Source organism: Natrix helvetica (assembly GCF_964273705.1).
Source record: "Natrix helvetica genome assembly, chromosome: 2".
Taxonomy (NCBI): Eukaryota; Metazoa; Chordata; class Lepidosauria; order Squamata; family Natricidae; genus Natrix; species Natrix helvetica.
The window spans coordinates 119,429,916-119,574,094 of NC_138552.1; the positions used below are offsets into that span (position 1 = coordinate 119,429,916).

Consider the following 144,179-nt stretch of genomic DNA (forward strand, 5'->3'; position numbering starts at 1 on the left):
AGAGCAGAGTCAGTTTTTGCTGCATCCTTGAAGGATTGCAGTGTAAGTGCATTACAATAAAGTTAATTTTAAATCTTTCCAGAATTGGCATGTTTAATTTCTTGTGTTCCTGTCACAAATTTTCCCAAACTAGCCTAGGGAAAAGCCAGACACTTTGTATTGTCTGGCTTTCACAAATGTGATCTTTATTTCCTCTTTTCCAATGACATTGATCAGGCATTGACATTCTTGAGGTGTATACTGTAATACTTTTTTGATACTCAGCTGCAGCACTTGATAAAGCTTAAGACATTGACATTGACTAATAATTTGTTATCATTAGGTCATATCTGACTTTTCATCAGACTAAGGACATATCTGACCCCATGACCACAGCATGCCAGGCTCCCCTTTTCTCCACTGTCTCCCAGAGTTGCCTAAATTAATGTTCATTGCATCACTGACACTATCCAGCCATCTCATCCTCTGCCGTCCCCTTCTTTTGCCTTAAATCTTTCCCAACCATGATTTTTCGAATGAATCCTCATTTTGATACTTTGGAAGGACACATGCTTCAGCTTCAATATCTTCCAGAAAAACAGGGTTAATTTCTTTTAGGATTAGCTGATTTGATCTCCTTGCAGTCCAAGGGACTCTCAAGAATCTGCTCCGACACCACAATTTGAAAGCATCAGTTCTTCAGCGCTCAGCATTCATTATGGTCCAACTCTCACAGCCATATATTACTACTGGGGAAACTATAGCTTTGACTATATGGACCTTTGTCAGCAAGGTGATGTCTCTGCTTTTTAATATGTTTAGGTTTGTCACAGCTTTCCTCACAAGGAGCAAGCATCTTTTAATTTCATGGCTGCAGTCACTGTCTGCAATGATCTTGCAGCCCAAGAAAATACAATGGTACCTTGGTATTAAACTGCTTTGAAATCCATCAAATTTGGTATTCAATACAAATATTATTTTTTATCTCTCTTGAAGATATATAGTGCCCCTTTCACAGCCTGAATGCAATTGTGGAAAAGTCCAATTCAAACATACCTAGCATGTGTAGTATTTCTGTTGGTGAAAATTATGACTAAATATGAACTCAGGAGATCACAACATAGCCTGCCCTGTTTATAGCTGTCTTTCCAGATTCCCCTTCAAGTTGCTCCTCCCCCACATCAACACTACCGAATCTCTAGGTACATTGGGAATCTACTGTGTTTTCCTGCTTTATACTTGGCCAAAGAAAGGAACAAGGAGGGGGTAGGTACAAGTTGTCACTTGGCTTATTCCCAGTCTATCAATGATTGTTTTCTACCAAAATCGCAATAATCTACACACACACACACACACACACACACATACACATATGTATACAGTTTCCAATTTGTGCAAATCACATCAGAAACCACACAATAGATTGTCAGCAAGTTTGATAAAGCGCTAACAGTTGTATTTTTAATAGGAGAAAAGGCGGTCACAAAAGTAGCTATTTACTTTTAAATCAATCGAGAGAGAGATTACATTTTCATTGCCAGAAAAAGAACTCCCAAGATAAATAATGTTTTCAACTGGATAAATAGTTTACTTAAAGAAAGAGAGAATGTTTCATACAGTATACTTAAAGGGATTGTGCTTGTACAGTATATTATTATTTAAAATAAGATAATTTTTTGACTAAATAAATTTAAACAATTTTCAACTAACATCATAGGACATGCTCAGCTATATTGTGAGAAAGTTGAAAAGTAAGATATTCCGTCTCCTATAAAAGTCTACGTTTATACACACGTGCTGGTTGTACATGTGTCAAACTCACATTCCAGGGCCAGGACAAAAATAAATCTAAATTAATGACTACTTGTTAATTGCCTATAAAATAAGGGTCCCCACCAACAAATGAATCTACATCTGCATCTATTCTATTCATACTTACCAACTGCCTTCATACAGAGAAACCCATCAGAACATGCAAGTACAGTTCACATTCTCCTCCCTCCTTATTGCTCCCCTAATCACACATAATTATTGGGGATGGGGGGTGGGGTGGGTAGGGCATGAGTCATCTTCTTGTGCAATATAAAAAGAGTTATAAGATCACATAACACTTTTTGTTCTTGTAATGGAGACCTTGACAGGAATTTTTGTACCACAGTCTTTCTTCTTTTTCTAATACATATATTCCCTGCTGAGTGTTGAGTGGTCCTGCCCCTGAGAGAGTGACTATCAAATAGGATCTCCTTTGCCATCTGCCAAATTCTGTTCACTAAGAACCTTAATTCAGAGGAGCAAGGCAGCCTGCAAAAATGAAAACCAAGAACTCAAAGACGGGTTTTTTTTCCCCCGTGTGGGATGATGGAAAGTTTATCCAAAAGTGTGGAAAAGTCACACAATGACTTAGTCATCAGAACAGAGCCTTTCCTTCTTGGAGAGTACATTTCTTTAGTCCAGCCAGCATGTCAAGAGCAGGTACAATTTTACTCCAGAAAAAAATGTCATATTTGCAGTTGCAACATCCTTCCTTCTGAGTTAACTGCTTCTGACAACATCTCTTCAGAACCCAAACACAGTTACAGTTGCCCTAGGGTGTAACTTTCTCTCCTTCCCCATTTTGCCCCCCATCCTCTGATTTTAAAGAAAATATTCTCTAGAAAGTAGTAGGGATTCTCAAGGAGGATGACCCTGCACAGGAAATGCCTTAAATGTTCCCTTCTTTGCTTCATCAGGTGCGGAGGCAATGACAGGGGAGGGGTCAAAATGGGAAGCCTCTGCCCAGAGCCTCTGGCAGCTAAAAAAATACCCTGCGGAGCAGTGGCTTCCCTTTTCTTCCACCATCCCCTCCGTTGCCTCCACGTCTGGACTGACTCTATGCCTGATGCCGAAAAGGCAGTTCTGCTTCCTCCCCCTCTTGTCCCACAATCCTAGAAGCTGCACACCCACCATTCACCTGCTCCATTCCCCCCCTCAGCCCCTGCAATTGCCTATTGCCCATCCCAGGCTGGCAGGCAGGAGTGCCATGGTCCTAAAGTTCTCATTCCATCTCATTCCCATCTTCTTCCTTCCTCTGCACTCAGGAAGGGATGAGGGGAGGGGGAGAGATTGGTAGCACTGCCAGTGGTTGTGCCGCCACTGGCTGTGGCTTTCCCACATGGAGGCAGGGTGGTCCCAGTGAAAGGGGGCTGCGAGACCAGGTCAGCGAGCAGGGCATAGAGGCTCTGATGTGAGTGCGGTGCTGACCTACAACTTGGTGCAGTCATCCGGGCTGGAACATGGTCAACCTTAGATCTGACCCACGCAGCCGCCCTGAAGCCAGTGAGAGACTGCCCTGCTGACTCAGCCCTGCTCCCTGCACACAGGAGGTGGCAAACATGTGTCCTGGATGAAAGGGAAGTGCTCAGAATGCAGAATTGGTAGAGGGGACATCGTAGCAACAGAGACAGGCAGCACTGCAGCAGAGGCCATTGAGTTAGAAAGCTCTGATCTCTAAAGTTGAATGGCAGGCTGAGCCGAGCAGACCAGACAGTGGAGTTGAGCCAACCAGAAAACTGAACAGCAGGCTGAGAGAGCTGACCAGAGCAGAGACAGGGCTGAAGAGATCTGAGCACTGAAAGAGAGAATGGAGCTGGCAGAGAAAACGACAAGAGGTTGGAGCAGCGAATGACGGAAGAGAAGGCAACAAATTAAGCCTGAGATCCCAATAGGCAAGGACGAAGACCTTGGTGGAGAATAAAAATAAATACAGGACAGAAAATAAAAGATACATAAATAGGCAAAAAATAAATTGTTGTTAGTTGCGAAGTCGTGTCCGACCCATTGCGACTCCATGGACAATGTTCCTCCAGGCCTTTCTGTCCTCTACCATCCCCTGGAGTCCATTTAAGCTCACGCCCACTGCTTCGGTGATTCCATCCAACCACCTCATTCTCTATCATCCCCTTCTTTTGCTCTCAATCTTTCCCAGCATGAGGCTCTTCTCCAGTGAATCCTTCCTTCTCAAGAGATGGCCAAAGTATTTAAGTTTCATGTTCAGGATCTGGCCTTCTAAAGAGCAGTCAGGATCTCCTCTAGAAGTCTCCTCTAGGACTGACCAGTTTGATTGCCTTTCTGTCCAGGGGACTCACAGGAGTCTTCTCCAGCACCATAGTTCAAAAGCCTCAATTGTTTGGTGTCAGCCTTTCTTATGGTCCAACTTTCACAGCCATATATTGGAACTGGGAAAACCATAGCCTTGACTATGTGCACTTTCGTTAGCAGTCTCTGCTTTTTAGTATGCTGTCTAGATTTGCCATAGCTTTCCTCCCCAGGAGCAAGCGTCTTTTAATTTATTGGCTGTAGTCCCCATCTGCAGTGATTTTGGAACCCAGGAAAATAAAATCTGTTACTACCTCCATTTCCCCCCCCCCATCTATTTGCCAGGAATTTAGAGGGCCGGATGCCATGATCTTAGTTTTCTTAATGTTGAGTTTCAAGCCAACTTTTGCACTCTCCTCTTTCACCCACATCAAGAGGCTCTTTAGTTCCTCTTCACTGTCTGCCATTAGAGTGGTATTGTCTGCATATCTGAGGTTGCTGATATTTCTACCAGCAATCTTAATTCCTACTTTTGATCCATCTAGGCCTGCCTTTCTCATGATGTGCTCTGTATATAAGTTAAATAGGCAAGGTGACAGTATACAGCCTTGCCAGACTCCTTTTTCAATTTTGAACCAATCAGTGGTTCCGTGTCCAGTTCTCACTCTTGCTTCTTGACCTGCATATAGATCTCTCAAGAAACAAATAAGATGGTCTGGTACTCCCATCTCTTTAAGAACTTGCCACAATTTGTTGTGATCCACACAATCAAAGGTTTTAGCATAGTCAATGAAGCAGAAGTAGATGTTTTTCTGGAACTCCCTAGCTTTCTCCATGATCCAGTGTTTGTTGGTAATTCAATCTCTAATTCCCTTGCCTCTTGAAAATCCTGCCTGTACTTCTGGTATTCCTTGGTCTACATACTGCTGGAGCCTAGTTTATAGGATTTTGAGCAAAACTTTGCTAGCATGTGAAACATTCTTTGGCACTGCTCTTCTTTGGAATTGGAATGTAAACTGACCTTTTCCAATCCTGTGGCCACTGTTGAGTTTTCCAAATTTTCTGGCAAATTGAGTATAGCACTTTACTGCATCATCTTTTAAGATTTTGAATAGCTCAGCTGGAATACTATCACCTCCACTAGCTTTGTTGTTGCTCAGATTTCTAAGGCCCATTTGATTTCACATTTCAGGATGTCTGACTTGAGGTCAGTGACCACCTTATCATGGTTATCAGGGACCCTAAGCTTGTTCTTGTATAGTTCTTCTGTGTAATTTTGCCATTTCTTCTTAATCTCTTCTGCCTCTGTTAGGTCCCTGCCATTTTGGTCCTTTATCATCCTCATCCTGGAGCACCAGGAAAGTACCTGAAGATTGGGAAAGGGCTGATGTTGTTCCCATCTTCAAGAAAGGGGGAGGACAGACTCAGGAAACTACAGACCAATCAGCCTAACATCAATACCTGGGAAGAGCCTGGAAAAGCATTTAAAAAAAAACAGATCTGCTAACAACTAGAAGCAGATAAAGTTATAACTAGTGGCCAGCATGGGTGTCAGGCCTGGAAGCCAATGTTTGCCTTTTATGGTAGATACTATTTGGAACCCTGACAACAGGTTTGCTAAAAACAGATCAGGTGAAACCAATCTTATATCATTCTTTGATAAAGTGATTAAATTAGTAGACCAGTGAAATGCTGTGGACATGGTATACCTGGATTTCAGTAAGGCATTTGACAAAGTAGACCACAATCTACTTCTTCATATGTTAGGAAAATGTGGAATAGACAACATCACCACCAGATGGATTTTTATCTGGCTGACAAACCATATTCAATGAGTACTCTTTAACGTACTACATCCACACGGAGAGAAGTAAGCAGTGGAGTACCACAAGGCTCCGTCTTAGGCCCAGTACTCTTCAATATCTTCAAATGATTTAGATGAGGGAATAGAAGGGGAACTCACACAATTTGAAGATGATACTAAACTGGCAGGAATAGCCAACACCTCAGAAGACAAGCTCAGGATCCAAACACATCATGACAAACTTGAACAATGGGCCCTATCCAACAAAATGAATTTTAATGTGGAGAAAAGCAAAGTTTCATATTTAGGCAAGAAAAATCAAAGGTATAAGTACAAATTAGGTGAGACCTGACTCAAAATCAGCAACTGTGAGAGGGAGCTTGGAGTCCTAATGGATGATCACTTAAATATTAGCCAGCAGTGTGCAGCAGCAGCCAAAAAAGCTAATACAATCATGGATTTTATAAATAGAGACATAAAATTAAGATCACGTGAAGTATTAGTACAGTTTATAAAACCCTGGTAAGACCACACCTGGAATACTGCAATTTTAATCACGATACTACAAAAAAAAATGTTGAGACTTCGGGAAAAGTTCAAAGAAGAGCAACTAAAATGACCAAAAGCCTGGAGACTAAAACATATGAAGAACAGCTGCAGGATTTGAGTTTGGCTAGTCAAAAGAAAAAAAGAATTAGGAGTGACATGATAGCAGTATTCCAGTATTTGAGGGGCTGCCACAAAGAAGAGGGGGACAAATTATTCTCCAAAGCACCAGAGGACAGGACAAGAAACAATAAAATGGAAACTAATCAAGGAGAGAAGCAACCTGGAATCTAGGATAAACTTCCTGACAGTGAGTACAATTAACCAGTGGAACAGCTTGCCTTTAGGAATTGTGGGCACTCCATCCCTGGAGGTTTTTAACAAGAGATTAGACAGTCACTTATTTGAAATGATATAGGTTCTCCTGCTTGAGCAGGGGGCTCTTCCAGCTCATTCTATTCTGAGAGAAAATACCAGGACCTAGCTGAAGCATTCAGCGAACGGGAATCAGATGTACTCCCTCCCCATTGCCCCACTGACTATGCCATTGAAATAATGCCTGGGGCAAAATTACCCAAATCAAAGATGTATTCAATGATCCCAAGGGAGATGGAGGAGCTCAGAAGCTTCGTGGATAAACGTCTAGCTAGGGTCTTCATCCAACTGGCAAAATCTATGATGGCAGTTCCAGTGCTCTTCAAAAAAGAAAGAAAGATGGGTCTTTGAGATTATGCATGGATTTTAAGGGGATCAATGGTATTTGTGTGGAAAACATATACCCTCTCCCCCTCATGAAGGACATGCTGGGATACCTGGCCAAGGGAAGAGTGTTCACCAAGTGGACTTGAGAGAAGCATATTACTGAATGAGAATAAAAGAGGGTGATGAATGGAAAACCACTTTCAATTGTCTCTTAGAGTGTAAGGAGCACCTGCGATGATCATGCAACAAATCAATGAAGTACTACATAAGCACCTGTATAAGGGGGTGGTAGTGTACCTGAATGACATCCTCATTTATTCTGAGACAATGGAAGACCACATAAAGTTAGTGTGTGGAAGTGCTAGGAAAGCTATTGAAAGCCAAGTTCTACACTAAACTATCCAAGTGCAACTTCCAAAAAACCAGTTTGGTTTGGAATAATGCATGTCCAGTGAGGGAGTGGAGATGGTCCCCAGAAAGGTAAAACTATTCTAGAGTGGGAAGTCTCCCTGGACCAGAAAGCAACTGCAGAGTTTCTTGGGCTTCTCCAACTTCTACCACCAATTCATCCCCTCATCTACACAGATAGCCCTGCCTAACCCTAACCCTATCACTGAACTATTAAAAACAGGTGGAGGGTAAATGAAACACAAACCGAGGCAGCCAGCCAATTGGACTATGGATTGCCAAGTGTCTTTCAAAAAGCTCAAAGGCTTTTTGCAGTGGAGCCAACCCTTAAACATCTGAACCCGGAGGAACCATTTGTAATACAAGCTAATGCTAGTGATGTGGCAGTGGGGGGCATTCTACTCCAAAGAAATGCAAAGTGGACGCTACAGTCCTGTGCCTACACTTCCTGGAAATTGACCAAAACCAAAAGACATTGGGCGATGTGGAAAAAGGAGGTGTATGCCATTCAATGGGAGCTGCTGACTTGGAGGCAATTCCTAGAAGGCAGTAAGATTCCGTTCAAAGGGTGGACTGACCACAAGAACTTAGAACATTTTTTTAAAAGTTTATTTTTTATTTTCATACAAATAACCACATGTATACCATTACATAACAAACACTATTTTATATTATTCAATATTATGTCAATTCGTCTTACCATCAACCCCCGAAAACTATAATTGGCTCTTCTGCTCTCCATACACCATATCTATACCCTATCCATCATTTTCTTACCTCTTTTCCCTCTCTCCTCCACCCTAACTCCTTTCTTCCCTCTGTCATCCTTCTCTTCTCTACTTCCCCTTACTCTCTCCTTCTCCTCTCTCCTCTTTCCACTGTTAGGGTGTGAATTTTGCCCTGAATTAAGGAGTTGAGGATCTTGGCATTCCTTGTAGCATATGTCAGGCCTGTAGTTATGTTCTTTTTAAGATCTTTGGCCTGCCACACTTTTTATTAATTTCCTATGCTGTTTCATTAGTGTAGTAGTTGGGAAGGGGGAATAGAAAGGAGTAGGATTGTGGAATGTATGTTGTCATTCTTTTATAGAAACCAAGGTCATCTTTTGTCTCCGCACCTCGACACCTGACCGGAAGCAGAGGGGTGTAGATGCCAGCGTGGAAGATGATGATTAGAACATGTGATGGATTATGGGGTGTGGGGATAGATCATGAACTTTCAACTGGGTGGAATTCCAGGAAGAAAATCAGTGTTGGAATTTTCCATAGACGTGCTAACTTGCCTGTATGAATAAATGGGAACTTTAAGGATGATTCTGCCTTGGACAATGATTTATTTCATACATGGTATTTAGAACGCTAACAACATACTTTTGAATAAGCGAAAATAAACCCAAAGCATCTTCTAATAAAAACATTTTTAATATAAAAGAAAATAAAAATACAAAAGTGCTAACTCAATTAACTACATTTTGGCAAGAGCTATGTGCCTGCCTCCTGGCATGCGAACGGAAGATCAGAAGAGAAAGTTAAGGAATGTGAAGGAGCATGCGTACTAAATCACTTGCAGATAAGAACTGTGACCTGCGCAGTAAACCTCAGCACAGCTAGCAAACCAATTAACGCAGTGACACCCTTTCTTTTGCTAGTTGAGCTGATGTCATCAAATCATCAAATAAGGCACAACTTCTTTCGCAGATACTCGTGTTGAGCTGCTGGAAGCGGTTTGTTGAGCATGTCAGCAATTTGATCATGTGTAGATACATATGGCAATTCAACAAAACCTTGTTTAACTAATTGCTTTGTGTTTTGATAATGAATGTCAATGTGTCTGGACCTAGAACCTGTGAAATGTGACTCCGAAATATAAATCGATTCATTGTCTTCCATCATGGTGACTGGTCAAATCGGACGTGTCCAGATATCTGCGATCAAAGCATCAAACCATGTTAGAGAATTACATGCATCCGAAACACAAGCATATTCAGCTTCAGTAGATGAACAAGAAACAAAACTCTGTTTTCTCACTTGCCAGTAAACAGGACAACCATTCAGGAACATCATGTAATCTGAAATACTTTTGCGTGATTTCTTATCACTTGCCCAATCAGAATCTGCATAACAACATAATTCTGCATAATCAGTATGTGTTGGTTCTAGCAATAACTTCATGTGTTTAGTGTGTTTCAGGTATTTCAATAACTTCTTAACGCATGTCCAATGAAATTGTTTTGCCTTACCTACGTGTCGTGATAAGAGATTAACACTAAGTGCAATGTCGGGTCTGGTCCAACTACTAATGTACAACAGTGACCCAATGACTGAACGATAAAGTGTTTGGTCCTCAAACCCAGGACTTGGTTCATGTGTTAAGTTGTGTCAGTTTCGGACTTAATAAAGCCTATTGAATTTAGTTTGTCAGTAAGACATAAGTACCACATTAAACCTGACTGTTTCAGACCATAAAGACTTTTGTTTAGGAACCAGGTATCCCCTTCTTGCTGTCGGAATCCTGGAGGTCCTCTCACGTAGATCTCTTCATCTAGGTCAGCATGTAGATAAGTCGTGTCCACATCAAACTGGAAAACTTCTAAACCAAGAATAGTTGCAGTGGTTAAAGCAATTTTTACACTTTCAGTTCTGACTGTTGGTGAATAAGTGTTTGTGTAGTCCTCAGGATAACATTGAGTGAAACCCTGAGCTACAAGTCTGGCTTTGTACCATTCGGTTTCTTCTTGATTCTGTAGACCCATCGAGTACCAATGCCTTTTTTGTTTGCTGGAGGTTTTGCAGGTGTAAATACATTAAGTTTCTTTATACTGTCCATTTCATCCTGCATTGCTTCATACCATTTTTCTTGCTCTGAATCAGGAAGCTGCTTGATTTGTGTGAATGTATCAGGAGGAAGTGTAACATTGCAAATCAAAGGCAAGGGTGTTTTTGTCAGTTGCCACGAATATCGTTTTGGAGGGATTCCTTTTGGAACGTCTCGGAACAATAGTCCATTCTTCTTCTTCTTCTTCTTCTTCTTCTTCTTCTTCTTCTTCTTCTTCTTCTTCTTCCTTGTCCTCACATTCATCGCTAGCATCAGCATGTGCGGCTTGCGAAGATGGAACATCAGGTTGTGAAGAACTGGTAGATAGAATATCTCCCTGTGAATCTTGGTCATCAGGCTGTGTGGCATCTGCAACATCATCTCTAGGAAAATAAACTCCAGAATCATTGGAATGAATCCTGGACCAGTCAATATCTTCCTCAAAATTAGCAGATTGAGAAATCACAATTACATGTTTAGGTTCAATAAATTTGCTCCATTTTGAATTATCATCAATACCCATAAATCTCAGTCTCTTTGCTGCTGGACCTCCTTTTCTTCTTTGAGCTAAGGGAATGTTCACCATAGCGTATGAACCAAAAATGTGGAGGTTCTTGAGATCGGGCTTGTAGCCATACATCATGTAGAAAGGAGTCTGATTTATTACATTTATTACATTTATCACCCTCCCAAAATTTAAAAGAAAATTTAATTATCTTTTAATTTCAATCCTTGCTATTCAATGCTTATTACAATTTCATTAATCTGCTATATAACATGACAAGCAATGTGCACCTCGTGTATATTCATCTTCTTAAAAGTTCTATATGTATCCATATTCCAAATATTTTAACTTACATTTAATTATCTTTTCATTATCATCCTTGTTATTCAATCAATTAGCAACTCAGTTTAACTATCATGTAAAAGAGCAGATAACATACCTCTCATTTATATTCTCCACATAGTAATTCTAAATATCCAATTAGCTAGTCATTCATATTAATATATATGCATGTGTGTGTGTGTTTGTGTGTGTGTGTTTTCCTTCTTCCTCTCTCCTGTCAATTTTCACTTTTTTTGTCTTATCCTTTCCATTTCTTCCTAATGAGCCTTTTATTCCAAACTCTAAGCTCCTGCTCTTTCTTTCTACTGGGTATATATTCTTCATTCCCTGACTTTTCCATTCCTCTTTGCTATGTCATTCGACGTATCCTCTGTCTGTCTTCTCTTCCTCTTTTCTCTTATCACTCCTTTCTTTCTTCTCTATGCCTGTCTATCCATTTCCTTTCCTTTCTGCAGCTATAATCTCTTTCCCTTTGTTGGGACATACCCCCTTTTCAATTTTCCCGGTGCCACTGTCAAACGCAGTGAAATCTTTTGCTTGCTTTTTTATTTTCTATTGCTTTTTCTGTAATTCCACTTCCTTTCCCTTCTTCTTCCCTCGCTTCTTGTTTCTTCTTGATTTCTAACTTCAAAATTCTATTTAATTTTAATGACTCATGCATATTTTTAATAATTTCATGTATTTCTTCAAATTCCCAACTTTCCATAGTGTCCTGTTCAAATGTTACAGTTAATTATAATCTAAGTTCCACAGTTTCTTCTTATTTTCCAATTCTGACCCTGCTCCAATATTCCAGTTCAGCTAAAATAAAGAAAAAAAGGGAGAAGACATTCTTCTTTTCTTCCACAGCTATCCAAGTACAAAATCAAACAATCTATGCAAATTCAAAACCTCCTTAAACGCTTCACTTTTTTTGTTCTTCCCTCCGACAATGGCTCCATTTCTCTATTCTTTCAACTTGATGATTTTCAACGGTACAGCTTGGTAGTTTTAAATCCAAGAAAGATAAAATTACAAAGGGAGAAACAACACTTCTTAATTTTTCCTCTTGTTATTTTGCTTAAGATGTGTAAATAAGAACAAGCTAGAACAAAGCAAGTCTCCTTAGTATCAGAAATTTTAAGCTTCCGGTTAACCCTTCTTTTCCTGTGAGGTTCCCAATTGTCAGTTAATCTCTTTTAAAGAAACAGTCTTTTCAGATCCAAATTCAAAGCTTGTATTTCAATGGGTTAGCCAATTCTCATTTCTGTCTCCAAGTTGTTTAAAGCACGCAGTTTTCTTTGAGCTCACATTTTTTTCTTCTCTCTCTTTCTTTTCTTCTGCCAAATTCCCAATCTGTCCATTAATATTATTTTCTACTCACAAGATTATTTACTTTTTCCAAATTCTGATTTGTATTAGTTGGTTACCTTCTCACCAGGTCTCAACACTCCTTCCAGTCACCGCTCCTGCTTAATGCTTAGTCCAGAAGCTTCAGTTTGTAGCAACCATTTTACAATGCCACCTCCCCCGACACTGATTCAGAGAGCTAATCTCTGATCTGCAAGGAACCAGTTGCGTTCCTCTAGGTCTATTGAGATTTAGCTCCTTCTTCACTTTCCCTTCAGGAAAGTTCTGGTCCGAAAATCCCTGGCATCAGTTTGTCAGCCAGAATTTATGTGAGGCTCTTCAGAGCCCATGGATTTTCTGTCTGTCTCATTGAGGAACTTCCAGCTCCTCTCAGAATTTAGAATATTTAAGGACCCCAAGGAAGCTATCCCCCTAAACAAGTCCAATGGGCTCAGTACTTTAATCGGTTCAATTTCACTCTTCGATACTTGCTGGGGGGGGGGGGTTTCCTTGTTGATGCACTTTCTTGGATGCCCCAATCAAAAGCACCTGAGAGGAAATAGTTAATTCCATTATCCCCTTCCGATAACTGGCAGTGCAGGTCTCATCAGTCGGCTGACCCAACAGCTAAAGGAAGCCCTGAAGGAGGATGATTTGACAATGAGGGAGGACCTGGCATGGAAGGGAGACAAACCAGTCAGTCAGGAGCCAGATCCTATAAAGAAACTATGATCAACTGGTCATTTTGGATTTGTAAAGACCCTTCACTTGGCAAAAAGACAGTTCTGGTGGCCCAAGATGAAGAAAGACATAGAAAACTATGTAACCAAATACCCGGTGTGAGTGCCCATGAAGCAATTGCCAGGGAAGACTCCTGGGTTACTACAGCAGGGGGTCAATCCCAGCAGGCTATGGGATGAAATTGCCATGGACTTTATATTGGAATTGTCTGAGAGTAATGGGAGTACCATATTTTGGACTGTGATTGATCTGTTTTCAAAGCAATCACACTTCATTGTGTAACTGAAGCTTCCCTCAGCCTGGAGTCTGGCCAAAATATTCATGCAGCGCATCTACTGGCTGCATGGAGTTCCAAGGTGCATCATTTCAGACTGGGGAAGTGCAGTTTACAGCAAAGCTCTGGTGGGAGTTCATAAAGCAAATAGGTTTAGCTCAGGGACTTAGTTCAGGGTTCCATCCAAGCACCAATAAGGTGGCAGAATGAACTAACCATAATAGTGGAGCAATACATTGCTATGTAAACTATCAGCAACCAATTGGCCGGAGACCTTTTGCAGAAGTGGCTTATAATAATTCGGTACATAGTAGCACTGGATTCACCCCCTTTAAAGTGACAGAGGGAGTTGAGTTTGTACCAATGCCAGCACTCCCTCAGTAACATTAGCTGAATGGAACCTGAAAGCTGCTTGGGGAAATGTGCAGAAAGCACATTTGAATAAAACCAGGGAAAAGAAACAGGGCAGATCTGAAAAGAGCCCTCCAGAAGGAGTTCAGGATTCGGGAGAAAATATACCTGTCTACTAAATATTTGCTGAACCAACTTTGTAAGTACATAGGTCCATTCCCAATTGTTCAAATTATAAACCCACTTACAGTGAAATTACAGTTACCCAGGTACTCAGATGAGTCCACCCGGTGTTCCACTGTAGCTTATTGAAACACTTCTGAAGCTTCAAGTTAAGGCCAGTCGAAGGCCATCTGACATTTGGGTAGTGGGGAGAAACACTATAAGATAAAAGAGATACTGGACTCAATGTACTTTAAGGAGAAATTACAATACTTAGTGCAGTAGAAAGGATATCCCTCAGCTGATGCCGAGTGGGTAGGCCCCACAATGTTAGTGCAGGAAAGTTAGTAAAAAAGTTCTATATAAAACACCCTCAGCGACTGAAGAGTTTCGTGAAGGCTAAGACTACCTAAATAACAATATTAATCTATGTGTTAACTTTGAACTAAACCTTGGCCATAGCCATATTTCTCTTCCTCAGTTGCCACAGAGAAGGAAGGGGGAAAGGAGGTTGGAATGCATTACTAGGCACAACAAAGAGCTTCCTTGTGAGAACCAAGATCATCTCTACTAGCAACAGATAAGGTTGGGGAAGGAGTGCCCTAAGAGCTCACCAATTAACCCAATTGGCCAACGTGACCTGTGACACTTAGGGAAGAGATTATTTCCTAGTTTAATTATACTGAAACTGCGGCAAAGATTTAAAATTAGTTTTCCATTGAAGCTGTGCTGATATGATGTACTCAATAAAGAATACCTTTGAGAAGGAGCCAAGTCTCAGATTTCCTTGGGTTCATTAGTCAGAGCCTTGACACTATGCTCAATATTTTCCAGGTGTCCTTTTCCTTTAGTGGGCCAGGGGAGAAGAGGAAACTATTGTTTAACTAGGCAAGCATTTGCATGGGAAAACCAGAGCTAGTTTTGTTTCTTCAGTATCAATATGGTGTATCCAATAAAGTTTTACTTTTGAGAATTCAAAGGTCCCAAGAGTGTTTCCTTATTTTGGGTTCACTGGTTGGACAGTTGACATTCTGTCCATCTCCACACAAGATTGTGGAGCTGAGTCAGAGTGACCATTGGTTCTTGGTCACTCTATGTCATATTCCTTGATCTATGAATACACACACACACAGCCTGTGTGTGTGTGTGTGTGTGTGTGTGTGTGTGTGTGAGAGAGAGAGAGAGAGAGAGAGAGAGAGAGAGATTCCTTCAGCTATGACAATTTGTTCATTGAGATGTCACCCAACACACAGATCACATACAGATTCCCCAGAGCTCTCTCTGAGGCAGTTAAGAAACATGAAATATAAATAAAATAAAATAAATAAATGCATGCCAGAGACTACTGTGTACTAAAGTAACATTACTCATTCAACCAATAAAGTTTAACATAGAACATAATTGCCTTTTCTTTGCCAAGAAGTTTTTTCCAGGGAATATTATTTGAGTCATGCAGAACAAAATAAGATGTTTGGATAAAGGAAAAATATGCAAAATGTGTAAAAAGTATATTTTGAAAGGATGATGCACCAAGTCTGAGTTGCCCAAAGAGGCTATTTAAGGAAAATGTTCCTGTGTCAGGGCATCTTTGAACAAGGCATAAGGAGAATCCATGTTTGCTGCTTACACTCAGCTGGATTGCTTGAGAGACTAATCCCTTCTGGTTACTCTGGTGACTAGAAAACAATAAGCAAATACAGCTGGATTTTCCAATGCTGACTCCTGACCACATCCCACAAACCATAGTAATATTATGTGGAAAAGCACAAGAATGTATTAAACGTATAGCTTGTATTAATTTTCTCTACTCTTCTTTTACTGCATGGCAATGGAAAAGGTAGAAAGAGCATCAGTGTTAACCATTCTGGGTTTTTTTAATATATATATTCTGGAAGAATAATTAACTTTCTTATCTTATTCTAGGACCAGACCAATAATCAATTCTGAGTGATAAAACTGATTCTCTTAAGATAAAAGAAGAAAATGTTTCTAAGGCTTTATCTTGGTGGTTCTCAACCTTCCCAATGCCGCGACCGTTTTCTTTGAATTCTTAGTGGGAGTTTGTGAGTTTCCAATCAGTGTTAAGGTAAGAGGAGAAATCAATTTAAAAGTCCTTGACCTGCAGGATATCACAAGTCTTGACACCTGATTAATCGCACCTGGTTAGGTAAGGTCTTCCATTGGCAAAGTGGCAGATAAAGTAAAGGTAAAAGTTCCCCTTGCATATATGTGCTAGTCATTCCCGACTCTACAGGGCAATGCTCATCTCCGTTTCAAAGCTGAAGGGCCAGCACTGTCCGAAGACGTCTCCGTGGTCATGTGACTGGCATGACTAAATGCCGAAGGTGCACAGAACACTGAGGGAAGCAATACAGTAAGTAGGGGAAGAAACAAAGACCTAACTGCTTAAATAAGCCTGTAGAGCAGGGATGTCAAACTGGCGGCCCACGGAATGGATGCATCATGCACAGGCCATGCCCACTCAGCTGTGCAAAGACATAAGTTGTGATACATCACGTGATGTCATGTGATGTAATCGAGTTTGATACCCATACTGTAGAGAAATTCAGATGTTCACTCTGGCCTGAAAAACTAAAAAAATTAATCTAAATGGGATTCCAGGCAATAAAGAATTCTACAAAATGAGAAATATCTAAGTGAACAGTACATATAGATGTAAAGTATCTTATATTCATATAAATATTGGAAATCTCAAAATGTGTCTACAGTGGTATCATCTGTGCAGAACATGTTTGCTTATTTTAATTAATAAATTGTACATTAATGGCTTAAAGATTTCATATTTAAAATTTCCAAGCAAGGTAATTCAAAACTATTTCAAAAGAATCCCCATGACTTTATATTGCCTGTTAGGTCACTTCTAAGGATTCAGTTGCTTTTGTGTCCCAATGGAATGACCTTAGTATAAAGACTATTTTAATATATATATATTTGCAGGGAAACATTATCAACTTCTTAATCCCTTGTTTGTAAACCAAAGAAGATACAATTCATACAATTTAGTACCTCAATAATATTTAGATAGATTGCATTTCTTAGATGTTTGCTAAAATGTGGTGAAGTGTCAAAATGCAGACAAGCTACCTCTGCCTTAATTCATATATAGGGCAGCTCCATCCCAAGTTATTCCTCATGTACTTTCCCTGACCCATGCAGTGTCTCTCATGAAGCAGTATCTCTCGCATACCACCTAGCATCCCTGCACACCCTCTGACCCACAAACACCTCTCATGCACCCCATGCACTCTTCCCATAAATGGGGGTTAGCCAATTTATCTTCATTCAAAAATTGTTGCTTTGTGATGCACCGTTTTATCCAATTGAAGATTACAAGCAGACAAACATCTACAAGAGTTTTAGTAATATATAAATGGCTGCGAGCAATTTTTAGTAAGAAACAGGACAGAGTTGGTTATGGTAAAAATGTACAGTGCTTTTGACATGTATTGTCTCTTGAAGGATCCATTTGCAGAGGTTGGTATTGTACAAAGAGACTGTCATCTCTGAGCAAACTTCTCAAGACGCCCAAGTGTATTGCTATTTGATGATGCTTAGTGTTAGCATTGTACCTGTGTATCAAGGGCATTTTCAGGGAGCAGGCAAAAAGCCAAGATAGTAAGTATGCCTTTGTGATCCGACAAACATAGAAAGAATTTGATCACACCTTTGTCCCTATCTTTACTTTTTGGACAGGATAGAGTGACTGCTGCAAAAAAAAAAAGTCTGAAAGAAAGATACTGTATAAAATACTCAGTCAGAAAAAGGAATGTGGTCAATAGCTAAAGAAATGGCTAAGGTGTTAAAAGGCAGAGAAAATGCAGAGTGCTTTTAATGAAATTGTTTTCTTAATAGTGAGAAGCCATTTAGCCAGCCAAATGTTCCTGGAGGCCAGGGAGGCCAAAAACAGGTTGCAGGGGGCCTCCGGAGGCCTCAATGTGGCCCATTTTCAGCCGGCAGTGCTGCAGGAGGTCATGGAGGGCACAAATGAGGTGGGGGACGCATTGCGCCCCCATGCCCCATTTTGGCCAGTAAAGTGCTGCAGGAGGCATCTGTCCTGTCTCTACCTGCTCTTCCCCCCCACACCTGCAGAGGAGAACTACAATGTTGATCCAGCCCTTGAAGAAATTCAGTTCCCCCCCCCCCCCCATAGAGGGTCTTCTGCTTGAACAGGCCGGTTGAACTAGAAGACCTCCAAGGTCCCTTCCAATTCTTGTTACTCTGTTAAACTATTGCATTGTTTTGACAGTGGTTGAAGAGCGCTAAAGAGATTCCAGCAAAACAAATTAAAGACTGAAATAATTTCAGTTGAAATTGAAAACTGGATGGTATATTTTAGAAATAGGTTATCAAACAAAGAGTGCAGGGAAACAACAATTGCACCACAGAATTTATGGCAGGGAAATGGAAAAGAGGAGGGTCGATTGCCAACCATTTCACTAATTTGAGACAGAGGCTTGGTTTCCGCCTTATTGGATTGGACTCATTGTTTAAGGTTGTGCCTGCAAAGAACCGTTCATTTTTCCTGCACACTTATTATTCTTTATTGTTGATGATGTTAATTTTTATTTTGCTTGTCTCATGCCCCTTTTACACCAGTTAAACTCTAGAATCAGAAAGAATCAGAAGAATTGATTTGAAAATAGCAGTTAGGCTGCCGTTGAAGTCTGAGGCTTCGTTTTGAGCAATTTTACAAAATCTCCCCCCCCCCCAGTAAATTCAGCGGGGGGAGTCGGGGGGTCGGAATACTGTGTACAGTAACAGTACAGACATAGCAGGAAGCAAGCAAGTTAACGAGAGCAACATAACCCACTCTTTCACAAGGGTCTGTCATCCAAAGGCGGTCACTCCTCTTGTCGTGGCTTTGTAACTCACCCAAAAATTCAGCCCTCCTCCACCACCGTCTGCCTTCATTCCCGTCCCACCAACTCCTGCTCTGAAGAGGAGAGAGGAACTGCGCACCCCGCCCTTTCCCGATTGATAGACTCACAGCGCCACCTGGTGGATAACGGATAAGTGACTATGCTGCTCGGAGCTTTCTTTCAAGGGAAAACTCGAAGGAGGAGAATTAAGAAGTAGGCTGTTACTTTCCATCAGAGAAGTTACAGTCTGGAGCTGAAAAAAGCGCCGCCACACCCGATTGGCTCCTTCCCTTCACTCAAAAACGGAGAAACAGAAAGAAACCCTTTCTCCCTGAAGATGCAGACCCCCTCTTGAAACCAAAGGATAACAATCTTCATTTTACCCTTTTCACTCTAAAAGTGTATTGATCTCTGTGTTTTGCAGGTAAGCTGAATACAACTGTGTATTCCTGCCCATTTTGTGATTTTATCTTAATAATTATCAGAGGACAAGCAAGTTTAGAAATACGTTTATCAAGAGAAGCAAATTTTATTTCAACACAAACAGATGGGAAAGTTTGCTTGGATGTTCAGTTATAGGGAGGCAAAGCTAATCCTCTGTGCACCCTCTTTGCTTTCACAAAGCCTTTTTCTTAGCAAAAGTTGTTCTTATGCCTGCAGGAAAATGACTTCAGAAAACAATTGTACTCTTCTTTTAGTCACCAAAGCTGGGGGATGGGGTGTAACATAGAGCGGTAATTAATCAGAATATGTATTGTTTGTGGGGTCATATCAGCACAAATTAGCATTGGGTTATTTTTAATCACTTTTGGATTGTTAAAAACTTATCTCTGGTTTAACTCTGCTTAAGAAACAGTAGAATATTTGGTCTGTACTATTTGTAAGGACTTTTCATCTTCTAATAATCTAGAAATACAGTTAGATGCTGCAATGATTTTAACTTTTAAAAGCTGGCTAGTTTACTCTCCTTTAATCCTGCCATTCTAGACATATTTCTTTCACTGTGTCACAAAGGAAAGTGCAGAATTCACTATTTTAAATTCTGCCTTAATTCCAGATTTACGAGTTATACTCACTAGTGAGTTTGATTGACAAATTGGAATTTCTGTGTGTGTATGTATCTAGAACTTGATAGAACAATAATTTTCTTATCAACACTGTTTGTCCGTCTGTTTTGTATCATTTGACACAAAAGTAGTTGCATCTTTAGCAAATAACATGCTTGGTTCTTGGTTTTGCTGTTCAGAGTTCAGACCTTGGTCTCTAAGCTTACAGTCGTTAGCCCAGCCCAGCCTTCTGCTTTGTGGAAGGACGTGAATGCAAAGCAGAACTTAATGCAGGGAGGAAGAACATTCTGAAGTTACATATCAAGAATTTCTCTTCAGCTATTAGTTGAGAACATGTTTCTGTCCAAAACCAGCTCCTTTCACAAAGGTATCACCACAAGCAGCCAAAGTGCCAGGAGAGGCCCAGTCTTGCATGGTTCTTTAGAAGGGACTCTGATCTGATCAATGTCTTGGATTTGATTTGATTGGAAAATGTCTAGACCTACCATGCTTTTCTTCTGCATAAGGCTACTCTGCTGAATGATCTGGATGTTGCAAGGAAAGTTATATCCAGGTTTTTAGTTAAGGTTGAATGTCATATGGTTCAAGAGAGCATTAGTACAACAACATGAAGTACAGTGAGAAAATGCAAGCAAAGCAATCGGAATAGAAGAGAAGAGAAAAGAGAAAGCTCCAGGGGCTTTCTAGGAGTCTGGGGAGGGTGAAAACAGCCTCCGCTGCCCATTCAGAGGCCAAGAACGGCCTGTTTTCCGACCTCCAGTGGGCCCGGTAGGTCTGTTTTTCACCCTCCCAGGCTCCAGAGGCTTTCTAGGAGCCTGGGGAGGGCGAAAAACAGCCCAACACACAAACCGGAAATTCGGGAACGGATTTCCAGGTTGCCCTTTGGGTCGTTTTTCTCCCTTTAGAGGCTTTCCCTGAAGCCTCCGGAGGGAGAAAAATGGTCGAAAATCAAGGCCAAAAATCAGCTGGCCAGCGCACACATGTGCGCTGGAGCTGACAGGGCTGACCTTGCGTGCCCTCAGAAATGGCTCCGCATGCCACCTGTGGCAAGCATGCCATAGGTTCACCATCAGAACCTATTGCATTGATATAGACCAAACCCGAGTTTCTAACAGGTAAACATTCATTTATGACCTCATTATTTTTGTTACATAAAATACTTCAGGAACATTCAGTGCTTTTAAAAATCCAGATATAGATTTTAAAGTTATTTTTTCTTAAACGTAACTGACTATGTGGAAGCAAAAAAACCAAAAAAACCAAAATCAACCTGTGAAACTCCTAATAACTGATGAAAACTGCACTTTTAAACCTCCTGGAAAATACGTGGTTCCACCTCCTCTATCCTGGGTGTCTACTCCTCTTTTAAAACAACCTTGTGAGGTTCTTCTTGAACAGGATGTGGCCTGGGCAGTGATGCAGGGGGTGTGCTGTTGGAAGGTTCTGCTCATCTCCAGACTTCATTGATGGTCTGGGGCAAGTCATTGGGCTGATTCTTGATGAGGCTGGGGCCACAGGGAAGTTGGGGAAATCCCTGATTGTGTTTCAGTGTGAGCAGGGAGATTGCTTGCATGATGGGATGCTCTTCCAAACAAATGCCATTCCTTCCATTAACGTACAAAGAGCATTGCTCTCTGGGGAGGGGGGACTTTATTTAATACTACTTATGAAAATAAGCCCTGCATGCTGAGATGGTACACATGTCGATGCCAATGAGTATGTTACAATGTCAGTGAATTAAGTCAGACTCTCTCACTGCCACATAGAACTTTTGTGGAGGTATGTAAATGTAGACTCAATCATCCAGGCCAAAAGCATGTAAAAGGTCATTTTGACTAAAGAAGTTACTTGGATGAGTAACAAAACATATATGTTTAATAAACTTTGGTTCAGTTGCCACGATTTAACCTTTTACATGCTTTTGGCCTGAATGATTTAGTCTACCTTTACATATTGCATTTCATTTTGGGGAGAGCCCCCTGCAAGAGAGAGTTCATTCCAACGACTCTGACTCTATGCCTAACCAAAAATTGTCATTTTGACTGAAGATGTTACTTGGATGAGTAACAAGACAAACTCTATGGTAGGAGATTTAAAATGAAGGGGACTCCATAAGGTGGTGCCACAGCAGAAAAAGCTTGACTCCTGTGACCCACCAAATGTAGATCTCTAACTGATCCCAACAGCATACCTTCTTTACCAGATCTAGTGGGGCAGGCTGAGTTGGTCTCTCAGATAGCTTGATCCAATGCCATGAAATACTTTAAAGGTCAAAACCAGTAACTTGAATTGGAGTCAGAAGTAAACTGGCAGCCCTATTCAGCTTTTGTCTCTCCAGCTTTAGTTGTCATATGAATTCTGCTGGACTAGGACTAAAAATTTCACTCTGTGTAAGGGCACTTTCTCAGCATCCAATACTTTGTGTCTTAGTCAATTATTTTTTTAAAACTTTTGTGCTGACTCTATTCTAGCAGCAGGTGAAGCAGACAGGAGAATTGTGGGGATGTTCTCACAAGCCTTTTTAGCTGTTCTGCTCTGCACAGCTGTCGTCCCCCTCAATGCTCAAAATGATGAAGGAACTTCCTGTGCAGGTAAAAAACATAGTTTCTCAATTTACTTTAGTTCTTTCTTTGTGGTTTTTCTTTCTGTCATGCCTTCTGAAAATATGTAAAGTTGTAAGTTTAATATAAGAAATAATTAAAAATCTTATAGTGAAGATGTTCTATGATTACAATCCATGTCCAAAATCATATATTTGAATATCTAGGATTCTGCAGTACTTTGAGTCTGAAGGCAAAATGGCATTATCAATCATACAGTGTACTCATATATCTCTAATTCTTTAAAGCAGCTACATTTTTTCTAGAATTCTGTGACTGTCATCTGCGGCAGCCATAAAACTCCAATGAAAATGGTACAGACTCACACACATACAGACACACACACATACTTCAGCTGGAGTTTATGCATTTGTGTTATCTCTCAGCTTTAAAAGGTAGGGGAAATGCAGAAAAGCACTACCAAAAATATCATTGTTCCAATATTGGAGGTGCTGCCAATATTGGAGGTGTGGAACAATTTGCCTTCAGAAGTTGTGGATACTCCAACATTGGAAGTTTTTAAAAGAGATTGGACAACTATTTGTCTGAAATGGTATAAGGTTTCCAGCTTAAGCAAGGGATTGGACTAGAGGACTTCCAAAGTCCCTTCCAACTCTGGTAGTCTGTAAATCATTGGATAGTTTCTCTATACACAAAGTTATTTCTGAATTTGAGAAAAATGTTTTCCCTATGAAAAGAGTTGTTTCTTAATTTGGGGAAAATATAAGTAATACTAAAAAAACACCTAGTGATTTTTTTCTACTTCCCTCCCTCGTGGTACTAGAACTGAATATCATTCAGCAAATGGATTAGCACCAAGTGGTTTTCGTGGGTTTCTGAAAGGTTATGGAGGGATATGCTACTAGGATTTCCTGCACAGACTTTCCAAGCTGAGAGTCATCGTACCTTTGGATTCTTGTGACTTGGCAGAAAAGATACAAAGAGGGACAAGAGCAAAGGGGGATGCTGTTGGAAAAGGGATGTTGCTTGCATGCAGTGCCTCAGGCATATTCCAGAAAATAGTGTTGTGTCCAGTGGGGATCACTTTGAGACATTCTTCATGCTGCACTGAATTCCACAATCTGGGAGGTAGCATGAGATAAATGTAGAGATTATCCATTTCTTACTTTTACAAATTCATGAAAGCCATTGTGGCAACAAGACCTTGATAAATTAGTGAGCTGAAGGCAATACAGCTAGTCCTCAACTTACAACAGTTTGCTTGATGACTGTTCAAAGTTACAACAGCACTAGAAGAAGTGATTTAGGACCATTTTTCACACTTGCGACCTTTGCAGCATCCCAATGGTCACATGATCCAATTCGGATGGTTGGTAATTGACTCATATTTATGACAGTTGCAGTTTCCCCTGGGTTATATGGTCACCTTTTGTGACCTTCTGACAAGCAAACTCAATGAGGAAGCCAGATTCTATGTTACTAACTTAACAACTGCAATGATTCATTTAACAACTGTAGCAAGGTAGGTCATAAAATGGGGCAAAACTCATTTAACAAATGTCTCACTTAGCAACAGAAATGTTGGACTCAATTGTGGTCCTCAATTGTCAAGGACTAGCTGTACACTGCTGTTAATATGGACAAGCACTTATGTGCAGATGGCCACTTCTAAGTACGTCTGTGCATCCAAGGAACTTTATGTAGCTCCTCTCAAATTAAGAAGTGTAAAGATGAAGATTAGCATTATGCAGTCAATATCTTTGTAGCTTGAATTCTGATCATATCTGAAACTTGTCCTCCAAAGATGGAGCAAGGAGTTGTTACTGAAAGCAGAATAGGCTACCTTTAGACTGCATTTGTAGGCTTTGGGGAAAGAAGAAGCATGCATTATGATGCCATGATGAAATAATTGACTTCTATACTTGCATCGCATGTTTGCATCGCATACAATGGCAAAAGGGCAGGATTTACATCATGATGTGGCTGCATGTGTATCATATTAATGCAGTTTCAGTATGCTTCAGACCAGGGACATGCTGTCAGAGGAAGCAGGGGAAGCAGTGCCTCACCGCTCTCATCATGAAAATAAAAAAAAGGGAAAAGGCGCTGAGGAGCCTTCTGCACATGTGATCCAGTAATGGGACCACATGTGCAGGAGGCTCCTCTAGCCTCAGCCTCCCTCCTGCACACGTGGTCCCATTCCCCACCTTCTTGAGTCAACATGAATGAGACCGCGGAGCGTGAGCCGCGGTCCCGCGGAGCATGCTTCATAGTCCTCTTCATGTTGACTCAGGAGTCAGGAAGGAGGGGAATGGGACCACGTGTGCAGGAGGCTGAGGCAGCTTCAGCCTCCTGCACACGTGGTCCCATTCCCCGCCTCCCTGAGTCAACATGAAGGGGACCGCGGGTCGCGCTGTTGACCTCACCAGCCTCACCAGCCATAAACTTCACCGCACGTCACTGCTTCAGACACTGGATCCCTGCTTAAAAAGAGGGACATCACATCTAGGAATTTTGGCTTAATAAATTCAGTAAATATTTGCTTAAGGGTGACTATGTTTCTGATAATTCTGTTAATTCCTGAGGTTTATTTATGTGATTACTTTAGGCTGAAAAACTGTATTGACCAAAGCTGTCATTTATGGTACTCACTGTCTGTAAATTTAGATTAGCCACATTGGTTTAAGGGATGCATGTTCTAAGTGGAAATAAATAAGGCTCATGCAATATTCTATATGTTATATATTGATGCTACCCTGTAATGGAGATCAGAATGATAATCTCTTCTGGGAGAATGTGGCTTGGGAAAAAGGGCGGGAGATACCTCATGTCTTCATGAAGCTATAAGAGTCAATTCAGGAACTGATCCTTAACTCAGCTACTGCACCATGGGAATTAAAAACTACACAAACTCAAAGGGTTTCATTCCCCAAGAACACCTGGCAAGCCTCTATATGGGTATATATCTAGTCTCCTTACCACATTATTTCTCCTTTTCTTTTTATACAGATAAAGCTGAGTGTCCTATCATGGTGTACTTTGTCATTGACACATCTGAGAGCATTGCCCTTCAGACTGACCCTATTGAGAGTTTAGTGAACCATAGCAAGAAGTTTGTTGCTCAGTTCGTTAATAAGCTGGCCAATGAGGTCTACCAACAACAAATATCCATAAATTGGCAAATTGGGGGACTTCATTTTTCAGATATAGTGGTAATCTTTAGTTCTGTAACCCAAGACAAGGTGCTATTCAATGATAAGTTGGAAAAAATCCGTTACATTGGTCGGGGCACTTTCACAGATTGTGCTCTCTCCAATATGACGGCTCAGATGCCTCTCAATACGCTGGGGGCAAATTATGCCATTGTGATCACTGATGGCCATGTGACAGGGAGTCCCTGTGGAGGGATAAAGCAGCAAGCTGATCGAGCACGAGATGCAGAGATCAAGCTCTTTGCAGTGGCCCCCAGCCAGAAAATCTATGAGCAAGGTCTCCAGGAAATTGCCAGCCTTCCACATGAACTTTTCCGGAACAACTATGCCACTCTAAAGAAAGGCAGTGTTGACGAAGATACTGAGACCATGGATAAGATCATCCAAGTTATGGTAAGAATTGATACCTAAGAATTGTGTTAGAATATTGTTTTACTGGATCATTGGGTAGATTGACTGTCTAATAAGGTGGAAGTTGCAAGGTGTGGTTTTCTAAAACCAAGCACTAAATGGCTTAATTTGCATGAAAATATTTCAGCTCATCATTAGAAACAAAATATTTTAGAGAAGAAATGAACATGAATAATCCCAAAGGAGATTTATTCCTATTCCTGCTACCTGAAAAGACCTTTAAGGAGGCATTTCCTATGCAGGATTCCAGGTCCTGCTCCAGCATTTAAAATGATGCTTGACTTTGTTCTTAGATAATACCCCCCCACCCCAAAATGAAGTGGCCATCCCAGATTTTGTGCATAAACTCTGCCCCAAATTCCTTTTGTTTTTCCAAACTCTGACTACAATCTCCTTGAGGAAATTGAGCAGGTAGCTCTCCCTACTTCTCAGAAGTAGAAGAAATGGCATTTCAAATATCTTTATAATTGTTGGAGGAAAGCCATTGGTTATCATGGTTTCAACATGTTCATTCTGGTTCTTTCCAGATCTGTGATTCTAATAGTAGTGCCTGTTGTTCCTAAGATGTTTACAAATAATTGCAACCAATAGGTGGAATATTGTGCAGATTTTTGACCAAAATAAAGATTTATTGTCCGATTGTTGTGCATCACTTCCAGCAATCTTATATGTACACTATATAATGGTATAGAGAGAGAACGCTTGATTGCTTTAGTTTCCAATAGATACCAGTGGATTTTTAAAAAATCTGTCTTGAAAGCATCATATATGGATTTACACTGTTGCCATGTGTATTGATGTCTTCCAATTTCTCTTTTCTTCCCCATAAACCTACTGCCTCGAGAACTATAGGAAATATTTTGCTTAACAAATGGGTTCTTTCTATCTTTACAACAGTCACACCTTAGAAGCCTTCTAAAGCCATCAACTTTGTTCTCTTACGAGAACTAAGTCATGTGGCCAGGTTCTGCCAAATCGAGTAAAATGTGGGCTTTCCTCTTTTTCTGTTAGGAATATTTCTAATATTATGGATTAATTTTACTGCAAATGCATTTCATGAAGAGAGACCTCACTTCCTATTGAAGGTGATCCAAGTTGGGCAGTTCAATTGGAACCAGAACCAGAACTTATCAATAGATTGGAAAAAGTTCAAAGCATCTTTTCTGCACTGAAATCACATTTCTCAGACTCTAGTATTCAATTGTTTGAAAATTATGGAATAGAAGCCACTCCTTAGTATTTATCTTTTTATCCTTTGTATCCTTTTATAGCTGGATGTGATGCCCCCTTCTAATATAAGATAAAAGCATATAATTAGGGGAAGGTTCTTCACAGCACTAGAGGGGGGGAGAGAGAGAGCTAACAGAGGGATAGTTGGCCTCACACCAGTGATGGGTTCCTACCAGTTTGGACTGGTTCGGCCGAACCGGTAGTAGCTTGGCAGCCTGGGTCACTGGAACAGGCAGCGACCCAGGTTGTACTGTGGATGCGTGCAAGCGCACCTCAAGCATAAGCTCACACATCACGTCCCTGAGCAAACAGGCAGTAGTCTCTGCCGGAATCCACCCCTGCCTCACACAGATCTAAAAATTTCATTTTTTAATGAATGTGATGGAATAATACTAGATATTACTATAAACTTGTGCAAAGTTAAAATAATATAAATAATATAATCAATGTATACGTAACACCATGTATGAATATGCTTAGTTTGATACAATCAATTATGTCTATCATGGGAGCAATACAAATCAAGCAAAAGCACCTGATAGGATTTAAGCATAGACACATAAGATTGGAAGGAACTCTGGAGGTCTTCTAGTCCAACCTCCTACCCAGGGCAAGAATCCTCAAACCATCCCAGAAAATTAGCTGCCCAACCCTAGTTTGATAATACCAGGTGATGGTGCATCTGCAGTTCTAAAAGTCCAGCTACTCCACTCCTCAATAGTTCTCACTGACAGGAAATTCCTCTTTATTTCAAGTTTGGCTCTCTCTTTGTAAAGTTTACATCCTTTGATCCTTGGGATGTTGCAAAGAAAAAATCTACCAACTTTTCCCTGTGAGAGCCCTTCAGCTATTGAAACACTGTTATTATGCCTTTCCTTAGCCTTCCCTTATTTAGGCTAATCATACACAGTTCTTCTAAATTCTTCATAAATTTAGCCTCTAAGCCTCTCACCACCTTTCTTGCTGTTCTCCGTACTCTTTCCACATCCTCAGCCTCTTTCTTGCATTATATTGACCAAAACTGGGCAGTACTCCAAATGTTGAAGAGTACTTGGCCTAAGACAGAACACTAAATGATTCCCCTGATTCCTCCCTCCCCTGTATAGAAATAGACCCATTAAGGATTAGGAATTGAAGAGAGTTGTTCAACCAAATGCAAAACCATCTGGTAGTGGGACCGTCCTTGTGACATTGTTCATTTTATCAAGTAGGAATTTGTGGTCAAAATTAAGTAAGTGCCTTATTTAAAATTTAAGTATGGTATATTATACCCATAACATTCCCAATTATCGTAGTACTGTAATGTGTTTCCTGGGCATCTTAGCTATTTGTTTGGCATTTTATCTATAGCTTCTGCCTGATGGGTTGGCCTGTCCCAGTATCATTGTTTCTTTTCTCCTTAGTATTAACTCAGATGCTTTCAGAAGGATTTTTACCTTGGTGTCATACATTTCTATATAGATATAGTAATTCTTTATGAATAATGTGACTTCTCTCTTCCCTTTTGTTGGATCTGCTTCGTTTGAACAAATCATAACCTTCCATTCCTAAGTCCCATCCCACCAAGAATAAGTAATACTAGCAATGTCATATTTCCCCCCTGCTCTGTACTAGATTTTAATTTCTCTCTGTTTGTTCCCATGCTCTGCACACTGCTGTACAGGTATTTTGAGCCCTTTAGTATTTCCATGCATAGTCTGCCACAGAATCAAATTCTTCTTCAAATGGACTTCTTTCACAAAATTATGTCTTCTTTATATTTTGTATCATTTTCTCTGCTTCTAAAATCCACAGTTTTGAAAGCATTAGGATTTCTATGTCAAAGGCAAAATGAAAAATCTGAAGCCTGAGGTTTGATCGCAAGTAGGGTCAAGCAGGAAAAACAAAGTTAAGCAGAATACCAGTCATTATTGCTAAAATAGCCCTACTCCATCTGCTTTGTTTGATAATTCAGGAATTCTCACAGATAAAATCTGCATATCTCCCTTAAAATGGGATGAGAAAAACCAAACTTTGCATGGAGTATATTGGTGGTACGTGCTTAAACAAGCAGATTCAAAAAAAAAAAAAGCTATGCTGGTTTCTTTTGTCAGTTTTATAATTTTCTTTTATTTTTGTTCATTCCCTGACAGAAACATGATGCCTTTGTAAAGGTAAGTGTACAATTTGTGTCCATACAACAATATTATGAATAGGAACTTTTGGAAGCCATACTCAGCTGCAGGTTTCGAATCACTGCCAACTGTGCATTCTGTTTAGAACAGCGGTTCTCAACCTGTGGGTCATGACACCTTTGGGGGTTGAATGACCTTTTCACAGGGGTTGCCGAGGAGCCTCCCATGGAGAGACTGGCGAGAAGCCGGCCCGAAGGGAAGGAGCAGCTCGGGTTCCCCGCGCGGCGGAAGGAGAGGTGCCAGAAGACTGACGGGCTTCCCAGCAGGCCAGTCTGGCCAGCCTCCCATGCGGGCGTTTTTCAGTGACTGTTCCTGCCTGGGAACTCCGACAGGGCGCACGCCTTCACCGGGGTTGAGCTGCATCAAAAGGGGAGGCTTGGGCAGCAAGAAGGCCAACGGCTGAGAAGAGGCTGCGGCGGCCGCCAAGTCTCCACCTGACATCGCTTTCCCCCCCTCCCCCCAGCACAGGCCTGGCTCCGCTGAGCCGGCTCTGCTTAGTTCCACCGGGATATGAGGGGGAGACTGTTAGCTGGAAACTGAACAAAGAAGAAGGGAAGGGAGACCGGATTGGGGATGCAGGAGGGGGAGGAGGGGGTTACTGGTTGGAAGTCTGCGAGGTGGGATCACCGCGCACACGGCCGGAGGAGGAAAGAATAAAACCTTGCACCGGTAGGGGAGGGGCTTCTGCTGCTCTTCTCGCCGAAGGTGGCCGAGCGCCCAAGATCAGAGTGTGCGTGTGTGTGTGAGCGTGGTGGGTGGGGGAAAGGTAGGAGCCGGAATGGAGGCGAGGAGGGGGAAAAGAGAGACGTGCGCAGCACAGAGCACACTAGGAAAGCAGGTCGCTCCTAGTGATGGAGGTTGATGGGCAGAGCTACGGAAGCCAAGATATACCATTTCTGAGGCATTAAACAAGGCGGGGAAAATAAAATAAAGGAACGTGGGATGTGCATACGCTGAGATTCCCTATTAAGACTGTTACCATGCTACAGTGGTCGGCAAACCCCGGCTTGCAAGCCACATGCGGCTCTTTGGCCCCTCTCCTGCGGCTCCCTGCTGACCCAATCCGCTCTCCACCCTGAGAAGGCACGAGCCTCTTGCCTGTTTTTGCGATTCCACTTCCTTCGCAGGCAACTCAGTGTCGGGAAGAGCTCCAGCTCTTTTCTTGCACTTATATCTTGCGTGTGCCCAAGCAAAATACCCTCCTGGGCCAGGATCAAGGCGGAGGGGACAACGACTCTCCTCCCGCTGTCGCCACTGCACAATGAGGTGAGTAACTGGGTATGCAGCGCAGGGGAGCCACGCTGCGCAGGAGACTCCTCAGTGCCAGACTCAGGTAAGCGCGAGCCGCTGTCCCCTTCATGTTGGCTCAGGAAGGATGGAAATGGGGAGCAGCAGCAGTAGCTGGTTGGGTGCAGGGAGAGAAGAGCTCCAGTTCTCCTGCGCTGCACAGGACTCTCCTTGCGCAGGGCTCTGGAACTGTTCCCTCTCTGCATCCAGAGACGGCTGCTCCAGCTCTTTCCTGAGCCAACACGAAGGGGACCGCCGCTGGCGCTGACCTGAGTCTGGCGCTGAGGAGTCTCTTGCACAGCGTGGCTCTCCTGCGCAGCGCAGCCAGCTACTCTCAGTGCGGCAGCGGAAGGAGTCACTGTCCCTGCCGCTGTGATCCTGGCCCAGGGGCGTATTTTGCTTGTACGTGCAAGAAAGAGATGAAAGAGAAAAGGGGAGAAAGAGAGAGAGAGAGATAAATGAAAGAGAGCTGGAAGGAGAGAATGGGAGAGAGGGGAAATGGAAACAAATTAGAGGGAGAAGGGGGAGAGGGAGAAAGAAATGAAAGAGCTGAAGGGAGAGAATGAGAGAGGGAAAAGAGAGGGAAAAATCATGGGGAGAGAAAGGAGGAGAAAGAAAGAAAAAAAGAAAGAAAGAAGAACAAAAGAAAGAAGAAAGAAAGAAAGAAAGAAACTAACTTTCTCAGACCTATGATGAAAGCAATGGCAAGCTAGATCTCTTGCCAAGAAAACTGCAGTTTGCCAGAAGGCACAAATTGGAAGCAAGTCTGATATTTTTTAAAGAAAATAACAGAGATGGCAAAAAAAATGCAGCTGAAAATAAGATTATTTATAATTTTGGATAACGTATTATATTGTCAAACTCAAAAGAAATCAAAATATACTCAAGACTCACCTGTTCCGACTAGCTGGCTTAGCTGATTGACAGTTCCATCTTCTACCTCCTGGCAAACATTTTATTGGGGAATTTTTAAGGGAATTTTAATATTTTAATATTTGTATTTTAACTAAGAATTGTACAGTATATTTTTTACCTCCTCCGTCTACGTCCACGTCTATGTCTATGTCTATGTTCATGTCTATGTATTTGTATATGGTTTTAACATGACTGTACACCGCCCCGAGTCCTGCCTAGGAAAGGGTGCGGTCTAGAAATAAAAGTTGTTGTTATTATTATTATTATTATTATTATTATTATTATTATTATTATTATTATTATTATTATTATTATTATTATTATACTGTATGTCCTATTGCTGTTAGTACAATCTTGCCAGCTTCTATCAACTTAGAGTTTACTATGAAAAGACTACAGAGAAGCAATTTCCTACAATTAATAACTTTATTTTGGATTTGCTATCGTATTCAAGGAGAAAGAAAGAAAAAGAAAGAGAGAAAGGGAAGGAAAGAAAGAAAGAAAGAAAGGGAGAAGAGAAAGGGAGAGGAAAAATAGAGAAAAACAGAAATGAGAGGGAGGGGGAGAGAAGAGAGAGAGAGACTCTATTCCCATAGAAAACACTGAGCCATGAAACCTGGGTAGGCATGTCTGGGGCGGGGGGGATGTCATGTGACTGGATGGGAGTGATGTTGAGTTGGCAACACCCACCCAGGTTTTGTGGCTCCCGGTGTTTTCTTTTCTGTGGGAAATGGATCCAAATGGCTCTTTGAGTGTTTAAGATTGCCGACCCCTGTACTACACCATGCTTCAAGACAAAATTTCATTTACTTGTAATTAGAAATAAATATTTTACAATATATAATTACATATTGTTTTTGTGATTAATCACTATGCTTTAATTATATTCAATTTATAACAATAAAAATACATCCTGCATATCAGATATTTACATTACAATTCGTAACAGTAGCAAATTTACAGTTACATAGTAGCAACGAAAATAATTTTATGGTTGGGGGTCACCACAACATGAGGAACTGTATTAAAGGGTCACGGCATTAGGAAGATTGAGAACCACTGGTTTAGAAGAAGACCCCTTCCGGTGCAGTGAGACTTCTTTCTCAGAAAATAAATTCTGCGCTGATTTGCAGTGTCATAGAAATCTATCCAATCCAGCTTAATTCTTTTATGGATTTGTCTTCAGAAATACTAACAAAGGGATAGAGTACAAAATATGCAGAAATTGAATTATTTTTCCTATTGCAAAATCGTTAGAACAGGATGTGCAATTCACATATCCAGACTCACAGTATATGATATCGGATTAGGCAGCCTTCCTTCAAGAAATATTATAAAAGGGGAGTAGAAAAGATGCTTTTATGGAATTATGGAATTATTTAGTGACGCTGATTAAACTTGGTGGTCCTCCTTGTAAATATAACTTTGCCCCACAACTCCAAGATATCCTTGTAGAGGAGGGACAGAAAGCATATAATTCATTATGAAAACTTCACTTATATTTTCTTTTTCTTTTAGTGCTATAAAATGAGCTGCCTTGAAATTCAAGGTCCACGTGGTCCAAAGGGATTTCAAGGACAAAAGGTAAAGATATAAGGGCAAAGGGGACAATAAATATGTAAGAAGACAGAACAGATTGTGTATTATACAATAAAAGGTTTTCAACAGAAATCCCACATTAATGGCTCAAAAATATCAAAGATTCAATTTCAAGAGTGTGACTATTATGCATCCATTGGTTGTAGCTTTGGGGAAACGAAGTGAGGAAGTGATGTAATGCTTCAGTCTACACAGTAATCACATTTCATTAATAATTCAGCACAGTCACTTATCTTTAGACTATGTACATACAGATTAACCTGAATTCTATCCTAAAAATTGCAGGGAAAATATACATTTGGGTTTTTTAAATATATATTCCTTTAATATCAGCATTTTTATGAATCTGATATATGACACAAAGATGTATGATTCTGTATGAACATTTTCTGATTATATTTCATTTAATGCTACTACTTCCAATATTAATTTTTGCTTTTTGGGTTGTAGGGAAAGGATTAGTAGACAAATTTATATAATGATCATTCTTCTAATATACAACTTTCTATAATACTGTATATGTTGTTCCATAAGTTTTACATGAAATTCTTGAATGAAGTACTTATGCCACAATTGATGAGTCAACTTTTGCTATGATTCAGGGGTGGGTTTCTGCCGGTTCTTACCTCTTCAGTAGAGAAGGTTCCAGAAATCTACTGAACCGGTTAGAAGAGGTTCATCACGGAATGCCTGCCCCGCCCCCTCACTCACTTCCCCTGCCCGTTCTGTTGCCACTCATGGGCAGTAGCTTGTGCGGCGTGGCTGGCCTCCTAGGACCTCCCCGAACTTGCCTAGGAGGCGTGGCTGCCAGCAAAGCACAGGGGCATTCCAGGGTGCCCCTCCCCACTGGTTCCTTGCACAGACCTCTTTGTGGTGCTGGGAGGAATCCCTCCCCCCCAGAACAGGTTGTCCAAAGAGGTCAGTGCAAGGCTACGGTGGCTGCAAAGCGTGGCACGAGAGGCAGAAGTCCCTGAACCCAGCAGGGCAACACAGCTCCAACAGTAGCAGTAGTTTCCCCCTTCCTCCGCCCAGCTCTCCGCCTCCTCCTTTGCTTAAGCTCCCTGCTGGGTTCGGGGACTTCTGCCCCTCATGACGTGCTTTGCAGCTGCCAGAGCCCCGCACAGATCTCTTCAAGGTGCTGGCTGGGCAACTTGGTTCTGGGGATTTCCCCCTCCCCAAGAGACTGCCCGCCCATCTCTCCAGATCTTGCGGCTTTTTCAGGGTTATCTTTTTAAAAGAACGTCTCTCCGAACAATCTTGAAAACCTGGAAGGTTGCTTTGGGAGCATTCCCCCCCCCCCCGGGCACCTGCAGCCTTGGAGCCTGCAGCTTTAAACAAGCCTTTGCACAGTAAAGAAAATATTTTCACGACCGTGAGAAGTTCTTAATTGTCTTTACTGTGCAAGTTGCTGCAGGCTCTGAGGCTGCAGGTACTTAGGGATGGGGGGGGATGCTGCCCGTCTGTCCCCTCTCAAAGCAATGTTGCAGGTTTTCAAGATCATCTGCAGAGGCATATTAAAAAAGAAAATGGTCTTTTTTGGGGGGGGGAATGGGCTGCACATGGAGGAGCTGGCGGCCAGGGTGCCCTAAAGCAGCACCAGCCAGCATGTCCCTTAAGAAGAGCCCCAAGGGCAAGGGCAGCAGTGCTGCACCCACCTCCACCCTGCCCACTGCTCAGCAATGCGCCCCCGCCTTCTTCTCCTCAGCAGGCGGCCCGGGCAGGGGTGCGGGCATGGCCCAGGAGGGAGCAGCCAACAGCGGGGGGGGGGGGCGCTGGCCAGCCAGCCCTCCCTCAGTGGCGAGTTCCACGATGTCACCTTCAAGGTAAGTGGCAGCCACAGGCGCCACTTGCCCAGGACAGCGGGCCTAGCCCGGCACCCACCCAGCCACCGCTTGGCGGGCAGGTGGCCAGAGGGTTGCCCTGGCCTGACCGGCAGCTGGCACAAACCCCCCTCCTGTTCCTTCTTCTGTGGGGGGAGCTGCCTTTGACCGCCACCTCATTTCCAATTGGGGAGTGGGGGAGAAATCCTCTGCATGGATCCCCCCAATTGGAAGGAGGAGGCTCCGCTGGTCCGGAGCCCATCCGTCGGGGGGATCCCCCTCGCGTTCCTCGTCTTCCTGGATTGGCTCCATACCAGCGAAGCCTCCTCCTTCTTTTTAACCAGGCAATCTTTCCTAAGACATAAAAAAGAACCTTAATTGCAGACTCAACAAAAGAAGCTGGAAAGAGATGCTGAAGCCAGGCAGCTGAAACCTGGGACTGGAGAACAACCTTTTCTGTCCCCTTACCAGCCCATCCGGGAAGATAAGGAACGCAAGGGGGATCCCTCCCCCCGTGGATGGGGTCCAGACCAGTGGAGCTTCGTCCTTCTTTTTAGCTAGGTGATATTTAACCAGGCAATCTTCGGCTGCTGCACAAGCCCACGGGCACGCGCTGCCTTCTTCTCTCTGATAGCTGCCTGGTTAAAAAGAAGGATGAGGCTCCGCTGGTCCGGAGCCCATCCGCGAGTTGGGAGGGATAGACGGACAGACAGGCAGACACACACACACACACACACAGACACACACAGAGAGTGAGTGATTAAGTGAGTGAGATAGAGAGAGAGAGAGAGAGAGAGAGAGACCCACACACATACATATACACACAGAGTGACAGACAGAGAAGAAGGGAGGGGAGAGAGACACAAAGATAGAGATAGAGGGAGGGAGAGAGACAGAGACAGACAGGGAGACACAGAGAGAGAGAGAGTGAGTGAGAGACAGACAGACACACACATACAAAGTGACAGATGGAAGAGGGAGGAGAGAGAGAGAAAGAGATACAGACAGACAGACACACAGACACACAGAGAGGATGACAGAGACAGAGGGGGAGGGAGGGAGAGAGGGACAAAGTGAGACAGACAGAGAGACACAGAAAGAGAGAGAGAGACAGAAAGAGAGGGAGAAAGAGAAAGAAAGGAAGAAAGAAAGAAAGAAAGAAAGAAAGAAAGAAAGAAAGAAGAAAGAAAGAAAGAAAGAAAGAAAGAAAGAGAACTTATGACCACAATTGAGCCCAAAATTTTGGTTGCTAAGCAAGAGTGTCATTGAGTGAGTTTCACCACATTTTCCTAGTTGGCCATGCCCACCTGGTCACATGACCACGGAGCCAGTCACACAAAACAGGCCACACCTACAGAATAGGTTCTAAAAAAATTTGAAACCCACCACTGCTATGATTGTGCCAGATGATTACATTCATAATTTAGACAGTTGCATAACTGAGAATTGCAGTCTATACCCTATAAATCTGCATAGTTGAGAACTATACAGCTACATAGTTCTCTAGTATTTGAAGACATGTATTTAGAATATAAGCCATTCATTGACAATTCAGCTTCTTACGTATTTGCAAAGAGAAGTACGTAAAAAAGCAAAAGTAAGTCTCCTAGCCCTAGCCTAGAATCCTATATTCTCTTTTCTGAAACAAGTGACTGTTAGATATCCACACAAGCTGCTGTGGTTTCCACTCCAGTCCTCTATTTAGGTGGGAACAGAGGTTCAATCTGATTGGTTGAGAGGTCTGACAGCTCCCTATAAAAGGAGAGCTGTCAGACTTAACAATTGCTGGATTGTACATACTTGTCTGTGAATAAAGAGCTGTTGTTGCCTTGAACTGTCCTCTCATTGCCCTGATCTAACACTGGTGATGAAGGTGGGATCGAGAGGCAGATAAGGCAAAGAACGAACAACCAGACAATCCAGCAAGTGAATCCAGCCCGGAGCATCGGCGCGGCTTCGAGCAGCCATTTTAAAGCGACAAATTCAAACCGCACAAAACAAAATGGCCATGCACGCTCTGCCAACTCTGTACGACCCAGTGGCCGAACATTGGGAATCCTATATGCTGAGGTTCAAATGCTTCCTCGAGGCAAACGACCTCATGGGAGTACCGGACTCCCGAAAAAAGAACCTGTTCCTGGGATACTGCGGCCATGAGGTTTTCGAGATGGCCAAAGACCTATCAGAGCCAACTCCGATCCAAGCAGTTACATGGGAGGCCTTTCAGCAGACGCTTCGAACACACTACGCGCCCAAGCCGTCCCGTCATGTCTGCCGACACAAGTTCTACATGCGGAACCAAAAGGCCGATGAATCCATCAATCAATACGTTGCAGCCTTATGAAAAGCGGCAACGTATTGCAACTTCCGTGACCTGGACGACCAAATCCTGGATCGTCTGATCTGCGGAGTGCGGGACATTCATTTGCAGAAACGCCTGCTAGCAAAATCCAACATGTCTCTGCAGATCACACTCGACAAGGCCAGGGCATCAGAGTCAGCCGACAGGTCCACGGAAGCTCTGCACCGCCAGCACAACGCACCCCAATCCATCATTAAGCAGGCGTGCATCCACCACGAGGCCACAGACCAGGACACAGATGACAGCAAGTGCGATGACAGCTACCGCATGTGCAGTAGCCGCACGAAGCCGGCGTGAAAATTCAACTCCCGTTTGCCGCCCTGCGCAAGTTGCGGAGGGAACCATCCCTGGTCTACCTGCAGATTCGGGAACGCAACCTGCCAGCATTGCTATAAGAAAGGGCACATCGCAAAAGTGTGCCGGAGAGAAGTCCCCGCCCCCACTTGGCAGCCACAAACATACCGGCAACAGAGGCCCATCCCAGGGGCCTGGCGAAAGAACCAAGGGTGCCCAGAGAGAGAACCAAGGGAGACAGCCCAGAGAGAGTACACCCAGAGAGAGTACACTCAGAGAGAACCGCTGAAAACCTATCACACAACGATAGGTCAAGTCCGCACACGGCAGCCAAAGAAGCTATAGCTCACGGTCCTCATTGAGGACGCTCCCTTTGAGCTTGAAGTTGACACTGCATCATCACTCACGATCATATCCTGGTCAATCCTAAAACAGGCTTTCCCAAGCCTCAAAAAACGGCAGCTTCGCACGCCAGACATCATGCTGTGCAACTACCAGGGGAACCGAGTCCCCATCATGGGCCAGGGCACCTTCCGAGTCCAATTCAAGGGCATCACCACCCAGCTTCTCGTGACTGTGGCCAGCGCACCACTGCAAAGCCTCCTGGGGTTAGACTGGTTCGAAGCCCTGGGCTTGGAAGTTACCGGCATCAACGCCATCGTAAACGGCAGCGCCGAGGCAATATTTAAGGAGTTCAAGGACGTCTTCAGCTCCGGCCTCGGTAAGTATGTGAGAACGCCAATTTCATTTAATTTGGACCCCAACATCACGCCTATCAGGCTCAAACCCAGGAGAGTGCGTTTTGCCCTCCGTCCTAAAATTGATAGGGAAATTGACAAGCTGGTGAGCCAGGGGATCCTAGAACTAGTCGACCATGCTCTCTGGGAGACTCCAATAGTGACCCCGGTCAAGCCGGATGGGTCAGTCCTCATCTGCGCAGACTATAAATGTACAATAAACAACACGCTACAACAAAGCGCCTACACTGTGCCCATTGTATAGCACTTATTACATTCGCTAGGGCCAGGAAATTTTTTTTGCTAAATTAGATATGGTGCAGGCATACCAACAGTTGCCTGTAGATGGCGCCACAGCAGAGGCCCAGACCATTGTGACGCATAGGGGTGCATTCAAATGCAACCGCCTACAATTTGATGTTAGTATCACCCCTGGATTGTTCCAAAGCATCATGGAACGGCTTTTGCAGGGGATACCAGGAGTCGTCCCCTATTTCGACAACATCTTGGTATCGGCTGCAAATGAGGCACAACTTTTAAAACGTGTCAGGGCCATTTTGACTAGAATTCGGGAAAAAGGCCTCTGCCTCAAAAAAGAAAAATGCAAAATTAATGTGCCCAGGGTAGAATTCCTAGAGTACATGATTGAGGGTTCTGGGATCCACCCAACATCCCAAAAAGTTAAAGCAATCCAGGATGCCCCTACACCTCGCAATCAGACCGAGTTGCAAGCTTTGCTCGGGTTCCTTAACTTCTACAGCGTCTTCCTCAGGCAGAAAGCAACCGTTGCTGAGCCCTTGCATCGACTTCTAGCCAAAAATGCTAAATGGACTTTGGGAAGAGCCGAGGCCACCGTGTTCGCCGGTGTAAAGCGCCTACTCACTGCTGACTCCCTGCTGGTCCAGTACAGCCAAACCCTGCCGCTGGTTTTAACATGCGACGCTTCCCCCTTCGGCGTCGGTGCAGTCCTCAGCCACCATATGCCCAACGGCACTGAAGCCCCCATCGCCTTCTACTCGAGAACCTTGTCTCCCGCTGAACGGAACTATAACCAACTGGACAGAGAAGCCTTGGCTGCTGTAGCGGGAGTCAAGCATTTCCATGAGTACCTCTTGTACCTCTATGGCCGCGACTTTGAACTTGTGATGGACCACAAGCCGTTGCTGGGGCTGTTGGCTGGGGACCGACCCACCCCGGTATCCCTTTCCCCATGCATGACCAGGTGGACTGTTTTCCTGGCTGCCTACACATGCAAACTGGTACACTGACCAGGCTCCATGCTGGGACACGCCGACGCTTTGAGCCGCTGTCCCCTACCCGAACTGTTGGCCGACCCCACTCCTGAGACTCTGGTCCTTTTGATTGACAGTTTGGACTCTGGACCAGTCTCCTCTGCTGATGTTGCCCGCTTTTCCGCGAAGGACAATGTAATCAAGCAAGTGCTTAACTGGGTGCCTGTTGGGGTTGAATTTAAAATGTTTTATGCAAAGCATGACGAACTGTTGGTCCTTAAGGGATGCTTACTGTGGGGGGACAGGGTCATTGTTCCAAACAGACTGCAACAAGCAGTATTAGATGCATTGCATGTGGGGCATCCTGGCATCATCAGGATGAAGGCATTGGCTAGGAGCTACGTCTGGTGGCCTAACATGGACAGGGAAATTGAAGAGTGGGTGGCCACTTGCACTCCTTGTCAGGAATCCAGACCAGCTCCCCCAGAGGCGCCCGCTAAGGAGTGGGAGCACCCTCAGGCACCCTGGTCTAGGGCGCACATAGATTTTGCAGGCCTCGTTCATGGCCAAACGTTCCTAATAGTTGTGGACACATATTCGAAATGGTTAGAGGTAGCCCCAATGACCTCTACCACAGCAGAGGTGGTCATCAAGGTGCTACAGAGACTTTTCTCCACGCACGGCCTGCCTGACGTCTTGGTCTCCGACAATGGGCCCCAATTTACGGCCATGCACTTCGAGACCTAGCTAGCTAGCCAGGGAATTCGGCATGCCCTGGTCGCGCCATTCCACCCGGCTTCCAATGATCAGGTGGAGAGAATGGTGCGATCTGCAAAAGAGGCCCTCGCCAGGATGGGCCCGGGTGATTGGCAAACATGGGTTGATCACTTTTACTAATACAACATATTACTCCTAGCGCCACCTCCGGGAGAAGCCCCGCCGAGCTTCTAATGGGTCGCCGTCTAAGGTCCCACCTAGACCGGCTACACCCAAACTATTCTGCCACATCGCCCCCAGACTCCACTAGCAAAATTCGGAACTTTAGCATAGGAGATTCAGTATACGACCACAACTATGCAGGGGGGATCAATTCTGTGGATTCCTGCCACGGTGATAGGCATCACCGGGCCTCGCTCTTACCTATTAGAGCTGGAGGATGGTAGAGAAGGCACATTGACCAACTCCGTGGTCGCTTAACCCACTTCAATCTTAGGACACCAGACGAAACTCTTGACGCCAACCGACCAAGGCCCTACCCAAAAGGAGCAAACATTCACTCCTTCCACAGACTTCTCAATCCCGAAAGAACCGGCAGACTTACCTGAGTTTGTTGCAAGCCCACAGCGAGCCCCGAGTGAACAAACTCAAAGGACTCCAGCCGCAGCCTGGGGTAAGTTCCAGCAGCTTCCACCGAGAGGAGCTGAGGAGCACACAGGTCCCTCCGATCTGCTCCATGAACCAGTTCAAAATGAACTGCACAGGTCTGCCAGAGTTAAGCAGAGACCCACCTACCTAAAAGACTACGTCACTAATTGGAACACTCCAACTAAGAGGGAAGGGGTGTTAGATATCCACACAAGCTGCTGTGGTTTCCACTCCAGTCCTCTGTTTAGGCGGGAACAGAGGTTCAATCTGATTGGTTGAGAGGTCTGACAGCTTCCTATAAAAGGAGAGCTGTCAGACCTAACAATTGCTGGATTGTACATACTTGTCTGTGAATAAAGAGCTGTTGTTGCCTTGAACCTGAGTCTGTCCTCTCATTGCCCTGATCTAACAGTGACCTTGAACTTTGATTCCAAAGGCTGACATCTTATCTATGTTCTTTGGCATTTTTTAAATTAAAAATTAGAAATGCTCTTGAAGGATCAATCTGCCAAGACATTTCAAGAAGTTTAGGAAATTGGCCAGAAAACTTTGGACTCACTTACAAAATAACAGCAGGCACATGGAACCTTAGCAATTATGCATACATACACGTATGTATACATACATACATACATACATACATACATACATACATACATACATATATATATACACTCCTAGTTTCTACACACACATTCTTTTTGTATACAACAAGTGCTTAGTGAACAGCGTACTGTCTGAATCAGTTTGTTTACATAACAATATTAAACTCCTAGTTTCTACCTCTATTTTCTAACCAGGTACTTTGGCAATTATGGTTCCTTGATAGCAGCAACCTGGTTCAGTAATCTCCTGTTTTCAGGGTTGATCCCTTGTTTGAATGGCAATCATTGCTATCAGTAGCTTAGCCTTTAGATTTGGATGGGATTTCTTCCAGATTTGTAGGTTGGACAAGAAGCACGGTATTGAATACAATATGAAAAGCCTGAGCCAACAAGCCACATGAAATGATGTGTGAGCGTAGAAGTTCATTCAGCTTTTTATTTTATGGGAAATCTCTGAATTAATTATTTTCTTTTTTTTTTACTTTTAGGGTGCAAAAGGGAACATGGGGATTCCAGGCTTTCTTGGGCAAAAAGGACGACAAGTAAGTAACCGGAAAAAGGGAGAATTCTACTAAGTACTATACAATTGCTGTTTCTTTGAACATGGAGTACACCAGGTCATATTGAATCAGACTCTCACCTACACACCAGTTTTTGGATGGCATTTAATTCTAAAATTAGCCTATGATAATCAATCAGTATCTGAATTCGTTTGAGAATGTTCAGTGAGTATATTATTTTGGTCATAAGATTTTCAACTCTCTTTAATGAGAATTTACTTATTTAAATAATCTGTGTACATCCATTTATCACGCTGCTCTAATCCCCTTCAAAAAGAAAATCAAAAGCTTCCATTTAATTTTTCTTTTAGATCATGAAACAGATTCTCTCTCTCCTTTTTTCTTTTAATAATAGAAGTTTAAGTGGAATGCATCAGATTTCTAAATACAGATTAGATCCTCATTAGGGGTCAAAGTATTAAAGTCCATTTTAGCCATGCTGGCCAAGGCGCTTTCCAGATTAGGATTCCCCACACACTTTAAATTAGATTCATATCATTGTTGTTAAAGACTTTGCTGGGAATGGTCTATGCTGGGAGTGGCTGAAGGAGTAGAGAGAAAATCCTCAATCTTGTGTCATCCATCCTCTTGGCTTTTAGTTTCTGTTAGATATTTGTTCTAATTACAGTGGTTTCCACCAAGGTCCTCTGTTCCGGTGGGAACAGAGGTTTAATCCTATTGGTCGAAGGGTCTGACAGCTCCCTATAAAAGGGCTCCTGTCAGACTCAACCTTTGCTGGATTGTTCTCACTTGTTGTACTTAATAAAGAGCTGTTGTTTCCTTTAAGCCTGTGTGTGCCTATCCATTATCCAATCTAACACTGGCGACGAAGGTGGGATTGGAAGGCAACTAGGCGAACCGAAGAGCGTAGCAATCCAGCAAGTACATCCAGCCCTGAGAGCAGCCATTTTTGAGTGGCAAATTCAAAACACCCTCTGAACACAAAATGTCCATGCACGCCCCACTGACTCCGTATGACCCAGTCACCAAGCACTGGGACTCGTACATGCTACGATTTGACTGCTTCCTCGAGGCAAACGACCTCATGGGCCTGACTGAAGGCCACAAGAAGAACATGTTCCTCGGGTACTGTGGCCGGGAAGTGTTCGAGATGGTGAAAGACCTCTCTGAGCTGACACCGCTACAATTAGTCACCGGGTCCATGCTTCAGCAGACGCTGAGGACCCACTATGCACCCAAGCCATCCAAGCATGTTCGCCGGCATGAGTTTAACATCAGAAACCAAAAAGGAGGGCGTCAATTAACGAGTACGTTGCGGTGCTCCACAAGACCGCGGCGTACTGCAAATTCCGTGACCTGGACGAGCTGATTCCGGACCGCGTAATTTGCAGCGTACGGGACATTAACCTACAGAGGAGGTTACTTGCTAAATCTAACCTCAATCTGCAGATCGCCTTGGACGAAGCCAGGGCATCTGAATCCGCCATCAAATCTACGGAGACTCTGCAGCGCCAAAGCGCTCCACAAGACGCGCAAAACAATACACATGTACATCGCGACGCTGCAGAGCCCGACAGCTCAGAAGGCGAAGAAGATGACAGCTGCCGGATGCCTAGCCGGCACGCAAATTCAAACCGTGTCTCCCACCTTGCACTAGCTGCGGAGGAGACCATACCAAATTGGCTTGCCATTTCCGTGACGCAACCTACCAGCGCTGCGGACGGACAGGGCACATCGCCAAGGTGTGGTGGAGCGAATTCCCTGCCATGGCCTGGCAGCCTAGAAGCACATCACACCGCCAGCAGAGACCCAGCCAAGGGGCCTGGCAGAAGCCACCACGGCACTCAGAGGGCGACAATAGAGTCACCTACCACATGTCAATCGGCCAAGTCCGCACCAGACGGCCAAAAAAGCTGAAGGTCACAGTCCTCATCAAGGACTCTCCATGTGAGATGGAGATTGACACCGGGTCATCACTGACCATCGTACCATGGTCTACCCTAAAGCAGGCTATCATCATCCCCAGACATCATCCCCAGACTGCCTCATCATCCCCAGACTACACAAGCAAGATTCAGACATTTAGAGTAGGGGATTCGGTATCCGCCCACAACTACGCCGGGGGAACTCTGTGGATTCCTGCCACAATGATAGGCATCACTGGCCCTCGTTATTACCTCCTAGAGCTCGAGGACGGTAGGAATTGGAGAAGGCATATTTACCAACTCCGTGACAGCCTCTCCAACTCCACTCTTAGGCAACCAGAGGTAACTCCTGCACGAGTTAGCCAAAGCCCTACCCAAATGGAGCAAATACTCACTCCTTCCATGGCCAGCTCAAGCCTGAGGGTACCGGGAAACTCATCTGGTTTTGTTGCAGGCCCGCAGCAAGCTCTGAGCTAACCAGCTCTAGAAGCTCCAGCCGCAGTCTGTGAAAGGTTCCAGGAGCTTCCACCAAGCGGAGCTGCAGAGCAAACAGGTCCGTCCGACCTGTCCAAGGAAACCCCTCCTACTGAACTGCGCACGTCAGGCAGAGCTACCCAAAAGCCCGTCTACCTGCGTGACTACGTAACAAGTAGGATTGTTCCATCCAAGAGTGTTAGATATTTGTTCTAACTACAGTGGTTTCCACCAAGGTCCTCTGTTCTGGCAGGAAGAGAGGTTTAATCCTATTGTCGAAGGGTCTGACAGTTCCCTATAAAAGGGCTGCTCTCAGACTCAACCTTTGCTGGATTGTTCTCACTTGTTGTACTTAATAAAGAGCTGTTGTTACCATAAAGCCTGTGTGTGCCTACCGTGTTTCCCTGAAAATACGATATGTCTTGAAACTAAGGCCACGCCAGATTTTCACAGTGGGCAAAAATATAAACCCTCCGCCGAAAATAAGCCCCAGTGAAGGGGTGGGTTTAGCCAGAACAGGGGGCAGCCCTTCCCTTCCCTGGTCACCTCAGGGCTTCTTGGCCCCTTAATCGGATCAGCTGGGCCACTCTGTTCACAAAACAGCTGATTTGTGGGTGCCGCTCAGGCCTCTGCCGCCAGCAAATGCCGGTCGCTTTTGCAGCCAATTGCGGCTACAAAAGAAGCCGGAGGCCAAGTAACATAACCCAACCCTCCTTGCCTAACGGTGACAGTCAAAGTTCGCAATTCCGTCCACAGAACAGGAACAGAAGGCATGGAAATCAATATACCTGGGACATCGGAAGAAGCCATGCGAGGAGACGCTGCTGCCGAAGTGCAAGAAATCTCCCCCCCCCACCTGCAGATCGTCCTTTCAAAGAGGAGTTTCACCAGGATAAAGGCGACACAAACGCCACCTTCAGCCACCTCTTCGTCCTGGTGAAACTCCTCTTTGAAAGGACGATCTGCAGGTTGGTGGGGGGGAGATTTCCTTCACTTCGGCAGCAGCGTCTCCTCGCAGGGCTTCTTCCAATGTCCCAAGTATGTGGATTTTAATGCCTACAAGAGGTCGCTTCTCATCTGCATATTCACATTGAAGGCTCAAAATGGGGCGTTTTTGCAAATGGCTTGAAAATGGGAAGGGAGATATTCCTGCCTCTCCCCCTGTTCTGAAGGTCAGCACAGACTGAGAACAAGATAAGAGACGAAATCCCCACTCCCCATTTTCAAGAGGTTTGAAAAACGCCACATTCCAAGCCTTCACATTATCCAGGATTGCAGGATTGAAGGCATGCGGGAGGGAGGATTTTGTCTCTTATTCTATTTTCAGTCTGTGACCTTCAGAACGGGGAGAGCCAGGAATATCCCCCTCCATATTTTCAAACGGTTTGGAAAAACATTCCATTTCGAGCCTTCAGCATATTCCAGGATTGCAGGATTGAAGCTCAGAATGAGGCATTTTTGCAAACGGCTTGAAAATGGGGAGGGGAGATTTTCGTTCCTCTTACCCTGTTCTGAAGCTCAGCACAGACTCAGAGGCAAAATCTGCCCCCCCTTTTTTTCCTGGCAATCGTTCTTTCCTTGGGATCTCAGCACAGACGCACATCCCCCCAAATGCTCTATCTGAAGCCTTCTCTGCATCTGTGCAGAGCTCCCAAGGAAAGGATGGTGTGTATGTGTGTGTGAGAAAGAAATCCCCAATCCCCCCCCCCTCCCAAAGCAGCCGCATCCCTCCACTAACCTGCTTTCCTGCTCCATTCTCCACTGCCACATACAGGGCAAGAAAAGTAGTTTGTGGGACTACTTCCAACTTTGCGAGATTTTTTTTTTTTTTTTTGCGAGAACTTGGAAGGTATTTTCTGGTATTTTTTTACCATAGTCACACAGTCTACTTTTCTTGTCCTGCACATGGAATGGAGAATGGAGCTGGAAAGCAAGTTAGTGAAGGGATGTGGCTGCTTTGGAGGGGGAGTGTGTGTGTGTGTGTGTGTGTGTGTGTGTGTGTGCGTGTTTGTTCGTTCTGCCAGGAAAAGCCCTCCCCCACAAGGCCAGAGCAGCACAGTCAGCTGTTCGGCAGCCAGCAAGCAGGGCAGGTGAAGGCCAGGATGCAAGGAGAACTTGGGTCATTGTGGCCGCAGGCAAGCAGGTGGTGGGACCGGGAGGGTGGGGCTGGTGGGCTTGCGGCTTCCTGCACCTGAAAAATAATAAGGCCTCCCCCTTTAATAAGTCCAAGGCCATATTTCATGGGTCAAAAAAATATAACACCCTGTCTTATTTTCGTGGAAACGTATCCATTACTCAATCTAACAGTCTCTATTTAATCTTTGTTGATTTTAATTTTTTTATATTTTCTGTTTATCATTTTGTAAGCCTTCCAGAATCACTTCAATAGTGAGATAGGCATGTTATTATATTGATGTCAGCCTACAGTCTGTGTGCTCTAACAGAACATTTCCACTCAATGCAAAAATATGCCTGTCCTATATGGGGCAATGTTAGTACGGATACTGAAGATATGTATGTCTTTATTATCAAACAAGAGGCTGAAAATCTGGGTACATCTTATACACTGAATACAACATTTTTTGCCTCCCAAAACCCCACCCCTTTCACCAAAATGGCTGTGCATAGCTTTTAGGAAGCTTCCAGAGTGTTCCTGGGGGATGGGGAGGGCAGAAATGAACGAAAAATGGGCCATTTTTTGCTCAATTTTGCCCCCTCCCCAGCCTCCAGGAGCGCACTATAAGCCTCCTAAAGGCTATTCTTGCCTCTTTTTTTTGAAAAATAAATGGGCCTGTTTTCACGAAAAACAGGCTGTTTTTGGGAGGTCTGCAGAATGCAAAAACTTTTTTTTCCAATTTGCTTCTTCAAAATCTGGGTGTGTTTTATACTCCCGTGCGTCTTATACTCCAAAAAATATGGTATATATTATGTGTGCATGTAGAAGGCAACTGGAATCTAAAGAAATGTTTGTACCCTCCACACATACATTAGCTTTCCATCCATATCTACCTTCTGTTAGGATCAGAATGAAGAATAGGCTTGACCCAGATGTTATACTGTAATGTGGTGTGACTTTCCTTGAATAAACCTCAGTCTCATGCAGTTTATCATTGGTTGATAATTCTGGCAATCAGAACTCGTGAATGGAAAGGGAAGATGAGGAGAAAGTGTATATTTGACTCTCCAACTTGCTAATGTACCTCAGCACAGCTTAACAATATACCAGAACCAAGCCTATATCTTTTTTACAATGTGTGAAAGCAGTTTTCATAGTTTGTTCATGCTGCTTGCTTTCATTCCACACTGACCTCTAATAAACAAAACCTTTGATGTAGTTGAATGCAATGATAGGGCAAAAGAAATATATTCATCAATGCATCTAAAGACTATAACACAATTCTTTCAACTCTTTAAAAATATGTTTGTATTCTCATCATATATGTTTATTCAGTCTAGAAACAGAAATAATCACTAATATATTGCTATTCCAAATGTAGCTGCCATAGGTTAATCATATTAAATTCACAAGTATATATATATAATATTGCAACAATAATGTAAATTGATAAAATTGGTATAATTAATAATATTGCATAATGCAATTATCGCCTTGTTCAAATTAATGTAAGCAATACATATTATTTCCTGCCTAGGGTAAATGAACATATTTTGCAGATTATGTCAACTAATAATGGCATTTTCTTTTTACATATAGGGTGATCCAGGAATTGAAGGTCCAATTGGACACCCTGGACCTAAGGTAAATAATTTTGGGTCTCACTTTTAAGTATTTGTTCTTGTGCTTAGAACTTGACCAAATAAGATGGTTCCAGAGAGCAGGATAGAAGGAGCAGGGCAGGGGAAGAGGGAGGGAGGGAGGGGGAGAGAGAGAGGGGGGGGAGATTATATATAAACAAAAAATGAAAATGTGAAAATCTGGTGGAAATCAGATGGGAATCATTTGCAAAGCATGACTCTTCCATAGTAACTGATAGCCTGCAGAAGCAGCCTTAAGTGTATAGTCTAAGCCAGGGACCAAACAGGAGGGCAAGACATAGGAGAAGATATGTTGAGGCATGTTGGGAGAGCATAAATTCCAAACTAATCATTTACTTAAATGTATTTGTTTAAATCAACTAATTAACAAATCTAAGTCAATTCACTCTAGTCAGAATAGCATATCAGAACTAAGACTATACTATATCCATAAACACATTTTGTTTCTTTTCCAGGGTATTCCTGGTCTAAAAGGAGAAAAGGTAAGGTAATTTTACACATTCAGAAAACTTTGGGAAGTGTGCTTTATAATCGGAATGCTTTATTTATTATAATTCTGCATTTCAAGGAGAGTCCTGTGCAATAGGTCCCCTGTCACCGTTCCTGGAGATAGAGGCAAAAGGCCTTCGCCTGCATGCAGAACATGTAATCCTGGGTTGGGCTGAAACAAGCTCCTGGAATGCAGGAGAACCTCTGCTACTAGGACAGAGCAATGCTTTGGATTGGGAAGCAGAAATATATTCTCTACAGCTCTTTCAACCCAAAGCAGCTTTTTCTGGGTTGAGCTGTTACTAGTTTGCGCTATGGAGCTCCTAGGAAAAGAAGTAGCTACTGAAGCAGTGGCAAAGAGGTGCTCTTAAGATCCCCCCCATATGCCTGAAGCACTTTCGGTTTTCATGTTGGACGTACTGTTTTGTCCTAAAAGTAAAAGGTAAAAGTTCCCCTCGCACATATGTGCTAGTCGTTCCCGACTCTAGGGGGCAGTGCTCATTTCCGTTTCAAAGCCGAAGAGCCAGTGCTGTCCAAAGATGACTCTGTAGTCATGTGGCTGGCATGACTAAACGCCAAAGGAGCACGGAACGCTGTTACCTTCCCACCAAATGTGGTTCCTATTTTTCTATTTGCATTTTTAAATGCTTTCAAACTGCTAGATTGGCAGAAGCTGGGACAAGTAACAGGAACTCACTCCATTACACTGCACTAGGGATTCGAACCACCGAACTGCTGACCTTTCTAATCAACAAGCTTATCTCATTTTAGCCACTGAGCCACCGTGTCCCCCATGTTCAGTCCTAATCACTACCCAATAAGCAGTGGTCCTGTGCTTTACTGAAATGCTCTGATACTGCAGTTGTGTTTTGCTTTTAATATTGTCTGGCTAATTGCTGGGATGTTACTTATATTATCATTTGTGACTTCCTTATTGTGAGCCACCTTTGTAAAACTTCTATCCCTAAAAAAATTCTTTTTCACCCAATTGGCCAGACAGGACTTAACATTGCAACAGAAGTCTTGTGGTGGGCATAGGAGTGGGGAAGACCTTCCATGTCATTTGTTCTAGGATAATATTTAGTGACACAGAATTATTTCACTCTGTCCCAAATAATTTCTTAACTAGCTGCCACATTGTTGTGGCTGTTTTTAAAGGAATCAGGGCTTGACTCATCTTGTTTTCTTACATCCTTTGTAGGGAGAGTTTGGAACAGATGGACGAAAGGTAAGGTTTGACAGAAGAACTTAAGACACTATTTCACTATTGGTCTTATGGAAAAAGCTGTCTCTAATGCTTTTGGTCTTTGATTTCAGGGAGCTAGTGGTACTGCTGGAAGAAATGGCACTGATGGACAGAAGGTAGTGTTGTTTTTAGCACTATAATGTTAGTCTTTTGTTTATATTGTTAAAATGCCTTTTTAAAGGAGAATGGGCTCCCTAAATATAAGCTTTAATTAGCAATCTAAAACAGGAGAGTGGCCCAGACAGATCATTAGTTTTCCCTTTCATTTTGTAACTGAATATTCATTGCTTGTTGGCAAGTTCTTCTGTCTCATTCCTGAAGTTCCCTAATATCCACATCCTCATTTAATTTAATTTAATTGGAAGAAAATAACTGTTTAATTTAAAGAAACAGTCATTTGATCTGTCTGAAAATTTGTCAACACCATGTTGTGTATTAATCCGGAATAGTTCAGATGCATCCAAAATTAGTAGAGCCCCATGAGTTACCACCTTATCACCCACAACATTTTTAGCCTTGAGTTACTGCTCTTCTCTTGGCATTTGGCCTGTAATCATTTGCTGCTATTGTAAATCCAAGTAGGGCATTACCTGGAAAACAGGCTTTAGACAACTTCTCAGCCTTACTTTTTGCAGCTTACCAGGATAACACTATTAACATTCAGTGGAAAACTGACAAATTCTATTACGATGATATTTAAAAAAAAACTCTGAAAATGAATTAAGATTTAATATAAATGTTTTACACTTATGTAACCCCTGGGAGGATGAAGAATAGAAATGCTGATATAGGTTCTCCTGCCATGCACAGAGGGTTGGACTAGATTCTTCCACCCCACTCTTGTTTAATGTACCTCACAACCTCTCCTTTTATATCTAATGCTTTCAGGGGAAGATGGGGCGGATTGGACCTCCTGGCTGCAAGGGTGACCCAGGTGAAAGGGTAGGAGTGCTTTCTCTAACAATATCAACTCTTTTTTCATACTCTTATAAAATTTATGCAAAGGAGATTATTATATTCAAAGTGTCTTGGAAATTTTATGGATGACTATCTGATAACCCAGCATTGTCTGGATATTTATTTCTCCTAATCCTGTATTACACATGAAAAGCCCTGATTTCGGCAACAATTAAATTAGTTGCCCCCAGAAGCGTCAAGGAAAGTGATACCACCTTGTTGTTTTGCTAGCTGATCCATGATCATTTGGCATGCTTCTTTCTGAAAATAGATATAGATATAGATTATATATATATATATTGTGTGTGTGTGTGTGTGTGTGTGTGTGTGTGTGTATGTATGTATGTATGTATGTATGTATGTATGTATGTATGTTACAACCCTTGGTATGCCCTTAATATGCAATACAGCCCTGGTTCGATTCCCAGTAAGAGTATGGCTAGCTGATGAGAGCTAAATAGCTTGAAACAGATCTATACTAGTCTCCCTTTATTTATTTATCAGCACAAATGAGAGAGAGAGAGAGAGAACTTTATAAAAACATACCTTGAAAATAAATTAAACAAATGTCATTGGATTGTTTATCAATAAAACAAATAAAAACCTGAAACAGGAAGGTGACTTTTATTAACAAATTCTGTACACCTCTTCAAGGTGAATAATAAAGTACAGTGATGCAAAGTGTTTTGAAAGAGCACTTTCAGTAAATCAGTCAATGAATTAATAGCAGAAAGAGGAAAAAAGACTGACCAATAGAAATCCTTTAGGAAAAATTATTCAGTAATAGTTAATGCACCATGGATATATAGTTAGATTATGCTTATGTCTGGTTGCCTGTAATCATTCAATCATAATACTTTAACATCTTCCAATAATCACATCTGTATACAACACACTTAGTAACATTAGTCAAACTGCTTGTACCATAACAGTGCAAGTATGTATTTTCACCATTACGATATCTACAGTCACAGAACATTTTCCTGTTGTTTACATTCTACTTTCCTAAATGAAATAGCTTCTGATTAAGTTCTCCCGCACACACATACACACACACCTGCTCTTTCTTTTAGGGTCCTGATGGCTACCCAGGAAAACCTGGTGATCAAGGACTACCAGGAGAGGAAGGAATAAAGGTCTGTACTATTCCATACTGGCAGAGGCTAAAGGCGACAGAGTCAGGAAGAGTAAATTCAAAAATGGGCAGTACGTGAATCTGGGTAATGTCTCAGTTGAAAAACTTTCTCAAGATATTTAGTTTAGAAAAAGGATAGTGAAAGGAAATGAACATGGTAGAGATTTGTTTAAAAATATGTTTTAGAACTTTGGGTTACAAAGTAGGAAAGCAAAAGGAAGTTGCTCTTCACTCAGGGAATCCTAGGGCTCTTCTGAGATTTGGAATGGACCTCCAAAAGGTGCTTCTCAAAGTGTGGGAATACCAATGGTCCTTTTGCAGCCTCTTAAAGGAGCTCTACACTTTTCTTCGACTGCAGAGCACCTTCAGAGGGCAAGAAGGTGAGAAGACAGGCAGCTTCTCTGCAGCGTCACAAAGTAATTGCATGTTTGCTCTGTTCAGTTGATTTTACCTTTATATTAAAACAAATCTTATGATGAGTTTTAATATGTAAAGGGAGCTGCAAATTCTGAACAGTAAGGTAAGGGAAATGCTGTTATCAGTAGGAAGAGAGCTAAGAGCCATTTAGAGAACATTTTTCTTGCATGTCTTTTTCCATTTCCCAGTTGCTAATTTTCCCATGAGTGAACTGTTTAATTGGGAATTCAAATCCATCTTAATGTCAGACTTGTCCTGATTTGAGCATTTAGGGTTAGGATTAGGGTACCCTCGACTCCATGTTTGAAGTGAAAGGTTCACTTTTACTAAAGTCAAAGGGTTGCACTGTAAGCAAAGTTGGATCTGAATGTTCCTGCACAAAGCCTGCAATTTTCCTACTTCCCTGGCCCTCTGCATGACCTGAAATTGGGAAAAGCTGCTTTAGATGCATCTCAGTAATTCTGGCTGCTTAGGAAAGGGGCAAGAGAAATAAAACAGGCTTCCACTAAACATCTCTAATGAGTTCCTTGAGGGTGGCATGAGCCAAGGCACAAAGTTTGGCTGATTTTTTTTCCTATCAGGGAATGTTTTATTGCACAAAATTAAGTTTTCCAGAATCTGAAATGGGAGAGGAATCTTATTACCTATTTTGTTTCTATACTTACGTATATCTCTATTAGCCTAATCCTAATTCTGCTCTATTTTTTCTTATCTCTGTGGTCTTCTATCTCTATGTTCCTCTGTTGATAATTGCTAATTTTCTGATGGATGTCTCAGGCCATAGATTGTGGCTTGGGGAAAATTGCATTGACTGGTAAAATTTGGGCTCACTATAAACCAAACTATTCTGGTTGATCAATTGCAAATTCTTCTTTTTGTTCTCTCTCTTTTGTAGCGTAAAAGTAAAATTAAAAGGTTTTCCCCCACCCCTAATCTATGACTTCCAGGATAAATAGGTTTACCTGGGAGGCCTTCTTCTGAGAAACATACTGTATCTATTCCAGAATAACACTGCCTTTGCCGTACCTCCTTACCTTTTTGGTAAATATAGTTCCGCTAACTTGTACAGTCCTTGTCTATTTGAGAGGATCAAGTTACAGTTGCTTCCCTTTCAGCCTAGTTTTTAGAGACAGCTTTGCCCCCTTCAAAGTACACCGCTGCTCCAGCCACTTTTCTCAGATCAGGCTAGATGGATTAACCCTTACTGTATCAATTGTAGGTAGGAGTTACTTATTACATCTTTGCTTCCTTCTGACCAAGTCATGCTGGAGCATCTCTTTTACTGCTGGGTTTCACTGGCTGCTGGTCCATGTTCCAATCATTTGTTCCTTGCCAGTTGCCCCTTTCCTAACCATCTCTTCCCATCTGGTGCTCCTTTGCCTGCCCCTGGACCTCTGAATCTGGTGTGTCCCATGCCAGCCCCTTCTGCTCCTCTCTTTCTCTTCTCTTCCATCTAATTTTTGACTTAACTTCCCTTTTCTCCACACTTTCAATTTCCTTCTCATCTTCCACCATACATCCTTCTGCTGGTGTGACCATAGCAATGTTTGATTGGAAATAATTTCATTCTGATTCCAGTATATGTGTATGCATTCATGCATGCATATGTAACTAAAACAACTATAACTATAACAACTGTAACTGTAACAACTATAATTAAATTGTAACTTATGTACATCTTGTTTCAGGGAGATCCTGGCCGGCCTGGCAGACATGGCCCACCTGGTCCCGGTGGGGAACTCGGAGGTTCTGTATGTAACCCTGTGACTTTTCTGAAATAATTAAATTCTTTGAACTACAGAGCCACTCTCAGAATGTACATGATTTCAAAATACGGATATGATATATCTATCTATATATATGATATCTATCTATCTATCTATCTATCTATCTATCTATCTATCTATCTATCTATCTATCTCTATCTATCTATCTATCTATCTATCTATCTATCATCTATCTATATATGATTATATATATATATATATATTTGTTTTCGTAGATTTTCACAGGTGTAGGTATGCTGGTTTTGTTGTATTCGGGTCTTTTCCCGTGTAAGGTTGAGATTGTCTTTGCAACGTTTCGGCAGGATCACACCTGCCATCTTCAAGCTGTGGGCTTAAAATGGGAACGGAGCTGCCGTCTTTCTGTAAGTCTTGGTGGGAGGGGATGGGGTGGTGGCTTTGTTTCAGTAAGTGGAATGATTGGTTGTGTGGTTGTATCATGATTGGTAGATTGGTGCTGATTGGTGCAGGTTGTGTGTGCATTGTTGTTTTGTATTTTAACGGCTTGGGTGGTGGGTGGTGTTCGTTTGTTGGCTAGGGCTGGTTTCCAGATGTTTGGTAGGCGGGAGGTATCATCACGTTTGTTCATGCTGTGGGGGTGTTTCTCTATTTTGATGGCTTCCATGATTATTCTCTTGTGGAGGTGTTCTGTTTTGGAGATTAACCTGGCTCCTTCAAAGTTGATTTCGTGTCCTGTAGCTTTAAGGCGCTGGAAAAAGGAAGAAGTTTTTTCACACCATCTACCAGAAAAAAACACACACCAACCGCTACTTAAATGCACAATCCCATCACCACCCTGCACAGATCAACTCTGTAGCCAAGACCCTCATCTCCAGAACCAAACGCCTAGCCGACAAAGACCACCTGAAAACTGAATTACACAAACTCACAAATGTATTAATCTCCAATGGATTCCAAAGAAAAACAATCACCAACCTAATCCAAAAGGAGACTCCCCAAAAAAACCAAGATACAGAACAGGAAAATGGCATCGCCCTCCTCCCTTACATCAAAGGCACCACAGATAAAATCAGCAAAATTCTCCACAAGCACAATATCAGGACAGCCTTCACCACTGACCAAAAAATAGCCAACATCTTAAGAAACCCCAAAGACAAAATCCAGCTAGAAAACCAAGGAGTCTACGAAATACCATGCAAAATCTGCCCAGCAATATACATAGGACAAACAAACAGGAGAATAAATGCACGCATCACAGAACACAAAAATGCAGTAAGAAAAAAAGAAAAAACTTCTTCCCTTTTCCAGCACCTTAAAGCTACAGGACACGAAATCAACTTTGAAGGAGCCAGGTTAATCTCCAAAACAGAACACCTCCACAAGAGAATAATCATGGAAGCCATCGAAATAGAGAAACACCCCCACAGCATGAACAAACGTGATGATACCTCCCGCCTACCAAACATCTGGAAACCAGCCCTAGCCAACAAACGAACACCACCCACCACCCAAGCCGTTAAAATACAAAACAACAATGCACACACAACCTGCACCAATCAGCACCAATCTACCAATCATGATACAACCACACAACCAATCATTCCACTTACTGAAACAAAGCCACCACCCCATCCCCTCCCACCAAGACTTACAGAAAGACGGCAGCTCCGTTCCCATTTTAAGCCCACAGCTTGAAGATGGCAGGTGTGATCCTGCCGAAACGTTGCAAAGACAATCTCAACCTTACACGGGAAAAGACCCGAATACAACAAAACCAGCATATATATATATGCTCCTTTTATAGCAACTGTAAAAAGTTAGGAAAATAGGAGCCTTGGTTAGACTGAACGAAACCTAAACTAAACTCCTCTATTAAACCCCCAAATGTTAAGCGGAACATTCATTTATATTTGTATTTGGGGACAACTACTTATTGGAAGTATGATTGAAATGAAGTACCTAAGAGAATATGTGCTTCCAAACTGCAACATTTGCACTACCCCCAGTACAAATTTTGAAACTATCTGTAGGCAGATGGTCTGAAGGTAAGCATTTTCCAGCAATGCTTTTCTTGGAGAGACTTTCTTCTAACCCACTATTTTCAGAGCTGCATTTAGCAGAACTAAAAAGAAAAATAAACAACTGGTTAAAGAAATCTAGATAGACCCCTTAAAATGTTGTCCTTCCATCCAGATGAAGATTAATTAATGATCTGTATTACAAGAGACAGGAAACAATTTTGCAAAAACCTAACATTTGGAAGTGTGGATCAGTGTGATCAAATCAGATAATCCTCTGGAGCACTACCTTTTGTTGTCCAAAAGCCTTTTCTAACATGTTTTGTTTCTATTGTTTTTCTTTTATTTTCAAAGGGACCAAAAGGATACAAAGGAGAACCTGGTCTTCCCGGTCCCAAGGGAAGTCCAGGCGCCAAAGGACTTGGGGGACCAAAAGGAGAAGCTGTAAGACCATTGATGCTTTCTAGCTTTGCTTTTTTTTAATGCTTTTCAGAGGCAGTCTTAAAAGACACTCAGATGCTGGTGCCAGACTTTGGGGTCGATTTTCTTTATATAATACCTTGTGAAACAATTTATGGTATCAATCATAGAAAATTTGGAGCTTCCAATTTCTTTCTTTTTATGACATTCAAATGTAATCATGTAAAAATGTACTATAGTGTCTGATCTTTAGTTTTCTGCCTTAATATTTAAATTTTAATAAAATGTCTCCTCTTGGCACATATTAGTGGATGAAATGCACAGAAAAAACAAATAGGAATTGTTTTAATTTTTAATTGTTTTAATTTTAAAATAAATACATTGTCTTCTTCCTCTTTGAGAACTAATCCACCAAAAGTTATATATTAAGTGCAGAAAATTTAAATTTGAAAGGTTTCATTGGTCTGAATTTTGCTCTAATTCATTAATAAGCAAATTCTTTTATTTGTCTTTCCTTTCCTGGTAGTATCTTCATGTCTTAAAATGGAATAGGTACTCTTTGTGCAGCTGTTTAGCATTTCAGTGAAGTAATCCACATTTGAATTTTTATTTTTTAAAAATAATTTTATTTTTTAAATAATTTTTTAAAAATAATTTTACTCTGTTTTGCTTAGGGTCGTCGTGGTGATCCTGGAGACATAGGAACACCTGGAAACCAAGGATCCAAGGGGGAAAAAGTAAGTTCAACAAGTATCCAAAACAACTGATATAAACCTTTTCAATGCTAGTGCTTAAAAAAATCTCTTGGGAAAGGGAATGATACATGTAGATTTCTAGTTGAAATGAATAAGCTATAAAAAAAGAACCAAAGGTTGTCTGAGAAAAGTTTTTCCTTGCTTCCTAAAGAGACTTGTTTGATTCCCAGTCCTTGCTGGGTCTCCCAACTGTGATTCTAGGAAGATAAAGGGAGCTGTTACTTATGATATTTTGCCTTTATTAATTTTCCAGGGCACATTGGTGAATTGTATTTCTTAGCTGGAATTCTTAACATGGTGCTGATAGACTTCAGTCAGTTCACCAGTGTATTTCTTGGCAGCTGCCTGCTTGATTTGACTTTTAAAGTTTAACAAAATAATATTGGGAAAGTGACATACTGCAAAGCAAAGTTCCAGCCTCCAAAATTATCTGAGTTCCATGAGCATTCTTTGAAAATAAAAATGGAGCATGGTGGCAGCTGGTCCACAAAATAAGAAAAGGATAGATAAGAAGAATCCAATGGGAGACAGGAGAAAGAGGTAGCATCTCTTTCCTTCTGGCAAATTAGCATTTTATACTTGGCCATGCCCACTGTGTTTCACAAGTCCCATTATATCTTCTGAAAGATTTAAGGACATCCATTGACTCAAATGACTGTAAGCCCTTTTTAGGCTTTTGTCTTTATTTTTAAGAGCCATGGTGGTACAGTGGTTAGAAAACAGTACTACAAGCTACTTCTGCTGACTGCCGGCTGCCAGCAGTTTGGCAGTTTGTGTCAGGTGTGCCGCCTTCAATAACCAAAGAAAGAAAACCCCCAACTCCATTTGAGTAGAGATAAAAGTACTTTTACTGGATATGAAATGAAAGCAGCGAAAGAAAAGCAAGAGATCTGAGTCAAAAAGGCACGAACGTGAACATATCAAACATTTACCCAGGCCCCTCCCCCCCAATTGCCCCAACCCAATATCCAATCTGCAACTCCCAGAGGGGTCATGTGGGGTGCATCTTCAAAAGGCATCATTCAGTTGGTATGCAGAGACGGTTGACCTTGACCAAGCCCAAACACGAGCCATCAGCATGCACAGAAGATAGTGAGAACAAAACTTCCTTCATGATAACTCCTCCAGTACCAGCAATTCCCCTCCCCAAATACCACAAGCCCCCACCCTCCCCATTTCTATGGCAGCCGATAGCAAGCAAACAAAGTAGAGGCTGACTCTACTCTGACTGACTCAAAGTTGACTCAGCCTTCCATCCTTCCGAGGTTGGTGAAATAAGGACCAAGATTGTTGGGGGCAATATGCAGATTCTGTAAACCACTTAGAGAAGGCTGTAAAGCATTGTGAAATGGTATATGTTTAAGTGCTATTGCTATTGCTATTTTTAGTTATGATTACCTGTTGCAATAAATAGGGCAATAAACAGATTTAGAGATCAATAAGAAAGTAGTGAAATATTAATCCAGGTCCCCAATGTTTACCTTACATCAAGGTTTAAATATTAAATTTATGGATGGATGGATGTCTTTCTGGAGTTTTCTTTCATACATCCAGTTATTATACATAGTAAGCTACAATAGAGTTGAAAACAATAACTAATATGAATTATTTCTTTATTCATAGGGAGATCCTGGTTCTGAGGGACAAAGGGGTCTACCAGGAGAAGTTGGAGAGAAAGGAAGAAATGTATGATAGAATATCAGTCAATGTCACTCCGCACCCCATTTAGACTTCTCTAGTCACTACTTTAAAAGTAGATTGAAAAAGGTTTCCCTGTTATTATAGATATTTACATATTATTGGTTTACATATACTACTAGAATGTGCGAGACTGCTAAAATATCCTGGCAAAATGGCACTTTATTATGTTAAATTTTAAAAAACTTTGATGCTCAATTCCTGACAGAAGAAAATAAAGATATCCACTATTAATTATACTATTTAATAGAGTTGATGGGAAACAAAAATCTGGAGCTTTCTCTGGATAATTTTTGTCCTCTAAAATTTTATGGTTAACTTTTAATTTTTAATTGTCTGGATAACTTTTGTGTTCTAAAAATTGTCCTCTATGGATTCTTCACTTTCACCCCGAACGTTTTGCTCCTTGTTCACACAACTTTCTGACACTGGGTCTCCTTTCCAACTGGGTTAATATTAATGTTTAATATTTCAATTTTGAGGCTCTTAAGTAGCTTACAGTTTAAGAGTTAACTTTAAAAGAAACTATCTTTTAACACAGTTTAATGAAACAATATACTTCATTGTGAGGTATACATTCCATATGATTAAGGAACCTTAAAATAAAGAATCCTGATAGTCTTTGATAATTGTTAACACATCTTTCATAGTGTGTATTTAAGGAAATATAGTCTAAAGACTGCAAAGTTATCTAATAGAAATTGTTCTTCCTAATTTGTTGTTGCAATGAAATTTAGTGACCATTCAAAGTTACAGCGGTACTGAAAAAAGTAAATTATGATCAGTCTTCAACTTATGACCATTATAGCATCCCCATGGTCATGTGATCAAAATTCGAGCACTTGACACCTGGCATGTATTTATGACAGTTGCACTGACCCTGGTTCCTGAGATCACAATTTGCAACCTTCCCAACTGGTTTCCAACATTCAAAGTCAACGGAGAAGCCAGATTCACTTAACAATTCACTTACGTTTCACTTAATTGCAGTGATTCGCTTCACATTCACTGTGGCAAAAAAGGTTGTAAAATGGAGCACAATTCATTTGCTTAGTAACAAAAATTTGGGGCTTCATTGTGGTTGTAAGGACTGTGGTTGTAAGGACTGCCTATATATAATAAATAAATAGGCTCATTTTCACATGTTATAACCAGTGATGGGTTTCACATTTTGTTATCACCAATTCGCCGCATGTCCACCCCCTTCGCCAGCTCAAGCCCCCCTTCCAAGTATGTATCTGGCCTTCCATTGCATGTGCTTTGCTCGCACACATGCCTTCCACACCTGTGCCCGGCCTCAAAAACATGCCTAAATAGGACGGCATGGAGCCAGGGCAGGTGGGCAGGCCCACCCGTGATTTCCACTACCGGTTGCTTGGTTCCTTTGCACTCTTTCTAGAGTCTCAACATATTTTTATAGTGTGGTGACCAAAACTGGATCCAGTATTCTAGGTATGGTTTTACTAAGGCTTTATAGAGTGGCACTAAACCTTACTTGATCTTGATTGTATCCCTCTGTTAATGCAATTTAGGATTGCATTGACTTTGCATTGACTGTCCACCAAAACTCCAAGATCCCTCTCACAGTTACTGCTATTAAGCCTGGTTTCACCCAGTCTATATGTCTATCTGAAGTGGTATCTGATGTGAGGGATAGCTCTGACTGTTCATCTCACATTTTGTTTCATAGGGAGATCAAGGATCACCAGGCCAGCGTGGTTCACCAGGTTCCGTGGGAGAAAAAGGCAACCCTGTAAGTTTATCTAAGCATATTTACAGGATACAGCTATTAACTTACTCCTTGTGTTGTTGCTTTCCAACAAGCAGCAAATATTAAAAAATACATTTTCTTTCCCATGCAAATTATTTCAGTCAAGATTAAAAGCCTTATTCTTTGTTTCTTGCTATAGATTTCACTTGTCCAGTTTTCCCTATTTTCCCTGTTCACAACATCTCTGGGAGGATCCAAAATCTATTACTCTTCTTTTGTTATTTATTAGAATTGTCCATAGTAGCCTAAGAGAATAAACACTAATAGCACTTCAAATGATGTGTTGTACCTGCATTTCAACTTTGGGAAAAGTGTTTTTTGAATTTTTATTAATGTGTATTTTTCTCTCTCGCTTGGGATTTGAGTATAATTTGATTATAATTTTAATTATTACATAATATTATAAGTAATGCAGTCTTTACTAGAAAAAGTGCTGCAGATAGCAAGGGATTGAAACAATCAGAAAAGATCAATAATTTAGCCAGGGAGTTTAGCATAAAATTTAACACTACACTATACTAAACTATGGTCTCTAAATGGACAAAGAAGCAGTGCCTGAAAATCTAGAGTGACTGCATCTCAATTCTGTTGCCTGTCATGGATTGGCAGAGACAAGATGGAAGGAAAAACATGACTGACTATAGTTGAAAAAAGGTAATATAGAGAACCCTTTGTAAGTGGAAAAAAGGATGTTGATCATGGCATTCTAAATGCTACACCTGATCATTCATTTCTATATTCCATCTCTTTGTTTTCTCCCCACTTCCTGTTTGCAGGGCTCACCTGGAGGTCCTGGGAGAGAGGGTGAAATGGGTGACATGGGGCCTAAAGGACCCAAGGTAAGGCCTGTAGCTACCAGGAACAGGTTTGCTCTGGTTTGTTTTGTAATATTAACTTGATTTAATCAGCTAAGACAGCCTTGTTTTAAGACTATGTTCAAGACAGAGGGGATGTTTTTGTCATTCACCATGTCTTTCTTGAAAATTCAGATTCATAGCATTTTTAATAAATTGTTCATTACCTTTCAGTCGGTGTTTCTTGCCAACTGAATTGGGTTCTTCTATACTGTTTGCTCATTAAAGGCATATTAAACTTAAAAAGGAAAGTCAGTTTGGTATAATGATTGAGGATAGAAACAAGAGACTGTGAATTCCAGTCCTGTCTTAGGCATGAAGTCATCTGAGAGCTTTGGGGTAGTCACTCTCTCCTAGCCTTCGGAATGAGAAGCCTAGGAAGAAAGAGGCAATGGCAATAGCAAACCACTTCTCAAAAACCTTGCCAAGAAACCTGCAGAGACTTGTCCAGAGCATGCGCAGGCACGCACGCGCACGCACGCACACGCACACACACACAGACAAAGGTCAGTCAATTATTTTTTAATGGCGGTCATGAACATACTTTTCAGTTTTAAAAAAGTTTAAATCAACATTAACTATGATTTCTAAAATATTATTGTTGATAAACATAAAGTTGGTTAGATTTTATATTTCTTATTGAGTTTTTTTTGAGATTATACCTAGTAAGAAGGTTGTGATTTCATTTTGAATTAAGTTTTCTGCATTGTACCATGCATATCTTTCCAGTACTTTTGATTTTTTTTAAATGTGTCTACCACTTTTGGTAATTTTTTCTTCTGTTTCCAGGCATTTCAATTGTCTATTATAGTATGTTTTCTTTATCGTGGAAATTATTGATGGCATTGTATACCATGTATAAAACATTTGGTACTAACTTTCTTTAAGATTATAAAAGAAAGCTTGGGGTAAATTTTATGGAATTGGTGATTTTATGGATGTTGCAATATAATTAAATCTATGTAAGCTGTCCAGAGTCATTAAAGTTGGTGGTATACAAATAATTGTAATATATAAATAATAAGAGCTAAGCTCAATTGTCATTCAGATTAGTAAGAAGCAAACTTCTGGAATCTTTTATATGAAATGTTTGAATTGTATCTTTATTTTCTTGTTTTAATCGTAGGGTGATAGGGGAAGACCTGGATTAAGTGCACCTGGTCCCAGGGGATCCCGGGTATGTTTTTATGGTGTGGTATATTTATATTAATTCTTAACATAAAGAGCTTCCCAGAACAAAGCAGAAGCACTATTAGAAAAGTTCATTTGTGGAACAATCCATGAGAAAGTCTCTTCTCTGTCTTTTATTCACCTACTTATATTTTTAATCCTTCCAAGAACAGCAATTTCCTGGCTGATTTAGAAACCAAAAATCTCTCTCTTTGGAAAGGCAGAGTCATTTACATTTACATCCTCCTCTTTTGAACTTCTTAGAATGTTCCTGCAAACATGCAAATGCATGGTTTTCTGACTGTTTCAGAAAATACTGCCAAATTAAAAGCTGTAAAAACAATATCCTTGTGAGCATACTTATTGTGAAAGATAAAAACACAAGAGAGCCCTTATCCTCCTTTTAACATTTACTAAAATAAACAGAGCCACCCCTTCCCCGCTGCCTTCCAATATTTTCTAAAGAAATTAATCTCCTTTTCCCATCTCTTTTGCTCACGTCATGGATAAGTGAAAGAAATGAGGTGAAAAATATAGCAAAGCATTGATTAAAAACATACAACAGAAAATAATTTTCTAACTAAGCAGTTTTACAATGATTTTCCTTTACAAGTAGATGAAGGAATTATCTTTGCAACAGATTATTTTAAATGCAGATCCATTCTAAAAAATGCAAAAAAATTAATACTTAAATGAAAGAACAATTAAGAAAATGTTTTATATACAACTAGCATACAGTATACTTTAAACTTTTATTGTGAGGTGAAGAATATATTTTTTGAATGTTTAACCCATATACATTCAATTCAATGTCCATTGACAGAGAAAACATTGACAGACCATATTTAGCCATAATAGGTACATTGTATGTTATGTGAACCAAGCAAACTGTGTCTTATTCAATTATTATTAACTATGATTTAATATGTTGTGATGGATTCAGTTTTTTGGAATATTGTTCATCAGATATTTTACTACTCTCATTCTCCATTGAAACCAAGGGAAATTGCTTGATTCCTTTGGCCCTCTAAAAATTATGTTTGTCTGTTAACTAATGTTAGATATTAACTCTGTCTGCTATAGTTTCCAAACATGTCCTCTGTTCAGGCGGGAACAGAGATTGAATCCTATTTGTTAAGAGGTCTGACAGCTCCCTATAAAAGGGCTGTGACCCCTCTTATAAATGCCTTAGTTGTATCCCATAAGTTTTGTATGGATGTATCTCCTGGCTCGTTTTCTTTGAAGAAAAATCTTAATTCTTGGTTAACTCTTTTAATATATTCCTGATCTTTTAGAATTGATCTATTGAGTAACCAACGATAACTGCCTTTTGTTTTTTCCAAATAATCCTCATGGGATTGTGGTCAGCCCATAGATTGGGTTCTATATCTATCTCCTTCACTTCTGAAATTAACTCCATCGGCAGCCAGACCATATCTATCCTTGACCAGGATTCGTGTCTATTCGAGTAGAAGGTATATTGCTTTCCCTCTGGACATCTTTCTCGCCATACATCATACAGATTAAGTTCTCTGTCTGCTATAGTTTCCAAACAGGTCCTCTGTTCAGGCGGGAACAGAGATTGAATCCTATTGGTTAAGAGGTCTGACAGCTCCCTATAAAAGGGCTGCTGTCAAACCATGAAGTTGCTGGATTGTACAGACTTGTTGCATTAAAATAAAGAGCTGTTGTTGCGTTAAGCCAGTGTCTGCCTTCTCACTACCCAATCTAACAACTAATCTAATGATTTAATTTATTGATCACCATATGAAATTTTATGTTATACTTTCTTATATTTGAACAAATCTATGGCAAGACAAAATGAAAACTGGGACACTTTTCTCTTTCTAGGGTGACAAAGGTGAAAAGGGACAGCCAGGCCCAGAGGTATTGTATACTTATGTACTTGCTTTTGCTAATAAATTGGACATTAGGTGATGTCATGTTATTTTCCTTCATTTGTTGAGGAACTGATCCCAGAAGCAGCTATGAGAACTGGCAGGAGGAAGGTATAGGTAGCGTCCATAGTGGAATTGCTCTGGCGTCTCTTGAGTTGCCACTAGCAAATCAAGCCACAAGATTAATACCAGTATTTCTCTGCCCAGCAACTTTAAGAGGTGTGGACTTCACCTTTCAGAAATCACCTCCTGCTGAGATGTTCTTCTCACAAACTTCGTTTTATTTCCATTTAGCTTAAGCCCTTAACTGAATCAGGCAGAACCCTCTTTCTGAAGGAATAATAGAGGAAAATGAGGTGTTGAGAAGAAAATAGTGAGCTATAGAGGAAAATACAAAACAAACTCTTCTTTGTGCCATTTTTGAGAAAGGGTGCAAGAGGTGACCTTGGACCAAAAGGACTTAAAGGGAAAAAAGGAGGGCCAGGTGATGATGTAAGTAGACTCTTGATCTTACATTCTCTAAACTGTTTAATAACTTTCACCATTTGACGTCTAATTTAATATTCTGATTTAAAAAGCATTTGCTGTGTGCTCTTCCACTGCTCTTTGGCTTATCATGGGTTTAGCTAATAGTAAACTCATATCTTTTATAAACTTACAGCTTCTCTCATAGGCTTTAAATTATACTGTTGCCCATGTAATCTTAAGAATTAGAACATCCCTTATATCTCATATATAATTGAATATACATTTATAATTATTGTATTGTATGTAGATAATATGTATATCATACACATGACAAGGAGATTTAAACACCAGAGAGCTTGTGGTTCCAGGTTTCTCAGGCCTGTGGTTAAAATACAGTTGCAAATTTTACTGGGGTACCATGTATTATATGTTTCCTGCAATGGTAATAATATTTGAAGCCTGCTGAATTTTCTCAGAATTCTTTAATGAATTAAAGATTAGAAACCTAATTTGAATGTTGTACTGGTTGGGAACTGTTTCCCTCTTGGTTCTATTTCTGCTTATGGCTGAAATGATCTTACAGGGGTTTTTAAAAACACTGCAAATGATGTGTATGTGTGAGAGAGAGAATGGAGGGGAGGGGCAGAGAGAGAAATAACTATATACCCAGAGAGTTATAAATCCCCTTTAAACTCTCTTTGAAACAATAATCTGTATCCAAAGAGCTGTCATTCATTTTCTGTACTCTTCAGTAAAACCTTCTTCATTCACTGCCTTTAACTGCATTCCTCTGTCTCTCTAGGGAGGTGTCGGCCTTCCAGGTCCGCCTGGATCCAGAGGATCAGATGGTGAACCTGGACCCGAGGTATTATAGTTGTGCATCAGGTTGGACATTATTGCAAGGCTCCCTTCCCTTGGGGTGAGGCATTTGAGCAATCCCAAACCAAGAGAAGCAGGAGGCAAAAGAAATGACTACCTTGATATCCCCCAGTAATGTGCCTTTGTCCCTAAGATGGGAATAAAGTATGTCACTTTCTAAGCTCTGACAGCAGTCCATTTACTTTATGTCTGCAGAGAGGTTGGTAATGGTGCTGCCAGCACCGCAAGTAACATCCATTATTTTCTGTAGGCTGTAAAAAAAGCAGACCAGTTAGAGATGTCCTTTCCCCTTTAATGTAGTGCTTACCTCAGGATTTCAAGGAGAAGAATTTGTATGCTGAGCCCCCCTCCCCCATTCCCTTGTCCTTTGAACACAAAGTTGCATCAGAAGCACTCTGACATTTTGTCATATTTCTATTACTCTGTTCCTATTTATATCTAATTTATTCCCAACAACTATTTTTGGCTCTACCAAAACACATTCAGTCCCTCAATCAGAACCATCTCATTACTCTCATATCTGCTACTATCTCTCATTCAGGCCTTTGTATAAAAAATAATCAAATCAGTGAGACTTTTAAATCTATCTGTTTGCTATGTATATACACAGAAATAGATTTATGCTTAAACCACATGTTCGTGTTCAAAAAAATAAACCTTTTCCTAAGTTATTTATCAGCAAACTGTGACATTCACAATCATTCTTAAGCCTCTGAATGATGCCATGATGCATTTTCTATGCTCTCCTGCGTTAATTCTACTTATTTAAAGCAACACGTATATTTCCAAAAGCTAGTGAATATTAAAATATATTGCAAGTGGATTTATTGTTTTTCTTACATCCTGAAATCTCTGAAAGGTGGATACTGTCATCTTCTTTTCTAGGGTGACCCTGGTCCTCCTGGAGATCCTGGCCTAACTGTAAGTCAAGAACATTTTTTATACTGCATGCTCACTTTGGTCACTTTGCTGCCTTTCTTGTATCAGTGATAATTTGTTGTGAGCTATGAAAAAGCACAGCAAATGCTGCTTCACACTATTTGGCATAATAAAAATTATAATCAGAAGCTGATTTTGTTTTATATATATCTTAATGCATGTACTCTCTGATCATGTTTTGTTGAAGATAGGCAGATATTTGTGGACTTATAGTGTTACAATAATGGAACATTGGAATGCACATTACAGTATAATATTTATAATAATCTGCTGATGTCCATGTATCTCTTGCATGTATAATAGTTGCTGTTGTTGTCGTTGATAGGACTGCGATGTGATGACCTACATCAGAGAGACCTGTGGCTGCTGTGGTTTGTTCGGAGTCTTTGCATGATCTTCATTTAGAGCAGAAGGGTTCTCTGAAAAGGGAGAAATTATACCATTTTATAGGGGAAAGTTGCCATCATATCATAGTGTTCTTCAGTTATTTGATGGCTAGGCTAATTTTTGACAGTTTAGGGTATGACTAGTAGTCCTAACATCAAAAGAATTTGCAGAACTGTAGATGACTCTAAGCAGTAGTTTTGTTTTAAATTCATTGCAAATAGGCAGAAATAGTCACAGTTACCATGGATGTCTGACTAATGTAGGAAATAACCCAGAAGGATATTATTTATTTGTTTTGTTGGTTCCTTTAAAATTATTGACCATTAACTTAGAATTGGATGCATTTGGAAGTGAAAGAATGTAATTTTACTTTTTTTTCTGGGATCTGAACTGACATCATTATTCACTCTGAACTAACAATGGCTGACCAAGCTGCTTAATTAATGCGATCCAGCATTTAGCTGTACCAGGAGCTTAAGCTTCCAAATGCCAAGCTTTAGACTATGTTGGAAGGGGCAGTTTAGAAGCACAGCTTTGCCTGGGGATACATGGCCTGGATAATCTATGGTATTGCCTGACTTTCTGCATTTTGTATTCTAGTGCCCTCACATCACTATCTCTCACCATTCGTATTAGCCATGTTGGCTGGGGGGAATAGGGGGAACAGGCCAATATATTTAGAGAATGCCAGGTTGGGGAAAGCTAGTTTAGCAACCACTCAAAATTTTAGCCTCTGGTTTTTTCACATGTGCAGTATTCAAATAGGCTTCAGGAGGCTCCATACTTTAAAATACTTCTCAGTTATTTGCAGTGCATTGTTGTTATAATTCTGGACTCATTTTATGGTGGTATTCCTTACTATTTTGTCTTCCTTTTTCATAGATTGTGAGAAGCGGTGTGGTCCATTGGACATTGTCTTCGTCATAGACAGTTCAGAGAGTATCGGCTATACCAACTTTTCCTTGGAGAAAAATTTTGTTATCAATGTGGTGAGCAGGCTAGGGTCCATTGCCAAAGATCCAAAATCTGAGACAGGTCAGTGACTGACGATTTCTTTTTACAGCTGAATATTCTCCATAGCTGCAATGGTCTCCGATACTTGTATGATGACATACATTTTTTCACTCACTAATTAATTGCAACATAGGAAGCAATATCTGATCCATGTCACTATTACAAATATTTGCTATCTTGACCCACCAATATTCCACACTGATCTAATTTTTAAAAAAAGATATATAGAAAAATCTGCATTTGGACTCAGTTTTCTCTAACATATCCACAGACCTTTCTGATCAACCTCTATGTGCATTGGAAGCTTCATTGGAGTAGTTGGTTTTCTACTTAGTGCTGCTTTTACGGGAAGGATGATACAATAGAAGAGCCTCCAGTGGTGTCATCAATACAAAAAAGATCCAAAATGTCCTTTTAGGTCTGTTCTAATGGGCAATATCAATGGCAACTGATGTCTTTGTGGTCGCCATATGAGATATGAGATTATGTCAGTGTCAATTGTTATTTGACTTGGGAACCATCCCTTTCCCTAAAGATCAAAAATGATACTTTTTCTGAGCATTATTTTACAGTAACTGTATTAATGGTCTCTAAAAATGATTTCAAATCATTGGCCCAGTACGTATGTGAATCTGCATTCAAACAGGGTGGGGGTTAGAGATCACTGTGATGAAGGGAAAATAGATTATCAAAATCTAGGAATTATGACTGAGCTTATTTTCCTGGCAGGTGCCCGTGTTGGAGTGGTACAATACAGTCATAAGGGAACCTTTGAAGCCATCCAGCTCAACGATAAGCGCATTGACTCACTCTCTAGTTTCAAAGAAGCAATGAAAAAGCTGGAGTGGATTGCAGGGGGCACCTGGACTCCCTCTGCACTTCAGTTTGCCTATGAAACACTCATCAAAGAAAGCCGGAGAGACAAAGCCCGGGTGTTTGCTGTGGTGGTGACTGATGGACGTCATGACCCTCGTGATAAAGACTCAAACTTACAAGCCCTCTGTGATGGAAATGTTGTGGTCAATGCCATTGGGATTGGAGACATGTTCAATGTAGATGAAGAATCGGAGACTCTGAAAGCAATTGCTTGTAATGACAAGAACAGAGTCCAAAGAATGAAAGTGTTCACTGATTTAGTGGCTGAAGAGTTCCTTGACAAAATAGAGATTGAACTCTGTCCAGGTCAGTCAATGCAAGCTTCGCTACAGCTAATTGCAAGAAAGTAATATGGCATGTCGTAGTTTTCATACATTTGGGCTAAGTATTATGTTCATGGCCATTTTAAAAAGTAGCAACTGTCAAGGTCTAATGCTGGGATGGTGAACCTGTGGCACGCGTGCCACAGGTGGCACACAGAGCCATTTGTCAGGGCATGCAAGGCGTTGCCCTGTCAGCTGGCCAGCTGACTTCAGCCTTTTTTTGAGGCCATGTTTCACCCTCCCCAGGCTCCAGAGGCTTTATATGAGCCTGGGAACGGCAAAACCGCCTCCCTGAAGCCTCCGGAGTGCAAAAAACCTGCCCTATGGGCAAACCGGAAGTTCAGGAACAGACATCCGGTTTGCTCGTAGTGCCGATTTTAGCCCTCTGGAGCCTTCAGGGGCCTTCTGGAGGCGTCCCTGACGGCTCCGGAGGACTAAAAACGGCCCTATGGACAAACCAGGACTTCTGGTTTGCTTGTAGGGTCATTGTTTGCCCTCCGGAGGCTTCAGAAGCTTCCCGAGGGCCTCCGGGGGGGGCTGTTTTCACCCTCCCCAGACTCCTATAAAGCCTCTGGATCCTGGGGAGGGTGAAAAAAGCATGTAAAAATGGGGGGAGCACGGTTATGCGTTCATGCGTGCTCAGGGTCGTACCTTGCATTATGGGTGTGGCACGCCCGTGCACAACCTCCCTGCGCTCCCCCCACTTTTGGCACGCAAGCCAAAAAAGGTTCGCCATCACTGGTCTAGTGATATTCAGAATTGGAAGGAATGGCCAGTAGGTATTGCTCTGGTCCAGCACTGAGGCTTTCGCTTTCAAATATTGACTGAAAGTTTAAATCATAGTTTGTGTGGGAGAAAATTGCATTGTTTTAATAAGATAATGTTCATACCCAACTGCATTCATAGTTCACTATGAAGAATACTGCATTTGCTAATGCAGTTTAATTAAGAAGGCCTGTGCAGCACAAAGCACAGAGTCACCATATTTTGTACCCACTAGTAAAGTCTTAAAGGACAGTTTTCAAAGATTGATCAATGTAGTCATTGCCAATTTTAGAGTGGGTCTGAATACCAGTTCTACACTGACACTTGATTAGGCTATCATCCATAATGAAAATGAGGTTCAATTGGTTTGTTGTTAGTGATGGAGTATTCTCTTAATCCCTTTGCTTCACTTTCATGCCAAAGGGGGAAAAGTTCCTAGGCTGTCATGTCATTGTCCCTGCATGGAAGATCATTTTGAATCATAAATGGCCCAAGAAAAAAGGATTAATTAGCTTCTCTTGGTTGCACTAGTTTAAAACTTAATATTTTCAATATCCCGCCTAATTGTTGATATGTATACATAGCATACTGTTGTAGTTGTAAGCTAAATGTGATCTGAATGATGTCCATCAAGTATTTTTTATTCTTTTTTCAGATCCTCAGATTGTCTGCCCTGAACTACCCTGCCAAACAGGTAAAACAAAAACGATTTGAACTATGATCCCCTTCCCTTTCCATTCTAATTTAACTCTAGTATGTAAAAAAATTCTGAGCTAAACAAAGAATAGGTGTTCTAACTCATATTTTACATCACTTCTAAATGTTATTCCTTTTTAATGTTTAATTCTACAGGTAGGTGCATTCTTGTATTATAGCTATCCTGCTATACGGATATGTTGTAAATATCCCGTTTTCTCAAACAGTAGTTTGTCAAAGCATAAAAACCTCTTCTGACAAGCCCCTTTTGAGAATAGCAACCTAATCTTGGCCCAGAGACTAACCATAGGAAAGCAAAGGTCTTAATAGAAGCACTTGGGGAAGTGATCTTGCCATTAATCATCAGTGATCAAATGCTGGTTTATGTTTTGACACATTTAAAACTGGTGAAATCCTGATGCTGACAATTCTAACAGTAACCATAATGCAGAAACTGAACTCTTGATCAATACATATAAAGTAACTCTAAAGTTTAGGACAAATTTCTGCTATTTCAGGAATATTCTCAATAACTTTTACATTATGTTCTTCATTTCTCCCTTGTTGGTACATGAAATATGCCATCCTTTTTTGTCTTACTACATGATTAGCTAAATTAGTTTACATAAACATGTCATCTTCCAAGATAGAAAGTCCAAAATGGCTCATAAGGTAAAATATAGAAACATTAAATATTGCAATCAGTAAAAGTAATTAATAATAAAATATCATTTCAACTTAATACTTGCTGTTCCATAAAATGCAGCTCCTAAGGGATGAGGATAATGATGGGGCTTAATAACTTCAATTGGTATTATGTTGTAGAAATGTGCAGAAAAGGCTCTTTCTCTCACAACTCACCATTCTGACTGCTGTCAGAAACAGAAGTACCTCTACTGCAGGTAGTAAAGTGATGCAGCTGTAATGCTGAGGTTATCAATTCAACTGAAGCATTCATTACTTCTAAGTGAAAAATGCATTCTAATTTATATTCAGAGATACATTGCTAACCATTGCAACTTGGCAATGTATGTATCATATGCGTAAATCTCTAATTCCCAGCAATATCTTATGATGTCTTCATGCAAAAGCTGCAGATTCTGACTTGGATATCACTAGTGCAAGGGTGACTTAGATCTATTCTTTCCAGATAGGTGACACACTAATTTATATTGGTAAAATGTTACCAATTATCTTTCCTTTCATAAGGGCTCCCAATTTGTAAATTGTGTGTGTTAGAGAGAATGCTACCATATGTATGAAAAGTTTTGATTGATCTCTTTATTTGAAGCATTTCTAATGTGAATTCAGTTTTAACTTGCTACATACATCAATCTGACCATCCATCCATCCTTCCATCCTTCCATTCCTCAAAAAATTGCCTCCTAATTAATTAATGCCCTGTGAGATCCACCCAGCAGGATACCTTGATTGAGTTTGCCTTTCCACTGCTGGGTAACAGCACAGGAGTCTCTATTTCAATGTCATCTTCCTCTGTCTCTCTTTCTCAACAACATTAATAAGGAAGAAACCTCCAAGTGTTGATTTAGAAATTGCACAGCTGCCCTCAAACGTATGTGATTTGGTTCTTTTTTAAGTTTGGTAAAATAGTTTCTTATTTATCAATATAGACCTTAAAATTACACAGCTATCAACAAATTAGAATAAAAATAATCAAGACTTCAAATAATTAAATAAAAAATATTAATACTGGAGTGATGTACAACCTCTTTAAATCTTCCCTTCAAAATTATAATTCAATTTCACTCACAAATTGTATATCACTGTTTAGAACAAATGTCTTTGAATTGCTTTCCAGTGTTTAGCAGTGATTTTTTCCAAAATCAATTTAAAAGAGTTATTCTGCTTACTATCCTGCAGTTTATGTTCTATGACAGGGATGTCAAACTCAAGGCCTGTGGGCTGGATCTGGCCCATGAGATGCTTAGATCTGGCCCACAGGACCACCCTGGAAATAGAGAAGTACTTCTGTCAAAGAAAATGGAGCTGGGGGGGGGGCGCACATGGGCCTCCCAGGCTCCATTTTGGACCGTGATGGCCTCCTGCAGCCCTCTGCCAGAAAAAACAGAGCTTGAGGGGCTGCATGCGGAAGGGAGGGAGGGAGGAAGGAAGGAAGGAAGGTCCTGCCTTAGCACTTGGCCACCAGCAGCCCTGCTGCCCTTTTGCCATCCCCTTGTCACCTTCTCTCCTGGTGGTCTCCTACCATATCGCCAAGGATGTTTTGGTTACAAAACCTAGTCTCCTTGTATGAAGAGGGAGTTGGCCTCCCTCTGACCCACATACTTTGCCCTCCTGCACACACCTTGAGCAACCTGGCCAAGGAGAGAGAGAAGAGCAGCAGCAGGAGGAGGTAAATGCAGGCAGGCATCCCTTCAGGGAAGTGAGGCTGGGCTGGGCTGTGGGGTCCTGGTGTCCTGGGAGTTTGAGGACCAGGCTGGGTGCTTGCCCTCTGCTGCCTAAGGCTCTGGACAGCTTGCATCCCCTTCCGGGGGTTCTCCACATGGTCTGAAAGGGACAGCAAGGCTCTTCTGGAGGACAAGGGCTTGGCAATCTCCCTGGTCTCGCTTTCCTAGCTGAAGACAATTGATCCCCCCCCAGCTCTGCCCGGGCCATCACAGGTGCCCCCGACACAAGTGATGTTGAGTGGCCATGCCCACTCTGGCCACCACTACCCCAGCCATGCCCACCCAGCCCACTGAGGTGAAATACAACCCTGATGCAGTCCTCAATGAAATAAAGTTTGATAGTCCCAGTTTAAAGCTGGGATACAAGTCTCTTACTGTACTTCCATTCTGGGTATTTTTCGTATAAATCTGACCATGACTTTGTTTTCACATTCTCCTCCAAATAGTAATAAATCCTGGTCTTGTTGGATGGTATAGACCTTATGTATCTGCTCAAAATACATTTTCAAAGTTATTGATTTCTCAAGCAATGCAACCTGATTTTGTTCCAGTTTTGCATTATCTCTTCAACAATGCCTGATTACTGTCCTTATAATTATTGCTTTAAAATGGGATATGATATCATTATTGTCTGAATTCCAGTGAATTTGTCCTAAACTTTCCAGAGACCAATCTTAGCATTGCTGCCTCTGAAAATGTTCCACCTTTTATTGACTTTGCTGTACGTTTTGTTAGCTCCCATTTCCCTAAATATTCAAAGTTGGAGTTTGCATGCCAGAAACCTTTAATAATACACCATAAATCATTAATATTGCTCCTTTGCTATTTTCCTTTGTTCAAGAGTAATTATTTCAAAGACCGTAAGAGAACACAGATTTCCTTCATGTCTTCATTTAAAGGAATGGTAGAACTTGTACATAGTAAGCTTAGTCCTAAAGTACTGGATCTCCATCTCTTTGTAATGAATAGAAAAGACTGATGGGGCATCAGTGGAGAAGCGTAAGGTGCTCCCCATCTGGATCAAGGGATTCAGCACTGTACAGCGAAATAAAGTATGAGCTCAGTAGAAAGCAGCCTGGGCGGGGGACAAATACATTAGTCTGATCAAAGGACCACATTTTCAGCCTTGTTTACTCATCATATTAATGCCTTTCATAAACATGTACACTCTGTAATATACAATAACTAAAAAAGACACATAACAACAAATCAATATTAACATATCCATAGTAAAAATCAAATGAAGCTGAATTGAACCTGAACTTTCTGGAACTTACTATAAATTCAGGGTCTGCTGGTCTCTTAAAGGGTCTTAAAGGCAGCCTGGCACCAATAGACACCATGTTGCCTACCTGTGACATGGGTGCTGTTGGGCTAGAGTCCATTTACTGTGGTCCACAAAATTCCAACACTCTTTTGATAATATTTAAGGAATATTCTTCATTGCCTGTGCTGTAACAGACTAACTTTTCTGCTATTTGGATTTCTGGCTAAATATCTATATGTAGTGCTCATGTTTAAATAGTAGTAGAAATTTTGGCTACTTTAAAATGTTTATTTTTGCTTGTTAACTTTTAAATGTCCCAATAATTGCATTATCTCAAAGAAATCATAGCTGCAGCACATAAGATCACATTAAAACCAGCAGCAGAATAAACAATATGAAGTTTTAAAAGCACTAAAGTTATTTTAAAATGCCTTGGAAGATATAAAAGGACTTTTTATGACCGTGACAAACTATAGCATACGGGGCTCTGGGGAAGGTATTGTCCAGGCTCTACCATATTAAAATTCACTGGCCAGCAATTCAGCACCATTATCAGTATATAAAGCCAGCAGGATCTGAAATCAAAGCATAGCCTTGAAAATATTCTTTTGACACTCACTTGCAGATGGGAGGTACCCAGTTACTTTCCGCCCTGTGGAGGTCGAGATAACTTTGCCCAGCACCAAACCTATGATCGCCCAGTTCCTGAACTCCACGAGGGAGATCCAGGACCCCAGCATGTATACCCAACTGGTGGCCACCTTGGCCTATACCGCCGAAAAAGCCAAGTTTGCCACTGGACATGAGCGGCAGGAGTGGATGGACTTGTTCATTGATACTTTTAAAATGGTGCACAAAGAAATTGTGGGGGATCCAGAGACTGTAATAGGACTTTGCTGAAATGATTATTTTGCCTCTAAGACAAAAATAAATGTATGGTTTGGCCTACAAAACTTAAGATATTTAAAAGGACAGCCCTTTTAGCTGAAGGATTTCTCATTTACTTTTTATTAATTCCAGATTATAACAAAGAAGCTTTTAGAATAGGAATGTTCTCAAATGTCTGCTCTGGCGTGGCTAAGGCTTACATGCAGTTTTATTTAATAACCAGTGTCCTGGCCCTGGCCCTGGCCAAGAAATGTTTCCAGCCACTGCATCTCCAGACAAAAACACACAGAAGGCAGGAGAGTGTAATCCTTTAATTCCTTACCTTAAGACCTGTCTGGGCTGAAAGATTGGCATATTTGCTAAAGCAGAGACTCTAAGATCATGGTACACACACACACACACACACACACACACACACACACTCCTGCAAGAATCTTCTTGTCAGTCCCAAGAGATTGTTATCAATTGGTAAGAAACGGGAAGCATTAAAGAGATGGCCAGAGAATAAAGAAATTAAGTTTTAGAGGTTGTCCTCACTGAATGACCGCAAAAGGGATTTACAACAGATTCTTATAGTTACGAACATTACAGTGTTTCCCACAGCCACATGATTGTGATTCAGGTACTTGGTAACTGGTTCACAATTATGATGTCACAACATCCCATAGTTATGAGTTCTCCATTTGTGACCTTCACTGTCAGTTTCCAACAAGCAAAGTCAATGGGAAAGCTGACAGGAGATTGCAAATGACAATCAAGCAACTGTGCAAGATTTGGCTAACAACAGCAATTGGGACAGTTGCAACTGCCATCAGATGTTGGCACAGTCATGTGATGTCATGCTTAACAACCACATTACTTAATAATGGAATTGCCAGTCCCAATTACCATCGCTAAATGATGTGGTTGTAAATGTAAAACAGACCCAATTACCAAAGTTAAGCAAGGGCAACCTATATTTTAATTAATATGGCATATGAAATGCTTGCTATATTTGGAATACAGACCAATGGTGGCTCCCCTCCAGAAAACATTCAACATCCTTACTCTGAAAAATCCAAATTAAGAAGAGTGACAACATTCTGCTCTTTGACTTCCCAAATAGTATTTATAACATGATGTTTACAATTAAGTTGCTATATGGAATGTTTCTAAGTGTTCAATGTGTGTCTCTTTCTCTACTGAAACCATGGCATGACCATCATATGTCTAACCCTAACTGCTTTTAAGAACTGGTGAATATCTTGTGTCCATTCTTCTGCCAACTAATTACCTGTAAATGCCTATCTGTCTGACTCTTTCTTTTACATCCAAGATCTTTGGTAGATAATTTAGTAGGTAATCCCATACAATGGTTTCCGTTATTTGCTGGACTGTGTCAAGTAACCTTTGGGTCTTTTGGGCCTTCCTCTTACCCAGATGGTCCTCAGAAGCAGATATCATTTTGGGAGCATCCACAAATGACCCAATAATTGTAGTCACAACCAAAATGGCACCTACTTCTGGACAGCACCATGCAACTCTATATAGGAAGGAAATGTAGCAGATCAGGTGCTTCTCTTTCCCAAAGGTAATTTTTGGAAAAAATAAGTGGAGTGAGGAATGATGGAGGAGAAGAGGCCCAAGAGTGTGCGTGACCCAGCAGGAATGGAAACTATGCAAAGGCTCCCTTGGGGTGGGAGAATCCCTGGAAGAACTGGGGCAGGCTATGTGTAAACTGGGAGGTGCTGCAGTGCACCCCATGCTCCAGTTAATGATCCATGTGGTTACTTAATGTCTGCAAGGGAAGAGCAGGATTGACAGCCTCGTTTAATAACCGCCATTACTTATGACCTTAATTCTGGTCGTACGTCAAGGACTCTCTGCAGTTATTCTAAGCATGTTAAAAAATTGTGCTAAGAATAAGAAAGACTAGGACCCAAAATTATTATTTTTAATATTAGATACCAAGCAGTGTCACACCAAACCTGAAGCTACTGAAGATTCACTGCCTTTCTGAGAAATTCCAGAAATATAGAGCCTCCAATAGTATGCTGGAGGCAGTCTATATGGCTGCTGGCACCAGCCATATATTGTAGAGACTGAGAGATATTAAGTTAAACCTCTGGCTTTGGAGTTTTTTTTCTCACTTCAGAAGACCATTCCCATATGGCATGAAAAGCTGTTACTATATTCAGAAAACTCTCACAGCCCTCAACAATTGTGTAAGGTACATAGAATCATAGGGCTGGAAAGGACCTCGAAGGTCTTCTAGTCCAACATCCTGCTGAAGGCAGGAGCCTTACACAAAAGCAGTTAAACAGTTGTCCAGTCCATTCTTGAAAATCTCCAGTGATAGATCATCCACAATCCAAAGAGACAAGCTATTTTATTATTTAATTGTACACTCTGGCTCGTAATTAAGTCGTGGTCCACCAGAACATGTACTGATATAATGACCTTATTTATAGTCTGGAGTTGTTAAAGACCATAGCGAAGATAATTGGAATTGATTGGATTCTAGTTTCAAGGCATGAACTGTAGGATAGTGAAGCTAAAAAGAAATCTATATTAATGCAATCTTTCTCTGTTTTTTATTTGTTCAGTTTCTTATTGTCTCCCAGTTAACCTTCCTCTTTTAACATTTTATGTTATGCTAATTGCATTTCTTATTGCTTGCTAGTCTTACAAATGCAGGTGGCAACTTTTAAGAAATCTGTGTGACTGGACCAAAACATAGAAGGAAAAGAATATGAACTCACACTTATTTTGGAGGAAAGCCTAGAGATAGATGCGTTAACAGGTTTTCCCTTTTACCTCTGGACCTGCATTTTTCAAATAACACCTGACTCAGCCAGCAGGCCAAAACAAAAAAGGCTACAAATCAACATGTGCAATAATGCCAGGGAGTAATGGTGAAAGGTGACTTTAAAGAAAGACTTGGAACAGTATAATCCAGGCAGTTGAACAACAAAATACACTAAAACAATAGAACCTCTCTTTTGGCATAAATTTGCTGGTACAGACTATGCCTAATAATGTTTCCTGGCATCCATAGAAATAGTAATAATTGGAAAAAATGTATAGGGAGAAGTACATAATATAATTAATTTGTAAATGTTTGTCCATCGTTTATATCAATTGGTTAAATGTTGGTACCCTCCTTATAAACTGGCTCAATCTGAAGAAAATTCCACTCAGAAACTAGTTTTCATGCTCAGGAACTTGCCTGGCCGCTGTCATATTGTGTGTAGAGTTATGCACTGGTTTTATTCTGTTTACTGCCACTAACATAGGCTTCAATCACACTCTTACATGACCTTAGAAATAATTTGAAACAATTTTTGGCAATTCATGGCCAGTGGTAAGCAATCTCAACAAAGCTCCCTATCCCCTGTGTAAATCTGTTTTAGTTGTGATGTAACAGGAAACAAATGAAAGATTTAGGGACTTTTTACAGTGCTCTTCCCAAGGAGACATTGGTGTACAAAAATGCTTTTATTTTGGGTAAAAGTTTGTAATTAATTTATTTAGCCAGTAAAAGTTTTATTCTCCATAAAATGGCTTATAATGTTTTCTGTTTTTGTTATTGTCATTTTGCTAATCATGCCAATAGCAATATGTGCAATGTGCTTTCATATGTGAAAGCAAAAGAGATGAAATCTTAATAAAAAGTGCAAATCTTGGCTAATAGAGTATTATTTATTGTAACTTTAATATATGTTTTCAAACAAAAATCTAGCTAGGTTTAGGCCTTATTCCAAGTAAATATAATTCTTGTTTAGCAACCACAATTGGGACCAGCAACACAGCCATTAACTGAAGTAGTTTCACTAAGTGAAACTGTGACTATGCTTATGATCTTCCTTCAATTTTCCTCTGCTTTACGGACCTATACCACCACATTTATGATCATAAATGTGAGACTTGGTCTCAAGATTACTTTTTCATTACCATTGTAACTGCAAACAATCAGCAAACAAGGCCTATCTGTAGTGCTTTCCCAATACATCCCTTTCTTATTTGAGAATTTGAGAAACTTACAAAGTTCCTCAAATTCTTTGCACTAAAGAAACATTTGGAAAATATAGTCACAACCCTCCTAAACAATGCCCCTTTTCTATGTTTTACTCTTTAAACCCAGGGGAGTTCAGAGTTTTTGGTGAAGAAGTTAATGGCTGAATGGTATTTACATCTGTCTTCCTGCCTTCTCTATTTTAAATGCTTTTAAAAATAAATGCAACACACCACAAAATTAATCAAAATTAAGTATTTATACCACTTGGATTGTTTTATATATTCCATGCCATAATAATACCAACTTTTCAAACAAATATACTGGTCAAAATGTTCTTCAGTTAAAACCTTGACTACTAAGGGTCTAAGGGCATATGGCCCACCAAAGACATTCAATTTTTTAAATATACAACTTCTTTTTTCTGTTTGTACTTTTCTTTTTGTTTGCATGGATTTCCACTCCACACCGCACTTGATTTTTAAACTCTGCCATTCTCTGAGTTTAAAGTCTCAGTGGGTTTATGTTATAGGGGGAAGAAGATAAAAGAGTAAGCATTCCCCCACCTGATCTCAAGTCTTAGAATCTCAGAATGGAATGAAATCCTTTCCCCATCTTTTTTGAGTTATGTATTCTAGAGTCCTAATTGTTTTGTTTTCTTTCCCTACACATAGAGTTTTCTGTTGCCCAGTGCACACAACGTCCAGTTGACATTGTCTTCCTCCTGGATGGCTCTGAAAGAATTGGCAGCCAGAACTTTCGCAGGGCCCATGGTTTCATAGAAGCAGTGGCTGAGCGTCTTACCCTGGCCAGAAGTGACAGTGATGACATGAATGCACGCATTGCCCTGCTACAATATGGAAATGAGGACGAACATGACATAGTTTTCCCATTGACATATAATATTACTCACATCACAGATCGTTTAGCTGAGATCAAATATTTGGACTCCTCTTCCAACATTGGGTCTGCCATCATATATGCTGTCAACAACCTTGTCATCAACACACAAGACAGGCAGAAGGCAGCTCGGCGTAATGCGGAGCTGTCCTTTGTCTTCATTACAGATGGCATCACAAGCAACAAAAACCTGGAAGAGGCAATTGATTCCATGAAGAAGCAGAATGTTATGCCCACAGCTGTGGCCATAGGCAGTGATGTGGACATGGATGTCCTGCTGAAAATAAGTCTAGGAGACCGGTCAGCCATTTTCCGGGAGAAGGACTACCTAAGTCTCTCCCAGCCTGACTTCTTTGATAGATTTGTTAAGTGGATCTGTTAATTGTGAGGTAGACGCCAAAGCTTTTAAACTCCTATATTGTTACATGGTTTTTTTTTAGCTAAAGTATGCTGCCAGAAGGTAGCAGGCACAAATTTTCAAGGGAATTTATTTTTATATTCAAAACTGGTAGGTTTCTTTCAAATGTTTATGGTGCTAATTAAAAACAAAATAATAGGAAGCTACAGAACACCACCGTATCATTTTTCATGCTTTAAAACATTGTTTAAGATCCTTATATTGTAATACTTTTGGTGCTGAATAGAGGAACTCTGCATTCAACATAAAGCATAAAGAACTATCATCTCCAGTTGCCCCAAGGATCCATCTTAACCCTCCTCTCTCATTATTTCCTACTCATCCATTTACTGGTAGATGGGTAATTCCATTGTGCCTTGATGGTGATGCTAACATTTCCTCTGTTTTCAAGGAGATACTTTGCAGTTGAAACAATAACAGGAAATATTTTTTTATCAGTGCTGAGTCTTGCACTTGGTCTATTCCATTTGTAAACACCTAGTCTTCCTTGCTTTCTTTCCATGTACTTGCTTCAGGGTTGCAACATTGGATGGTCCCTCCTCTATGATTATGCATGTAATAAATGGACTTCACAAAGATATCTGTAGCTATTTCATCTTAGAAAGATCTAGGAAAAGAAGCTTTGTTCCTATACAGCAGGGGTGTCAAACTCAAGGTCCACAGGCCGAATCCAGCCCAGGGGGTGCTTATATCTGGCCCGTGGGGCCAGTCTGGAAATAACAGGACCGGCCTGCAGTGTTTCTGCTAGCAAAAATGGGGTGTAGGTGGGGGATGCCCCCCGCAACCGCTTTTGGCCTTCAGAGTGCTCCAGGAGGTCTTCCAGGCCCAAAATAGGGCCTCCAGAGTGCTCCAGGAAGCTGGAGGTTATAAAAGGGAGGAAAAATAAAATATTTTACCTTTCAAGTATGCATATTCTGCTACCATATGCCAATAATTTGTAGTTCTAGTCTTCCTATGGAGTCAGTTTCTTGATCTGATCTCTCTCTCTCTCATAAGGTGATCAAGTAGGTCAAGTAAAGCAACTCACTATATCATCCACCCATTTTTACTACCTTTTATGGCAGCCATTAAGTGAATACAGCTGTCATAAAGTGACTGCCATGGTCTTTAAGCAAACTCTCTGTTCTCCATGAGGCAGTTTTTGTTGGAAACTGGAAGTAAAGTCCATTTCTGGCAAAAATGTAAATTGCAGATTACTACAAATAGCCATAAATGCACATTGGTTGTCGAGCACCAGGGAAGGGGGTGAGACTGAACTTTGAAACTGGGTCATAAGTCATTTTGGGGCAGTCTGTTGTAACTAACTGATTGATTGTAAGTGGAGGATTACTTGTACTGATAAGATATGGCATCCAGTCTTCCTGTGCCAGTACTGTTCTACTCCCAAGGAAGGATCCTCACTAAAAATGGATGTCAGTATAATGTAAAGAAATTCTGCTGGATTCTCTTCTGGATTTCCTGCTACATTTAATTGAAACCAAGTGCCATCAGCTTTCAATGTTCCATGTATACATCTGGAATTTCCCTGACTTGACTTAGTAGACCATTTTAATTTTTTTTCACAATAATCATGATAAGCACTATTGAACTGAATCCCAATTTAAAGTGTACTACTATGTGCATAAAGGAGTCTATTGGAACTGTATTTGAGCATTCTGCTTTTATTAGGTCTTCATTAGAATAAACAGTTCCATCAAATTGCTTTCCCCAATCAAGGAAATTGCATAACAGCCATTTTTTTTAAAGCCTGCAAATGTTCATGTAAAATTGAAAGAAAGCATGACTACGTATTTAAAGAGATGGGGGGAAGGGTAATTGAAGTGTTACATAACAAAGATGATAACTATAAAAATTCCATAAATTATGAACACATGAAACCAAAAACATGGTTTTACAAACACGGTTGTAATTTAGAATTCTGCACTATTAACATGGAGAACATTTTACTGCTTTGCACACCTCTACTCCAAATAATTTGTGGTTTGTTTGGGGTTTTTTTTGTTCGACACCACATATGCTTTCAATCTTTTAGTGAAAATATATCTTTGGTTTTATTTCTAATTGCTAATAATCTCTTTCTTTCATAAATCATAGATTATATTTTCTCTGAAATATAGTGTGAACTATCCCAAGGGCCACTGTGCAAAGCCATACTAATTGATAAGCAATGAATACCCAATGTCAATGTATTCCTGATATACTATTTCTGGAATAACTTGAGCCAAAATTACACTCCTGATGAATAAAAACTTTTTTCACAATATCCTAATATTAATGTCATTCTTTTTATAGCAATTTAGAATTGGAAAAACCAATATAGCTCTTTTACCATATATGCTTGTTTTATTATTTCTTTAATTATTAGAATTAATAATCAAACAAGAATATAATGCTAATGTTTATGTAATATAAGTTCTAATTCATAATTTCCTATTAAATTCAAAGCTTTTTTAAAATTGACACAAAATGGTATACTACAGTCTTTGCTCTTGTATAATGCTTCCCTCAAGTGCAGCTCAGTTACTGGTTACTATATGAATGTTTTTCATTGATATTATGAGAAAAATATGGAAATATTTTGCTACTGCCACTTTATTTAGTTGTGTAAATTTTTAGACTTGGACATCTAGTCTACACCTTTGGACTAAATGACAGTCTCTCAATAATTCTACTATCTGTAAATGATAAACCGAATAGCTGATACAAAAATATTTTTCATTAGTATTTCTTCCAGGAATTGTTATGAATTTAACAATATATCATATCAGTGTAGTGAATCTAGATGTTGCCTTTAATTCAAAAGCTCTGCTGTGTGGATAAATTACATTGAAGTTCAACACATTTAGAGCTCACCAAGTTGGGATAAGCTAACTTGCATGTTTCATGATTCATGGGCATAAGAATATACAGTAAAAAGGATGGAAGAATTTTAAAATATTTTTGATTGATGAGAGTTCCTGAAGAACTGTACTCATGCTGGGGTGAAAGTTCTTCAGTCTGAATCTGAGCTGCATCTGGAACTGCCACTGACTATGCTGAAAGGAAAAATGATTAAAGCTTATTACAATTGTTGATATTTTGCATCTATTTTCCTTTTTTATTTAACTTCTGTATTAACTGTTTCATTTCTATTTGTTTCCTATGTTTTTCATTATAATGCTTATAATGCTTATTCTTTGTGTGATGTCCGGGATGACTTGCAGGGGGATGATAGCCTGGAGGTGGTGCAGGAGGGTAGTATCCAGGCCCTCCAGGGGGTATTCCAGGTAAACCAGATGGTGGATGAGATCCATGATGATTTCCGCGATGATGCGGACTCTGGAGAGGATCCCCCACTGGCCCAGGAAATCCATGCGGAACAGGCTGGCCAGGGTAACCAAGACTGAGTATGGTTGCATTCCTCGTCCAGGGTATGGTTCTGTTTGTGGTCCAGGAACAAGAGGAATTGTCAGGGTTTCAAGTAACACCCCCAACAGAAGTAAGACTACAAGGCAGACATTTTCCTCAAAGTTCCATTTTATTAGAGATGTCATATTGGCACATCTGAGAAAACCCGAATCTGAAAGTTCCCCCCCAGGTTTTTCCCATACAAAGGAAAGTCAAAGTCCCTTCCCCTGCATCAACATGTCCGTCACATGGTCCAATCAGGTCACTGTCCCAACTGGAGTTGTTTCACAGTCACACCACTCCAGGTGCAGGCTGAATGTCCTTGGCTCCCAGGGAAAAGAATGTTGTTATGGCTATAAATCTCACCCTGTCTCCATCCAACCCCCCTCCCATTTCACACATCATGCCCATCCACCAAGTGTGGCAGCCCTGAAGATCCAAAGAAAAATATAGTCTCCAGGGCTGGCAGGAATGGGCTAAGATCATGGCATCCCACCTGGCATTCCTGTCAGCAATATAAACATGTAGATACTGAGCCCTTCTTAGTTGCTGATCATCTTTAAAGGGGATTTCATTCAGTTTAAATACATTAGTTGGAACAATGGATTATTTTTTTAGTCAGGAAAATGACCTACCCTTCAGCAAGGCATTTGACAAAGTAGACCACAATCCACTTGGTAAGCTAGAAAAATGTAGGATAGACAGCATCACCACCAGATGGATTTGTAACTTACTCAATGAGTAGTCCTCAATGGTACTACGTCTACATGGAAGGAAGGAAGTAGTGGGGTATCACAAAGTACTCTTCAATATCTTCATAAATGACTCAGATGAGGGAATAGAATGGGAACTATTAAATTTGTAGATGACACTAAGCTGGCAGGAATACCCAACACCCCAGGAAGAAAAGCTCAGGATCCAAAAAGAACTTGACAGACTTTAACACTGGGCCTATCCAACAACATAAAATTTAATGTGCAGAAAAGCAAGGTTTTATATCTGGGCAGGAAAAACCAAAGGTACAAGTACAGATTAGGCAAAACCTGGCTCAAAAACAATAACTGTAAGAGGGACCTTGTAGTGTTAGGGATGATCACTTAAACATGAGTTAGCAGTGTGCAGCAGCAGCAAAAAAAGTTAATATAATCCTGAGTGTAGAGGCATAGAATCAAAATCACGTGAAGTATTAGTATAGTAAGGCCACACCTGGAATACTGCATCCAATTTTGGTCACCACACAAAAAAGATGTTGAGATTTTGGAAAAAGTGTAAAGAGCAACTAAGATGATTAAAGGCCTAGAGACAAAAACATGAGAACGGTTGCAGGATTTATGTTTTAAATTTAAATTTGTGTTTAAAAGTTGAAATAAGCAAAAAGTAAGTAAGAGAACTCCTGTCTGATGTTGATTAATACAAATCACTGGGACCTGATGGATTATATCCAAGTTCTAAAGGAGCTGGCAGATGTCATCTCAGAACCCCTGTATCACATCTTTCAAAAATCCTGGAGCATCGAGGAACTACCAGAGAATTGGAAAAGAGTTGATGTGGTTCCCATTTTTTTAAAAAAGGAGGGGGAAACAGACCCAGGAAACTACAGACCAATCAGCCTAACATCATTATCCCAGAAGATACTGGAAAAGATAATAAACAGATCTGTCAACATCTAGAAGTTAGAAGTTAGCATGAGTTTGTTAAAAACAGATCATGCCAAACCAATCTTATTTCATTCTTCAACATAGTGACCAAATTAATAAACCAGCAAAATACTCTGGATATAATATACATAGACTTCAGCAAGGCATTCAACAAAGTAGAGGACAATCTACCTCTTGGTAAGCTAGAAAAAGTGGGATAAATAGCATCACCAAAGGTGGTATTCAGCCAGTTTGCACCGGTTCCCGTGAACCGGTAGCGGAAATTTGCATAGGTCGCTGAATCGGTAGCGACCTCTGGCTGGTCACACCCCCGAACCGATCATCTGCTTGCTGCTCATTCATCCTGCCCACCCACTCACCACTCGCTCACACTGCCCACCCGCTCGATGCTTGCTCACCTCACCCATCCCAGCCATATTTTGCCTTCGCCATGCAGCCCACCTACGGACCTTGCCAGTTGCCTCTGTGCCCGCTCTGCTCAGCTCACCAAAGGTAAGTAAGCATGCTACCCGCTTGCCCTTCAATCCCCCAGGGACATGCCATTCCCCAAGGGAGCTGCCGCCCATCTTGGCCGGATCAGGGAATGTGCCATTCCCTGGCTCTGGACTTGCCTCGGAGCTGCCATCTGCTCGCCACCCTCCTCAGCTGGATTGGGGGAGTGCGCCATTCCCTGGCTGTGGCCTTGGCCCAGAGCCACTGCTCACTTGCTGCCCCACCTTCCCTTCGCCATTTGCACGTATCACCCAATTTCCCCTGCTTCAGCGGCCCCGACCCCAGTCCAGCTTCCTCTCCCAAAACCACCTCTTTGTTCGAGCTTCTTTCCTTCCTCTCACGATGGCTGGTTCAAACTCCAGAAGGCTAACAGTAGTTTTCAGTAACCCCCAGCCAGCCACCAGTGCTGCAAAGTAGATGACAAAGAAGCCTCCCAGCCACCGCCTCTTGAAGAGCCACATTGCAGCGTCACTCCACTGGACTTGCAAGGCAATGGGATGCACGTGCGTGAAGAACAGCAGTGACAGCAGTGGCTATTTTGGCAACTTCTGGTAGTTTTCAATGGCTTGCATCCAGCTACTGCCTCTTTGAGAGCTGGCTGGGGGCTGCTGAAAACTACAGTTCACCTTCTAGAGTCTAGACCAGCCATTGAGAGAGGAAAGTAAGCAGCCCGAACAAAGAGGCAGTTTTGGTGGTCGAAGTGGGGCTAGGGCCAGGACCGTTGAAGCAGGGGAAATGGGGCAATACATGCAACTGTGAAGGGAGGGTGAGGCGGCATGCAGGTAGATAGGTAGAAATTCAAAAAATATTCCTACCTTTTTCAGTGGTTCTGTGGCTTGGTAGGAGGGGGGGGTCATGTGACTGAGTGGGTGTGGGCATGAGTGACATCAAGTTGGTCATGCCCACTCAGTCATATGACCTGCCCCACCTAGCCATGTCCCCCAAACCGATAGCAAAAAAAATTGAAGCCCACCACTGAGCATCACCATCAGATGGTTTTGTAACTAGCTGACAAACCGTACTCAATGAGTAGTCCTTAATGGTACTACTTCTATATCAGAGGTGGACTCCTACCAGTTCACACTGGTTCGGGCGAACCAGTAGTGGCAATTGGGCCTAGGGTGCTGAACCAGTAGGGACACCTGGCTGGCCACACCCCCGAACTGGTTCCCCAGTCACTGTTCACTGTTCAACCGATGCATCCATCAAACAGCAAGCTGACCAGAGGTGGGAAGCTGCTGGCTGACAAAGAACCCTCTCAGCTACCTTTTTGAGTGCTGAAGGTTCGGAGGCTTCTTTTCCACCCAGCCGCAGGGTGCCAAAAAGTCCTCTGGATGCTGCCGCCATCTTTATGCATGTGCAGCTTTCTTCTCACCAGCTAGAGGACTTTTCGGCATCCTGTGGCTGGGTGGAAAAGAAGCCTCCAATCCTCCAGCACTAAAAGACGTGGAGCGGAGCACACCAAAAGTGGGGGAGGGCCAATCTGCCAATCTGGTGAGGAGGAGGAACACTCTGTCCCTTCCCCTGGGGAAGACTTATGCACCCATTTTTGGGTCAAGTACGGTAATGGAGAATGTGCACTTCAGTGGTGACATTTGTGGCCCTCTCGGCTTTGATTTACACAGGATTAACTGAATTGTTTGAGGTTTGTGTCAAGATACCAAACCACAGGCTAACCACACTGGAATGGATTTGCATTAGAAACCAAGCCACACATTTTAAGCTTGCATGGTATCCTAGCCCAACTCATGTACCTTCAGTCCAGTGCTGTAGAATCTTCAAGTGCCTGGACTCTTCTCCTTAGCAGTTTTAGGTATCCTATGAATGTATGTTGAGGCAGAAAAGGAGCTGCTCCAATGCCCTGTCCCAAATCCCACGGAGGAGATGGAGTGAGTGAGGGGGAATCAGTTAAAGAAGGATCAACTTTAAGTAGTTTATGAATTCACTTTTCTGAAATAGGTGCTCTCAGCTGCCTCTTTGAGAGCCAGGAGCCTGACTGGTGTTGCGCCGCTCCTGCCAGTTGACTGAACAAAGGAAGTGAGCTGCGGCCTCTGTCTGACGTGAGCTGCAGGTCTAGCCTGGGGAGTGGCTTGCCCGAGCAGCTTCTATGATGGCCACAGGAGGAGCACCCCTTCTCGCTTCTGACAGCTGGTGCACTGAGCCGGGCCAACTGGATTCCCCCCCCCCAAAAGTATCAAAAAGTCCCATAAAAATTTGCCACCAGTGGTGGGTGTGGCTTGGTGGGGGGGGTCATGTGACTACATGTGCATGAGTGAGGTCAAGTTGGTGGTGCCCATTCAGTCACACGAGGCATTGCCCTGTCAGCTAGCCACGCCCACCAAACCGGTGGCAAAAGAATTTGAAACCCACCACCGATCTACATGTATGGAAGTAAGCAGTGGGGTACCACATGGTTCCATTTTAGGCCCAATATTCTTCAATATCTTCATAAACAACTTAGATGAGGGAATAGAATGGGAACTTACCAAATTTGCAGAGGATGCTAGATCTGTGGTGCTAGACATGCGTGCCACAGGTGGCACATGGAGCCATTTGTCAGGGCATGCGAGGCATTGCCCTGTCAGCTGGCCAGCTGACTTCGGCCTTCTTTGGAGGCTGTTTTTTGCCCTCCAGAGCCTTCAGGGGCCTTCAGGAAGCTTCCCTGAAGGTTCCGGAGGACAAAAACCAGCCCTACGAGGAAACCGGAAGTGACTTCCTGTTTGTCTGTAGGTCCACTTTTTGCCCTCCGGAGCCTTCAGGGAAGCCTCCTGAAGGCTCCGGAGGTCAAAAATCGGCTCTACAAACAAATAGGAAGTCACCATTCCCAAACCTCTGGTTTCCCCGTAGGTCCATTTTCCCCGTAGGTCCATTTTTCACCCTCTGGAGGCTTCAGGGAAGCTCCTGAGGCCTCCGGAGGGCCTCCGAGAGGCGGAGGAAAGCTGTTTTCACCCTCCCCAGGCTCCTAGAAAGCCTCTGGAGCCTGGAGAGGGCGAAAAAACTGCGTCAAAAGCAGTGGGGTGCTGGTCATGTACATACCCGTGGGGGGGTCATGTGCATAGCATTATGGGTGTGGCACGCCCACGCACGACCCCCCCCCCCAGCACTCCTCTTGCTTTTGCCATGGAGCCAAAAAAGATTTACCATCACTGCCCTAGATGATAGGCTAAACATGCAGAAACAGACTTGAACACTGGACACTATCTAGCAATATGAAATTCAATTTAGAGAAAAGTAAATCTTACACTTAGGCAAGAAAAACCAAAAGTACACATATAGACTGGGTGAAACCAGGCTTAATACCAGTAACTGTGACAGGGATCTTGAAGCCTTAGTGGACAAGCAATTAAATATGAGCCAACAGTGTGCAACAGCAGTCAAAAAAGGCAATGCAATGCTAAATTGCATTAACAGAGGGATACAATCAAAATCAAGTGAGGTACTAATACTACTCTATCAAGCTTTAGTAAGACCACACCTAGAATACTGCATTCAGTTTTGGTCACCACACTATGAAAAAAGATGAGAAATAACATAATTAGCTGTTACTCCTCGTTGAAATGTGGCCAAAAAATAAAAATAGATAAATGAATTTACTTCTAAGGAGCTGTAGGGAGGAAATTACCACTACTAAAAGAAAAAAAAAGGAATAAAATCCTAAATTCAGAAACAAAGGCACCACTAGAAGCTTTGTAGGAAAAACAGGAAACATTGGAATTGATAATCATCTAAAGCCCCCATAGAAACAGATAGCCCAAGAAGGGAGACCAAAGTAATTAAAATTCCAATATAGTGGAGGAAAACAAAACAGGAAAATGCGGTTACAAGAGGAGATCGGGCTAGGTGACAAGGGGGAAGCAAAAGGTGCTAAAGAGAGGCCAGAATGACAGGGAAGGAGGAAAAAAAGGTGCTGAAAACAGGTTATAAAGATAGTGTCAGTTTTGGGAAACATACTTGGGGCAAATAAAGTTAAAATTACGAACACAAACTAGCAAACACCTCCTTGCCAATCAAAGAGCAAAACAGGAATGAAACCATTAACACAGGGATCACGCAAAAGCCAGAATCATTAGTATCAGACTTCAAAAGGTAAAAAGAGTATAACATATTGAGTCAATCCCAGTTGAGTAGCTAGCCCAGGAACGATGTCATTGCTGCTTGTACCTTGCTGCTTGTACCTCCTTCCTGAAAAATAAAATACCTGGCTTCCATGCAGCTGTTCTGCTCAAATTATTTTTCACGCTCCCGGTGGGAAAATTGAACCTAGCAAAGGAAGATTTGAAACCTTCCAACAATTGGTGAGCCAGCGGGATTCCCAGCCAACCCAGCCACCGAACGGGGCCCGGAGATAAAATCCCAGCCGGCATGGACTCTTTTTAGTCCAGGGAAGATATTTACTGACCCTGCCCAGGGCATTGGGTAATAAAGGGAGTCTTCGGGATTTTTTTTCCTCCTGACAGCTGCCTGAAAGCGGGTGAGTACCATACTAAATTTAAATTTGTAGAAATAAGGGGAGTGAGTGTGGAAGTGCATGTGTGTATGTGTGATTGTGGGCTTAATCTGAATAACAGTGGGCTATCACCTCTCTGACTGATCCCCAGCCGCACCAGATGTGAAACCTCCTGTTTGAAGGAAAGGAGCCGAGTGAGGCACGATTGCTATACTAAGGACTTATAAGGAACCCTGTGACTATCAAAGAAGCAAAGCCCTAAACCCTAGGAAATTAGAAAAAAATAGACTAAATTAATAGGAGCGCCAGTACTGGTCTGCAAATAAGCAGAAAAGTTCTCCTGGATTTGAACTCTTCCAAATCCAAAAACCTTGGCCTGAACTGAGGAGTGTCAGTACTTTTCTGCTGGGGGCGGAAAAGTCTCCCGGACTGTTCTTTTTTTTCAGTCCGAAAACCGTGACCTGATAATTCCCTCTGCAGAAGAGTGCGCTTACTTTGACAGGGAATCAAAGTCTCTTCCAGACACCTTTTTTGTCTGCAAACAGATAGCCTGCTGACCTGACTATGCCAAAGTGTAAAAAAAAAATCCCACATCAGAAAGGGAAAAAAAACATGGGAAGCGGTAGTTCAAAGGTCCTGAATGGAACCCCCCTGGGAGAGTTATTAGAAGCCTGGGACGAACGGCAAATGCCAGTCCTAGCTGGTGTGAAAAAGAAGAAAGCAAAAAACACATGCAGGGAATGGGCTTTGCTGAAAGATGAAACAGGGAAACAAATTTGGCCAGAAAATGGTACTCTTAACTTTCTTTCTTTTTTTTATTGTTTTAATTAAACAAAAAACACACAAAAAAACATTCTTCATTACATCTTCCAGAAAGCATGTTGATTGGTTACAATTAAATTTCGTGCGTTACTACAATCATTCTTTATATTTCATTCATATTGAATTGTACATTTTAAATCAAAAATCTTTATACCATCAATATACCATCATTCTCATTTAACTATATTTGTTTAAACGTGCTTTTGTCTAGAATCATTTATATTTATATTATAATAAATCTAGACAAAAAAAAATTTCCCATTCAATTATGTTTTATTTGGGTTTCACCATTCTTAACTTTCTTATTTTACCCATAACTATTATTTTTAAGTTTTGTTACATTCGTTCATTGATTCTTGTTTCTTTCCTCCATCCACCTATACCATTTATCCCATATCTGGTAGAATTCCGATTCTTCTTTTCCCTGAATTTCTTTAGTTAGTTTGTCCATTTCAGCACAGTCCATAACCTTTCTTATTATTTCATCTTCACTTGGAGTTAGTTTGTTTTTCCATTTCTGGGCATAGGCAATCCTTGCTGCCGTTATTATATGTAGTATTAAGTACTGGATTTCTTTTTTGTATTTCGCAGACATTATTCCTAATAAAAAGATTTCCGGTTTCCATTCTATTTTAACTCCCGTTATTGCCTCCAGCCAATTTTTGATCTTTTTCCAAAACTTTTTAGCCTCCTCACTCTTAACTTTCATACCATAAAAGCACTTAGATCTAAAATCAAGCCCAGCCAAATACCATACTGGTACTGCTGGGCTGAACTATCCCGATCTAAAGATCCAACAGAGAGAAAGGAACTGGATAGCACAGGGAACTCTTCCCCTGGGGAAGACAAGAAACTCACTAAAATCATAGCTCCCTTATTAAAAAAACCAGTTCCAGGAAGCTGGAATATGTGGTAACTCATACACCATTCTCACCAGCTGACCTGGTGATTTGGAAACGGGACACCCCAACCTTTAGGTCTGATCCCCAAACAGTAATCCAGACGCTAAAAACCATAATAGATAGCCATAATCCTTCCTGGGAAGACATGACCCAACTATTGCAAGTAGATGAGCAAAAGATGAGCAACTTAAACTTAAACAAAAGATGAGCAACTTAAACTGTTTGAAAAAACAGAGGATATAGCCAAATGGCCAATCCTACCTGTCCCAGGACACAGAAATCCTGCACGAGTTGCCTGGCCATTAGAACGTCCTAATTGGGATTATAATGATGCAAACCATTGGGACACATACACTAGAGCAAAGGAAAACCTCTTGGAAGCCTTGGATGAAATAGGAAAAAAACCTTTGAATTGGTGAGAGTTCCAAAGGACAACACAGAGAGAGACAGAGAACCCAGATGCGTATTGGGTCCGCCTTTCTGAAGCAGCAGTAACGTATGCTCATTTAGATCTCAGCTGCCCCAAACAATTCTCAACAGCAGTGACTAGATCAGGAGGATATAGATTTTAAAGCTACCTTCAGTGGTCTTGCCATTCCCTTAAAGAATGGCCCAGAAGGTGAACCCATGCTCCAAATTTTAATAGAAGGAAGACCATATCAATGTCTAATTGACACAGGGGCAACAGCATCACTTATTACCAACCCCCCCTTTAAAGGTGCAGTAACGCCAGGGGCAAAGGACAATATAATGGGGGTAGGAGGGACAGTCATTCCCGTGGCACATACCAAGGACATGAGAGTGGAAATTGGTCCTTTTTCTCTGAATCATTCATTTATTATATGCCCCCAGTCTCCTCTTTTCCTTCTGGAAAGGGATGTGCTATGCAAATTAGGAGCCAAGATCACTTGCAGCAAAGCTGGATTAACCATCGATATCCCAGCCAAACGCCTACTGTTAACAGTGGTAAATGCTAACCAATTACATGAGGATCTCAGAACATTACCATCTTTTCTATGGGGATGGGATAGCACAGAGGTAGGACTATTAAAAGGGGCAACACCAGTCACAATTCAAGTAAGAAAGGGACCACCCCCATGTGTGCCACAATATAAAATTTCAGCTGAGGCAGTCCAACCTATAATAAAACTAATAAAAGCATACTTAGAACAGGGGGTCCTCAGAAAATGCACATCTCCTTGCAACACCCCCATCTTTCCAGTAAAAAAGGCAAAGGTAGATAGCGAAGATAACTGTATCTTCTGCCTCATTCATGACCTTCGCCTCATTAACTCCCATGTGATCCCACGTGCCCCCATAGTGCCAAATCCAGCAACTATAATAACTGAAGTACCGGCTTCTGCTACATTTTTTTCAGTCATAGACCTATGCTCAGCTTTTTTCAGTATCCCAGTAGACCAGGCATCCCAATATCTTTTTGCCTTTACTTGGGAGGACCAACAATATACGTGGACACACTTGCCTCAAGGCTATACCGAGTCTCCTACTTTATTCTCCCAAATTTTGAAGGATGATCTCTCTTCCATTTCCTTACCAAATCAGTCAGCTTTAATTCAATACGTTGATGATTTGTTAATTGCATCTAGCACCACGTTAGCATGTAAAATAGATACCCTACACCTACTAAAGGCATTGGCAGATAGGGGTCACAAAGCCTCCCCAGGGAAAATGCAATATCCAAGGCAAGAGATTACATATCTAGGCTACATCATCGCACCAGGAATAAGGAAACTGGCACCTAGCCGAATACAGACCATCCTGGCCATGAAACCCCCCAAAACAAAACGACAAGTAAGGGCCCTACTGGGAGTTTTGGGATTTTGCCGGCCATGGATCCCCTCTTTTGGGGTACTTGCCAGGCCTCTAATACAACTGACTAAAAAGGACATGCCTGATCCCATTGAGTGGTCTAAATCACTAGATCACACCATTCAAACAATAAAACAAACTCTAGCATCTGCCCCCACCCTTGGGCTACCCGACTACAAGAAAACTTTCACTCTTTTTGTTCATGAAAAATCAGGCATTGCTTCAGGTGTCTTAACTCAACCATTTGGACACACCAACCGACCAGTGGCATATTACTCTGTCACATTAGATCCAGTAGCAAAAGGAGCAGTTAAGAGCAGTCACAGCCACAGTAGAAATTGTAAAGAAATCTAAGGATTTAGTATTGGGGCAACCTCTAACCTTAAAGGTCCCTCATGAGGTTTTTGCAATACTCTTAAAGTCCCAGACCCAAGCATTCACTCAACAGTGACTGGCTCAATATGAGGCTGAATTATTTACTTCAGAAAATATCACCTTTGAGAAATGCACAACTTTAAATCCTGCCACATTACTCCCATTAGAGCAAACTGGTGAAAGTCTTCATGACTGCCTCCATCTAGTGCACGATGCTGAACTATCCCGACCCGATCTGACAGATACCCCGTTAGAAAACCCAGACATAGAACTTTTTACTGACGGCTCCTCATACATACACGGAGGAAGGAGGGTGTTGGGAGCTGCAGTAGTCTCCCTACATGAGATCATTTGGGCATCCTCGCTCCCTCCTTCGCATAGCGCCCAAGCAGCTGAACTTATAGCTTTAACGAAAGCCTGTGAAGCTGCAAAGAACCAATCTACCAACATATATACTGATTCCAAATATGCTTTTGGGGTTTGCCATGCAACAGGAGCACTGTGGAAGCAATGGGGGTTCCTTACATCTGCTGGACAACAAATTGTACACGCAACACTGGTAGCCCAATTATTACATGCCATCCAACTACCAAAAGCTTTGGCAGTCATACATTGCAGAGCACACTAAAAGGATGACTCTCTAATAACAAAAGGGAACCAGTATGCAGACACCACAGCCAAATGGGCAGCAACCCAGCCATTACCTCACCATCTTATGACACCAGCATTAACAATCATTCCTGAAGCATCCGACAATGAATTTTTGGATAATGGGGAAGCGAAACAATGGGAGGAAAAGTTGGGAGCAATTTTTAAGGAGGAATTTTGGAGGGTCCCTGATGGAAGGCCTATAGCCCCACGCCGCCTCCTTAGGTTAATTTGCCAAAGGTTGCATGCCAAGGGACACTGTGGAACACAAGCTATGGTAGATGCTATCAGGAGAGAATGGTATGCACCGGGTGCCTATAGTGAGGCTATGAGAGTGGCAAGCACCTGTCAAACATGCCAAGCGAATAACTCCACCTCCAGAAAATCCATCCATGAGGGAGGAAGGCCCTGGGCACAGCGGCCTTTTGAAAAAATACAAATGGATTACATACAACTCCCGAAGGCAAACGGGTACCAATATGTCCTTGTATGTAGGGACCAACTGACTCACTGGATAGAGGCCTTCCCTTGCCAACATGCCACAGCCCTTGAAACAGCCAGACACCTTCTTAAGGATATAGTACCCAGATTTGGGGTACCCAGTGTCCTAGACATGGATAGAGGCAAACAATTCATTGCCCAGATCCTCACACACATATTCCAAGCCTTGGGCATTACACAAAACCTACATGTGCCGCATTCTCCCACATCTTCAGGGGGGACTGAATGGGCCAACAGGGAGGTGAAGACCCTGCTGGGCAAACTCTGCCAGGAGACACACCTTTCCTGGCCACAGGTGCTCTCAATCGCACTCTTTTACATTAGAACTAGACCTAGACGAGATATAGGAGTCTCCCCCTTTGAGATCCTTTTTGGCTGACCCCCAGATACATTAAAAGGCCTGCACCCACATTCCCTCTGTTTAGAAAAGGGGGATATGGTTCTCTCTTCTTATCTTTCAGCATTACACAAAAGATTGCAGATCCTATGGACTCAAAGTGCCTTGACACAGACCTTGCCCTTGGAGGAAGCCCTGCACCCATTTGAACCAGGAGATTGGGTGTGGATCAAATTCTTCACGAGGACATCGCCCCTACAACCTAAGTGGAGAGGGCCCTACCAAGTCTTGCTGACCACTCAAACAGTCATCAGGGTTGCTGAGAAGGACTCCTGGATTCATTGGACACATGCCAAACCTGCAGTTGTAGACCACAGCCCACCGTCAGCACTGACACAATCAATTCCAACGATCATGTTGAGGAAAAATCCGGAGACAGACCAGTGGACATTGCAAACATTTTTTGACAACATAGAACCTGGATGCCAAGATATAAACACTGGACTGTAATTCAAAAAGAAGAAAAACAAAAACTTTTCATTTTATTTCCCTTATATTTTTTTTAAATGTTAACTTTAATTTTTTTGTTGTAAGGAGGAAATAACTGGTTTTATATTTTTTGATTATTATTTTTTTTTCCTTTCCCTTTCTCTCCAACGGACTTGACCCCTCTTTTTTTTTTCACCTTAAAAAAAAGGTGGGGGGAGGAAAAGGATCGATCCAACCATGGGAAACAAAAAATTCAATGTAAACACACTGTGTAGCTTATATCGTATATTATTATCTGTACTAGTTGTAACACAGGTAACAGCATTCTTAGAGCCAAACCTTATCCCAGAGAAAGGAAACATATGGGAATATTTAGCAAAGGAAATACTCAACACCACCAACTTTTGCTTAGCAGGAGGAAAATCAGTCAAGGATATTCTAACCACATGTTTAATGGGAGTAGCATCTAGACCACAGGGTATCCTCAACCACACTACACTTAGAGACCTCGATCTTCCTGATTCCTACAAAAGCATTTTCAACTGGGGTTATTCTTCAAACACTAAGGACCGCACTATGTACACACTACACATTGCTGCAGTTACTGCTTCTGACCAGTGCTTTAATCTCACAGGGTGTAGGCCAGAAAAAGTCACAGAATGCATCAACTTAAGTAATACAGATCTACAATTCAATCACACAGAAACTATCCCATTTTCTTACAGTTACCTGAGGCTTCCACCAGGATGGTTCTTCTTGTGTGGGTTAAAAGCCTTTTCATATCTCCCTGCAAATGCCACAGGAGGTCCCTGTACCTTAGGGAGATTGACAGTGCTTATGCCCTCCTTACAGAGGTGACACAGAAGAGCTTTTCACACTTTAGACCCAGATTGTGACTCCAAAGTCTCCCTACTCACAAAAGCTGAATATGTTTCATTGGCAGTATCGCTAGTGGGAGTGCCAGGGCTGGCAGTACGGAATTCCAGGAATTTGAATAGCCTAGCATGTACCCTAGCCAAAAGTTTAAATTTGACCTCCCATGCCCTGGATGCCCTCAACAAAGAACTGAGAGAGGTCAGAGAAGCCACCCTGGAGAATAGGGCAGCAATAGATTTTTCTATTATTGAAACATAACTATGGCTGCGAAGCATTCAAGGGGATGTGTTGTTTTGAAATTGACCGAACTTCTGGACTCGTAGAGAGGGACATCCACCATCTGAAGGAGCTGGCCCAAAATATTGGCCATGAACAATCATTCTTCGATTTTTCCTGGCTCTTCTCATGGCTACCAGATTTTCATTGGCTCAAAGTCCTCATAGCAACCATAGTTGCTATTTGTGTCCTGGGAGCTCTCCTGTGTTGTCTCTGTCAATTCATACCTCTCTGCCTTAGTTGCATAAGAGCCTGTAGGCCTGCCCCTCAATCAAATATCCCAGGGAAACAGGCAGCTCTAATGATGGTTCAAATTGACCACGAATACCAAGTATATTCAGACATCCAATTAGAGGAAACACACAATAAAGACAATCACTAAGAACAAAAAAAATGGGGGATTGTAGGAAGGAAATGGGAGGAAATTACCACTACTAAAAGAAAAAAAAACGAGTAAATTCCTAAATTCAGAAACAAAGACACCACTAGAAGCTTTGTAGGAAAAACAGGAAACATTGGAATTGATAATCATCTAAAGCCCCCATAGAAACAGATAGCCCAAGAAGGGAGACCAAAGTAATTAAAATTCCAATATAGTGGAGGAAAACAAAACAGGAAAATGCGGTTACAAGAGGAGATCGGGCTAGGTGACAAGGGGGAAGCAAAAGGTGCTAAAGAGAGGCCAGAATGACAGGGAAGGAAGAAAAAAAGGTGCTGAAGACAGGTTATAAAGATAGTGTCAGTTTTGGGGCAAATAAAGTTAAAATTATGAACACAAACTAGCAAACACCTCCTTGCCAATCAAAGAGCAAAGCAGGAATGAAACCATTAACACAGGAATCACGCAAAAGCCAGAATCATTAGTATCAGACTTCAAAAGGTAAAAAGAGTATAACATATTGAGTCAATCCCAGTTGAGTAGCTAGCCCAGGAACAATGTCATTGCTGCTTGTACCTTGCTGCTTGTACCTCCTTCCTGAAAAATAAAATACCTGGCTTCCATGCAGCTGTTCCACTCAAATTATTTTTCATGCTCCCGGTGGGAAAATCGAACTTAGCAAAGGAAGATTTGAAACCTTCCAACAGAGCCAAAAAAGGGAACATAGGTGACATCCATTTGCCATAGTGATTAGAGGTCAAATCACGGGATGAACTTCCATGTCCCCAGAGGGGGATGCCCCAGAACACTGGGGGCAAGATGAAACAATCTGCTTGGCCAGGTCGATTGGCATATGGCAAGATTGTGCCAGTCCCCTGGCATTTTGATAAAAAAATAATCAAAAAAATCTGGAAGAAAACATAGTTAAAACAGATACCCAGAAAATTAAAAATAAATTGACACACATAATGAAAGTCAGAAATTTAGTTTAAAAGCTTGTTGAAAAAAGATGTGAAAAGTTAAAATAGCAACAAACAATTTTAGTGTTGCAAGAACAACTGTATTGCAAGGTAGGAAACTTTCATGAGAGTCCTTATAAGCAATTACTCCTCTCGTTCACCCTGCACTTGAAAAACAGTGTTACAAAAACAAAGAAACGAAAGCAATAGACGAGTAGGAAGAGTAAAGTCATTAAACACGCAAGCCAAAGATCTTTAGGCAAATGATATGAAATACAGACCACATAATCAGTTAAAGCACACTGAAGAGATAAGTTTTTCTGAAAATAAAATTAAAAATCAAAATTTGGAATAGGAAAACTAATATTAATTAAGTCAGTCCAATTTCTACAACAAACCCAAGGTTATTAATTCAACAACTGCCTAAGAAAATGGCAAAACATTTTTAACATTTATCTTAAAAAACATCAAAAGAGTTAGCTGACAAGTTACGCAATCCACAAATGGAATGCTTAATATCTCATTAAACTTTTCATCTGTGGCAAGGGCATGAAAAAGAAAAAAATAAATCAAATAAAGAACTTTAAAGGCAGGCGCAGACGGACGAACCCAAATAAAGGTCTCCAACAGCTGCCATAAGTTAATTAGCAAAATACCTCCGTGTTCATTTAAACAAAGAAAAATTGGAGCAGAAAAGAGTGTAACATTTCATGCAGTTATATTTTTTCTGGAGCAATCTGCAATTCATTCAATACAATACAATACAATAGCAGAGTTGGAAGGGACCTTGGAGGTCCTCCAGTCCAACCCCCTGCCTAGGCAGGAAACCCTATACCATTCCAGACAAACAACCATCCAACATCTTCTCAAAGACTTCCAGTGTTGGGGCATTCACAACCCCTGGAGGCAAGCTGTTCCACTGGCCAACTGTTCCAACTGTCAGGAAATTTCTCCTCAGTTCCAAGCTGCCTCCCTCCCCAACCAGCCCCCACCCATCGCCTCTTGTTCCACCCTCAGGTGCCTTGGAGAACAGTCTGACTCCCTCCTCTCCGCGGCAACCCCCGAGATATCGGAACAATACCATCATGTCTCCCCTAGTCCTTCCCCATCTCAAGCCAAACATACCCAGTTCTTGCAACTGTTCCCCACATGCTCTAGTCTCCAGTCCCCCAATCATCTTCATTGCTCTTCTCTGCATTCCTTCCAGTAAAAAATCATTTTTTATTTTTGAAAGCCAATTAGGTTATATCATTGGGGCTCCAATTAAAATATCATCCATATAATGATTTACCAAAGCCAATGAATAGCACTTATACAAAAAATTCAATTCTGCAACATAAATCTAAATAAAAAAAGAACTAAGTAAATGTATAATCATATCTACCATATCAGGATCGTTCCCAAGACCAATAATTGCCCTCCGGCGCTCAAAAGTAGCATTTCCCTTTGCTAATTTCACCAAAAACTTCATTTGAGCCTCAGAATTATCTATCTGTTGTTTTAAAACATCCTGCAATCTGTTAAACCGACACAGGCTCTTCCTAAAAAGGGGGAGGTGGGGGGACGGAACATAAACCGGCACAGACTCTTTCTGAAAAGGGGAAAGTGGGAGGAGGGAAGCAACAGGCATAAGTCGGCACAAACTCTTTCTAAAGAGGGGAAAGTGGGGGGAGGGAAGCAGGCACACAGAAGACGGACTTTTCCTGACCAACAGTAAAGTCAAACTTTAGGAAAAATAGAAAAAAAGCAATCCTTTAAGCTAATTACTTCATGATCTTGTGGAATCAATTTAGGTGGACAGACAGAAAACATATAATTATTCCCCTCCTCTTTTGCTAATTGTTCCTCTAATCGTGGAGGAGCAGAAAATTTAACCTCTCCATGAGCAGTGAAAGACCAATTGAAGATGATTTTGGGGAAAGAATTTTTACTTGATAGATAACACTTTTGCGGGGGCTCTTGGTGTCTCGTGGAAGTAAATTCCCAATCTTTTCCACGTAGACGTTTTTATAGAGCCCTTTTCCGGATAAGCTGGACATTGTTTCCAAATATAAGCAAGTAAAAAGGCCAAATCAGATTCACTTGGTTTTGTAAAATCTTTAAAATAATAATTGAGGACTTGGTTAGTTCGCTAAGTTCTTGCACCTTAGAAAACCCTCCCCCTATACTCATGAGGGGTCTGTTCCAGACAGGAGGTAAGTATGTTGGCTGTTGCTCCCCCGAGGGGTGTCCCTATCTCTCCAGCCAGCTTTTTTGCTGCTGGTGAGACAGATTGCAACCCATACTTACTTCTGAGGGGTCCCGTAGGACGAAGCGCGCTTTGGGGTCCTTATGGCCTCTTCCAGGCGGTGAGTAAAGGAGGTCCAAGGGACGTACAGCCTTTGGGGCCATCACGTCGGGGTCACCAGTTGCGAATGTCTGGTGGGCTTCTCATGAGGGGCCGAATCATGAAAGACGCACAAGGCTTCTTTCTCGGGATGAGAGCCCAGATCTGACTCTGTGACTCTCTTTTATTGGTTACAAAAATGGGTGGTTACGGAAGGCAAACAAAGGAATAGCATAGGGAAAATTACAATTTCATACATAGCAAAACTTTACACATGATTATATCATTAGTTACACAGTCAGAGATATCGCGGCCAGGGATGAAATGTTTCTTTGGAAGACTCCCTTTATCTCGGCCAGCGATGGAATGTTGCCTTTGAAGTTCCCTTGTCCTTGGACATGTTTCAGCTGGGATGCCAGCCTGCACATACAAGAGATGGGGGGAGCCTGATCAATTATCCCAACAATGGGTTAAAAGATAACCAGCTGTGCATAACCTTTCCTTTATTCCCGCATCTGGTTCTGCTAATTAGGTGAGCTTGTAGGTATCCAAGATAACCAGCTACTGAGATCATGGTAATTTCCTATGCATGTCTTTACGTAGCCTTACCTCTCATTCCTACATCTCACTCTTTTTTGTTTTGTTTGACAAGACATCGTAGGAGGGGCTACCCTTCAGGAGAGGAACATCCCTGCAATTGTTTATACACGGCATATACCTGACCCTGAGGCAATGTAGGAGGGGGTTTAGGGCAAAAAGCTGTAATACACATTTTGCAAAGGGAGGGAAGATACTGAATAAAACAGCACCCACCAATTAAAATAGCACAGATAATAACTAAATAACGTAGGATATTTCCCAAGAGACCTGTGGGTAACCAAGCCCAAAAGCTTTCCCACCAAGATCCTAGGGTATCAATTTTCAAATCAGAGGCCAATTTATGTAAAATATTGAGCTGATGCTGAATAATTCTGGATTCATCAGAAAGATTAACACAACACATCCCATCAAAACTTTCACAACCCATATGCGGGTGAAGAAGCAAATAGTCGATAGCAGAACGATTTTGCAAAATAGCTTTATGCAAAGCTTGTAGCTCATGATTAATTGCTGAAATAGCTAAAGAAGTAGCATTAATTGTTTTTGCCAAATTACATGCAACAGCGTTAATATTAAGATGAGCACGAGCAGTAAGCACTGGCACATCCACTATAGATATAGCCAATGCTACATATTCTGCTTTATTAAGTAAAGCTGTCTCACAGTCACAAGTGTTGTCCGAAGTTGCTGTTTGGAAAGCAGCACAGGAATTAACCAGCTGAGGCAACATTGTGCTTCACTAATATTAGCAGGAATGTAATTAAAAGTTTCGTGACCACATGTAAAAAACCATCCTTGCGGAAGCCAAACATTAACAAAGTGAAAGGAAACCTCCTCAAAAGCTGTACAATTTAAAGTAGGTGAACTAATATGAAGACAGTAAGGCTTTTTACTTGAAGATGTACACTTAACTACTTTAGCACATGTTACATTTTCAGGAACTGCTACTATGGGAGTATACAAAGCAATTGCATCAGGGGGCGGTTCATAAGCAATCAATCCCCAACTAGATATAGTTTTATAGTTAAAATTTTCATTCAATAGCAATCTACTCAAACCAGTAAAGTTCTGGATTACTGCAGGTGGGGTACAAACACAAACCAAACATGTAGAAAGCAAATTGTCCATGTCATACGATTCGGATAAGCAGAAGATATCAGTTTGTGTAATATTAGCTAACTGCACCCATAAATTTTTACTTCAGTCACTGTTCAAATGAGTTTTTAGGTGAGATGACAGAACAAGTAAACATAAACAAATGATGACTAAGGACATGGCAAAAATGGCAGCGCATAAGTTCTCGGGGATTTGTTCTACATGTCGTTGTTTCAGCACTGCTTGCGCTTTGGTCACCGGACAGCTGGTCCGACAAGATCGTATTGGCCACTGTGCTGTCTGTAAAGCCACCTTGGTCATCTCTAGAACTAGATTTGGGAACTGGTACCACAATATTCTTGGCTGGACGAACACTACGTGCGGGAATCCACAAAGACCTGTAGAAGCAAGCACAGCATATCCTCGTCCCCCTAGCGCGGGAGGCAAACAAACTTTTTTAATCTATTATGTTACCTCTGCCAAATTAGCCAAATTGCATATGCCAAATTGTTAGGTACCTGAGATCCCTCTTTTTTATTTGTTTGAGAAGACAGTCCTTAAAGGACCAATTAACACGTTCCACAATGGCTTGACCTATGGAATTGTAAGGAAGCCCATGAACTAGAAAAATGTTTCAATTTGTACAAAATTGCAAAAAGGCCAATGAAAAATAGGCCATGATCAGTTTTTTAAGAAAAGGGTTTACCCAAAACAGTAAAGGCTGAAAAAAGATGCGAAATAACATGATTAGCTGTTTCTCCTCATTGAAATGTGGCCAAAAAATAAAAATAGATAAATGAATTTACTTCTAGGGAGCCAGAGAGGGAACATAGGTGACATCCATTTGCCATAGTTGATTAGAGGCTAAACCATGGGGATTAACACCTGTGTCCCCTGAAGGGGATGCCCCAGAACAGTTGGCAAGCCGCGGCTCCCGAGCCACAAGCGGCTCTTTGCACACTTTAATGCGGCTCTTCTGTGTGCCGGGTGCCCGTTCCCCTCCCTCCTCTCGGGCACTTCAAAACAAGCGCCCCTTTCCCTTTTTTCTTTTCAACCCACAATGATTAGGGAGGATCCTGAAGTCGGGCAGGGACGAGAAGAGAGGAGGCAGAAAAAGAAACGGAGGCTAAGGAGATTCCCCCCCGCCCCCTCCCAGCAAAAATCTAACCGGGGAGCCGGGCGGGCAGTAGCAAATTAGCCGATCACGCCGGGTGATCGGTTAATTTGCTACTGCCCGCCCAGCTCCCTTGTTAGATTTTTGCTGGGAGGGGGCGGGGGGAAAGCTCCTTGGCCTCCGTCTCTTTTTCTCCCTCCTCGCTTCTTGGGGCTCCACCAATGGGGTAGCAAGGCCCGCCCAGCGCCAGGCTTTGGGCTAACACAGAGGTCTGCAAAGTTGGCTGTTTTAAGACTGGTGGACTTCAATTCTCAGAATTCTGGAAGATGAAGTCCACCAGTCTTAAGAGCCAATTTTCCAGATCCCTGGGCTAATATGATTGATGCCCTTGGTGGACTTCAATTCTCAGAATTCTGGGAGTTGAAGTCCACAAGTCTTCAAGCTGTCAGGTTTGAAGACCCTGGGTTTTTTTTCTAAAGGGTTAGGGGTGCAAGGGTCTTGCAACTTGACAGCTTTAAGACTTGCATGCTTCAATGCCAGAGTTCCTGAGCCAACATGACTGGAGGAGGAATTCTGGGAGTTGAAGTCCACAAGTCTTAAAGCTGTCAGGTTTGAAGACCCCTGGGGTTTTTTTTCTAAAGGGTTAGGGGTGCAAGGATCTTGTAACTTGACAGCTTTAAGACTTGCATGCTTCAATGCCAGAGTTCCTGAGCCAACATGACTGGAGGAGGAATTCTGGGAGTTGAAGTCCACAAGTCTTAAAGCTGTCAGGTTTGAAGACCCCTGGGTTTTTTTTTCTAAAGGGTTAGGGGTGCAAGGATCTTGTAACTTGACAGCTTTAAGACTTGCATGCTTCAATGCCAGAGTTCCTGAGCCAACATGACTGGAGGAGGAATTCTGGGAGTTGAAGTCCACAAGTCTTAAAGCTGTCAGGTTTGAAGACCCCTTGGGGTTTTTTTCCTAAAGGGTTAGGGATGCAAGGATCTTGTAACTTGATAGCTTTAAGACTTGCGTGCTTCAAATGCCAGAGTTTATTGAAACTAAAAACAGTGTACCATCCTATGTATTTTCAGTTTTAAAAATGTGGCTCTCAAAATAAATTTCAATCGTGGTTTTGGCGAGATTTGGCTCAGTTGAAAAAAAAGGTTGCCCACCACTGCCCCAGAACACTGGGGGCAAGATGACACAATTTGCTTGGCCTGGTCAATTGGAATATGGCAAGCTTGTGCCAGCCCTCTGGCATTTTGATGGAAAAAGTAATCAAAAAAATAAATCTGAAAAAAACATAGTTAAAACATGAACAGCTGCATCTGAGTTGCATACCTGTTGCTTTAAGGAAAAGGTCCTAGGAAAAACAAATGACTGCGTATGTGAGCATAATAATTGCTGCAAAGTTAAAAACAAAGCCATAAGGTTAAGATCAATCCTGGGTGTGATGTAAGCACCTGGAAGATTTAAAATAAGTTGACACACATAATGAGAGTCAGAAATTTAGTTAAAAAGCTTGTTGAGAAAAGATGTGAAAAGCTAAAATAGCAACAAACAATTTTAAGTGTTGCAGGAACAACTGTATTGCAGGGTAGGAAACTTTCTATAAGAGTCCTTATAAGCAATTACTCCTCTCGTTCACCCTGCACTTGAAAAACAGTGTTGCGAAAACAGAGAAACGAAAGCAATAGACAAATAGGAAAAGAAAAGTCATTAAACACGCAAGCCGAAGATCTTAAGGCAAATGATATGAAATACAGACCACATAGTCAGTTAAAGCACACTGAAGAGATAATTTTTTCTGAAAATAAGATTGAAAATCAGATTTTGGAATAGGAAAAATAATATTAATTAAGTCAGTTCAATTTCTACGACAAACCCAAGGTTATTAATTCAACAGCTGCCTGAAAAAATGGCAAAACATTTTGAAACGGAGTCTTTTTGTCTTAAAAAACATCAAAAGAGTTAGCTGACAATTTATACAATCCACAAATGGAATGCTCAAAAGATCATTAATCTCCTCAACTGCGGCAAATGCAGCTGAGGAAATCACGATAACATCTCCAGGTTGTTTTCCTTTGGTCAGTAATTCAAACCAAGGGCTCAATAAATGTGTCGGCAAAGAAAAATATGGCCTTACCCAATTAAGAGTACTCAATAACTGTTGTAAATTAACTAGTGACATAACGTTAGGCAATTTCAAACAAGAAAATGCCGGTGCAGAATAGGAATGCAACATCTTATGACCCAAATACAGATAAGGAGCATGTAGTTGTACTTTTTCTGGGGCAATTTGCAACCCATAAACGGCCAAATCATTTTGTATTTCTGAAAGCCAATTAGTTTATATCTTTGGGGCTCCAATTAAAATATCATCAATATAATGATTTACCAAAGCCAATGAATAAATTTGAAGCAAAAAAGAACTAAGTAAATGTATAAATCAACCAAAGAAATAACTTTGGACATTTTGCTTTTAGCTTCAACCCTTGATGGAAAGGGCTGTGAGAAGTTGCAGGCATTTCTCCCCTTAACTTTCGACAGTCCCTTTTATAATGACCAGGTTTGCCACAGCTATTTCCCTTGAGGTTTGCTGCCTTTCGAGAAAGCGGCTGCCAATAAATTAGCCTGATGAGAGGCTGTTCCTATATCTTGACATGCTTTAATCATTTCTGCCAACTCAGGATTGTTCCCAAGGCCAATGATTGCCTTTCGGCATTCAAAAGTAGCATTTTCCTTTGCTAATTTCATCAAAAACTCCATCTGAGCCTCAGAATTAGCTATTTGTTGTTTTAAAGCATCCTGCAATCTGTTCACAGACTCTTCCTGAAGAGGGGGAGGTGGGGGGAGGTAAGAGGCAGGCACACAGAAAACGGACTTTTCCTGACCAGCAGTACAGTCAAACTTTTCCTGCAAAGCAGGGCAAAGAAGGGTAGAAGAAAAGCAATCCTTTAAGCCAATTACTTCATGAGCTTGGGGAATCAATTTAGGTGGACAGACAGAAAACATATCTTCTTTCTTCCCCTCCTCTTTTGCTAATTGCTCCTCTGACTGTGGAGAAGCAGAACCTCTCCATGAGGAGCTGAAAGTCCAACTAAAGATGAATTTGGGGGAAGAATTTTTACTTGCTCACAATTAGGTGGAGGCTCTGTGGTCAATTGTTGTTCTGCCAAAACCTTAGAGCCAAATTTTTCCACTGCATGACGGCACTAAAACCAACTAAAAATAGTTGTAAGATCTCTACTGGGGCTCTGGGTTCAAGATGTAAAGTTTGCCCTATTTTTTCCCAGTCACGTAAATGAAGCGTTCCCCTTTCAGGGTACCAAAAACAATGTTTCCCTATCTCACCAACTAGCTTCCTTATTTCTGCCTCAGGTGTGGTAACACCTGACTTCTGTAACAAGAATTTAAGTTCTTGAACATGTTTTTGCTGCTGGTGAGACAGATTGCAACCCATATTTACCACTGAGGGGTCCCGTAGGACGAAGCGCACTTTGGGGTCTGTTCCAGATGGGAGGTAATTATGTTGGCTGTTGCTCCCCCGAAGGGTGTCTTTGTTCCTGAAGGGTGTCTTTGTTCCTGGGTTTCGGCACCAGATGTAGGTTTCAGAAATCAATCACGGCAGTTTGTGTCCAAAATATCTGTCTGCCTTCGCAGAGTTTATTTAGCTTTTATATAGTTTTTACAAGCAAAGCACAGAGCAACAACATATTGTTTTGGTTTACTCCCACAACAGACAAGGAATAATGGATGGAAACTGAACAAGGAGAGATTCAACTTAGAAATAAGGATACATTTTCTGACAGTGGGAACAATCAATGAATGGAACAGCTTGCCTTCAGAAGTTGTGGGAGCTTCATCACTGGAAGCTTTCAAGAAGAGCCTGGACTGCCATCTGTCAGAAATGGTTTAGGGTCTCCTGCTTGGCCGGGGGGGGGGAGAGTTAAAGTAGATGACCTACAAGATCCCTTTCAACTGTTAATCTGTTTTTTAAAAAGCTGAGCTTACCTAAATTCAAGACTTCACCATAGCACATCATTTTTCTGGCTTGCCTTTTTCTTACTGAATTTTCAATTATATAACACATCCTGTAAACAGACTTTCCTGCTAATCAGAGAGCAAGTCCAGGCGTGTAACTGTGGACAAACTAATTTACCAGTAATTTAAACCCTTTTTATTGATTTTTCATTTTTCCTTCCAAATTTCCAGTTTGCAATACTTTCTTTTAAAGTCAAGCTTGCATGTTCATACACAAGCACAAAGTCATCAGATTGTATTGGAAATTATGATAGTTTGGATGGAGGGATTTAAATTTAATACTGAAGTTTAAAGCTTGTATTTTGAGAAGTCAAAGAAAAAGGTGCATTAGAAAGTTTTGACTTTAAAAAAAGGATTTAAAGAAAGTTTAGCACTTCAAAAAAAAGGTGGGAAAAAGTGGGCATTTTTTTCAATAAGGCCAAGGAATCTGAAAGAACACAATGAAATCTTATTAATGAAAATGGTGACAGTTCTCAAAGATTATTAGGTGAAAATAGAAATACATACTATTTCCATAGCAAGGAAGATAAAGCAGGAATGCTTAAATTGATTATTTTATTTAAAGAGGAAAATATATTTCATTTGGATATCATTGTGGATTTGGTGCTTATGATGAAAAGAAATGAAACTTTGGCTCTGTTGATCAGAAAGATTTGTCATTATAGAAATGGCTAGTTATATATTAATGTGTAAAAGCAAAAAGTTTAGGTTGGAGTGCTTTTGTCTTGTAATGTGCTAAGAAGAGTTGGAAGTCAACACCTTTTTTTCTTTTTTCCTCCCTTATATCTCACACCTCCTTTTCCCCACTCCTTTTCCTTCCCTCAATTTCCTATTTCTATTTTTTCTTTGTATTTTATATAACTAAACAAATAAAAAATTTGAAAGATTGGATTGGAAATTAGTTATAGAGTGATAATACAAATTAAACTGAGGAGTGGCAGGAAAGGAAAATCATTACTTCAAGGTGAGCTACAATTTTCTCACTTCTGGTTCTGGCGGCTGACCGCGATGGGCAGGTTCTGCTCACCCCGCGCTTTCCCGGTGGGCCCCTCACTCCTTGGGGGGCACAGGACGCCCCGTAGAGGCTCCTGCCGAAGGGGAGGCACCGCGGGGGATCCTCCGAGTCGGCAGTGGCCGGGGGGCCCCCGCATCGCCCTAGGCATCGGGGAGCATGATGGGGAGGCGCTCCGGCATCTTCGCAGTGAGGCAGCTGGAAGAATGAGCGATCAGAAGGAAGCGGCTGCGGTGCGGTGAGGTGGAAACTTCTCTCCATTCCTTTTGTTTGCTTGAAAGAAATTGCCAGCTACTTAAAACTTCCTTTCGACCTGGTTTTGAGAAGCGCGGCTGGAGGGAGGGGGATTTCCCCCCCCCCCGGACAGGCGGCTGTTAACTATATTTGCTCTCAGCCCTAGGGGGAGGAGGCAGGGAGAGAGCCAACTAATGACGCCACGCTCATAGCAAAGGCGAATTTCGGATTTAACCTCACAATGGAATGATGATCTGGAAACTTTGGAAACTTTGAAACTGTTGTTATGCCTCCTAAACCCGAAGCTAGCAGGGCAAGATGGCACACTTCCATTGTCTCTATAAACAGTGAAAACTGACTCCACCTATAAAACTTCAGGCTTCCTGTCTTTGTCTCCATGCTACTCAGATAATTCTCTTGTTGATTGTGACTTTTTCGACTCCCTGGAGTGAAAAAATTTACTCTATTGCCAGTGTGAATAGAAAAATCTCCTTCTGCCTGGACTTTTAGTCTCCTGAACTCTCTTGGCGGTTCTACCTCTCTGACTGATCACTCTCTGCATTGACTGAACTCTTTATTGTATATATAATGTCACGTAAAAAACCACCTCCTGGGAAGCCTGGCTTTGCTGCCTCTGCCCCGGCATCTACAACATCCAGTCCCAGTACACAATCAACGATAACATCTTTGATGCAGCCTAAAACTACTGAGACTGAATTTCAACAAATGTTTCAACAAATTCTACAGGGACAAGAGGAGATAAAAAGACTATTAAAAGAGATGAAAGAAGAAATTAAAGAGAATCAGGACCAGATCAGTAAAAACTCACAGAGACTGGATCTTTTGGAGGGGGGGACGGCTGAGATGAGGGGGGAGATGGAAGGGGTGCAGAAGGGGAACAAAGAACTTGAGACCCAACAGATGAAAACAGAATTTGAGTGAAAGTCCTTTTATCTTAGATTTCAAAATGTGGTAGAGACAGATGAGGAAGACATAAGGGACATTATGACAAGCATTTTGGCTGAATATATCCAGAAAGAGAAACAACAGATGGGGTGGGAACTAGATTTGGTTTATAGAGTGAATTCAGCCCCGAGTCCCTTTTTGGGAGAGGGGAGGTCTAGAAATCCAAGAAATAAATAAATAAAAATAAATATGCTAGAACACACAATGTACCCAGGGAGGTACATATTAAATTTCTCAGAAAAACCACAAGAGATGAAATTCTGAGTGCACAAAGGGGGCAAGTTTTGAAATACCAAGATAGGGAAATAACCATTCTGAAACAGATCCCCAAGAAAGTGAGGGAGAAAAGGAAAAATTATTTGCAATTAGCGAAAAAATTATACCAGAAGGGGGTGTGGTTCAGATGGCTGATGCCTGAAGGTATGCTAATATTCTGGGAGGAGACAAGAGTTAGAATTAATACACCCATAGAGGCGCAGGCCTTTATGGAAAAAAATAAAGCACTCCTAGATAAACCAGATGATCTCACAACAGACACACAGGACATGGGAGGGGCCGGAGCTCTGCGGCGGGAGGAGAAGGGGCAATACCGAGAAAACTCAGATCACAAAAATGAGTAAGAAAATCTGCCTGATATAAATTGATTGAAATTATTAACTGAATTTATATGCTGACTATATATTGTTATTTAGTATTGAACTTTTTGTAAATGTATACTATGAGTATGGAGGGAGGGGACATCTGCCACACACTGCAACTGCCAAAATTTGTAACCTTTCCATTACCCTTTTCCTTTTTTATTTCTTAAAAAAAACAGGTGAGCTATAATTTTCTGTCTTCTGGAGCATTCAGGTAAGTAATTACATCAGTAAATTGTGTGGTCAGCCATGCTTGTCCACTAGACAAAAGTGTTCAAGTGGATTTACCAATTTTTGCTCCAATTGTTGATGAAAATCTTTCCTGAGAGCATAGAATTTATTTTTGCTACGGAAAATGTATTTTTCCAATTGATGAGTTTGCCTATATTTCACTAAATCACCTAATTTAGTAGTCAAAAATATAACAAAAGCAAAAAATGCCTTTAATAGTGGTCAACATATGCTAGAAGAACATTTTAAAAATCTGACTAAAGCTTCTTTTTCACTCCAAATTCAAATTAAAGGCAAACTCATATATGGACTCTGATGAAAAGCAAGAGGTCATACACTGGAGATTATGAAAGCTGCCAATGGAGAAAGTACTTTCTTTGCAGAGAATACATGCTGTATTCTCATCACACTACTATTACTTTGTCCTGTAAAAGAATAACTATACCTAGGAGTTAGGCCTGCAAGGGAAAGGCAACACTGGGGAAAATTCTTCTGCTGGGAAGCTTTCCCATTGACAGATGCCAAGATTCCACATACAAGGACTTTTCAGCTCATAGAAGATCTGTACAATTATACTCAAGATGCACATTTTGCCTGTTCTTATATAAAGTTCTCTTGATATAGAATTGTGAACAGAAATCAAATATAGTCAGGCTAGAATTAGTTTTAGCTTCCATTGCACCATGTAGGCCAGAAGGAATAATTGCACCATTCAAACAATTGAGATACATACACTGATTTTCATTAGTAGGACAAATAGCAATCAATGATACTGTATGAATATTATTCATTGTTGAGATATATAGGTTTTAGCCTTCCTGGTTGACCTCACATTGGAGCAGTTGCAGGGAAGCGAGTCTCCATTCTCCCTGTCTGGTTTTTCGTGTCTGGAGGCTGTCAGCAGCAAAGCTGAGCCTTGGAGAGAACAGCTATAGTGAGGGGAATATCCAGGGGTGACAAGGAGAAAGCGATCTCCCCATTGTGAAGGGTGGAATCCCTGAAATCCATGGAAGAGACCAGCTGTTATGGCTTGGTCATGGCCTGGTCCTGAGATGTGACAGCCTGATTAATGGTGGAGGCAGCAAAAAGTGAGAAGCGGCAGAAGTATCAACGGACAGTGTTAAATAACATGAAACTTCTCCAAGTTGGTGGAATTTACGATAGAGCAATTAATTGAGTCTCCAAAGAGGGGAAAGCTGCACCTGTGGGGGGGAGCAGAAACACAAAGAAGATGAATTACAGAATCTGTAGAGAGTGAAAGTGATTGTGGTTGCAGAGTGGAGAATTTCTACTGATTTCTGAGACTGGATCTCCGGTGATATAAATTGAGAGTTTTGTGTGGGTGGTGAACGGATTGAGAAAGAAGGAAGAACAGATTCCCTTTGCAACAGGAGAGACAGAGGGGGAAGAAAATGAAGAGAGAGGACAGTGACTGTGCAATTTGAAGACAGCAGTCATTTTGAGCACACAGAACAGGGAACAGAGAAGTTGCAGGGAAGTAGAGAGATCGAGGAATAAGAACTGTGGTATTCCCAACAGAAGACTTAGGATTGGACTCATTTACAACCAGCTTTGTACACTTCAGATATGTTTACACTATTTATGGTATTTAAATGTTATATCTACCACAGTGATCTTTAGATCAAAGAATTTAATATTTTATAATCTATACATTTCATACATTTTATATACTTATACTCTACATATATTTAATATAGATTCAAGTATATTTAAAATAGGATAGAATTTATAGCCACTTCCTTTATTACTGCATAATAGAAAATCTATCTAGCCTTAAAGTAGGAACTGTTGATTAATAGTAACCATTAATTAATTAATTAATTAATTGCATATATCGATTTATTTATTTGTGAATTTATAGTAGATTTATTATATAGGTAAAAAGTGTAATAGACTATTAACTACTTATAGATATTATAAATATTTATTTATCTCTCTCCTTCACTCCCTCTCTCCCTTTAATACAGTTAAGTTAGGAAAATCTATAAAAATTAACTACAAATATAATAATTTATAATTGTGATTTACATATATAACTGTCTATATAATTGTTTATAGAAAATTGATATTAAGAATTGGATTTGATCAGTGATCTCTACTACATTACCAGTGTTAACTATCAGATTAAAAAAAGAGAGAGGAGAAGGGATAGTGACTAAGGAAAGACCTAGAGTGAAAGACTGAAAACTTATGGTATTGTGGAATATTTTTTTCCAAAAGCTAAAGATGGCAAACACATCCACAGCTACCAAAACTGTAAAGAAAACGCTGCCAATGATAGCTTCTCCAGCAGGACAGGAGTTAACAGACATGCCGAGCAGTGAAAAACCAGGATCTGCACCAACCCTACAAAGCCTACAAGCTTCATTAAACATGATTCAGGAATTTATGATAAAAATACAAGAATCATTAAACAAAAATCACAAGGAAATAAAAGGTGATCTAGGGGAAGTGAAAGATGTGTCAGGCCTGTAGTTATGTTCCTTTTAGGATTTTTGGCCTGCCACACTTTCAGTGTGGAAGAAGGAGATTGGACCATGTGATGGATTATGGGTATGGGGATAAGAATATGAACTTTCAACTGGGTGGAATCCCAGGAAGCAAATCAGATTTGGGATTTCATAGCACAATGCCAACATGTCTGTTGTCAGGCCTGTAGTTATGTTCTTTTTAGGATCTTTGGCCTGCCACACTTTCTATTAATTTTCCTATGCTGTTTCATTAGTGTAGTAGTTGGGAGGGGGGAATAGAAAGGAGTAGATTTGTGGAATGTATTGTTGTCATTCTTTTATAGAAGCTCAAGGTCATCTTTTGTCTCCGCACCTCAACACCTGACCGGAAGCAGAGGGGTGTAGATGCCGGCATGGAAGAAGGAGATTGGACCATGTGATGGATTATGGGTGTGGGGATAAGAAGATGAACTTTCAACTGGGTGGAATCCCAGGAAGCAAATCAGATTTGGGATTTCAAAGCACAATGCCAACATGTCTGTCTTATTAAATTGGAGTTTTAAGGATAACTCTGCCTTGGACTTTGATTTAATTCTGCATTATATTTGGAATGCTGACATGATGATATAAAGAAGTAGGATGATAGAATGGGGAAGATACAGAAAACAATAGCCAAAAATGAGCAGAAAATAAAACTGGTAGAAGCAAGGACAGAACAAACTGAAAAGAAATCGGAAGCAACAGAAGAAATACTAACAGCAGCCAACAGAGATCTCGGGGCAGCAATAGTCCTGTCAGCCTCTGCTTTGCTGCTTGCTTTCAGCTGCCATTGAAACGGGGAGGGGGGATGACATGGTATTTTGGAAGGGAAGTTTTCAGCACAGGAGTGAATGAAGAAGGGAGTGTTTTTCTCACCATCTACTGTGCATGCTGCAGATAGTGGAATTGCCACCAAGGCCAACCTGATGATGTTTTTTGAAGATGCAACCCACATGACACATGTGGGGTGTGCGGATTGGACTGGGGGATGGGGTTACCAGGGGGAGGGAGTTGGGTCACATATTGATATCTATGATTACGTGCGCTTTTGCCTCAGATCTTGCTTTGCCTAGCTGCTATCTACTCATAGCCAGTAAAAGTACTCTTAATTCTGAAAAATGGAGTTGAGTGGTTTCTTTCTTGATTACTGATGGAGGCTGCCCTGACTTTAAGCAAGATCACAGTTTCGCGTTCAACCCGGAGTTAACACCTTCCGAGGGGAGTGCAACAAAATCCCAAATTTCAAAAGAATGTCCCACCCGGGCAGTGACCAGGAGGACGACATGGGGGTGGCTGCATCTTCATGCCCTCAGGAAATGGAGCAAATGACTTGACTACACTTGGAAGAACAATCCGTTCACCCCAGATGGACATTGGGAGTGGGACATAGTATAATTCCAAGGAAACTCCGATTGGGGTCACCACAAGGAGACAGAGGCGACCAGCTGCTGCTTGGCAGGAGGTCGAGGAGGAGAACCTTATGATGTCCCAGGCCATGAAACTCTTTGAAGAGGCTTGGGAGAGGCGACGTTTACGTGAGAGTGGTCCTGAAAGAGAAGATATTCTCCTAGAAAAAGAGGAGAGAGCTGCAGAGGGTCTGTTCTGCCCGATAGATGCTGGGGGGGGACAGATGGTGGCGATGATCAGGATGAATGAGCCCCAACCCCAGTAGCAGCGGCCTCTAGAGCCATCCCATGGGGGGAGGGCCCCCCCGCAGACGCCAGATGGCCAAAGTTCCTCCACTTGGCATGAAATTTGGTAGAGAATCAAAGGATCTTGTGTTTTTCCTCATTCAAGTATGGAACTACATGCAACAATTTGGCGAAGACCTACCCACAGAAGAAGCCAAGGTAAGAGTCGTTACCATGGCATTAGAAGATAAAGCAGCAGCTTGGATGGTTGCCCTGCATAACGCTGACTCCCCCCTACTGAGAGACTATAATAGATTTATGGCCGCCCTGAGGAAACGCTTTGATGATCCGCTCACAGAGCGAAAAGCTAGAACTAAATTTAAAACCCTTACCCAGGGGAACAGGCCAGTTGCTGAATATATACAAGAATTTCGTGAATTGTCTGTTTATATGTGGGGTTGGTCCAAACAGGCCCTGTTGGATGGCTTCATAGACGGTTTAAACAAAGATATATACCAGAACTGTGAAAACGGGGGTGGGGGCACAGATTGCAGCCCTGGTATGAATTGGCAGCGGATGTGGAAATTGATTTCACCCGAGACAAGTACCGTGATGACAGTGAAAAAGAGAAGGCTACCCCCCCAAAAAAAAAACCAAGGAGCTCCGAAAGGAGAGAAAAGTTGGTCTACTAGCAAGCCCTGGGCCATCATCTGTTTCCATTGCGGGAAGGAGGGGCACAGAGCAGCAAACTGCCACACCAAGATGGGACCAAAGCCTTCTGTTGGGGGAGAGAGAAAACCAGACAAACAGCCCAGGAAAAGAAGGGAGACCGCCATGAAAGGGGTGGAGCCTACTGCACAGTTCCCTCCTACTCCAGGGGAGGAGGAACATCATCCTCATTGGAGGAAAGTGAGACCTAATCTGACAGCGAACGTCTGGTAAGTTCCCGATCGGGGCCCATGACTATCCCAGTAGAACTTAAAGTGCCCTCTACTGGAGAGCAAGAAAAAATGCTGGCCCTTTTAGATTCGGGGTGCACACGTTGCATCGTTAGCCCTGAGGTGGTGGAAAAACTGGGACTGAAATTGAAATCTTTAAAAGTCCCCATTGCTTTTTGCCAGCTGGACGGCTCAATAGCTGGGGGGAGCCCTGCCCATTTTGTAACTGAACCAATAGACATATGGATGGGAACCCACCAAGAGACTATAAGTTTTATTGTCGCGCCAGGAATAGATCGGCCTCTCATACTAGGTTTACCTTGGTTACGGAAATGGAACCCACACATCAATTGGAGAAAAGGTGGTTGCACATCCGATCCGCTACACCCCCTGAGGGAGAGGGGGGAGCTCCAAAGCCTGTTAACGCTAAATCTAACCTAGCAGCCACAAGGCAAGAAAAAATTGAGGGGGAGGAGAAAATCCCAAAAGAATATTGGGACCTAAAGGATGTTTTCAGTGAAAAATCCTCTGATAAATTACCCTCTCACCGCGCAACAGATTGCAGTATTGATATCCTCCCGGAGGTAAAAATTCCAAAACCCCAAATCTACTCAATGACCCCGTCAAATGGATGAATTGCGGAAGTTTATTGACAAAAATGTACAAAGGGGGTTTATTGAACCTGCCAGAGTGGCTGCTCCAGTGTTGTTTAGAGAATAGAAGGATGGCTCATTTCATCTCTGTGTGAATTATAAGAACCTAAATGCAGTGTCTGTACATAATGTTTACTCCCTCCCTCTGATGAAGGATATGTTGGCCCAATTGGGTAAAGGGAAGATTTTCACGAAATTGGACCTAAGGGAGGCCTATTACAGAGTCAGGATTAAAAAGGGAGATGAATGGAAAACTGCTTTCAACTGCCCACTTGGTTGTTTTGGTTGTCAATTCCAAGTACTCCCTTTTGGGCTACAGGGGGCACTGGCAGTTTTCATGCAACTAATAAATGAAGTTTTGCATGACCACCTATACAAGGGCGTGATGGTCTCTATCTTGATGATATCTTTATTTACACCAAAACATGTGAAGAACACGTGACATTGGTGCGTTCAGTTCTCAAAAAACTCCGTGCGGTGGAGCTTTATGCCAAATTGTCTAAATGTGAATTTCATCAGGAAAAAACTGAGTACCTTGGTTATCGCATCTCCCACAATGGCATTGAAATGGACCCAGCAAAAGTCCAGGCCGTCACCGAATGGGCACCCCCCCCCCCGCACCCACAAACAATTACAAAGTTTTTTGGGATTTGCAAATTTTTATCGTCAATTTATTCCCTCGTTCGCCAGCATTGCGCTACCAATTACAAATCTCCTAAAGTCTAAAGGAGAGGCCAAGCCCAAACCAGGGAAGCCGTTAAAATGGATTATGGAATGTCAAGCCGCATTCGAAAAACTGAAGCGACTCTTTGCAGCTGAACCCATTTTGAAACACCCAGACATGGATGCACCATTTGTCATTCAAGCTGATGCTAGTGATGTAGCGGTGGGGGCAGTGCTACTTCAAACGAACACTGACGGAAACCTGCAGCCTTGTGCTTATACCTCCCGAAAACTGACAGAGACGGAGAGATGATGGGCTATATGGGAAAAAGAAGCTTTTGACAAGGTGGGCTTTGATGAGCTGGCGACATTTCCTTGAGGGAACTAAACACCCTTTTGAGGTGTGGACTGATCACAAGAATCTGGAGGCGTTAAAGATCCCTCGAAAGCTGTCTCCTAAACAAATGCATTGGGTGCAACATTTCAACTGATTCAATTTCACTCTAAAGTACATCCCTGGAGGAAAGAACTTCATGGCTGATGCATTATCCAGACTCCCACAATACAACAGTTCAAAGCTAAGTGTGGTTCATCCAGTCATCCCAGCGAAGAGTCTTGCTGCCCTAATGGTTACCAGAAGCCAAAGCATCTTTAATTTGGAGGTCACAACAGACCTCATCTGTAAACTCAAGGAAGGCCTTGTGTCCGATGACTGGTTTAAGGAACATTCAAATGAATGCACCATAAAAGATGGACTGGCTTGGATAGGCACTAAATTGTATGTTCCTGCAAGCATGAAGTCTTTTGTGCTACAACGAGCTCATGATTCCCATATGGCAGGCCATTTTGGGTTTGTGAAGACTCTGCATCTCGTTAAAAGACAATTTTGGTGGCCTTCTTTGAAAAAAGACATTGAGTCCTATGTGGCCAGTTGCACCATATGTGCTGCTGCTAAGTGGCCACCAGTAAAGCCCCAGGGCCTGCTTCAAGGTGTGGCCCATCCTGAATCCCCGTGGAAGGAAATATCAATGGATTTCATTGTCAAATTACCGGAGAGTCAAGGAGATACCATGATCTGGATCGTCACAGATCTGTTTTCTAAACAAGTTCATTTTGTGCCTTGTTCCAAGATCCCTTCAGCTAAATCTTCAGCTAACTTGTTTATTAAACATGTATACCATTTGCATGGGGTGCCGGAACGCATAATTTCAGATAGAGGGGTACAGTTCACCTCCCTCTTCTGGAAGGAGTTTTTGGAGTTGATTGGCTCTGCCCTTGGGTTAAGCTCCGCCCACCATTCTCAGACTAATGGGGCTTGTGAAAGGACTAATTCTGTTTTGGAACAGTACCTCCGGTGTTTCATCAATTATCAGCAGGATAATTGGGCTGAACTGTTACCACATGCTGAAGTAGCATACAACAACTCTGTGCACAGCAGCACCGGTTTCACCCCTTTTAGAGTGGTATTTGGGCAGGACTTTGTACCCATTCCAGAATTACTCCGTGAAAAACCACAAGTTTTGTCCCTCTCCGAGTGGAGTGACCAGCTCCAACAAGTCTTGCCCATAGCCCGCAAGACATTGGAAGCTGCTCATCGGGCACACAAGAAACAAGCTGACAAAAAGAGGGTGAAGGAAAGAGAGTACAAGATTGGGAATCAAGAGTTTCTGTCTACCAAGTTTCTCCAAACCACCCAGAAGTCAAAGAAATTGGGGCCTAAATATGTTGGTCCGTTTCCTATTGTGAAGGTCATTAATCCTGTTTCTGTACGGTTGGAACTACCGAAGTATCTCAACCATATTTACCCCGTGTTTCATGTTAACCTTTTGAAACCAGTGCATACTTCCTCTGATCAGACACCCCTACCTCTGCCTCCTGCCCCTCTTCTCATTGAGGGAGAGCAGCATTTTGAGATCAAAGAGATTTTGAACTCCAGGAAACGTAGGAATCAGATTCAATATCTGGTCTCCTGGAAACATTTTTCCCCCTCCCAAGCTGAATGGGTTGATAAGTCCCATGTTAGGGTTCCTAGACTTTAGCGGAAATTCTACTCTACCTATCCCGATAAACCCTAACTCATCTTGACATATCTATGTCTAAACTGTCTTGTTCCTTTTTTTTTCTCTACGTTTTTTTCTTCCAGGGATGATCTCCTTTCCTGAAGGAGGGCCGGATGTCAGCCTCTACTTTGCTGCTTGCTTTCGGCTGCCATTGAAACGGGGAGGGGGGACGACATGGTATTTGGGAAGGGAAGTTTCAGCACAGGAGTGAATGAAGAAGGGAGTGTTTTTCTCACCATCTACTGCGCATGCTGCAGATAGTGGAATTGCCGCCAAGGCCAACTGTCCGGCATGCCAACCTGATGATGTTTTTTTGAAGATGCAACCCACATGACACCTATGGGGTGTGCGGATTGGACTGGGGGATGGGGTTACCAGGGGGAGGGAGTTGGGTCACATATTGATATCTATGACTATGCACGCTTTTGCCTCAGATCTTGCTTTGCCTAGCTGCTATCTACTCATAACCAGTAAAAGTACTCTTAATTCTGAAAAATGGAGTTGAGTGGTTTCTTTCTTGGTCACTGATGGAGACTGCCCTGACAAGTCCATTTAGAAAAATCCTCCTTCTATCTAAGATTTCAGAACATAGTAGAGACAAAAGATGAGGACCTACCAAAACTCATCTTCTAGCTGACCAAGTGCAAGAGGAATCTTCCAATCTTACCAGAAACAACGAGCTAGAATTAAAAAGGACAATCCAAAAAAAAAAAAAAAAAAAAAAACCCCAGGCCCGGATGGAATTCCAGCAGAATTTTATAAAGAATTGCAAAAATCATTAGAGAACATATTATTAGAAATTTATAATGAAGTATTAGAACAAGCTAAGGGTAGGGCTGAAGAATTTGTTCAGTGTCTGCAGGATAAAATCGCTCAGATCCGGACAGGCTTGGACTCTGACTGGGTAGATTTGGGCAAGCCGACGGGGATGAATCTTGAGGAAACTATCTGGGATAGGTTTGACCCTGTGACCCCCGAAGGCATGGACAGGATTATGGGGAGACTCAGTGCTGCCACTTGTGTGCTGGACCCGTGTCCCTCTTGGTTAGTTTCAGCTTCCCGGGAGGTGACACGAGGCTGGCTCCAGGCGATTACCAACGCTTCATTGAGAGAGGGGTACTTTCCTACCGCCTTGAAGGAGGCGGTGGTGAGGCCCCTCCTCAAGAAGCCTTCCCTGGACCCAGCTTCTTTAGCCAACTATCGTCCTGTCTCCAACCCTCGCTTTGTAGCGAAGGTTGTCGAGAGTGTGGTAGCACGTCAGCTTCCCCAGTACCTGGATGAATCTGTCTACCTGGATCCGTTTCAGTCGGGTTTCAGGCCCGGGTACAGCACGGAGACGGCATTGGTCGCGTTGGTCGATGATCTCTGGCCGGCCCGGGACAGGGGCTGTTCCTCTGTCCTGGTCCTATTAGACCTCTCGGTGGCTTTCGATACCATCGACCACGGTATCCTACTGCGATGACTCGGGGGGTTGGGAGTGGGGGGGGCACCATTTTACAGTGGTTCTCCTCCTACCTGTCAGATCGGTCGCAGTTTGTGTTGACTGGAGGGCAGAGATCGACCCCCAGGCGCGTCACTTGTGGGGTGCCCCAGGGGTCAGTTCTCTCACCCCTCCTGTTCAACATATACATGAAACCGCTGGGCGAGATCATCCATGGTTTTGGGGTACGGTATCATCAATATGCTGATGATACCCAACTTTTCATCTCTACCCCAAACCACCCAAACAATGCCCTCGACGTGATGTCCCGATGCCTGGAGGCTGTGCGGATCTGGATGGGGAGGAACAGACTCAAGCTCAATCCCTCCAAGACTGAGTGGCTGTGGTTCCCCTCATCCCGATTTGTACATCTTGTTCCATCTTTGATGATAGAGGGAGAAATTTTAGCCCCTCAGAGAAGGCTCACAATCTGGGAGTCCTCCTGGATATGCGGCTTAGTTTAGAAGAACATCTGACGGCCGTGACCTGGGGGGCCTTTTACCAGGTTCGCCTGGTATGCCAGTTGTGCCCCTTCCTGGATCGGGGTGCTCTGTACACAGTCACTCATGCCCTCGTCATTTCTTGCCTGGACTACTGCAATGCTCTCTACACAGGGCTGCCCTTGAAGAGCACCCGGAGGCTTCAGCTGGTCCAGAATGCGGCCACACAGGTTATCATGGGGGTACCTAGGTGCTCCCATGTCACACCCCTTTTAGACGGCCTGCACTGGTTGCCCGTTGTTTTCCGGGTGCGATTCAAGGTATTAATTATGACCTTTAAAGCGCTCCATGGCTTAGGCCCAGGGTACCTGCGAGACCACCTACTGCCACCAGTAGCCTCCCACTGTCCAGTACAATCCCACAGAGTTGGCCTCCTCAGGGTGCCGTCGGCCAAGCAGTGTCGGCTGGTGACCCCCAGGGGGAGAGCCTTCTCTGTGGGAGCACCTTCCCTCTGGAATGAGCTGCCCCCAGAGCTCCGCATAATCCCTGACCTCCGGTCCTTCCGACGCGCCCTAAAATGTTGGCTTTTCCAGCAAGCCGTCCTGGCCTGTTAATGTTAATGTTAATTTTAATTTATTTTAAATGTATTGTTTCTTTTTTAAAAAAATCGGTTTGGTCTTTTTGGAAATGGGTTTAATCTTTTTTTAACTTTTGTGATGTGTGCTTTTAATGTTGTACGCCGCCCTGAGTCCTTTTGGAGAAGGGCGACATATAAATCCAAATAAACCTAAACCTAAACCTAAGACACCAAAATCCTAGATGGAGGCACTAATGACATTAATTCCCAAAGACAACACTGAAAAACAAAAGATCCAAAATTATAGGCCAATCTCGCTGCTAAATGCTGATTATAAAATATTTATGACAATAATGGTGGAAAGAATGAAAAATATAATAAACAGAATCATACACCCAGATCAAAAGGGATTTCTACCCAACAGACTCATAAGAAACAATATACGAATGATAATGGACATATTAGAATACTACGAGATACACTCAGGAAAACAAGCAGCATTGATATTTATTGATGCACAAAAAGCATTTGATAACCTGAATTGGGATTTTCTTATAAATCAACAAACAGTAATGAACTTTGGAGAGAAATTTATTGGGATGATCAGAGCAATATTCGAGTCAGAGGGCAAAATAATACTAAATGGGGAAGCAACAGAAAGTTTCAGTATAACCAAAGGAGTAAGACAGGGATGCCCTCTATCTCCCCTGTTATTTATCCTCTCAATAGAGACATTTATGTTAAAAATTAGACAGAACAAGGACATAAAGGGATTGAAAATTAGAATACAGGAATACAAAGTGCAGGCCTTTGCGGACAATCTAGCATTTATCACAGAGGAACCCGTAGAAACTGGACTAATATTATTAGAAGACATAAACCAATTCGGTAAAATGGCAGGGTTTAAAATAAATAAAGAGAAAACTAAAATGTTAAATAAGAATTTAACCAAAAGACAAAATGAAGAACTGGAGGAGAAATTGGGAATTTTGAGGGCCAAGAAAATTAAATATTTGAGAATATGGTTATCGGCAAAATGTATTACAATAAAAGAAGATAACTACAATAAATTGCTACGACAAATACAAAAAGATTTGGATAATTGGACTAAACTACAGATATCACTAATTGGCAGAATTCAACAATTAAAATGAATGTATTACCCAAACTACTTTATCTTTTCCAAACAATGCTGATTAAATTACAGAAAACAACTAAATAAAATGGTATCCAAATTTATCTGGTCAGGGAAAAAACCGCATATTAAATTCAAGCTTCTACAAGTTAGTAGAAACAAAGGGGGCTTTGTCGCCCAGACTGGGTACTTTATTATCAGGTGGCAGCCCTGACATGGCTCAAAGACTGGATTCAACTAAAAAATAAAAGAATTATTATGCTAGAAGTCCATGATCTCCAACTAGGCTGGCATGGCTTCCTCTGGGAGGGAAAGAATAAATTTCATTCCTATTTCCAGAGACACATAGTAAGGGATGCCCTGTTTAAGGTCTGGGGAAAAAAAACATTATGTGAAAATTCCAATCTGGCTATCAATGATGGAGGCAATGACATATCCAAATACTGTAGATCTCAGCAAAATTGTAAGTTATGCAGAACTCTTAGATGAAAAAGGAGAACTAAAATCAGTACAAGATCTGAAAATACAAGGAATAAATATGAAATGGTGGCCCTATTTACAAATTAAAACAAGATTCAAAAAAGATCGGGAACAATATGGAATACACAAGAAACCAATGGAATTAGATAAAATATTATTAGGAATGGGAGGAAAAATGATTACTAGATTGTATAATTTTCTTTTAAGATATAAAATGGAGGAAGAGACCGTAAAAGAGACAATGATTAGCTGGGGAAGAAATTTTGGCCATAATATAGAGTTAGAAAAATGGGATAAATTATGGGAAAGAAATTATAAATTTACAACGGCAGTAGCTTACAAAGAAAACTTCTGTAAAATGTTTTATAAATGGCATTTGCCTCCAGCAAGATTGGCCAAAATGTACCCAAATTTATCCGCCAAATGGAGATGTAGCAACAAGTCTGGAACTTTTTACCTTATGTGGTGGAAGTGCCCCATCACAAGAAAATACTGGTGCAAAATTTGGAAATGGTTGGAAGAAATTACAGAGCGAAAAATAGAACTGAAACCAGAAGCATTCTTATTAGGATTACTAGACCAAAAAATGGATAAACAATCTCAATACATAATCATACACATACTCACTGCAGCCAGGATTGCTTTTCGCACAAAACTGGGGGAAAAATCAATACACCCACAGATGAAATAATAATTAGCAAAGTACTCGAATGTGCAGAGATGGGCAAAATGACAATAGAACTAAAAGAGAAGAATCAGATTTTTATAAAATATGGAATAAAATTTATAAATGGCTAGAAAACAGAAGCCAAAACAGAAAATAGAGAATGCAAATATATGGTGATATAAATAATCAGTATTATTATAAGTGTTAGCACTACTGTTGTTATATTATAGGACAAGTTTAAAGCAATAGGAAGGCAATGCAGAATGGAGAATTATAAAAGCTAAACAGGAAAGCTGATACAGAAGACTGTATAATTACTTTATATTGTTATGTATGTTTTGTGTTTTGTTTGTTTTTGTGGTGTTTTTCTTTTTGTTTTTAAAGATTAAAACATTCAATAAAAAATATTTTTTAAAAAGAGATATATAGGTTTTATTCAAAGAGGAGAATATATTTAAGTACATTTTTCATTTGTATATTACCTCTGGATTTTATGTTTGTGATGAAAAAATGAAACTATGACTTTGATTTTGTTGATCAGAAAGATTTGTTGTTATAGAAATGGCTAGTTATATATTAATGTGTAAAAGCAAAAAGTTGTGGCTGGAGTGTTTTTATCTTGTACTATGCTAAAAAGAATCAGAAGTCGATGCCTTTTTTTCCCCTTGTACCTCCCATTTTCTTTTCTCCTCTCGTTTTCTGTCCCCTAATTTCCCATTTCTACTTATCTTTGTATTTTTATATATATATATATATATATATATATATATATATATATATATATATATATATATATATATATATATATATATATATATATATATATATATATATATATATATATATATATATATATATATATATATATATATATATATATATATATATATATATATATATATATATATAAAACAATAAAATATAAATGCAAAAAAGAGGGTTATATACAGTAGGTAGTACAGCATGCCTATTTATTTATTCAGGGGAAAAATATTTGAGCCTAGAGAAAGGGCCACTCATTGACAAAATTTGAGTAATGAAAAAAATTGTTTGATTACAAGCGCTTGATCAACACAATGTATATTCATTTCCATATCAAGATGGAAAATAAGTAAAATCGTTGCTATGGGAGATTATGAGACAGCTGAAGTTGCCTCTCCAGAGCAGCCCCAAAATATTTTGCAGCCTGAGACACACAAAAAAGAACCAGACAAGCCCACTTCCATTCCATGATGGGAGAGTTGACACTGTCAATGCCCTCAGAAGCAGCCCCTGCCCTCCTCACCTCTCCCACTGGAGATGGAATCTCATACTGGCTCACGAAGAGTCTTTTCCTGCAGGTTCTCCGTGGAAGAGCATGGTGCTTGTTTTGTCCATGTGCAAAGGCTTAGACTGTCCATTCCAACTTTTGGGAAACAAGGGCCTCCAAATAATGTCAGGTAACACTAGTCAGCTGAAATATTACTGCAGAAGCAATTCTTTATAGAATTATGAAAGAATATACTTATAAAAGAGAAAGTGTCACGATGAGACCAGGTAATCAGAATAAGAATAAATGCAATAACTCTTTCCATAATCATAATGCCACAGCAGTATATATATCTAAGCATTGATGCACGAATTAGGACACAAAACACCCTCCTCATAGCCAGTGTTTATTGAGGACAATATGATTTATTTCCACTTTACAAAATTCCGCTCAAGATACATTTGTCATTCAAATAATAAACCAAAGGATTGTGTTGGAGGGCTCAGTATTTTCCTTTCAGTAACTTTGCTTAATCTAACAATCTAACATTTGGCAGGATGGCTGAAATGATATGCTACATTGCTCATATTTTGTAGATTTAAAGCTTTCTAAACAAGACTTTTGAACATTGGTGGGTCACTGAAAACTTGCTTCGTATTGCTATCATGATTATTAAGATGGGATAACAGGCAGCAAAAGGAGATCCCTTTACACCAGAAAACCTTTGAATTTGTAACAAAATTCATCCATGTATAGGATAGAAAGTAAGTTTTTTTTTTCTCAGAAGTGTCAAATCTGTCTGAATGTAGCTGAACAGTACTATAGATAAGAATGTTATCTTTAAACAAATTGGTTGTAGATACAATATTTCATGTTGCCCGCTTGTCCAGATGATCTAGGATAACTGTTGTATTCTTTTGGGCTTCCTCCAAGAAGTAGGACATATTCCTATGCATCTGCGAGAGAGAGGCGGGGGGAGGGAGGGAGGGAGAAGGAGAGAGAGGGAGGGAGAGAGGCAGAGAATTACTTACTTTAGTCCTGACTTAATCATGAAGAAGTGGTATTTTGCATAGTGAGGCTCAAATTATCCTATTTGGACATATTATGTGAGGATGCTACAACTCAGTTGACAGATACAGTAAGGAAAGGATTTTTCCCTGGATTGATTTCTAACTGTGTAAAGTATATGATAAGATTTCGCAAAAACTATAGCATAAATATATTAATACATAAGTATAGCAAAATAAACAAAGGACATCAGATTCTCAGAATGGAATGTAGGTCAGCTACATAGTGATTACTGTGCATAAAATGTGACTTAACACAGCATGTAGATTTCAAGAGTAGTCAATTAGCGTGAAGCAATAAAGCAAAATAACAGGCAGAAAAAAATGGGGGAGGATGAGGAAGGAGATATGAGACAATAACAGGATGAGGTGGGAGCTTTCCCTTTTAAAACTATTTTGACTCAAAAGACCAGCTAAAATTGGCAAATCCCTGACAAGTAGCTCTAGTCTAAGGCACTACTTCCCAATTTTGGCAACTTTAAGATATGTGGACTTCAACTCCCAGAATGCCTCAGCTAGGAATGCTGGTTGAAGAATTAGGAACTTGAAGTCTACACATCTTAAAGTGGCCAAAGTAGAGAAACAGTGCTCTAAGGGAAGTGACTCTTGATCATGAGGGGGATATTTAGTGAATTTCTTGAGTCATTGTGGTCATCATTCATTCCCTACCGTACTTGAACTAAGTAAGGCACAGTTAAAGATAAGTTCTAAGGCATGAACTCAAACTAAGATTGAGAGAGGGGACAATGTCTGTTAGACTTTCCTTAACTGTGAAACTGTGGCTGAAACCCTTGACTTAAAGAATGCCATCATCTAAGTCAGGGCTGTCAAACTCGCGGTCCATGGGCCAGATGTGTTACATGTTGGCCACACCCACACCTGGTTTAGTGAAGGGGGGAAATGACACAATATATCACATGATGATGTGAGTTTGACACCCCTGATCTAAGCCTTCTGGGAAACACCTTTTATCAAGTGTCTCTTATCTTAGAGAAAAATGTTTAAAAAATAGAGTTTTTAGCAAGGGAGTCACCAGCCCTCCAGTCCAACTCACACCAAACAGAATCATTCAAATAATCTCAACCACTCTTAACATAGCTGAAGAGCTGTTTCAGCCTTTTTTAAGGATACAAACTAATGCTAAATTGTCCATAGTTCTAAGCAAATGTGAACAATTCCTACCTGTTGTGTGAAATCTTCATCTGATACATCTTTCAAGTTGGTGATGACATTGAAATAGGCCCCAAACACACCTGCTTCTAAAGCTTTAGCTGCCACCTAAAATCAGTAACAGGAGAAGAGATGCCAGTGACCAGGGGGAATGGAACCTACCAACTTCATGCAGTCAACTATGGCTTCAACCAACTTGTTTCTGTTTCTGTTTATTTGGATTTATATGCCGCCCTTCTCCAAAAGGACTCAGGCAACTTGTGGCAAGAGTTCAGCTCAATGAAATAATTAGTTGCACAACTGAAGATCAGTTCTGTCCTCAGACTGGGCAGCACAAATACCTGGATATCTGATTTGCAGGCTATGTTTCCATGCTGTGCCATTTCTTTCAAAAAAGGCCATAAAGAGTTAACTTTTTCTGCCAAGGAGAAAGGAACATCAACAGCATTCTTCAGGCCTAGCTGCAGGGCTGCTGTACGCCTGCAGACAGGGAATAAGAAAACAATGAAATATATCGAGGAAGACAATCCCATCCCAAGGAAACCCAAAAGAAGCAGCCATAAGAGCATCTATCTTGCAATAAAAACTGATTAAGAACTACCAGACTACTTTTACCATGTTCTTTTACTCTTTTTAAAATGTAAATGTATTCAATACAAAGAGAAAAAAAAGATTGCCCACCATCTAAGGAAAGTGTAATGTAATAATAGACCCAGGTTCCCTCTATCTGCCAAAGATGTTCAGTCAGCCAAATTCTCTTTCCCCCCTACCCCTACCCCCCAATTTAACAGGGCAGATCCATATTTTTTGCTTGGCTAACGTCAGGGCAGGCCACCCACCACTTTCCTGATGCAGAAATGGATGATTTCATCCTCTTTCTCCTCCCGGCCCATTGAAATACATCCACAGCCATTTCTCCAGCTTCACTTCAAAAAGGCTATTTTCCGATCAAAGCTCTAAAGTCCTTCAGAGCGGATGGTCTCCAGCACTCTATTCCATTCTAATAACAGCCTCAGTTTTGATTGGCTAGAGGACCTCACCTGTTCCCCTTGGCTCCAGCTCCATGTCATTGTTCTATGCAGCTGTCTCCTCCTGGGCTGAAGGTCTGCTATATTTTCTACTTGGTTTCTTTTCTTTTATAATTGTGCAATTAATGCAACAGTAGTCTGAGCCATCCTTATGTCAAGAAACTCATAATCCATTCAGCCGTTACATCTTTCAGTGACTATTTCTCCCTCCAAGAGCTCCTCACTTGCTCAGTCCCATAAGATTTTCCTTCTTTTCTCTTCATTGTTTAAAAACATCTTTATCTTGCAAAGTAGGAATATTACTATTTTCTTTGCAACATATGAAGCTAAGCTATCAGTTCTTCTTTGCTAAGAAAATTTGCATGGCCCTGCATGGGACATGAGAGCCAGTTTGGTGTAATGTTTGAGACACCAGGCTAGAACACAGAAGACCACAACATTAGTCCCAAGTACTGTATAGCAAGTACTGTAATGAACAAAAGGCCCAGTAATACCTCTCTTTCTCCTCATGGGTCTGCTTGGGAAGTTTCATAGCATCCTGTAGAGAACACAAACACATACTTAGGCTATTGTTCTAGGGAACAGGCATGGAGGATGAGGTTCTAAGATAGATTCTCAAACTTATTTTCATCTTACCTTTCATATGCACTCCACCTTTTGCTCAAAAATACTTCATCAAGCAGAAAGCAAAAAACTCCCCAACTCTATCCCACATTCTTCCTAGCCAAAGATACAAGATGCACAAAATACAGAGTTGCTGAAAGTATGAACACTTCACTCACCATGTAGTTGCTGAATGCCAAGGAGTCCCTGTCTACTATAGCAATTAGCTGATTCATGGCCTGATGAAATGGGGGTATGAGTTGCCTCATAACTGGGTCCAGGTCCTCAAATTGACGCTTTCCATATGTCATTAATCCCACCATGCAACCAAGTGCTGCTCCCTAGAAGGAGAGACCTGATGTTCTGAAATGCCTTTGTCACACAGGAGGGGGGGAAAGTAAGATGTCTACACTTTCCTAATTTCACCAATCACCAGGCGGCAGGGACTTTTTATGTTACACCAAAATACTGGGGAGAAAAACTGCTTGTGGGGGAAAGGGAGAAGGAGAGGAGGGGGAGAGAGAGAGAATGAGAGAGTGTGAGAGAGAGAGAAAGAGAGAGAGAGAGAGAAAGATCTCCTTATCTAACACTTGTTCACTCTGGGAACCTTCCCCAAACCATGAACCTCTTGCACCCTGGTGCACCCTCCTCAACCCACCCCTGATTCTGACATTTGCTGAATGGTGTTGTGTCTTTCCAAAGCTTTGCATGTCCACTATATATGGCAGAATTTTTCTTCTGTCTTGTGGCATTTCCAGTACTGATTACCACTTAATTTGATTGCTTTGTCCATTATTGACAGAGTTGTATACCATCTGTAAAAAAATTTACACCAATTTTCTCTCAGATCATAGCTTTTTCAATAAGACTTCCCATTGTTGTATTGAGACAAAGTCTTTGAAGTTTTGCATCCAATTTAACATAAATGCTTTCATTTGTTCTGTCCCTGTATCAGAACTAATTAGAAGGTTATACTGTATATAGGTGATCTTCATTTTCAATAAGGATTTCAAATTCTTTCATTTTCTTAATGTTCCTCATTTCTGAGGTCAGATTTTATTCTTCCAGCAATTCGTAGGTACATCAAATTCTTCCTTTGTCTTTAGTCTATTCCATGTTTGCACATGCAATTATACTTTTCTTCAACATGAAAAGTATTCTCACAAAAGGCTAATGGTAAATTTATTGGGCATTATTTTCTGTGAAGAGTTCTGCATTTTTGTCAAGCTTTGTTTTATAATTTGCTTTTCAGATTCTGTTCCTATTTTGTTTCCTGTACCAAAGGTGGGTTCTGTTCCCTTTACCAAAGGTGGGTTCCTACCGGTTCATCCAGGTTCGTCCCATTACCCATACAACTGGTAGTGGTATGCCAGCCTAGATCGCAGATCTGGCAGCAACCCAGGCTGGACACACCTCCAAGCTGTTGCCACCACCATCTTTTTTTTAGTTCTGCAAATGCGCAGAACAATTTCTGTTGAATTGCGCATGCATGCGCACATGCAAAGTGCATGCACAAGAGAACTGGTAGCAACACTGGCCAGAACTCACCCCTATCCTGTACCCTATGGATCCCAGTTCCTTCCAATAGTAATATTCTGCTGTCAAACAGCTTGTTCTAGAATACAGTTTAAAATTTGGAAGAGCAAGGCCACATTTCTTTTTTGAAACTTGTACGAAGTTTTATTCTACTCCAAATAAAATTTTCTTGACATTGTTGTAAATTGGAACTGTGATGTAGTGATGTCCTGGAAAGAAGTAATTGCACGTAACAATCTGATTTTGAGACATTAATTAATATTTTTGGATATCCGTATTATTTTGAACTACCTGTAGTTCTCATTTAGTGACTGCAGCATTTAACAACAGTTCACAGTTAAAATGATAATGAAAAAGTAACTTTATTATTACCTTCACAGACCTGTAAAGTAAAGAAAAGCTGAAGGAAGAAAATAAGCATAATTACAGTATAATTGATTGAATTAATTTCTGAAATGTGTGTATCTATGGTTCATACACTTCCCGAGGAAAAAAAATTCCTCAGGTGCTTATTTTAATGTCATTTGGCTGGCAGATCAAGAAGGAACCTTTTACCTACATTCAACCAAAAATACAGAATAAGTATTTCCAAATATTATCAAAAACAGGAAAGGTTTGCAGTCTGCATTGACTGAGAACAATTTATTTTCAAATTTTAAATCTTGTTGGCTGAGCTCAGCATTACTGTATATCAACATTACAGGAGAAGTCCTGTGTGGAATCACTATTTAGGATAATAGTTTTAAAATGGGGTATTGAAGTAGCTACTACATACCAAAGATGATATTGCTGCTGATACTGATCCTCCTCCAGGAGCAGCTGATCTTGCACCAACTTTCTGCACAAAGGTGTGCAGAGACAAAGACACCAGACAGTCTTTTTCTCTGTCATCCTCCACCATGTCCCTTCCGAAGGTAAAAAGCATTTGGAAAAAAATCACTTTTTTATCACAAAGTATAAAATGCTGTTTGGTCCTTGGTGTTCTCTGAGTTTGGGGGTTTTCTTGCAGATATTTCATTACCAGACTAGGTAACATCATTGATGCACCTAGTCTGGCAAAAAAAATGCTTGCAAGAAAACCACTAAGTTAGATAACACCAAGGATCCCACAGTTCAACCCTGATGTACAAATATTCTCTTCTATTGGTACTATAAAATGCTGCTTAAAAACAAAGTGAAGTCAAGAAAGGAGTGTACTCAGACATCTCTCTCCAAATATAGGAATACAGATTTTTGGATGAGGAAATGATCCAAAGTAACACGTTATTTGAGCCAGAAAAATGTTTTTAAAAATTGCTCACTTGGAATATGGTATTGAGTTCCCAAGGAAAAGCAGATCTCTTGGGATCATAGTGTTATGTGAATTAAATAGTACTTAATTAAGTACCGGTAATTATTTTATTAAATCTTAAGCAGGTGCAACACATTTGCATAATGATAAACTGGAAATGAAATGATTTGCATCTTTTAATTTGTGCTTAAGATACACAGCATGCTTTTTGGAAACTTGATTTCTGAAAAAGTTAAGAAGTAAAGACAATGTTTGTTTCTGCAAATTGCACTTTTATCTGTGGCTCCATAGGTTAAGACCTATCTATATTCAATATAAATGGATAAAAAGCATGCTAAGGACACATAATATGACTTCAATATATTAGAAATCCATATATCACCCATCCAGCCAAGTCTTCAGACATACACTATCACCATACATCTGTGAGAAAATGAAAATATCCATACTCAATTATGCGCTCCTTAGGAGTGAATGGAGTCAAAGAATCCAAGCCCAAACGATTAATTACCTGAGATTCAAAAATACAAATTCATATTATTAAATAGAAATTGGCATTTGAAACAAATGAAGGTCTTCTGTTCCTTATTTTTAAGTTTACATTGCACTGAGCAAACCACCATCAGGACAGATACTGGAACAGTACAGGGGTGGGTTGCTGCCGGCATTACTGCTGGTTCGCTTCGTGCGAGATCACGCCTCGCGTGAGGAGAAGGAAGAGGGTCGTCTTCAGGGAAGCCGCAGCAGCAGCTTGTGCTCACTCCTCAGCTGTGGACCTGTCCCCCTTTCTGTTATACCTTCCTCCAACATCTCATTCCCACCTTGCCAGCCTTCATGTTAGCGAGGTTGTGTTCAGCCACGGCCGGGTTCGGCCAGTGTCTCAGGGTGGAGAGCATGGCACACAACCGGGTCAGTAGGGAGCTGCAGGAGAGGGGTCAAAAAGCTACATGTGGCTCCGGAGCTTTGGGTTGCCAACACCATAATAGATAAATCACAGTTGACTAGATTTACACAACATGATAAAACCAAAGAAGCCACATTGTGATTTACCACAGTGCAGGATCCCATTCTCTAGAAAGGTATGTTAGGTGATAACAAAGGAATAAAAAGTATCTTCAAACCAAGAGCTTAGAAATATCTGTCATGAAAAATGAAAGGAAAACCATACACTGCAGTTTGAATTATTTTTGAAAAGGAAATAAACATCCAACTTAATGCATTTTATAGGACACATGAGGTTTTTAAAAAACTTTTCTGTTATATAAAACCAAGATATAAATGGATATCAAAAGTTACCAGTCTAATTTTATGTTCCTCCTCAAGGATGAAGACATTTTCTTTCTTGATATAAAATTCTGCTGTATCTAACATGGCCTTTTTAGGAATCAGTCCCACTAGCTGAGATCCTACTACTGGCAGATTGAGATCCTAGAAATAAACCAGATATTTTATAGATCATTACTGTTACATACTGACAGACAGTATGGTAGTTTCCACTCAGGTCCCCTGTTCCGGCGGGAACAATTCTTGAATGTGATTGGTTGATAAAATATAAAAGGGTATAAAAGGATTGCTGCCAGACAGAGTCTTTGCTGAATTGTACATAGTTGTCACTTAATAAAGAGCTGTTTGTTGCTGAAGCCTGAGTCTGCCTCATCCATTCACCCTAGCTAACACTGGCGATGAAGGTGGGATTGGAAGGCAACTAGGCACCAAAAAGAGCAAATACAATCCAGCAAGTCAATGCAGCCCAGAGCAAAGCACGGAATCAAGCAGCCATCTTAAAGCAGAAAATTCAAATCCGCTTGAAAGACAAGATGACTACGCACACCCTACCAGCTCTGTACGACCCAGCCACTGAGCACTGGGACTCATATATGATGTGGTTCAAATGCTTCCTTGAAGCCAACAACCTTTTAGGCCTGTCCAAAGGCTGGAGGAAAGCAATGTTCCTGAGCTACTGGGGACCAGACGTGTTCGAGACTGCCAAAGACTTGTCCAAACCAACACCAATATAGTCAGTCACTTGGTCGGTCCTACAACAGATGCTGCAGACACACTACACTCTCAGACCATCTATATACGTCGGAGGTACGAATTCAACCTCCGCAACCAGAAAGAAGGGGAAACGATCAACTTTGGAAGGCTGCGGCCTACTGTGAATTCAGGGACTTAGATGAACTATTGCTGAACAGAATCATTTGTGGTGTTTGGGACATTAGTTTACAGAGGAGGTCGCTCGCCAAGACAAACCTCACTCTACAAATCACCCTGGACAAAGCCAGGGCTACCGAATCTTTGACCAAGTTGATGGAAAAGCTGCAGAGGCAGAGCAGCCCAAAGAGTGTGCACAAAACTGTGAAAGTGCATCGTGAGACTACAGAGCCAGAGGCCTCAGATAGCAAGGATGAAATCTACCACATCTGCACTGACAGCAAAGAATTGGCACAGAAATTTGAAATGTGTTTTGCACCTTGCGCCAGCTGTGGAGGCAACCACCAGCAATCTGCCTGCCATTTCCGGGATGCCATCTGCCAGTGCTGCGAACAAAACGGGCACATCGCCAGGGTCTGCAGAAGCGAATTCCCTGCAGCACCCAAGCAACCAAAGGGCCAACCTGCATGCTCGAAACTGCCAAGACAACATTTATGGCAGCCATGGTGAAAGCAGCCTGGGGCAGAAACCAACACAACCTTCCAGACCACAATCAGTCAAGCAAGCACCCAGCGGAACAAAAAGCTGAGAGTCACCATCCTCCTTGAGAGATCTCCATGCTCTATGGAGATTGACACCGGGTCGTCACTGATCATCATGTCCTGGGCTATGCTAAAGAAGGCTGTCCCAACTTGAGGAGGCACAAGCTGAGGGTTCCAGACCTACGCCTGAGCGGCTACTAGGGGAACCGAATCCCGGTTCTGGGCCAAGGTACTTTCTGAGTGCAATTCAAGTCCTTCGATAGACTGCTTCCTGTGACAGTGGTGGGTGGAGCCCTGCAGAGCCTCTTAGGCTTAGACTGGTTCGAATCCCTGGGCCTGAGGGTGACCGGAATCAACACCATTCATGACGACAGCACGGAAGAGTTCCTTAAGGAGTTTGAGGATGTCTTAGGCACCAGTCTAGGTAAGTATGTGGGAATTCAAATCTCTTTTAATTTGGACCCCAACGTAGCCCCTATTAGGCTAAAGCCCAGGAGAATCCCTTTCACTCTCCGTCCCAAAATTGATCTTGAATTGGACCAATTTATTGGCCAGGGAATTCTAGAGCTGGTCGATCACGACTGCTGGGTGACCCCTATAGTGACCCCAATCAAGCCTGATGGGTTTGTCCGCATCTGTGCGGACTACAAGGGCACAGTAAATAAAGCTTTACAACAAAGCGCTTATCCTGTGCCCATTGTACAGCACCTACTACATTCCTTTGGCCCGGGAAAGGTGTTTGCTAAATTGGATATGGTGCAGGCATACCAGCAGTTGCCTGTAGATGGTGCCACAGTGGAGGCCCAAACCATTGTGAGGTGTCTTTAAATGCACCCACTACAATTCAGCGTTAGTATTGCCCCTGGACTGTTCCAAAGCGTCATGATGTGGCTTTTGTAAGGGATACCAGGAGTCATCCCTATTTTGACAACATTTTGGTATTGGCTGCAAATAAGGACCAACTTTTCAAAAGACTTAGGGCTGTTTTGAACAGAATTAGCGAAAAAGGTCTCCACCTCAAAAGAGAAAAATGCCAAATTAATGTTCCTAGGATTGAATTTCTGGGGTACCTGGTTGACGGCTCTGGAATTCACCCTACAAACAAAAAAAATTAAAGCAATCCAGGATGCTCCTACATATCACAATCAGATTGAGCTCTAGGCGTTCCTCAGACTCCTTAACTTCTACAGCATCTTTCTCAAACAGAAAGCTATGGTTGCTGAGCCTTTGTATCGGCTCCTCAGCAAGAAGGCGAAATGGACCTGGGGCAGAGCTGAAACTGCCACATTTGCCATGGTGAAAAAACTGCTGTCAACAGACATGTTCCTGGTCCAGTACAACCAGACTTTGCCACTTGTGCTGACTTGTGATGCTTCCCAATTTGGTGTCGGAGCCATCCTCAGCCACTGCATGCCCAATGGGGTGCCCATCACCTGCTACTCGAGGACCCTGTCAGCTGCCGAGCGGAACTACAGCCAACTGGACTGTGAGACTCTGGCTGCGGTAGCTGGCGTTAAGCGATTCCTTGAGTACTGGTATGGCTGTGATTTTGAAATCATCATGGACCATAAACTGCTTTTGGGCCTTTTGGTTGGGGACTGGCCTACCCCGGCATCGCTGTCACCGCAAATGACTCATTGGACTATTTTCTTCATGGCCTACAGCTAACACCTCGTTCATCGACTGGGCAGCACTAACGTGCATGCTGACACCCTCAGCCCGTGCCCTCTACCAGAACTGCTGGCTGATCCAACCCCTGAGACTCCGGTCCTGCTCATAGACTGCCTTGAGACCGGCCCTGTCTCCTCCAGCGAGATTGCCTGTCACTCAGCGAAGGACCGAACTCTTGCACAGGTTTTGAACTGGGTGTGGAGGGGGTGTCCCAAGGGGCCGGTTGGACCTGAATTTAAAATGTTTGTAACTAAAATGGATGAACTGTTCGATGTTAATGGTTGTTTACTGTGGGGAGACTGGGTCATTGTTCCAACCAAACTGCAAGTTGCATTATTAGAGACCTTGCATGTAGGCCATTCTGGAATTGTCGGGATGAAATCTTTGGCCAGGAGTTATGTATGGTGCCTAACATGGATAGGGAGATTGAGGAATGGGTGGCTACCTGCACACTGTGCCAGGAGTCGAGACCAGCTCCCCCAGAGGTGCCCGCTAAGGAGTGGGAGTGACCTCAGTCACCCTAGTCTAGGGTGCACATCGACTTTGCCAGCCCGGTTTACGGCCAGGTATTCATGGTAGTTGTGGACGCCTACTTGAAATGGTTAGAGATAGTCCTCATGGTCACTACCACAGCACTACAGAGACTTTTCTCCACACACGGCCTGCTCAATATCAGTGACTGACAACGGGCTCCAATTTATGGCCATTCAATTCAAGACTTACTTAGCTTCACAGGGAATCAGTCATGCCCTGGTTGTTCCATTCCATCCAGCCAGTAATGAACAGGCAGAGAGAATGGTGTGATCCACTAAAGAAACCATATCTAGGATGGGGCCAGGAGATTGGCAAACATGGGTAGGCCAATTCCTCCTTTACCAGCACATCACGCCAAGTGCTACCACTGAGAGAAGTCCCGCCAAGCTTCTAATGGGTCGCCGGCTAAGATCGCCCTTTGACCAGCTACACTCAAACTACTCTGCCGCGACACCCCTCGACCGGCAAGCTTAGACACTTTAGCATAGGGGATCAAGTTTACACCCACAATTACACTGGGGGGGGCTCTGGATTCCTGCCATGGTTACAGGAATTACCAGACATCGCTCATACCAATTGGAGCTCGAGGACGGTAGAACATGGAGGCGGCACATTGACCAGCTCCGAAGCCACCTCTCCCAATCAAATCTTAGGCAACCAGAGGTAACTCCTGCACTGGTTAGCCAAAGCCCTACCCAAAAGGAGCACAAACTCACTCCTTCCACAGACTGCTCAAGCCCGAAGGTACCAGGATACTTATCTGGTGAAGTTACAGGGCCACAGCGAGTTCTGAGTAAACTAGCTCTAGAAACTCCAGCCGTGCCCTGTGGAAAGTTCCAGGAGCTTCCACAAGGCAAAGCCAGAGAGACAGCAGGTCTATCGACCTGACTGAAGATCCAGCACCAACTGAACTGTGCAGGTCTTGGCGAGCCACCAGAAAAACCACCTACTTGCGTGAGTACATTACAAGCTGGACGAGCCCAACTAAGATGGGAGGGGTGTTACATACTGACACAATATGGTAGTTTCCACTCAGGTTCTCTGTTCCGGTGGGAACAATACTTGAATGTGATTGGTCAAGAGGTTTAACAGCTCCCTATAAAGGGACTGCTGCCAGACAGAGGCTTTGCTGGATTGTAAATAGTTGTCACTTAATAAAGAGCTGTTTGTTGCTGAAGCTTGAGTCTACCTCATCCATTCACCCTATCTAACAATTACCACAACATTGTTACATATTATTGCCATATTGGCATACCTTTGAATTTCATTTTTCAAGTATTGCTTAGAGAACTGGTTGTTAAAGTGTAGGATCCCACCCCTGTTTCCAGAGCACTGGAATGGATTGTTTCTTTGTGCGGCTGCATAATGTGGCTCCCAGATCAGACACCATTTTGTCATACCCACAAAATGGCAGCTGCATTCAGGTCATCGCTGTGTGGCCCAGGAACAACTGCTTTATTTTGCTGCCTTAACAAGGATTGTGAAGCTCTGCAGAAGCTTTTGCAGCATTCAAAAGGGTCTGTACCACCGTGTAGACCTCTTAAAAAAACAAAAGAAACCATCTGGCAGCCATCATTTTGTTGCACCCATAATTTATAGTCGAGCTCCCAGAGAGTGGCGGGAACACAGTCATTTGGACCATGATTGACTTATTCTCAAAGCAAGCCCATTTCACCACCTGCAAGGGACTACCCTCTGCCAAGAAGTTGGCCAGCCTATTTTTGTTTTGTTTTGTTTTTTATAAAAAGTTTTTTTATTGAACATAAATTAAAACATTGGACCCAGTGTTACCGTCCTGGCAAAGTCTTTGCCATACATACTAAGATATAAAGTTATATATTATAATCACCATGCTTATTTACAATTGGTCTATTCAGTGTTTACAAATCTAAAAATATCATATTTCCAACCACGTTGTTTTGTTTTTATCTTATACATATTCACTATTATAGTTTCATACATAATTCTAATCTCCATTCTATAAATCTTAGTCATTGCTTATTTTGGGTCTTTCCTTTTTTGTTCCAACCATCAATAAAATTTATCCCAAATCTTATAATATTCTGATTCATCTTTATTCTTCAATTCCCATGTCAATTTATCCATTTCAGCACAAATCAGAATTACTTCCCCTTCTTGTGGAATTTTCCTGTTTTTCCCGTTTTGGGCAAAGACCATTGTCACTGCCGTAATAATATGTATTGGGGTTTTTTTGTTTTTTTTTGTAAATTTTTTTTATTGGTTTTACAGAAAATTTCAGGAAAGGGGATAGTGGATGAAGTTATAAATTTTGACAGCTACATTATGCAGGAAATGGCACTCCCCCCAATTCTCATAACTTTCACTTATTAATACATTAAGTATTCACTACTTAGCAATATTTTGACAGCATATTTTTACCTTATATCTTCAAATAATTTCAATCTATTTTATATCAAATAGAAAAAAGTCTCTGTATTAGCAATTGCATCATTTTTCTAATTCACTTTTGTGATCTAAGTTTTCTCGGTGTTGCCTCTTCTCCCCCCTCCAGCAAGGCTCCGGCACCTCCCATGTCTTGTGTATCCCGTGTGGTGTCATCGGTTTTATCTAGGAGCACTTTGTTTTTTTCCATGAAGACCTCCGCCTCCATGGTTGTGTTAATTCTAACTCTAGTGTCCTCCCAGAATATCAACATACCTTCTGGGAGAAGCCATCCCTTTCTGGCATACTTTCTTTGCTAAAAACCGAATATTTTTTTCTTTTATCTCTAACTTTCTTTGGGATTTGTTTCAGGATGGCTATCTCTCTATCCTTGTATTTTAACACTTGCCCCCTTTGTGCACTCAGAATCTCATATCTTGTAGTCTTTCTAAGGAATTTAATGTGAACCTCCCTTGGAACATTCTGTGTTCTAGCGTAAGCGGAATTGACTCTATAGACCAGGTCAATATCCCATCCCAGCTGTTGTCTGTCTTTTTTAATAAATTCAGCCATAACTTTGTCATAATTTCCCTCAAATCTTCATCATCAGCCTCAATTACATTTTGAAATCTAAGGAAAAAAGACATTCTTTCAAACTCCATTTTTATCTGATGGTTCTCAAGTTCTTGATTTCCTCTCTGGACTCCCCTCACCTCCCCCCTCATCTCGGCCATCCCCTCCTCCAAAACTTCCAGTCTTCGCGCATTTTGAGCCGTTCGGTTTTGATTTTCTCTGAGCTGTTCGTTCATTTCTTTTAGTTGGTTCTTCAATTCCTCCTGCCCCTTTAAGATCTTTTGTAGCATCTGTTGGGTTAGATCCCCCTCCGGGGGCTTGGGTTGTAACAGAGATATTAGTGTCTGTTGCCCGCTGGGACTAGATGTTGAAGATGTAGGGGCAGAACCCGCAAAGCCTGGTTTCCCAGGTGGTGGTCTTTTCGGTGCCATTTTAATAAAGAAAGCTCAGAGATGTCTGTGTCAATACAATAAAAAGGGAGCTGTAAAGGTGGGTAGCCAAGAGAGATCGCGAGGCAGGCAGTCCAGGCAAATAGAGACCTTTTCTATAGTTCAAATCCAAATAGTAAAATCCATTGTTCCAAGTCCAAGGTATTGTATATCAAGAAATATCTCTGAGTGTCACAGAGACAAAGACAAAATGCCAGCAGTTTCTGTGGGTGGAGTCAAATTTCAAAGCACCATAAGACAACGGAAGTGTGCCATCTTGCCTTGCCAGCACCGGGATCAGAAGGCAACAAACCAAAAGTTTTTAAAGTTTTCACAAAAGTCAAATCATCACCTCATTTTCACAATTGCAGCAAAGTATTCATCTGCTGTTTGCTATGAGTGTGATTTCATTCCACAGCTCTCTCCACACCTCCTCCGGGGGTAGAGAGCAATTTAAAACTGCTTTTCCAAGGGGGGGGGGGAAATCCCCCTCCCTCTACTAACACTTCCCAAGAGCAGATTGAACATTTTAAAAAGCTGGCAATCCTTTTTTTTCAGTCTGAAAAGGGAATGAGGGGGATTTCCACCTCACCACATTGCAGCTGCAGCCTTCAAATCGTCTAATTCGTCCAGCTGCCTCTATGCGAAAGCACGAACTCGCGCCTCCCCTTTTGCCTCCTGGTGCCTAGGGTAATGCAGGGACCCCCCCCCCACGGCCGCCACCGCCGCAGGGAACCCCCTGCTAGTCACCCCCTCGGCAGGGGCCCCTACGAAGCTCCCTGTGCCCCCCCGATTAAGGGGGAGCCCACCAAGAGCGTGCGGGGCGAGCGAAGCACGCCCGTCGTGATCCACAGCCGGAACCAGAAGTCCAATAATATGTATTGTTAACTAGATTACCCCCTTGTTATGTTTATCATTTATGATTCCCAAAAGAAATAGTTCTGGTTTGAATTCCATTTCCTCTTCAGTTATCTCTATCAGCCACCTTTGAATACTCCACCAATATTCTTTTGTTTTTTGGCATGACCACCATGGTAGTACGTGCCTGATTCATAATCACATTTCCAACAATTTGACGCTAAATGTCTAAACATTTTGGCTAGTCTCACGGGTGGGAGATGCCACCTATAAAACATTTTATATAAGTTTTCTTTATACGGAATCAACAATGTTATTTTCCTATTTTTTCCCATAGTTCTTGCCATTTTTCCAGATGTATATTATAGCCAAAGTTTATCGCTATGCTACCATTGTCTCCTTAACCTGCTCTTCTTCCATCTTATATTCCAATAAAAATGTGTAAATCTTCTTTATCAATTTATTGTTTGTCCCCAAAAGGATCTTATCTATTGCCATCAGCTCCCTATTAATGCCCCACTCTTTCATATCTTTCGAGTAACATGATTGGATTTGAAGATAGAACCACCATTCCAATTCTATCCCTTGCTCTTTTAGCTTTTGCCTCGATCTTAATCTCCCTTCTTTGTCTATTATATCTTTATAGGTGACCTGTTTTTCCTGGTTGATAAAATTTGGGTGTACTACTGCTTCTAATCTTGATAGCCAAATTGGAAGCTTGCTATACATTTGATATATATATGTTCCTGCTTTTCTGGCTCAGATCTTGCTTTCCTTTTAGCTGCTTTCACTTCATATCTAGTAAAAGTACTTTATCTCTATTAACATGGAGTTGAGGTTTTTCTTTCTTGGATATTGAAGGAGGCATACCTGACATTAAGCAAGATCTCACTTCGCACCCATCCCAGAGTTAAAAGCTTCTCTGGGGGGAGCACCCAAATGTGCAGGAAAAGATTAAAGGGGAAGAGAAAATCCCCAAAGAATATTGGGACCTCAAGGAGGTTTTCAGTGAAAAGGCCTCCGACAAACTATTCCCCCCCCCACCAAGCCACTGATTGTAGCATTGAAATCATCCCAGGGGAGAAACTCCCTAAACCCCAGATATACTCGATGACCCCACGTGAAATGGAGGAATTACAAAAGTTCATTGACTAAAACTTAAAAAGGGGTTTCATACAACCAGCTAGGCCACGAGTGGCCACACCTGTATTGTTCAGAGAAAAGAAAGATGGCTCCTTTTGTTTATGTGTGAATTACAAAAACCTTAATGGAATTTGCATGGAAAATGTATACCCCCTGCCACTCATGAAGGATATGTTAGCCCACTTAGGGAAGGGGAAGATTTTTACCAAGTTGGATCTAAGGGAGGCCTACTACAGAGTCAGAATCAAAGAAGGGGATGAGTGGAAAACTGCTTTCAACTGCCCTTTGGGATGCTTCTAGTTCAGGGTACTCCCGTTTGGTCTGCAGGGGGCACCAGCAGTTTTCATGCAATTAATAAATGAAGTTTTGCATGAGCAACTGTACACAAGGGCGTGTTAGTCTATCTCGACGACATCCTTATCTACATGGAAACATGTGAGAAACACATGACTTTGGTCCACTCAGTCCTCAAGAAACTCCGAGCCGCTGAACCTTACGCGAAATTGTCTAAATGTGAAATTTATCAGGAACAGATTGATTACCTGGGATACCGTATCTCCCACAAAGGCATTGAGATGCACCCGGCAAAAGTCCAGGCCTTTACTGATTGGGCGCTTCCTCGCACTTTGCAAGCAATTGTAAAGTTTTCTGGGATTTGCAAATTTTTATCGTCAATTTATTCCCTCATTCGCTAACACCGCTCTGCCCATTACAAATCTTCTAAAATCTAAAGGAGAAGCAAAACCTAGGCTAGGGAAGCCTTTGAACTGGACTATGGAGTGT

General features: G+C 41.6%; 2 protein-coding genes across 4 annotated transcripts in view; one reads left to right on the forward strand and one right to left on the reverse strand.

Annotated features, from left to right (window-relative positions):
- Window positions 1–19,097: 19,097 nt before the first annotated feature.
- Window positions 19,098–83,555, forward strand: COL6A2 (collagen type VI alpha 2 chain). 3 transcript variants are annotated; one of them, XM_081944012.1, is made up of 28 exons: window positions 19,098–19,335; window positions 22,450–22,569; window positions 25,549–26,144; window positions 29,525–29,545; window positions 33,287–33,352; window positions 42,271–42,324; window positions 48,418–48,462; window positions 48,935–48,961; window positions 50,170–50,196; window positions 50,286–50,330; window positions 51,103–51,156; window positions 52,245–52,307; window positions 54,412–54,474; window positions 56,841–56,930; window positions 57,581–57,643; window positions 59,285–59,347; window positions 61,050–61,112; window positions 61,907–61,969; window positions 63,111–63,161; window positions 65,006–65,041; window positions 65,482–65,544; window positions 66,323–66,385; window positions 67,285–67,320; window positions 67,664–67,709; window positions 68,608–68,760; window positions 69,469–69,921; window positions 71,359–71,397; window positions 75,718–79,645. In XM_081944012.1, exons 2-28 carry the CDS (start codon window positions 22,482–22,484, stop codon window positions 75,990–75,992), a joined length of 2,706 nt encoding a protein of 901 aa, XP_081800138.1. In that variant the 5' UTR covers window positions 19,098–19,335; window positions 22,450–22,481; the 3' UTR covers window positions 75,993–79,645. The 3 variants fall into 3 exon arrangements, with proteins under 3 accessions (XP_081800138.1, XP_081800136.1, XP_081800137.1); XM_081944010.1 differs by lacking the exon at window positions 75,718–79,645 and adding an exon at window positions 80,649–83,555 and having other exon boundaries at window positions 19,101–19,335; XM_081944011.1 differs by lacking the exon at window positions 75,718–79,645 and adding an exon at window positions 80,649–83,555 and having other exon boundaries at window positions 19,101–19,335; window positions 22,453–22,569.
- Window positions 83,556–126,788: 43,233 nt separating this feature from the next.
- FTCD (formimidoyltransferase cyclodeaminase) overlaps window positions 126,789–144,179 on the reverse strand; it is a 21,585-nt gene continuing 4,194 nt past the window's right edge. Inside the window, exons 3-10 of the mRNA XM_081945264.1 lie at window positions 134,387–134,518; window positions 133,540–133,601; window positions 132,575–132,704; window positions 130,443–130,604; window positions 130,155–130,198; window positions 128,974–129,112; window positions 128,645–128,740; window positions 126,789–127,351 (exon numbers count right to left, since the gene is read on the reverse strand). Of these exons, the coding sequence (XP_081801390.1) occupies window positions 127,265–127,351; window positions 128,645–128,740; window positions 128,974–129,112; window positions 130,155–130,198; window positions 130,443–130,604; window positions 132,575–132,704; window positions 133,540–133,601; window positions 134,387–134,518 (852 nt within the window). The 3' untranslated portion in view covers window positions 126,789–127,264. The remainder of the gene's footprint in view (window positions 127,352–128,644; window positions 128,741–128,973; window positions 129,113–130,154; window positions 130,199–130,442; window positions 130,605–132,574; window positions 132,705–133,539; window positions 133,602–134,386; window positions 134,519–144,179) is intronic.

What these genes read in the sequence shown, in the direction of transcription:
- COL6A2 (XM_081944010.1), top strand. Translation starts at nt 22,482, where the DNA reads ATGTTCTCACAAGCCTTTTTAGCTGTTCTGCTCTGCACAGCTGTCGTC. An exon ending in AGGGATTTCAAGGACAAAAG is followed by an intron (nt 33,353 to 42,270) that starts GTAAAGATATAA and finishes TTTTACTTTTAG; the next exon opens with GGTGCAAAAGGGAACATGGG. An exon ending in TGGGAGAAAAAGGCAACCCT is followed by an intron (nt 61,113 to 61,906) that starts GTAAGTTTATCT and finishes TCCTGTTTGCAG; the next exon opens with GGCTCACCTGGAGGTCCTGG.